Source organism: Budorcas taxicolor, chromosome 8 (genome assembly GCF_023091745.1).
Source record: "Budorcas taxicolor isolate Tak-1 chromosome 8, Takin1.1, whole genome shotgun sequence".
NCBI lineage: Eukaryota > Metazoa > Chordata > Mammalia > Artiodactyla > Bovidae > Budorcas > Budorcas taxicolor.
In genome coordinates, this window is record NC_068917.1 from 42,474,479 (window position 1) to 42,618,657 (window position 144,179).

Below are 144,179 nucleotides of genomic sequence, written 5' to 3' on the forward strand. Positions count from 1 at the left end.
TCCAACATCATAGTTCAAAAGCATCAATTCTTTGGTGCTCAGCTTTCTTTATGGTCCAACTCTCACATCCATACATGACTACTGGAAAAACCATAGCTTTGACTAGACAGACCTTTGTTGGCAAAGTAATGTCTCTGCTTTTTAATATGCTGTCTAGGCCAGTCATAGCTTTTCTTCCAAGCAGCAAGCATCTTTTAATTTCATGGCTGTAGTCACCATCTGCAGTGATTTTGGAGCCTAAGAAAATAATGTCACTGTTTCCATTGTTTCCCCATCTATTTGCCATGAAGTGATGGGACCAGATGCCATGATCTTAGTTTTCTGAATGTTGAGTTTTTTTAAATTTTGGCTGTACCGGGTCTTAGTTGCAGTACGTGAGATCTTTGGTCTCTCTTGGGACATGCGGAATCATTTAGTTGTGGCCTGTAGGATCTTTGTTGTGACCTGAGAACTCATTTGCAGCCTGTGGGATCTAGTTTCCTGACTATGGAGCACCCTAGCTCCCCTGCATTGGGAGCAGAGAGTCTTAGCCACTGGAGCACCAGGGAAGTCCCTATTCTGCCTTTAATATACAGTAATATGACATGGTTTTAATATCTGTTATTATCTCCTTTTATGATCAAGAAGAAAAACTGCTAATACACTGCATATCATTAAGATACCCTAAGTTTTTTGAGACAATTATATATTAACTGATTTATTGTGAAATGTAAAATCAAAGACAACAAAATGGTTCTCATGGAGGTACTCCATTGAAGAAGCCTCGATTTTTCCCTCTATGAAGGAAAACCTTTAAATTCTAGAGAGATTAAAATTAGGTGACTTTACCAACTAATTTTTCTTAGTTCAGATACACTATTTAGTATATTTTGGAGAAGGACATGGCAACCCACTCCAGTACTCCTGCCTAGAGAATTCCATGGACAGAGGAGACTGGTGGGCTGCTGTCCATGGGGTTGCACAGAGTTGGACATGACTGAAGCAACTTAGCATGCATGCATGCATGCTTAAAGATCCAATATACTCAGTGTTCTCACACTGACATATCTTCCCTTTCTTATTGAAGGCATTTCTCAGGTAGTACTGGTTTGGCCCATGTCTACATGAGTACACTTAAGAGCAGTGTTTCTCAACATTCTTTTCATTATCCCCAATATCTACAAAGAACTTTTTAGTCATTTTCTCCTAGTCTCTTCCACCATGAGAATTTTATATTACAGCCTATCTACTTATGTACTGTATTTCTGTGCTTTATACATTAAAAAGTAAGGGGTTTTTGGTCACTGTTCACCCCTGAGAGTTGGTATCAATTCTGCTGAAAAAGCATGCTCTAAAAAGAAGTTTATATATGAAATTCCAACTCTCATATTAGGCCTAGGCCCAAGATAATCTTTTTATGGATCCTTTATATTTGGAGCCACACCAAACTAGATTCCCTAAAACCATCATGATTAGGGCTGGTATCTGAAAGTCGCAGCAGAACTGAAAGTTTAAATCTCTTGGTTTTGTCTGTATGTTTATTTAACATGGAATTATAAGCTGAAATATCATCAGGATTGACCCTCACATAAGATTACTCAGAACTCCTTTGTCTATATCCATAACTGCATATCTACTCTTATTTATTCTCAACACATGAAAGGGATTTAGGATTTTATCAAGAGGTGATGTCTTCATTACTGCAGCCATTAATTTGAATTATCTGATGCAAATTTAAAGTTGCAGGGAGCCTGCATGTGTCAGTATTGGTGAGTGTATATGTAGGAAGGTCTGAAGGGGTATACAATATGGATATGATCTTTTATTTTTTAAGTTTAGAAAATAAAAATGACTCTACTAAGAATCTGAAAATTAAGTGCCCACGTTGGAGCAGCTGTAAAAAAATGGCCCAGGTAACTGCTAGAGCCATAATACTTTGGCATTTGACTGAGCTACTCATCCTCTAACCTTTGTCAACTAGAAATTGGCACTTGCCATCTACTTCTACAAAGACTAAATCATGTGCTGCTGCAGCTGCTTATTTTCAACACCCCTTAAAGGAGTTCAGGATGGAGAGCAGAAATGAGGCACACTGTGCTGGGGGGAAAACTGGCAGGACAGGTCTTCAGCTAGATATTTTTGGGAGCAGATTTTATGAGCCCAATTCTTGAATCTCCTATCTAGGAAAGCACTAAAATCCTTCATGATGTCAACTGCTCATGACTAGCAGAAACTTTCTAAAAAAAAAAAAAAAGTGCTTGATCTGCATGTATCCCCCTTCACCAAAATCACATATATACTGACCTTCTTCCCCCCTGCCTCTTTGGCACAATTTCTTAGAGCTGTCTGAGATGCTGTTTCCTGGGTCCTCATTTTGCCCCAAACAAAATTCAACTCATAACTCTCACATTGTGCGGTTTTTTTTTAAAGTCAACACCTTCTACATTTATTATAGTAATCCTAAAATAAGAGAAATTCAAGATGTTAGAAAAAATTCCCATTAAATGCAAGTTTGAGATCTGACAGAATCTAGCAATCTCCTTTCCCCCTTACCACAAACATTGCTCCTTAGGTCTTAGATTTGCAAACCATTATTAGGAGAAAGATTGTCCTCTACAGTAATCTCAGTTTTTGGAGTTTTATTCCTCTATAATAGTAATTTGGGAAGTAAATGGGGCCACCTTAAGGAATTATAATGATATATCAGGGTTTAGAATTCAACGTTTCTCAAAGTCCTTCAATAAAAAGCTAAGATTTTGTTTAAATTTTTTAAATCATCAATACCCTTACTATATTATCAAGAATTCCTATTCAGTAGGTTACATAATAATGTTACAAAACTAATAACAGAAAGGAAAAGAAGTGGTACCAGGGGATTCATGCTGTACTCAAACTTACTGATAGAAACAAGTATTTAAAACATTTTTTTAAAGAAGGAAAGAAAGAAAACAACATTCTGGCAGAATTTGTGGGAAACAGTGACTATTTTTGTTTTTAAAATGCTTTGTGAACAGTACACAATAATTTCTACCATTCAAAAGAAACTACATTAGATTTGTCATTTAGGTCTGGGCTACCTGCAGCTTGCAGTCAAGGGCTTAGCTACCTGGGTTATGAAGATTAAAAGTATTTTAATCAGTACTGTTGGAGAATTCAGTTACTTGTTCTTAGGAATCAAGATTCTGCAAACAACTTTCTTTTCCTTCTTCTCCAACCAAAATTAATCCAACAACTTAAATGTTACTAAGGACATAAAATAAATTTTGTTCTTATATACTTAAAATTTGGGATAGTTATAAAGGTTTACAGCAATCTTCAACAAATTATGCAGAATAAAGTATCATGTGTATTTCAAGTTGTTGGAGTTGAAAAAATTTCAAGTATTTTAATTGTTAAGTGTATATGTTTAGGTTTGTATTTCTCATTTTATTTCTATTTTCTATAGTGTCTTATGATTTTTTTGCTAATGTTTTTAGTTTCAGTTAATAAAGTCCAACTCACAAACTTATGTTCAATACTACTAGAAAACTTATGCTTTGAGATTCATATTTTTCCAAGAGTTTGAAATACTCAAACTTTTTCATTAAAAATACTACCTACTTAATTATTACTTTGTGTGTGGGAAGTACCTAAACATTTTCAACTATGCTCTTGAAAGGATAACTGATAAAAACTTTCTGTTGCATACTTTCATTTGTGTCTTCAGTATACTTGAATCTGAAGTCTTATCATCTGCAACTAATAAGTTCCTATCCAGCTGCCTCTACAATGTCTTGCTATGTGCCTTTTCCTTACCACCTTGCACCATTTATTAATGCTATTTACCTGTAGTCAGACCTAAAAGCTATGCTACTTTCTGTTCACATTGCTCAGAGGTGACATGCTTGACCTCAATAAATAGCATCTATTAAGAGTTCTTCCTGGTACAGTTATTAAAAACATAATTGTTCACAAAATCTAATGCTATGGATAACTAGAACAGGGACTCCTAGAACTCTTTTAATGATTTCATAACTCTATTACAGTTCAAACTAAGATGTTAAGCAATTTGCTATGCAAAGAAAGGCATTATAATGGAAAATGCTCATTAAAAACTTTAAGAAACATTAATATTGATTGATGTTTCATTCAGAAATAAGGCTTTTCCTTATAAATTTGTAAGACTGGAAGAGAAAAATATTTAGGCCCTGTACTATGCAATAACATCTGGCATAAACACAACAGAAATTATTAACATTTTAACCTAAGATGAACATACTGTAATGAAGTGAAACAATATTGGTAATTTAGAAAATATTTTAATATTTAGGTATGTAATGTGACACTGAAGAAGCTGAAGTTGAATGGTTCTATGAAGACCTATAAGACCTTTTAGATCTAACACCCAAAAAAGATGTCCTTTTCATTATAGGGGACTGGAATGCAAAAGTAGGAAGTCAAGAAACATCTGGCTGCTGCTGCTAAGTCACTTCAGTCGTGTCCAACTCTGTGCGACCCCACAGACGGCAGCCCACCAGGCTCCCCCGGCCCTGGGATTCTCCAGGCAAGAACACTGGAGTGGGTTGCCATTTCCTTCTCCAATGCATGAAAGTGAAAAGTGAAAGTAAAGCTGCTCAGTCATGTCTGACTCTTAGCGACCCCATGGACTGCAGCCTACCAGGCTCCTCCATCCATGGGATTTTCCAGGCAAGAGTACTGGAGTGGGGTGCCATTGCCTTCTCCGAGAAACATCTGGAGTAACAAGCAAATTTGGCCTTGGAGCACAGAATGAAGCAAAGGCTAATAGAGTTTTGCCAAGAGAACGTACTTGTCATAGCAAACACCCTATCCCAACAACACAAGAGAAGACTCGACACATGGACATCACCAGATGGCCAACACTGAAATCAAATTGATTATATTCTTTTTTTTTTTTAATATTGTATTGGTTTTGCCATACATCAGCATGAATCCGCCACAGGTGTACACGTGTTCCCAATCCTGAACCCCCCCTCCCACCTCTCTTCCCATACCATCCCTCTGGGTCATCCCAGTGCACAAGCCCCAAGCATCCCATATCCTGCATCGAACCTAGACTGTCCATCAGCAGATGAATGGATAAGCTGTGGTACATATACACAATGGAGTATTACTCAGATTGATTATATTCTACACAGCCAAAGATGGAGAAACTGTATACAGTCAGCAAAAACAAGACCAGGAGCTGACTGTGGCTCAGATCATGAACTCCTTATAGCCAAATTCAGACTTAATATGAAGAAAGTAGGGAAAACCACTAGACCATTCAGGTATTACCTAAATCAAATCCCTTATGATTATACAGTGGAAGTGAGAAACAGATTTAAGGGACTAGATCTGACAGACAGAGTGCCTGATGAACTATGGAATGAGGTTCATGACATTGTACAGGAGACAGGGATGAAGAACATCCCCAAGAAGAAGAAATGCAAAAAAGCAAAATGGCTGTCTGAAGAGGCCTTACAAATAGCTGTGAAAAGAAGAGAGAAAAACAAAGGAGAAAAGGAAAGATATAAGCATCTGAATGCAGAGTTCCAAAGAATAGCAAGGAGAGATAAGAAAGCCTTCCTCAATCCAAAGAAACAGAGAAAAACAATAGAATGGGAAAGACTAGAGATCTCTTCAAGAAAATTAGAGATAGCAAGGGAAATTTTCATGCAAAGATGGGCTCAATAAAGGACAGAAACGGTATGGACCTAATAGAAGCAGACGATATTAAGAAGAGGTGGCAAGAATACCCAGAAGAACTGTACCAAAAAGATCTTCATGACCCAGATAATCATGATGGTGTGATCACTCACTTCTGAATTATTTATTACATCAGTATTTCAATTTTGTAGGAACATGCTAAAGGCACAACGATGAAAATAATACAGTCTCAATCTGACCACATCATGCCACCCCAAAATGAGTCCCCATGTATAAAACTGCAGTATCTTCTAATCTCCATAACAAAATTGTTTAAATAAAATTGAAATATCAAGTTATGGTTGTGAGAAAAATTTCACTTGATTTTAAAGCACAAGTCTTGGGTTATAAGAAAGCACTCTTCCATAGCAAATTATAGTGCTACCAGAAGCATATATAAATAACATGAAAAAGTGATTGTTTCCCAAAGTAGGTAGCCATGGATATAGGGAATTATTTATATAAAGATTGTGTAACTAAAAATACTGGAATATTTATAGAATCACAGATTTTAGAGAAAATCTTTACCCTCATTTCTGAAGAATATTAATTTGAAGAAGCTGTCTGGCACTAACTCGTACAATACTTACTTACCTGTGTCTTATGCACAATCAACTGAACAGCGGCAAGTTTACTTTCCTTTTATGTAAGTTCTGAATCAAAATTTAAAACATCATAAACACTCAGTGAACAATAATTGTCTTGAAAACTTAGAATTTTACAATAAAGCAGTCATTCCATCTAAAAACTTTAGATATATGGAATTTTCTCCTAAAACTAAAAACTGAAGCATTAAAAGAAAAACTATTTTAAAAGAAATCTAGTTAACATCCTTATTTTTATAAACAAAATGTTATCAACCTTTAAGAATCTACTTCAGGCACCTAAGTTTTAGTACAATAATCTGAAATCAAACATATATGATATGCTATTTTTGACTTGAAAAGTAGCAGAACGGAAGATCTCTTAAGTGCATTAACATTACATATATAGATCCTGGAGGAGTCTTTTTACAAATTAAATAAAAATTATAGTCAATTTTCATCAAAATATTTACTAGAAATCTTTTAAAATCTAATATATTATCATTTTAGAAGATTTGTCTGTTTGGTAACTACATTTGGTAAAATGTTTTAAAGTAAGTGAAGGTCACTCAGTCATGTCTGACTCTTTGCAACCCCATGGACTAGACTGTCCATGGAATTCTCCAGGCCAGAATACTGAAGTGGGTAGCCTTTCCCTTCTCCAGGGGATCTTCCCAACCCAGGGATCAAACTGGTGTCTCCTGCATTGCAGGCAGATTCTTTACCAGCTTAACCACAGGGAAGCCCAAAAATACTGGAGTGGGTAGCCTATCCTTTCTTCAGAGGATCTTCCCAACCCAGGAATTGAACCGGGGTCTCCTGCATTGCAGGCAGATTCTTTACCAACTGAGCTATGAAGGAAGCCCAAATACTTTAAAGATAACATAAAAAGCATTTCTTCCCTTTCCTTCCAACAAAAAAACTCAAACTTTATGTGTGAGGCATCTTTTTTCCTTATATAATATGCATTTAAAAACCAGCTCCAAAAGTTAGAAAGATAATCTAAAGTCTTTAAGTTAAAAAAAAAAAAAAAGCAGCATATAGCATTGAAAATGAACTATTTTCTTTCTAACCAAAATTCCAAGTATTTTAAACTTTGTATAAATAACACACACACATACACAAAAACCCACCATATTTTAGGTATGATGTCTAAAATGGAGTAGCACTAAAATGACAATAATAAAAAACAACCCTTTATACTTAATTGAAAACACTCATTTTTCTTCAAGATATACATTAAGAATTTTCTACTGGCATTTTCGAATAAAATTAATAAGCATTTAAAAAAATCAATTTAATTTCTCCCTTGTATATAAGAATCTAACAACAAAAAAGATCTCTTTTATGACTACAATAGATTTCTGAAATCCCTAAAATATACATTCTTAAGAAAAAAATTCCTAACCCACTGTGCATCTTAGCAGGCTTTATATATGAAAAACAAAATCTATATTACAGCTTACACTTAAATTTAATGCATGACCATAGGTCCCAGGGATCTTCTTGGCAACCAACAGCTCAAGGGATGACAATATTCCTGGCATTTGTAATCTCAAAATTTTAAAAGAAAACTGTTCACGGTGGTCTTAGAAAAAATCTGGAGATAGTTCTATTTAAAAAACATAGGTGCCACAAACAGATACAAGGGAGACAAATAAGAAAATATATTGTGTTAATCTTTGTAAACTTGTTCCATTTCAAAATGTATTCTAGAGGGTCAGGAAAATTCCCTATACAAATAAAACTAAACCTTTGTTCCCTTTGCTTTGAAAAATATTTACAGTACACAGAACAACAAGCTAAAGTATACACCTGCTCATGTTGCTGGCCAGTGACATAGATGTGTAAGGACAAAAAGGTGCATATTCAATTATCTGAGTATCTTAATTTGTCTATAGAGTGAAGTTATCATAGATAAACTATGGAAAAATTATAAAACATTAGTTATGAATACCAGCCCTTGTGTAAAACATCACACAAGGTGCCAAGGTGTCATACATTCACTATGGTAAAAACTGTACATACATATTCTGTATATTTAAAATTTACAATTTTTTAATCTCTCATAATTCTTAGTTGAAAAATGTCTAATTTTCTTTTTCGCCAAAGAAAAGTGATGTTAACTGACTGATCAGGTTCCCGAAATATTTTACAAAACTCTTTGCCAAGGACTTTTCATCAATGTGTTTGGCTGGTATCCTCATGAAGAAAAATTCACTTAACTTCGAAAGTTTTAAGCAGGTATTTCCACACTTTTGCTGGCCAGTATTGTGATATACATAATAATGATATACCTAACAACAGTCCACAGCAATGTGAAATACAAAACTTTGTTCTGTTAAGTCTATTCCGGTCTCAGAGTGAAGTTCATTTCTTTCATCCAGTCATGCTGTCCCTTATTTGATCAACTCGAACTGCTAGGTCTCTGAAAGAGGGGCGCTGGTTTACATTATTGTTCCAGCATTCTGTCATAATCACGTAAATCTGTAAAAGGGAAAATAAGCCAAAATTACAATGAACACAAAGCGCCACTTTTTAATTGGTGAAGCCAGGAATTCGGAACTCCCACTTAATTTTTTCATAGAGGCATATGGCATGGCTACACCTACATCCACAGTCATGTTTACGCTATGTATCTAAAAGTTCAGTGAACTGCATAAACTGACCTGAAATCCTTGGGTAAAAAGAGAAAGAAAATGCATGATTACTGTGCATAAAAAAAATTTTTGTTACCTCATCTGGGCATCCATCTGGTCTCGGTAATCTTCCATTATTCTTCAGGAGTTCTATCAAATGAAACACGATCATCTGTCCTTGTTTGTCATTGCCAATCATACGCATAAATTCCTGAAACACAAATCCACTTTTCAATGACATATTTTTGGTACATTTAATTTGAAGCAGAATTCTCAATTTCTTCCAGTAAATGGGAAAAATCCCATGTATGTATGTTTCCTTACCTTGAAACTTTTAAAAACAAGACTATTTTAACTTTAAAAACTTCCTTTTCTGTCATACTTCATAAAAGATTGTGAAATGTGGAACCTCTATAATGCCATTTCTGTAACTTTAACACCCTCAACACAAATTCCCTGAGAAGAATTCAAAACCAGTGAACTAAAAACACACTTTGTTTTAACATATCATATCACATTTCAGTTGAAATAAAAAGCTGAATGTAGAAGAGGTCATTTAAAAAATGCAGAATGAGTATTAAAGCATAAATGCAATGGAGAGATGTTCATATGTTTAAATTTCATAAGATTAAAGTCTGAACCATATTTACAACGAACACATTTATTTAAATACAGAAGACTCTTGTATATTGGTAAGAAAAATTGCCAATATAAAAATGGGCAAAGTACATGAGGATACAATGCACACGTGCACATACCCCAAACGCCCAATAAATATGTACTCAATCACACTAAAGGCAGAAATGCAAATTAAAATCAAATCGGTACAACTTCTCTCCCATCAATTTGGCAAAACTGCATGGAAATGTAACAGTCGACACCGACAAATGATAAAATATATACCCCTGTGCACAGCTACTGAGAGTCTAATTGAGATAGAGATTTCCTGGAGAGCATTTTGAAATTATCAAAATCTTTTATATATAAGAGCTCATAGTGTTTCACATATAATTACATTTTCACTCTAACATGACAACCAGAGATAAACATAAATATTTATATATAAGGATAGCCACTATGTTCAATGAATGTTATAAGGATGAAAAACAGAAAATGATTGTCCAGAAACTATGTCCTTATGTTTAAACACCACCAAGAAATTAGAAGTCATATTTGCAGTAAATATTTATTAACATAGGAAAATGTCCATGTTATAATCTGTAATGAAAAAGTAGGAAAGCAAACTGTACAGTATGGCTTATTTTATAAATAAAACTTTTAAATAAAATTTAATTTTTACATATAAAATTAAAAGAATCCTGAAAGAAAACATATAGAGTATTAAAGTGATTACCTCTGAGTAGCTGAATTAGAGATTACTTTCATTTTCTTTTATATACTGTCCTATATTAAAATTATACAATGAATAGAAAAAATATTACTTTAAAAGGTTTAACATTTGCAATAATTCCTGGGATGAATGAGTTTATTGGCTTTACTAAAAACAATATTAACAGAATATATTAAACAGTACTACAATCCCCACCTTTCAAAACCTCAAGTTAATTTAATGAGTTAGTTTGGGGGTTATTCTGTTGCTTTTTGTGTTATAAATAACCAATAGGAACTCTAAAATAACCCTAAGTTTACTATTACTCTTTGGAAAAGCTTTTCTCATGTTAAAAAAAAAAAACTGAAAGTAAACAAAAAGCATACTGACCGCTGGTGGGCTTTTACTCTTCTCAATATATGTGAAAAGTTCATACAGAACCACTCCAAAGCTCCAAACATCTGAAGCCACAGAAAACTTGCTCTCTGTCAGTGATTCTGGTGCATACCTGTAATATATTTAAGAGTTACTTGATGTGCCAGCTCTTGATTTGACCTGCAAATCACTGGATTTAAAACCAAAACAAAAAAACAAGGTGTACAGAAAAGGGTTAACACATCAGGCCTGAGTTTGCAATCATCAAAAAGGTCTATGGGTTGAATGCTGACACTTGACTGGTACCTGGGATGTTAGATTCAGGAGGGTTTCCACAATTCCCTAAATGACAGAAGTGGCTTACTGCACCTAAACCATTTCCGTAGACAATATGAGTCTAGAGTTTTGGTATATGCCAGACAGAAATATCTACATGGGTCAGTTCCAATAAAAACTGTGGGCACTGAGTCTCTATTAAGCTTCCTTAGTAGATGACATTTCACACATGTAGTCAGAATTTATTGCTGGGGGAATTAAGTGTGTCCCATTTGACTTTACTGGGAGAGGATACTTGAAAACATGTGCTTGGTTTCCTCCAGGCATCGCCACAAAGTTTTTTCCTTTTGCTGATTTTCCTTTCCATCCTTCCTCTGTGAGAGTCATAGTCATGCTTATGACTGTATGCTGAGTCCTATGAGTCCTTCCAGTGAATGATCAAACCTGAGGGTGGTCTTGGGAACCACAACACACAAAGATAACTAAAAGCCAAAAAAAAAAAGATTTAATTTTGTCTCCTTAACACCAGGGTTAATTGCACAGTACTTTCAAAGAAATGGAAAACAAAAAACAAAAAACCTGATCTTTACAAGTTAAGCTTAAAATGAAAATGAATCCAGGTAAATATCCTAGGGAGGCGTCCCTGGTGGCTCAGATGGTAAAGGATCTGCCTGCAACGCAGGAGACTAGGGTCTTATCCCTGAGTTGGGAAGATTCCCTGGAGGAGGACATGGCAATCCACTCCAGTATTTTTGCTCGGAGAATCCCATGGACAGAGGAGCCGGGCAGGCTGCAGTCCATAATATCAAACAGAGTCAGACACAACTGAAGTCACTTGGCACGCATGCAAGTATCATAGAGAAAAGAGTGCCTTTTAAGCTGGAGAAGACTTGAAGCTATTAACATATAAAACAAATAACTGTTAATCTGAAAGGGGGTGATTATAAGAGGGAATATAGAAAATAGAAAGTCACAGGGGAAAGTGGTGTCATCCTTTCCCTCAAGTATTAACACTACCCAAGGGAGAATTTTGGCCAATGGATTATGAACATCATAGTCTACAACATTTATATTCTGTTTATATTCATTATAGAGAATAACGCAAGATCTGTTTTAAACTGAGATTTAAAATATGAATTATATAAACTGAACCTCTCCTTCAAAATCTCCTTCTCTCCTTCAGTTTCCCCCAAGTTCCTCACTTCCAGAAATCCTTCTCTAACTACTTAAGGTCTTAATGACCTCATGCTACTGAATTTCTATAGTACTTTCAGTCTATACTACACCATTAACCATGTAATGCTCTATTATTTTTATATTTATTTTAAAAATTTACATATTTGGTTATGTTAGTTTATCGCACAAATGGAATATAACCTCCTTGAAGAGGAGTACTACTCCCTCAACCTTTGCAAAATATTCTCTTACTTTGGCTTTCATGAAAGCACTCTAATTTCTCCCTTCATTTTCACATTACATTGGTAAGGATAAATACAAAGGGAAAAAGAAGCCCACGTAGAAAAGGAGGGGAAAGACTCTCTCATTAACTTTAGAAAATTGAGAATTGTGAATTCTCTCTTTGAAATATATGTAAAAATCTTTTTAAAAGCTTTTGCTTAAAAGCCTCTTCCCAGGTTTACATATAGCAATGTCTTTCTCAAGAACCTGGAAACCACCTCTTCAGAATGCAGTTACCAAGGAAGATCATGCCCCTACATCCCAGTTTAAGTGGGAGGGCAGGAGCCTAACTTGGGCTGGTACCTCCTGCAAGTTTCAAAACTATCTCCTATCATAAAGATATGAGAAGTTTATTTTTCCTTTGGATAAAGCCAATTAGCTAACACAAATGGCACTCCTATTACTAAGTGAATTTAGGATGAACTTATGTGTGACAGATGATGCTGTAGAGTCCTCTTACTTGAGGACTAGTTACTGTTTATCCTGAGAACATATATGGAATGAGTTGAACTGGCTTGGCCATATCCAAGAGTGAGATTTTTTTCTGTTTTTTTGCAATCTCTTAGCAGACTGCTTATGATGCACATTACTTTCTGGATTAATGTTTACTCAGTAATGGACTGTTTTCTTTCTGTTTTGGGGGAGAGGCTTTCTGGGTTGCGAGGAGATTCATTTTTAATGGCATTTCCCCAGCACGCTCCCTCCTTTTCTCCATTCTCTAAAGTTGGGTTTCCCCCAAGTTCCATCATCAGAGCTTTTCCTCTCTTTCAAAAAATTTCCCTTAGATAGTATCATCCACTTACACACTAAGGTCTCCCAAATTTACAGCCACTTTATCTTTGACATTTCTCTTGTGTTTCAGACTTACTGAAAATTTACACATTAAAGTTCCATAGGCAAAAAGAAATCCAGCCCATCTGTTCAAGATTGTTTTGCTTTCTCTGTGCAATCCATGAATGGCATAAAATCTATCCAACTCCCTAAACTGAAAATCTTAAGAATTATATTTGACTCATCTCTCACTCCAAAGTCGACTGAGTCACTAAGTTTCTTTAGTATGTCTTAGATATGTCTCCAATCAGCCTTCCAATTCAATACTGCCATTACAGTCTTCGGTTAGATCTTTATCTCATAACTAGTACAGAGATCTTCAAACCAGGTGAGGAGTAAGCAGAAAAACATACACATATTTTCCAAGGGGCTCTATAGCAAGAACAGTAGAAGGATTTGCCATTAATTCAAAACCTGCTTTAATAATTAAAAAAAAAAAATCTCAAGGAGTTTTATAGTTTCTGGTCTTACGTTTAGATCTTTAATCCATTTTGAGTTTATTTTTGTGTATGGTGTTAGAAAGTGTTCTGCTGCTGCTAAGTCGCTGCAGTCGTGTCTGACTCTGTGCGACTCCATAGACGGCAGCCTGCCAGGCTCCCCGGTCCCTGGGATTCTCCAGGCAAGAATACTGTAGTGGGCTGCCATTTCCTTCTCCAATGCATGAAAGTGAAAAGTGAACGTGAAGTCGCTCAGTCGTGTCCGACTCTTAACGACCCCATGGACTGCAGCCGACCAGGCTCCTCCATCCATGGGATTTTCCAGGCAAGAGTACTGGAGTGGGGTGCCATTGTCTTCTCCGAGAAAGTGTTCTAGTTTCATTCTTTTACAAGTGGTTTACCAGTTTTCCCAGCACCACTTGTTAAAGAGACTGTCTTTAATCCATTGTATATTCTTGCCTCCTTTGTTGAAGATAAGGCGTCCATAGGTGTATGGATTTATCTCTGGGCTTTCTATTTTGTTCCATTGATCTATATACAAAACTCCTAGAGGAGAAGATAGGCAAAACACTCTCTGACATAAATCACAGCAGGATCCTTTATGACCAACCTCCCAGAATACTGGAAATAAAAGCAAAAATAAACAAATGGGACCTAATTAAAATTAAAAGCTTCTGCACAACAAAGGAAACTATAAGCAAGGTGAAAAGACAGCCTTCAGAATGGGAGAAAATAATAGCAAATGAAGCAACTGACAAACAACTAATCTCAAAAATATACAAGCAACTCCTGCAGCTCAATTCCAGAAAAATAAACGACCCAATCAAAAAATGGGCCAAAGAACTAAATAGACATTTCTCCAAAGAAGACATACAGATGACTAAAAAACACATGAAAAGATGCTCAACCTCACTCATTATCACAGAAATGCGAATCAAAACCACAATGAGGTACCATCTCACCCTGGTCAGAATGGCTGTGATCCAAAAGTCTACAAACAATAAATGCTGGAGAGGGTATGGAGAAAAGGGAACCCTCTTACACTGTTGGTGGGAATGCAAACTAGTACAGCCACTATGGAGAACAGTGTGGAGATTCCTTAAAAAACTGGAAATAGAACTGCCTTATGACCCAGCAATCCCACTGCTGGGCATACACACTGAGGAAACCAGAACTGAAAGAGACACGTGTACTCCAATGTTCATCGCAGCACTGTTTATAATAGCCAGGACATGGAAGCAACCTAGGTGTCCATCAGCAGATGAATGGATAAGAAAGCTGTGGTACATATACACAATGGAGTAATACTCAGCCATTAAAAAGAATACACTTGAATCAGTTCTAATGAGGTGGATGAAACTGGAGCTGATTATACAGAGTGAAGTAAGCCAGAAAGAAAAACACCAATATGGTATACTAATGCATATATATGGAATTTAGAAAGATGGTAACGATAACCCTGTATGCGAGACAGCAAAAGAGACACAGATGTATAGAACAGTCTTTTGGACTCTGTGGGAGAGGGAGAGGGTAGGATGATTTGGGAGAATGGCATTGAAACATGTATAATATCATATAAGAAACGAATTGCCAGTCTAGGTTCGATGCAGGATACAGGATGCTTGGGGCTGGTGCACTGGGATGACCCAGAGGGATGGTATGGGGAGGGAGGGAGGAGGGGGGTTCAGGATTGGGAACACATGTACACCCGTGGCGGATTAATGTTGATGTATGGCAAAAGCAATAAAATAATGTAATGTAATTAGCCTCCAATTAAAATAAATAAATTTAAAAAAAAATTTCCAGAAGCATTTTCCCTTAGTTCTTCTTAATACAAACCTACAGGGCAAGCTGTAAGCTAAACAACACTTTTGAACAATAAAAGCAATATAGATGACAATGATTCTTTTAAATGAAATTACATATTTTTAAAAATATGGTGGCTAAATCCTATGGATAAAAATTATGATTTCTTTCAAACTTTAGATTTAGTGTTTACTTTTCAATAAGTAAAATATATTCTATCAACTCCTTCTGAAATATTTATGTAAAAATTAGTTGACCTCATTTACTTATATAAAACTTAGTATTTTTACTTGCTACTATGAAAATAAAACAATATGCTATCTGATTAGTTTCTAGCAGTATATAGCTTTCTTTTTCATTAAATACATAAAATCTTGATCATGATGACAATGATATGGTTTCTGATTTTTATACAAGCTTCTTATTAGTGAATCCCCAAAGTCAAACATCAGGCTTCCCAGGTGGCAATACTGGTAAAGAATTCACCTATCAATGCAGGAGATGCAAGAGACATGGGCTGGATCACTGGGTGGGGAAGTGCTGGAGAAGGAAATGGAAACTCACTCCAGTATTCTTGCCTGGAAAATCCCTGGTGAATTACAGTCTACAGGTTGCAAAGAGTTGACACGACTGAGCAGCACAAAGTCAAACATCAGAATTCAATTTCCCTAAAACATTTATTTGCTGAAGGAGTAATAGGCCTTTTACCATATGCTTTACCTCATAAAACATAATCTTAATGATATTTTATTCTGTATTCTGTATTAGGAAATTAAGTAATGAGAAGTGGTTTATCTTAATTGTTTAATAATGAAATTAATTGTACTAAATATACATCATCTTAAGCTTATCCTGCCCTGGAGGAGGGCACGGCAACCCACTCCACTAACCTCACCTGGAGGATCCCACAGACGGAGGAGCCTGCAGTCCTCCTCTGGAGAGGAAGGCTATAGTCCATGAGGTCGCAAAGAGTCGGACACAACTGACGCGACTTAGCATGCACGCAAGCACATAAGCTTATCCTGACTTCCTTTGTGACTAATCTTTCCAGATATTCAGGAAGAAATACAGGACCCAAAGCTTTAGGGGCTTTCTTTATGATAAGAATATAAAGTTAGGTATGAAAGTGAATATTTAAAATTAGAAAAGAAAGAATCTCAAAAGGAAGGAACTCTGATAGATATGCCTTGTTAGGCTTCATTGTAAACTTGTCTCTCTGCACATGTGTTCTATAGTTTATAATGATTTTTTTAAAAACAGTATTTCATAACATTAATTACTTGAACTGAAAAATGAACTAAAGTTTTTTCTGTCGGAAAATAAGTGTATTTGTTTATGAGGCCTGGTATTGCTAAGCAGATTGAATGAAGGACATTCTTCATTAAGTGACTCAATCTTTGAGACAGCGCAAGGGATTGCCATATTTAAATCATGTATTTAAAAATGATAAAACATTATTTAAAATACTGTAGCAAAATTAATATTCTGTTTTTTAACTTTTTATAAATGTATAAATAAGATGCCTCTACATGAGAGTAATACCATGATTTGAATTAATTTGAAAAAAAATTTTTGGCATGCTTCCCAGAAACTGAGAAAATTAAAGACCCTAATGACTGGGTAGTAAATCCACTTTTGAAAATCAAGTGGGTTTAATTCTTTGTTTTCTATGAAATTGAAAACAGAATGGATCTAATGAAATTGCCAGCTAACAAATTCTATTGGTAGATCACTGTATACTGTTTTGCTTATCACAAGTCACAAACATGAATGACACTGTTATAACAAAACTTCTTCCATTCCCATCTCATTTATACAAAAAAGTTTTCTCTGTGTTTACAAAAACAAAAATAAACTTGAAATTTATGTTGAATCTGGTCCCATTATACAAGTAAATAATATTTATCTAAGGCTGTATGGACTAGTTGGAGGGGGATTTTTAAAGAACTAGTCAAATTACTAATCCAAATTAATAGTTCATTTATATTGCATTGGAAATTGCACCCTGACAGTAACTTCAATGATAGTTCAATCCAGAAGAAAAAAAAAAAAAAAAACATGATAGTTTTGTGGTCACAGGAAATTTAAAATTAATTCAATTTATATATGTATTTTGGTTACAAAGGAGATTATCAAGATATATTCCAAGTGCAAAATAAAATACATTAAGCAGAATTCTGAGAAGGGTGGTGTAAACATAATTTTAAAGAGAAAAAGGAATAACAAAGTTTCTATCAAAAAGAAAGTCTCTTCCTATACCTTTTTAAGTGGTGACAATCTGTATCGAATTACTGTGGCATTTGGATTTCACTGTACACCTCTAAAGGATTGACATACCTTGTATTAATATCATTATTTATAATACTTTACAAAATATTTACAACCATATAAAATTTTAAAATGTTTCATAAAGAATATAGCTTTTGATGAGCTTCCCTGGTAGCTCAGATGGTAAAGCGTCTGCCTACAATGCGGGAGACCCAGGTTTGATCCCTGGGTCGGGAAGATCCCCTGGAGAAGGAAATGGCAACCCGTGACAATCTGTATCAAGTTGCTGTGGCATTTGGATTTCACTGTATACCTCTAAAGGATTGATACACCTTGTATTAATGTCATTATTTATAATACTTTACAAAATATTTACAACCATATAAAATTTTTAAATGTTTCATAAAGAATATAGCTTTTGATGATTCTTTCAATGGGTATATATGCACAAAGGGTTTCAAAATCAATGACCTAGATACCTGAGAAAGTTGTCTAGTCCTCTCTGCTGTTAGCCTCTCCTTAATACAATGCATCCTCTATACCTCCAGTTCTGGTGTGAAGTCCCCTATACACTAAAAAATTACTGATGTGCCCCCAAAGCTTTTGTTTATATGGGTTGTATCTACTAATATTTACCATATTAGATTTCAAAACCAAGGAGACATAAAGGTATCATTAAAAATAACAATAAACCCAGTAACACTAGCATAAATAATATTTTTATAAAAAATAACTATTTTCCAAAACAACAAATATTGTATTTAGAGTATTATGTTTTACATTTTTGCAAGTTTCTTTAATGTTGGTTTAATACACCTTTTTTGCACCTGATTTTTTTTTTAATTTTTATATGATTTTTAAAGGTTTATACCATTTACAGTTGGTACAAAATATTAGCTATATTCTCCATGTTGAACAAATATATCCCTGTAACCTATCTTACATCCAACAGTTTGTACCTCCCATTCGGCCACCCCCATAATGCCCTTCCCTACTTGTAACCACTAGTTTACTCTCTGTATCTGTGAGTCTGCTTCTTTTTTTGTTATATTCTCTAGTTTGTTGTATTTTTGATTCCAAATACACATGATATCATACAGTATTTATCTTTCTCTGTCTGACCCTCTAAATTCATCCATGTTGTTGCAAATGACAAAATTTCATTATTTTTTAAGGCTAAGTAGTATTCCATTGTATGTGTATGTACATAAAATTGCATCATCTGTGTATATATCTATGTATACATAAAAGAGATTCATTTCAGAAGCAAAGACACACACAGACTAGATGGAAGGAAAATATATTTATAAATACACATTTATACATACATAGGAGCACCAAAATATATAAAGCAAATATTATCAGACCTAAAGGGAGAAATTAAAAGCAATACAATAAGAACAGTAGGGGACTTTAACACCCTACTTAAAGCAGTGGATAGATCATTCACAGAAAAATCAGTAAGGAAACAGCTGGCCTTAAATGACATATTAGGTGAGATGGAGTTCAAAGGTATGTACAGAATACTCATTCTTCTAAGATGCACATGGAACATTCCAAGATAGATCACATATTAAGCCACAAGTTGCCTCAATAATTCAAGAAGACTGAAATCATATCAACCATCTTTCCAACTATAATGGTATGAAATTAAAGATCACGATAAGAAAATTGGAAAACCACAAAAATATGAAGATTAAACAGCATGCTGGGGCTTCCCTGGTGGTGCAGTGGTTAAGAACCCACCTTGCAATACAGGCAACATTGGTTCAATTCCTCATCTGGGAAGACTGCATATGCCATGGGACAACTAGGCCCATGTGCCCCAACTACTGAGTCCACGCTCTACAGCCTACAAGCTGCAGCTGCTGAGCCCCTGTACAACTACTGAAGCCTGAACACCCTAGAGCCCATGCTATCCAACAAGAGAAGCCACCACAACAGAAGCCAGGGCACTGCAATTAGAAAACAGCCCCTGCTAGCCACAGCTAGAGAAAGCCGGTGCACAGCAACAAAGATCCAGTGCAGCCCAAAAGAACAGACATAAAATTTTAAAAATAAACAACATGCTACTAAACAATTAATAGGTCAATGAAGAAATCAAAGGAGAAAAATAAAATCCAAAGACAAATGAAAACAGAAATAAACCATACCAAAATCTACTGAATGCACCAAAAGTAGTTCTAGGAAGGAAGCTCATAACAATACAGGCCTACCTCAAGAAACAAGAAAAATCTCACAAACAATCTGAATTTACACCTCAAGTAACTAGAAAAAGAAGATCAAAGTCCAAAGTTATTAGAAGGAAGGAAATAACAGAAATGAGGGCAGAAATAAAGACTGAAATGGCAGAAAGTGAAGAGGAACTGAAGAGCCTCTTGATGAAGGTGAAAGAGGAGAGTAAAAAGCTGGTTTAAAATTCAACATTCAAAAAACTAAGATCATGGCATCTGGTCCCATCACTTCACGGCAAATAGATGGTGAAACAATGGAAACAGTGACAGATTTTATTTTCTTAGGCTCCAAAATCACTGGATGGTGACTGCAGCCACGGTATTAAAAGATGCTTGCTCTTTGGAAGAAAAGCTATGACCAACCTAGGTAACTATTAAAATTCTGCACTCAATATGTCAGCAACTTTGAAAAACTCAGCAGTGGCCACAGGACAGGAAAAAGTTGATCTTCATCCCAGTTCCCAAGAAGCAGAGTACTAAAGAATGCTCAAACTACCAGACGATTGCACTCATTTCCCATGCTGGTAAGTTAGTGTTAGTCGTTCAGTCGTGGCCAACTCTTTGCGACCCCATGGAGGATGAGTTACAAGCTGTAATCAAGATTGCTGGGAGAAATATCAACAACTTCAGATATGCAGATGATACCACTTTAGTGCAGAAAGCAAAGAGGAACTAAAGAACCTCTAAAAAGGAGAATGAAAAAGCTGGCTTAAAACTCAATATTACAAAACCAAGATCACAGCATCTGATCTCATTACTTCATGGCAAATAGAGAAGGGGAAAAGGTGGAAGCAGTGACAGATTTCCTCTTCTTGGGCTCTAAAATCACTGCAGATGGTGACTGCAGCCATGAAATCAGCGGATGCTTGCTTCTTGGAAGAAAGCTATAACAAACCTAGACAGTATATTCAAAAGGAAGGACATCAGTTTGCTGACTAAGGTCCGTACAGTCAAGGCTATGGTCTTTCCAGTAGTCATGTATGGATGTGAGAACTGGACCATAAGGAAGGTAGAGCACCAAAGAATTGATGCTTTCAAACTGTGGTGCTGGAGAAGACTCTTGAGAGTCTTGTGGACAGCAAGGAGACCAAGCCAGTCAATCTTAAAGCAAAGAGATCAAAATCAGTCAATCAGCTTTGAATACTCACTGGAAGGACTGAGGCTGAAGCTGAAGCTCTAGTGTTTTGGTCACCTGATGCGAACAGCTGACTCATTGGAAAAGTCCCTGAAGCTAGGAAAGATTGAGGGCAGAAGGAGAACAGGGCATCAGAGGATGAGATAGCTGGATGGCATCACCGATACAATCGACATGAATCTGGGCAAACTCCGGGAGATGGTGAAGGACAGGGAAGCCTGGTGTGCTACAGTCCATGGGGTAGCAAAGAGTCAGACACAACGTGGCTACTGAACAACAACAGCAGCACTCAAAGCAATCTACAGATCTAATGCAATTCTTATCAAAATTTCACAGAACTAGAAAAAAATCTAAAATTTGTATGAAACTACAAAGATCCTTTGAGAAAGGGAAAAACCTTGATAAAGAAGAACAAAGCTGGAGGTAGCATGGAGAAAGGACAGTTCTCCAATAAATGGTGTTGAGAAAACTGCACAGATACATGCAAAAGAAGGAAATTACACCATTATCTTACACCACATATAAAAATTAACATCAAAACAGATTACATACTCACCAGAATATGGGACTTTCACCAGGCTCTTTCACTTTGTAGTACTCTTTGTCTTGTGGCAAGACTTTGGTTAATCCAAAATCTCCTATTTTAACTCTGTTTTCATTCTCCACTAATATATTCCTTGTTGCCAGATCCCTGTGGATATACCTTTTTGTACCAAGATATTCCATGCCCTATGGATAAAATAACATTTTTCTTTCAGCCAGCTTTATAAACGTAAACAATTTAGTCTTCTGCTTACCTACTCCCTTAATTATCTAAGGAAAATTCTAGAGAAAACAGAAAAAAATATATTATTTCTTAATAATTACTTCAACGTATGCTCTTTATTTGGGCTTCCCTGGTGGCTCAGATGGTAAAGAATCCACCTGTGATACAGGAGACGTGGGTCCAATCCTTGGGTCAGGAAGATTCCCTGGAGAAGGGAATGGCCACCCACTCCAATATTCTTGCCTAGAGAAACCCATGAACAAAGGAGTCTGGCGGGCTATAGTCCATGGGGTCGCAAAATAGTCAGACATGACTGAGCAACTAAGCACAAACTCTCTTCATTTAGAACAAATAGCCAGGATATTAGGTACCTTGCATATCTGAGATGTATACTGCAGAAGTTTTTTATGATCTATCCGTTCTTTATGTTTTTGGAGATAGTCTCGTAAACTTCCATATGGTAAATACTCCATAATTAATCTTAGATTATGCCGGCCTATTAACACACAAATGAGAACGTAATGTTTTATTCTGTCATGTTTTATTGATGAACTAATATAAGATAACTGTGTATGAATGACCTAAAGAGATATAAAATCTGAGTCTAAGATGACAAAATCTGATTATAAATTAAAGGTCACGTGGTAGTTAGGAACACTAACTTTCTGAATCAAAATGGTCTGAACAGAAAGTTTTAGAAATACTTATGTTTTAATCTCCTGTAACCATTTATGCAAATCAAAATAAGCTGATGAGAAAACTTACTTTCTCTTCATCTATACTGAATAAAAAGGATCTAATAAAAAAACAGTATTTTCACAGAAAATATGAACAATTTCTTTAGAAATGACATTCCCTTGGTATGCTAAAGCAAAAATGGTAACCATCATCCTCAGTGAAAAGAATGATCAGCCAAGTAATCAAAGATTTCCTGCTGTTACAGCCCACCAACACCAAACACAATCTCCAGTCATACAGAATGTTTCCTTCTCTGGGCACTGGAATATTTTAAGTCCAGATCTTGAGACATCATATGTTTCTATTACCCACTATGCCAAAGACACATATCCTAAATTCAAAAAAAGTATCAACGGGCAACATACCAGCACTGTAGCAGACTCCTTTGTACTTTACAATGTTGTCATGCTGCAAGGATTTAAGGATTTCAATTTCTCTTTCAAAGTCTCTGAGGTGCTCTTCAGTACTGTGCTGGAGCTTTTTCACAGCCACCACCTCCCCAGTATTGTCTTGTAGAGGGTCATACCGGCACATCTCCACACTCCCAAAATTACCCTTAAACAACACATATCACATTAAGATAGAAATCTCAAGTTTTCTAGAAAAATTACTGATTCTGATTATACAGTCAATTTCAGCAGCTAGAATTAGAAGATGTATCTCTAAACTCACATTAAATAACTTTCAGAAAAAGGAGACAATATTTTAGTAGGTGTGTAGTAAGCCTAAATATTTAATTTCTCCAAAAGGAATTAGAGGCTTAAATATAAACAACTTCAAAAAGGCATTATAACAAATCATAAACATTATTTTTTAAGATAAGCCAAAGGACATGCCAGGGAATTTCTAAATTTCTGTCACTAACTTCTAGGAAGAACTTTTCTTTTTCACAATATAGACTTTGATATCACTGTCAGTGAGCTGTATGGAATAAGGGTCTGTTATGGACGGAGGAGCCTGGTGGGCTGCAGTCCATGGGGTCCCTAAGAGTCAGAGACGACTGAGCGACTTCACTTTCACTTTTCACTTTCATGCATTGGAGAAGGAAATGGCAACCCATTCCAGTATTCTTGCCTGGAGAATCCCAGGGACGGCGGAGCCTGGTGGGCTGCCATCTATGGGGTCACACAGAGTCGGACACGACTGAAGCAACTTAGTAGTAGTAGTAGTATGGACTGAATGTCCATGTCCCATCCCCTCAAATTTGTATGATAAAGCCCTAACCCCAACGTGGTGAAGAAAGGGCCTCTGAAGAGGTAATAAAGGTTAAATAAGGTCACAAGAGTGAGGCCTTCATCCTGTAAGGCTAGTGCCATTACAAGAAAAGGAAGAGACACCAGTGCTGTCTGCCGCATGAGGACACAGTGAGAAAGTTGCCATGTGGCAAGCTAAGAAGAGAGCCTTCACCAGAAATTGAACCCTACTGGAACCTTGATCTTAAGACTTATCTCAAGAACTTTGAGGAAAAAAAGTGTCTGCTGCTTAAGCCAAGGTCATGCTGTGTCATTGGTAGCTTCTGTGATTATCTCCCAATATTCTCTACATTCTGATATTCAAGCTCTTTTAAAATCCCCTTCCTTTGAGTGTAGGCTATAAACTCATTTATAGTAAACACTGACTGAAAGTGAAAGAGAGTGAAAGACTGAAGGCAGGAGGAGAAGGGGACGACAAAGGATAAGATGGCTAAATGGCATCACCGAATCGATGGACATGAGTTTGAGCAAGCTCTGGGAGTTGGTGATGGACAGGGAAGCCTGGCGTGCTGCAGTCCCTGGGGTCACATAGAGTTGGACACAACTGAGCAACCGAACTGAACTGACAGTGAACAGAATATGGCAAGAGTGAGAAGATGCCATGCCTGAGATAAGGATATAAAAAGACTATGGCTTTGATCTTGGGTGTTTGCTCTCAGCTCCCATGTTGTGAGGCAGCCTGTGGAGAGGCCCATGTAAGTGAGCTAGGAAGCAGATATTCTGAGGCCTATCAATAGCCATGTGACAAGCCTGAAAGTAAGTCTTTCCCTAGTTAAGCTTTCAAATGAAACTGCAAGACCTGGCTGACACCTTGGTTGCAGTCTTTTGAGAGACCCTGCACTAGAATCATCCAGCTAAGTTGCTCCCAGATTCCTGACTCACCTAATAAATGTTTTGTTTTGTTTTTTTTTCCCAGCTGTTAAGTTTTAGGGTAATTTGTTGCACAGCAATACATAATGAATATACCAAATACCTAGACTTATTTTTGTCATTGCTACACTCTCTGAAACATTTTCAAGAATATTTTACAAAGGATGACATCAAAGTATTAATAAAACTAAGCCAATGTATAATATAACCCCCGATGTTTAGCTCTAGCAAAACTGGATCAGAACATTTAGTTTAGATTCAATACCTAAGTGAGGCCTTCACATTGCATCCATGCCAAAAATCCAGTTCACAAGGTCACATGGTTCAGAACCCTATACTACCAAGCTTAGAGGAAGAATGAGGGCTTACCACTATGGATTGGACCTACTAAGAAGTAAGCCTTTTCTATCTTACTTAAAATATAGGTTGGGGCAAAAGTAATTGTGGTTTTGCATTGAACTCTGCTGTTTGATATTGGAATACATTCTTAAACAAATGTGATTATGTTATACATCATTTTAATGCACATTTCTCGCTTTATGGCATTTTGCTAGTGACTTATTACTTGCCGTTTATTTTATATTTATTTTAGACTAGGAAAATGATGTTAGACAAAAAACAAATGTGAGCAATTCAAAATAGGTCATAAAGCAGAGAAGACAATTCGCAACATCAACAATGCATTTGGCCCAGGAACTGCTAACAAATGTATAGTGCAGTGGTGGTTCAAGAAGTTGTGCAAAGGAGTTGAGTCTTGAAGATGAGAAGCACAGTGGCTGGCCATCGGAAGTTGACAACGACCAATTCAGAGGATCATTAAAGCTGATCCTCTTACAACTACACAAAAAGTTGCCAAAGAACATTCTATGGTCATTCAACATTTGAAGCAAACTGGAAAAGTGAAAAAGCTGGGTGCCTCATGAGCTAACCACAAATCAAAAAAATCATCACTTTGACGTGTTGTCTTCTCTTATTCTATGCAACAATGAAAACGATCTGACTGTGACATGCAATGAAAAGTGTATTCTATACAACCAGTGACAACCAGCTCAGTGGCTGGACTGAGAAGAAGCTCCAAAGCACTTCCCAAAGCCAAACTTTGGGAGGTTTGGTAAAAGGTTTTGACAAAAAAGGTCATGATCACTGTTTGGTGATCTGCTGCCTGTCTGATCCACTATAGTTTTCTGAACCCTGGCAAAACCATTCCATCTGAGAAGTATGCCCAACAAATCGATGAGATGTACATAAAACTGCAATGCTTGAAGCCAGCACTACTCAACAGAAAGAACCCCAATTCTTCTCCATGATAACACTCAACCACACACGACACAACGAATGCTTCAAAAGCTGAATGAACCGCACTACGAAGTTCTGCCTCATTCTCCACATTCAGCTGACCTCTCGCCAACTGACTACCACTTCTTCAAGCATCTCAAGGATTTTTTGCATGGAAAATGCATTCCAAAAGTCAGTCGAATCCTGAAACACAGATTTTTATGCTACAGGAATAAACAAACTTATTTCTCATTGGCAAAAATGTGCTGACTGCAATGGTTCCTATTTTGATTAATAAAGATGTGTTAGAGCCTAGTTACAATGGCTTAAAATCCACAGTCTGAAACTACAATAACTTTTTTACCAGCCTAATGTGTAGGCTATGCCTGACTGTGTGACCTTTCAGAAGAGAGAAACTGTCTGCTAGTAAACATGCCTTCTCTAGTCAACATCTGCACTCTGAATGAGCAATCAGATTAATTATTTCTTCCTTAGGTGACTAAAAAAGGAGGCTGGTGGAAAGGCTTATTAATTGTTCTTTTCTCTATCTCATAACTAAAGTGCCCTCTACCAAGAAAGAATATCATGGTCAAATTAATTGGGAAAAATATAGCTTAATTTATCCTCCTCTTGAAAATGTTCAATGCACAGTACATGTTAAAGGTTCCAACAAAATTTTCAGTAAAGACAGCTATTTAAAACAGCATTTCCCCAAAACCTGAAAACTAAACCTTTTTTCCACAAACACCTTTTTTAAAAAACTTTTTATTTTATACTGAAGTATAGTTGATTAATAATGCTGTGCTAGTTTTAGCTGTAGAGCAAAGTGATTCAGTTATATATATACACGTACTTGTTCTTTTTTCCAATTCTTTTCTCGTTTAGGTTGTTATAAAATATTGAGCAGAGTTTTTATATAGTAGGTACTTGCTGGTTATACAAACACTCCAAAACTCTGTGGAAAGTGAACTTTAGAGAAAAGTCTTTTCTCCCCTAAATAAAATGTTTTGTGATTACACTTCAATTATTTAAAAATCTTCTGACACCTTACCTTGCCAAGTTGCTGTAGAAATTTCAAGTGTCTTTCTTCAAATTGTGTAGGGTCTCGGTCTTCAAAAGCACCAGAAAATCCTAGGGCACCTATTCTCATATTTGGTAACATGTCATTTTCTGTTAATAGTTCATAATCTGGAGAAATAAATAACATTTCTACCATAATCTGGCAAATCCACTCTCTGGGTTAAAATTATTCTTATTCAGGCTGACCAAAATAATCATAATGAGTTAGAAACACTAAATACAAATTGATACAAGGCAACTCTAAACATTTAGATTGTTAATGGAAGCCTTGAATTATAACTCATAATTGGACAGGTTTTTGGTAAAGATTTTTGCAAAGGATAAACGAATACTTTCCAAAATAGGCAGTTTTAGTATTTATAAAGTAAGTTTGTATGCCGATTTTTGTGGCAAGAAGAGCAAGTAGTATTGGAACAGAAAACATTTATGGGTCAGACACATGTATATTTAGCTAAGTTTTTTAAGGAGGAGAGGACAAACAAAAATCTACTTCATGTTTAGAAAATTAATCAGCCATATGTGAGAGCTAGTTTAAAAAACAAAGAATTGTTTACAAAAAATCAAATAAGCTTCTCAGTGTAATATTCATTAACTAGCAAACTAAAGTGAGGTTATTAAAGGGTAAAAGCCTTTTATGAAAATACTTCACAATCAATGAGACTAGAATACGTATAAGGTAGAAAAAGTCATATGAATGTAAGAAATTAAGAGGGTCTAAAAGACATCAGGGAACTTCCCAGAGGGGGATTACAAAATTAGTAAGGATTTATTAAATACATCATTAAGATTCTCCAACAGTACATACCTGGAGTAAACAAACTATTAAGATCTCTTATAATGGCTCTGAAAGAAGGTCTAAAATCTGGTTCATAATCCATGCAATTATTAATAAGATTTGCTAATTCTGTCCACTTTGGTGCAGGAAGCTGGTGCCTATCTTCATAAAATTGTAGTTTCTATAATTAAAGAACCACATGTTAAGAATAAATTATAAATGCCGTTATCAACCTTTTTTAACATAAAATGGACTAAAGAATATCAAATAATGTGAAAGAAATATTAGGGATCACAAAGTAATTACAACTTCAATGTTTATACAAACTTACTCTTTGAGAATCCAAAGCACTCAGCGGCTTATCTCCTCCACTACAGATTTCCCACAATGTGGTACCAAAACTCCATTTGTCTGTTGCCAGGTTTAGATTTTTAGGATTTTCAATGCATTCAGGTGGTACCCATGGTATTCTCTCCTGCAGGACTTTTAAATGATAGTAAAAAAAAAATGCTTAAATAACTCCCTTAATAAAACAATTCTTATATATGTTAATAATTTCACACAAATTGGAATAATCAAATCATTTTAATTTGCTTGGGGCAGGGGGTATGTTCATGCATATACACATGCTTAAGGACCAGAAGGGACCTTTGAGATCACCTAATTCAATATCTCAGCTTTAACAATGCCAACATTAAGACCCATATGACTGAAAAATTTGCCCAAAGTTATACAATTTGTTAATAGCACAGAATTAGTTACTGTACAATGAATCCTGGATCAACTAAATTTTTCATTAAACCATAGTGTTTCAACTACTGCCCTGGTCTCTCTACCCTGTCCTAATAGCTATGCATTCACAATATTTTTTCCCCATAAATTTTTTCCCAAATTGCTTCTTGATATATTTTTTACTTCTTTAAAATGTATAAACAATAAAGGTAATGTTAACATCATTTCAATCTGTACTAATGACTCAATAGTAGTGACTATTCTAACCTGCAGATGAAAAACAAGGGCCAACAGGCAAACGAATGATTAAATTATACCAAAATATTCTTGGCACAATATTGATATACATAGGTTCTGCCCAGACCATGGAATCTTCCAAGTTAATTTTTTGATGTCTTTGATCCCATCAGAAAAATGGTATTTACAAAAGGAGGGAACACTTTAACTTTACCTTCTGGTATTCTGGCATAGACAGAATGATAGAAGATAGATATATATAAGTAAACAGGTATGTAAATAAGTAAATAAATAAATAAGAATGATGAACTGTTGCATCTTTTGGTATATTGTGGTAAAGCAATGTGAATATTTCTGGTGCATAATTAAGAGATGTAAGAGTACAGAGTCCTTTCTCCTTCATACGAATTTATATTCTCTTCACATTCCGCTCCAAACGGCAAAATCCCCAAGTATCAGACCTAAATTCCTAAAACATTTTCTGCCCTATAGTCCCTGTCCTCACTGTCATATAAAGGTACAGAGTTCAACTACTATTAGCTCAAAAAAGAAACCACGCATCAATGTACAAAAGTTGATAAATCTGGATTCTAAATGTAGAGCATTCAATTAGAGAAATTAGCTAATTCAATGAAACACAATTACAACACTATTTGGACCAAAAAAAAACTCCACTTTGATTGAAATTTTTAATTTTGTTAAGGATGTTACCAACACAAAAGAAAAGTAAAAGAAGGCATAATTAGCTGAATAATGAAACAAAATAAAAATTTCAAACTAGAAATATTTCTTCTCAAATTTTTATTTAATGACTAAAGAGAAAAAAATTTAGAAAATTTACTTGTGATTTCAAAGAATGATATTAAAAAATTCCACAATAAAATTGGATAAAACCTGACATTTCATACTTAATTAGGGATTAAACCTGCTTCAAAAAATCACTTTACAGTTCGGAAACATAAGAAAGGAGAAATAGACAAGAGTCTAAGATGTAACTATAATTTAGGTTGCTGAAAATGGTAACTAAATTTATTAAGCAAGAATATGTCAATAAAAGTGTTTGAGAAAAATTAACAGCATGCTTTTATGCCTCTTTCCAAGCAAAGGTTAATGAAATTAAATTTGATTCCTGTAGAACTTACTGTCTTTTGGCAAAACTGTAATACTAATGCCAGGATCACTAAGTTTGATGAAAGGAGGATTTCCTGTCTTCCTGTCTTCTTCTCTGATAAGAAGAACATTTTTGGCGCACACATTCCCATGAATAAGGGTTTTTTCTTCCTATTAAAATTAATTGCATAAACATTGAAATATTAATCCACAAATTTTGAGCACTTAGTATGTCCAGGGCCTCCAAATGGATTTAAAAAACAAAAATTAAGTAAACATTATTTGGAGGTATACTTTGAGAAAATAAAAGGAAATTTTATAGCAGCACTGTGCTTCCTATTTTACATTTTAAACAAAATAATAATCTATACCCATGATAAAATAAACACTTACTTTTATCATTTTTACAGGCTATTTTATCGAATTATTAATTTATTTTTTGCCACACTCGACAGCATATGGGATCTTAGCACCCTGACCAGAGATTGGACCTGTACCCCCTGCTTAGAAGTGCTAAGTCTTAACCATTGGACTGCCAGGGAAGTCTCCGAAAAATTAATATTTTTAAAACTGCTTTATGCCAGTTCACTTTATGAATCTGAGATTTTAAACTGTATGTATTGTAGATAGCAGCTGACACAAGAAATACTGTTTCTGTTCAGTAGGTGCACTCTGAAGAATCTGATTACTGGCTGACCCTCTAGTATTTTGCTTTTCTGACAATATCACTTTCTCAGTGGACATAATTTCCAATTACCTACAAATATCGTAACAAGGCACTTTCTACAGGATTTTTATGCTGTCCATAGCTTTTTTTTAAATAATTTTTCATTCAATTCTTTAAAGTCAAGGTACACAAACTACAGATTACCCTTCAGCAGTTCTAAGAGATTGATGGAATGACAATACTACTTATTTCAAAATTTATTTCATATAAATATACACCTAAAATAATCCCTTTCCCCAAGTGACACAGATTATTTTAAATAACTCAGCATCTATAGCCTTATTTCTTGTTCCCAGGTCAAGATCCTTTCACACTGCTTCATAATGTAAAACAGTAAGTTGACAAAAGAATATACTACTTACTAGAAAATGCATGGCCCATGCCAACTGTTTAGCCACTTCAAGTTTCCATAATATATTTATAGAATTTTTATTCTTTTTCAGATATGTATCTAGTGATCCAAATTTTACAAATTCCTGAACCAGAATATCTGCATTAAAATACAATAATAATAAGGCTAAAGTATAATACAATGAAAAATATATAATTTTAAACTTTTATAAATATATTTATAGTTATATGTGAGTATTATAGGTAAAGAAATTAAATTACATGAAATACAATAATTTAAAGAAAGCGTAACAGGTATATACTACTGCATTTTGGGGTTTTAGTTTATTCACAACAGTAAGAGGTAGAAGTCTAAATAATTATATATAAACACAATATTATATATAGAATGAATCTCAAATCATGACTCTGCTTCAACTAATATTAAAATTAGTTTTCATATGTATATAACAATTTTTGGTGACAAAAGTCACCTTTGGATCTTGCTGGGTAACTAAAACAAATGTTATGAAAGTTTTGCTGCCCATGGTTAATTTGGAGAATAATCCATACATCAATAATAAAGAATTTATTGGAGAAATTTACATTAGTATTTAAAAAAAAAAAAGATCTTGGAGTTTTAACGAGCAAGAGCTTAGTAAAACTTTATGTGGCACACAAAGACTTACATATATATTTCATAGATGCCACTGACTGTCCTATGTCCCATTATTACAGACTGCAAAATTTTTTAAATTGTTAATTATGAAATACCATCAATTATATCACATTCAGATACTTTTAATGTGAAAAAAATGCATCACAGAGTCAATGAAGCAAGTATAAAACCAAAAGAACTGGGATTATATGCTCTAAAACACTGTTTTCAAACTTTGTAGGAAGTATATTCTCCTTTTCCCCTAAATAAAAAAGTATCAGAAATATTAATAAATTAAAAAAAGAAATACAGTGTTTTCTGTTTCAACAATATTTAATTTGTTATAGTTATACTGATATCCAACTATGATCCTAAAATTAAATTTTCTATATAAATAAAAATGGATGTTTTGAAAGACATAACATTAACAGAAAGGAAGCTGGTGGTTTTACTTACTCTCCTCTCCACAGACACATACTCCATAATTTAAAATCAGATGTTTGTGAGAAAGCTGGCTCATCATGCTTGCTGCTTCAAAGAAAGACTAATGAAAAGAAAAAAAAAAGTAAAAATTGCAAAAGAATTACCTTTCATGTCTATAAGCATTCACAGTTCAAAAAGATATTCTGCCATTAGAAAAATGCACTTCTATTCTCAGCAGGACTATATACAAGACTACAATGTGCTTTGGTCCCTTTAGATTTGTAACTTCCATCAACCTTGATGTTAAGAGTTCATTCCCAAGAAACCGCTGATTTAAGCTTAGTTTAAGGAAACAGCAATGAGAAAGAGCAATCGTGATACAGGGCAATGTGAATGATGCAAGATAAACAGTCTTAGACCCATAGCACCAGAGTGGAGAACAGAGATACATACAGCTGCGTACACCAGAGACAGTGATGTGCAACTGCAGTAAACATGGATGGGAGCTTCAGTTAACACTTCCCAAAGAATTAAGAATGATGACTTGGCAGATAAAACAGTCTAACACCTATGTCAGGAGACTGGCAGATAATATTCTAACTCAACTAAACTTTGCCTAGAACTTCTGGTTGTTGAAGATCACAATCACCAACACTGTGGAGTTCTGGATTATAACAACTCTTTGGCTTGTATGTTTCACATTATGTTCTACTGACTTCTTTTAAGACATTTTAAGTTCATAAATGTGTGTTACATCACGTTAGGTGATATTTTACTATGCTAAAGACTCTGGCAACTGGCAGCAGGATTTCTGCTGGCTAGCATCTTCTGATGATGCCCAGAGGTATCCATCCACATTTCACCTACACAGTGTTCCTCAGTACACTGCCTTTCAAACTTTTTTAAGAAGTAGATTAAATTACAGAGGAAACCTGTGAAACCTAGGAAGCTCTGGGGAGCCAACTTTAAAACCAACTGCCTTAGTACTATATATGCAAAGATGTAATCAAACACATAACACCATGCTTAAAAATTAGTTTGGAAATTAGTTACAATGAAAAAATTCTGTTATTTTTTAGCCCCTACAGAATGCATCCTCAGAAAGGTCTTTGATATATGTACTTTTAAAAATTATAATTTGAAAAGCCACATGCATCAGTGTGTTTTGCGTGTATGAGAGCATATTTTAACTATCATAAACTACATGAATTATATAAAGAATATACAAACCTCTGAATAGTTTCTATGTGCTTTATCCAGAACTTTTAAAAGAACTTCTGTTTCATGCAGCTGACCATAGTCTCCTATTTCTCGTCTTATACCTTTAAAAATTTTTGTAAAAGTTCCTTGGCCAAGGCTTTCATTCTTTAACCAAAAAAAAAAAAAGGAAAGAATGAGTAAGGATGGAAGAAGATGTGGGAATTAGGAAATATGTCCAATGACAAGAGTTAAAAAAAAATTCATGAGCAAATATTTCCTTTACAAACCAAATCTTGATTTGAGACTCCATATTAATTATATTCTGCCTTCTTCATAGTAATAAAACACAGAAAACAAAGATTAAAGAACAAAGTGTAATTTGATTTCACCCTGTTCTTAAATGCCCTAAATTAGGTATAATTATCAATTTTAACACTTTTTATAATGTCAGTTTACCTACATTTATTTGCATGTGAGTCTCTTTCCTTGCTTGCCTTTCCTGATAATGCAGAATGTCTGACCTGTTTTTTATTACTACTTACTAGTTGTGTGACCTTCTACAGGCCATTTAATCTTTCTATACGGCAATTATCTTGGTATCTTCACCTGAAGAATGAGGATTATTTTTCCATAAAACTGTCATGAACAATAAATGAAAAAATACACAATAGCATTTAGTGCAGTCTACAACAAAGTAAATGCTCAATTAAGTGTTAGCTATTACTACTATTACTAGTGCTTCTTATATACCCTTACAGAATAACTGAAAGCCTGCAATCTGAAGCAGGGCTGCCTGCACTCTATTATTATTATTTTTGTGATGTTAGTCAGATTACCTAGCAACTCCCTGCTTCTTGTTACTCACATAAGATTCATATCTTTGTAATTCTGAATAATTTTATCTATTGTCTCCTTAAGGAAGTCAGATACCAGTTTGGTCTTTCTCATTCTACTTTCCATGTCCCTTAAGCTTTCTTTCATAATTTCCATTTCTTTCTCCCTATCTGCAGCATTTAAATGATTTTCAGATCTTTCAATTCAGTAGTTCTCTCTTCAACTATGAATAATCTGCTTTTTTGTCCATTTTTTAAATGTCAATGAGTATATTTTTCATTTTTATACTTTTTCCTCCAAATTTTTTTGGGCTATGTTGATACTATCTTGGGTTTTTCCCTTGTTTTCAACTCCTTTTTAATGTTTAAACATATAAATGTGTATTTTATAGCTTCTATCTGAAAAGTCTGTTATATGAAGCTCTTAGATATAATTTTGATGCTTGTTGGTCTGCTGATTCTTGCTTAATCCTGGATTACTTTTCCATATGTTTTTAAATTTTCAGCTTAAAGCTCATGTTTGGAGTCATTTTATCTGTGAGAATCTTAGGTGGCCTACATTAAGAGGATATCCTTCCAGAAAGATTTTATATTTGCTTTCGATGACCACCACAAGGTGTTACTAAAGGAGTACCACCTATTATTTTAACTTAATTTACTGGGTTCAGTTCAGTTCAGTCGCTCAGTCCAACTCTTTGTAACTCCATGAATCGCAGCACGCCAGGCTTCCCTGTCCATCACCAACTCCCGGAGTCCACCCAAACCCATGTCCATCGAGTCGGTGATGCCATCCAACCATCTCATCCTCTGTCGTCCCCTTCTCCTCCTGCCTTCAATCCTTCCCAGCATCAGGGTCTTTTCCAATGAGTCAGCTCTTCACATCAGGTGGCCAAAGTACTGGAGTTTCAACTTCAACATGAGTCCTTCCAATGGACACCCAGGACTGATCTCCTTTAGGATGAACTAGTTGGATCTCCTTGCAGTCCAAGGAACTCTCAAGAATCTTCTCCAACACCACAGTTCAAAAGCATCAATTCTTTGGTGCTCAGCTTTCTTCACAGTCCAACTCTTACATCCATACATGACCACTGGAAAAACCATAGCCTTGACGAGAAGGACCTTTGTTGGCAAAGTGATGTCTCTGCTTTTCAACATGCTATCTAGGTTGGTCATAACTTTCCTTCCAAGAAGTAAGCGTCTTTTAATTTCATGGCTGCAAACACCATCTGCAGTGATTTTGGAGCCCCAACAAATAAAGTCAGCCACTGTTTCCACTGTTTCCCCATCTATTTCCCATGAAGTGATGGGACTGGATGCCATGATCTTCGTTTTCTGAATGTTGAGCTTTAAGCCAACTTTTTCACCCTCCTCTTTCACTTTCATCCAGAGGCTCTTTAGTTCTTCAATTTATTGGCTTAGGGTTTCTCAAACCATGCAGGTGGTATAAACTTTAATTCAAAAGTTTATAATTACAAATTCTGAAGATGAACTTTTTCCTAACTTAAGAGCACAACTAAGACAACATTCTTTTTCTCTTTTTGCTAGTGGATAAATTTTTCATAATCCGTATACTGTTTCACTGAGGATGCATTTACTTAAGAATCCTGGCTTTATTCACAGATAGCCTTACTTTTAACTCCTTGTCTTGTATAGAACTCAAGACTTGGCCCTTTTTTGTACTGCTTTTAGCTCTTAGTTCTCTTGATTCGTGAGAATAATCCTATTTCCCAAAATGTTCTGTGGCCAAACATCAGCTCTTATGTGCTACTACTGTTTTCAGTACCTTCTTTGAATTTCCCTTACTTTCTTGAGAACCTGAGAATTAAGATACTTTTTCAGAAGAATACTTTTAATTTTTAATATTTTTTAAATTTCTCAAAAGAGAATACAATTCCATTCTTAAAATAATTAACTAATTTGGTATCACATTTTCCACAGGAAATGAAAGTATCTGAACTGCTATAAACTTTTTATAACATGGTTACAATAAAGAGTCAGACACAACTGAGCGACTGAACTGAACTGAACTGAAATGTCATGTGAATGAATGTGGGGTAGAAAATGAAGAAGAGTTGTTTAAAAAGACAAAAACAGTTGTTTTAAAAAGACAAAAAGACAATAATCAGCATCTATTGACTTACAAATACCAAATCTTCATTTCTAATTTTGTGGAACACCATTTGGTTCACATTATTATGCCTTTGTAAAGTTGGTGAGGTTGGTACATCAGAAATACCATTGGTTCTGAAGACTAGAAGGTTTGATTTGTCTGTTTAAAAAAAGGATAGAATGAATGAAAAAAATATACATAAAATCAAAACACACTGAGAATATAAATTGCTCCAAAGGAATAAAATAAAATGTGTCCTATAAAAAAGAAATGCTTAACAGCCTCTTATTGTTCCTTTTTATTTTCCCATGGAAAAGTATTTTAGGAGTTTTTTCATTGAAGTTTGATGTACTCTAACCAGTTATTATAATGTATGCAAAATTATAATCATTTTCTTAACTAGTACAATTTTTCAGGAATTTTAATATGCCTGTTATCTCAAGAGATTTCTAATCTTACTATTTTCACTTTAAAAGATAATTTAAAAGAAATTAAGATTCTAAAAGGATCTGAAAGTATTACTTCAGAATAACATGAAAATTTGGTTGTGAGGTCTTTCAGTTCAATAAATAAGTAGCTTATTGATACTATGAAATTATTTCTTAAAATAAATTTTAGAATTATACAACTTTAAGTTACTTATAGACAACCCAAACCAAACTGAACAATTCTATTAGAGGATGCTTGTACAACATATGAGGAAAAAATTCATTGTTTTTGGAGCTTTTTCTCTCCTGTTTCTTGTGAAATCAGTGTACCGAAGATATCTCCCACCATATACAACACCCAAGCCCAGTATTTTAAAAATAACTAGAAAACTATTTTACCTTTTGGCTTTGGGGGACAGCATTTAGTAAACTGGAAAATTATACTGTCCGAGCGAACAGTTTCCATCTGGTAGCAATTCAGAAGATCTTTAAGATTACTGAAGTTCTTCTTAGTACCACTGAGGTTGTATTCTCCATTCTCATTTTTTGTAATCAAACAGTGCTTATATTCAATAACATTCTCTCGCTATGTAAGTTTAATTATAAAGAAAGGGAAGGAAAAATCACAATGGACATCACAGTGATTACTGTGACAAAAAGGATACCACAGAAACAACCAACAGAACATTTAGATATTTGAGCCATAAATCCTAGCCTATAAATGTGGCTTAAGAGTTACTTTATTGAAAGGCAAGGAAGAAAGCAATAATAATTAACAATAATAATACCATCCTTAAGAGCTTTCCATCATTTACAAGACATAGTATAAAACGATTTTAGCATATAAGGCCTTCCATGAGTTGGCTTCTGCCTCCATCTCCAACCTTAATTCCTGCCACTCTCAACATATAATCCATGTTCTAGCTATATTGAGTGACTTAAAATATTTAAAGCAAATGCCATGCCATTTAATGCCTTGAAAACTGTAAGTGCTATCTCTCTGTAGAATGTACATCCTTTTGAGCAATGGACTTTTATTCAATTCTTAAAACTCAGTTTAATTTCACTTTTTCTGTGAGGTCCTCCCTAACAACACTTACTCCATTCCACAGGCAAAGGTGATGACCTGTTTCACTGTGCCACTACAGTATTTGTATAATTATCTCTAATGTGGCAATTCTGATAATATTCAGTTTTCCAATGTTTGTCTTATGTGCTGTACTTCTCATCCATCTATTTTTAAACATATTCAGTCTATTATAAACATATTCAATCAACTTACAACCATTTTTTTATAAAATCAACTCATTATCTCTGGTCAGTCTCAAGTCCTTCATACTCTAAAGGACCTATTTTAATCATTGTAAACCTTCTCTTATTGTCTTATTTGCTTACACTGGATAATGTTGTGTAATAAACAATGCTCAATTTAATATTTTTTGGTATACTTCATTTTTGTTTTACAAAAAGATAAATATCTTAAAGCAGGGTTATACCATATGCTCCCTAATATACAGCCCTCATATTATACTAGACTAATATAGTAAACATAAAAATATACTTATTTTGATTTGATAACTGAATATAATAGACTGTGAATTAGGATAGACTATCAGTATTTTACAATGTTAAAGTCATGGAGCAACCAACTTTCTATATTTTCAAGGACAATTAACCCACTTTACATATGTTAAATATGATTTTTTTTAATAAAAATTAAAATAACAACACAATTCTTACAGTCTCTACTTTTAAAAAGTACAATAAATTTTGGAAGCAGCTATAAAGTTTCTCAAGATTTATACCATGAAATTGCTTTATAAGTGATAGTATATTTTATATAATTTTGCACAATAAATAATTTTCGTTGAGATTCAAAATGGTCTGTATTAACAGTAAGATTTCATTATAGTATTACACTTAAAGTGTACATTGTAGATCATTATTCTTAATATTGGAAAAACCACCAGTTAAAAGTACAATGTCTTTTTCTTTGTCATTACCCTATTTCACTCTAATCCTATAACCATTACCAGTAAAATGAAAGTTTACTTCTGATTTGTTTTGTTCTAAATGTTTTGGTAAAGATTCCCATTTTTGTGACAAAAGAGACTTCAAAAGATATGATGAAATCTGACATACTGGTAATACTCAAACAAAAAAATCCAGAAAAAAAGATACTAAGATATTAGAAATAATTTTTAACATAAATCCTAGGAGTTATATTTTGTTTATTTATAAAGAATCCCTGAGGTAAATTAAGCTTACTTAATTGCTAGTTATCATATCCAGAACTATTATTTGGAGCATTAAAAAGGAAATACAGTAGATATTATCAAGGAGGAATTACATGCACTAAATAAACATATTACCATTAATTATGTCATACTAACCTCAACAGCAAAAGTCAGAAAGTATTTATGAAAGTCCTTAGGACTGCATCGAAGTACATAGAGTCCAGTCTGATTACCTGTTTTCTTCAGTTTACTGATAGCAAAATCCATTCTAAAGGTAGAGAAACAATCTGAATGATAATGCAGTAAGAACCATGAGATTACAGCCAAAGTCTCATCTAACAGATAGGAAGTCAAACCTAAAACTCTAAGAATTTTTATAAGTCTCCTCCACTTTATATTTTTCCCAATTATCTTGCAAGGAAAAATACTGAAGTACCAAGCCATTCTGCAATAAGTTCACATTGATTCAAGGGGCAATTATATTGCTTTAAAAACATAAGGTATTGTAAGACATACAAAATCACAAAGAACACAATTCATTCCTTTGACTTTTCTGCCTTCCAATTTCAAATTTAGCATTTTAAAAACCATACTCAAAACTTCATTTAACTATACAATCAGTGTATCATAAAACACTTGTCTCTTCCATCACAGCCATTACTAATATAAAAATTTATGAGTATTTTTAATATTTAATATAATACCAAGGTCTAATAGAAGACCAATGGCAAGCAACAAAGACTACTAACTTTTATAAATTTGCTATATGTTTAACTGAAGCTGTATATATTGAAAGAAATGTAATCTACATGAAAGCAAGAATTATCTTGCTGTATTTCTCACATATAAACCAGTACCTGATCTTAGTAAATGTTCTACAAATAAATGAAAGAATGGATGGATGGATAATGAATGAATGAATGGCAGGAGTTTTTAAAATATTGAATATGTAAATTACAGAATGTTCAAATAATGCAACTTTTTCATAGCAACCATACTTCTTTTTTGGCTGCACTGAATAGCATGTGGGATCTTAGTTCCCTGATCAAGGATCAAACCCATGACCCCTGCAGTGGAAGCACAGAGACAGAACTACTGGACCACCAGGGAATTCTCACAATCATACTTCTTAGACAATGGGTATAGGTCAAATCAGTCTTGAATTTCAGTCAGGACCTGATTTCTCAAATATTTAAAGACAGGTTAAGGTAAAAAAGCTTCTTCAGTGGCACAGACTGTGAAGAATCTTCCTGCAATGCAGAAGACCCGGGTTTGACCCCTGGGTCAGGAAGATCTCCTGGAGAAGGGAATGGCAATCCCTCCAGTATTCTTGCTGAGAGAATCCCATGGACAGAGGAGCCTGGAGGGCTACAGCCCATGGGGTAGCAGAGTCAGACACAACTGAGCAACTAACACTTTCACTAAGGTAAAAAACATGCTCAAAATCCCAGATTGTTTCTTCTGCTCAAGTCCTTCAAACCTGCTGCTGCTGCTAAGTTGCGTCAGTCACGTCCGACTCTGTGAGACCCCATAGACGGCAGCCCACCAGGCTCCGCCGTCCCTGGGATTCTCCAGGCAAGAACACTGGAGTGGGTTGCCATTTCCTCCTCCAATGCATGAAAGTGAAAAGTGAAAGCGAAGTTGCTCAGTCGTGTCCGACTCGTAGTGATCCCATGGACTACAGCCTACCAGGCTCCTCGGTCCATGGGATTTTCCAGGCAAGACTACTGGAATGGGGTGCCACTGCCTTTTCTGCCTTCAAACCTGGTGCCAATCATAAAACACATTCTGACTGAGAGATAACTTCTGCTTGGGGTGAACAAATATTCATGAGAGCTGTTTTTATCTAGCGCTAAAGTAAGGTCTACAACTGTGTGGGTCAATATGCTGGCTAGTAGCCAGATGAAGCTCTTCACAGTTGACCCTTGAATAGTATGGGTTTGAACTGCAAGGGTCCACATATATGCAGGTATTTTTCAGTAGTAAATACTATACTACTGCATGGTCTGTGGTTGTTTGAACTTAAGAATATCGAGGAACCACAGATATGGAGGACTGACTGTAAGTTATATGTGGATTAAGATCCTGTGTTGTTCAAGGATCAACTGTAAAGCTATTAAAATTAAATTAAAAATTCAGTTCCTTGGTTGCAGTAGAAACATTTTAAATATTAAATAGCCACATGTGGCTAGTAGCAATTACTAAAGAGCACAGATATAGAACATTTCATTTCCATCACATACTGCACAGCAATAGTCTAGAAAGATGGATATCAGATACAGTTTGTGTTCAAAGCTTTCAATAGAAGGTGTTGGATTATTCAAAAATAAGGATGATTATCAAATTTTGCATTGTGGCTCCTCCACATTATTTCCAAATTAATGAAACATAAATTGGACGGTTTTAAAAAATTAATATCAAAGAATTAATTAAACACAAGGAGATCCAACCAGTCCATTCTAAAGGAGATCAGTCCTGGGTGTTCTTTGGAAGGACTGATGCTAAAGCTGAAACTCCAATACTTTGGCCACCTCATGCAAAGCTGGAAAAGACTCTGATGCTGGGAGGGATTGGGGGCAGGAGGAGAAGGGGACAACAGAGGATGAGATGGCTGGATGGCATCACCGACTCGATGGACATGAGTTTGAGTGAACTCCGGGAGTTGGTGATGGACAGGGAGGCCTGGTGTGCTGCGATTTATGGGGTCGCAAAGAGTCAGACACGACTGAGCAACTGAACTGAACTGAGAGTACTAAATATCTAACTTATACAACAAGTTAGTACTACAGACTGGAATATAGATGGTAGATTATAATCTAAATAATTCTAGTTATTATGTAATCTGATTGGAAATAGACTTTTGTTAAAAGAAAAATAATTTCCCGAAACCTAGGTATATCATTCTGTTGTGTAAAGTATTCTTTATAAATATTTTGTTATTACTTTAAAAAATTTACTTTAAAAGTCAATATTACTCACGAAATTGGGCCATGACAGTTGCTTTGTATATTTTCAAGCACCATTGGAGGTGCTACTTCTTTACAAAGATAATGATGTGCATCTGCAGTTAATCTATAATATCCATCAATTAATGACACAAAAGACAAAGCTTCTCTTAATGACTTAAGTTCAATTTCCTAGGAGGAGAAAAGAAAAAGAAGAAATTTATTTTCACTGCATGTTATCAGGTAATTCTTCTAAATTACTTTTCTTTGCGATTGCTCAAATGTCTTTAATGGCTCCAAGTTATACACTTTGAAGTACAAATTCTTGTGTCTGATATTTGAGACCCTCTCAAATATGGGTTTACCATGCTTTTCCAGTTACAGTCCACTCTATACCCATAATTATACTATATTTTCCAATACACCCATTAGACAAATATTCCAGTCATTTCAATTAGAAACCTATCTATATCTAGTCTGATACAAAAGTTGGTATGAATTAGAAATACTAAAAGAAATTGAAGGAACGATCAACTTGCAGAAAAACAAAAAGTTGTACATATAAGAATGAAAATGTAGTCATGGTATAATGCCTGGTTCAGCAAAGAACAATATTAGTCACAATGAGAATAGAGAATATGTACTTATGCCAAAAGTTATAAGGAGAGAACTGTGTGAGGTATTCGAACTATAAAAAATATTTAGCTAACACAGGTTATAAGAACGATTCCTATAAAAGATACCATAAACAATGACATGAAGAATTGCAAACCTGTGCAACAAAGGATTAATACCTAAGAACAGGAAAGCATGCTGATCAAAGTGAATTACAAGTTTTATAATTCTGGTCATATAACCCTGAAATGGCCAGAGAGGTAAGACAGAGAGATATTTAAATTACAAAATAAATATGACATTTAAGCCAAAAGTACAAGAAATATCTGAGTTAAAAAGAGAACAGAGCCAGAAAAATAAGCAGTTTAAGAGGACAGTACAAAGGAATTCATTTCTTCCTTTCAATTAAAATAAGTAGGATGTCTGAAGCTGTTTTGTCTTATCATTATTATCAGCCCAGGCTGGGCAGCATGTGGGCTCTTAGTTCCCAGACCAGAGATCAAACCCATGGCCCTGTAGTGGAAGCACACAGTCCAATCCATTGGACAACCAGGGAACTCCCTCTGAAGCTATTTTAAAACAGAGAAAAGGTTAATCTTTTATAGTCAAACATGCCTCACAGTTCAGATAGGGATTACCTGGGATTGGTTCACAATTTGTTATATAAATACACAATATGATAGAATTATGCATACCTCTACTGGTAAAAAAGATCATACAGTTGTCCCTCCATTCCTCTATATCTGCATGGTACTGGCTCAAGCATCTGTCTCCCCTCCACAGACACCAAAATCCCTGAATCCACAAGTCCCTTATAGAAAATGATGCAGTATCTGCATATAAAGTATGTATATCCTCCCATATCCTTTAAATCATCTCTATAATACCTAATATAACGTAAATGAGATGTGAATGGTTATAAACACAATATAAATGCTACGCAAATAGTTGCCTGCACATGGTAAATTCAAGTTTGCTTTTTGGAACTTTCTGGAATTTTTTTCTCTGAATATTTTCAATCTACAGCTAGTTGAATCTGTGGATATGGAACTCACAGATATAGAGAGTAGACTGTATAGACAGGAAAGAGCATTACAACAGGGAACGAGCAAAACTGGGGTTGGGGTGGGAGAGGAGAGGGCAGGAAGTAACTGGTGCTTTGCTAATTATGAAAATGACTGAAAAATACATTAATGTGCAAGACATTCTTTGGGGAGATGGTGTTGGTAGTGATACAAAAAACTAGATGTAATCAAAAAGCTTACTAAAATGATGTTTACAGCTCTAAATTGATGTCACCAGCTCTATTTAAAACTATAATCAAAATCCCTACAAGAGAACATCTTAGGTATTAAGATTCTGAAATACTTATTTCTGACAACCATAAAGCATAACCATTATATAATGATAAAGCAAACTTACTAGACTTTTACCATCTTGCTTATGAATAGTTACAATTCTGCTTTCATTTGCGCCTTCTTGATTTGCTTGTTTAATACTGATATCAATAATATCAGGAAAATCACAATACAACTGTAAATCCTGTAATTAAGAGCAGTTGATATTAAAAATAGGTTGAATTTACGGAGCTATTTTAAAATAAGACTTATAAAGGAGAGAGATTTCATTCCAAATTTTTTTTTAAAGTATTGCCAGCAATAGATAAGCATTAAATGAGATTCTCTCTCCCAATAATGTAACCCTGTATCTTGGTTTCCATTTAAAAACGAGAGGATTAAAGGGTGCCAGGAATCTAAAGTGTGCTATAGTACCCTTCAATCCAATCAACATTAATAGAAACCATTACCAGAAAATTCAGTTTACCAAATAATTAAAATAAAATAAAATCTGATAACATCCTAAGAACAATATAGACATGAACAAACTTAAAACTTGTAATGCAAACTTAAAGAAGTATTTAACAAGTATGCAACATCATAAAATCAATAAAAACTAATCTTTTTCTAACTGAATTTCATAATTGTGCTTCCAGTTATCAGTAACAGTAAAAGAAAAAAAAGAAGCAAAACAACCTTAAAAATCACTTTTAGAATTTAAGCCTTTTTGAACATATAAGAACACCATCTGTATTTTCCAAGTCTCCTGTAAATGTGTTATCATACTTTCAGAATTTTAAAAAACAAAAATTAAAAAAGACCATTACTAATTATTTTGTCATAGAAAACAAACAAAATGCCATTTAAGAACAATGAGAAAAGAACCATAGCTATGATCTTGCTGGTGTCACATTATTAAAAACTTTCACTTATATCAATGGAAGGAGAGTAGTGCAAGACCATGTTCCAAATGACTAAAAGTACTTTGCTTCTATTGCCATTCTACTTAAATTAACAAAGAACAAGAACATATCATTGAGGATTACCTGTTCTGTCAGTGTCTCACTTTCTTTATGTTTCCCTCTTGACCACTGAATTCCACCGTTTCCAGTTATTATAATGGTTGCAAAAATCTCCTCACCTGAAGGACCTCTTCCAGGTTCTTTTACTTCAAATTGCTCTGTGTAGAAGGCAGACTGAAGAGTTTCCAGATTTATAAGATACTTAAGTTTCAAGTTTCTGGCAGTGGCTTTGCAATGGCTGAATTGCTCAATAAATCTGCGAAATCTGTATCTTATTCTCTTCCTTGTCAAAATATGATACTCTTGGATCTTTGCTCGAACACATTTTGGCAAAAATGTCTTGTAGCTAGAGATAATAAAGAGTACACACAAGAGCAAAACAAGTTGGAACAAAACAAAATTAGAAGATACCACTCTTCTCCATAATAAGTAAACAGCACAACAGTCATGTGAAAAAGGTGACAAAGTCACCATCCATATAGTATAAAACCTTAAGGTTTTATTTGATGATGTGAATGCCTTTACAAATTCTGAGTTGTCATAAAATTTTAGAGGAGGAGAAGTTAATTTTTTTCCCCTAAAGAAATGAAGACAGAGTCTAGTTAATATTGGAATCTCTAAAAATTTATCTGATATCTTATATACATCATTTTGGCATATCTTTCCTATAATACTATACTCTAAAATTTATCTGAATTCTGGAAATTGTTATATTTTGTTAGATATTATTGATATTCACTAGGCAAACATACTTCTTTTGTGTTCATTATTCTCTCAGGTCAGCTTCAATAACTCCTATTAATCCCTTTGAAATAAAAACAATTCTATTTGGAAATGTTCTGAATCTTTTGTACTTCCATCTGTATGTAATATATCCTAAGGAAGGAAGATAACTTATTTCCCTTCTGCTCAAGTGTCTAAAAAAGGAAGACTGTTTTCTTTCTGAAGGTACAGCTGGGTCTCTATAACCTTGTTAGACGCTATTCCCTTGGTCTGACAGCATTCTGTGCGCTGCTCCATAATTAATCACTTATCACATTGTCCTACACGTACCTGAGTGCTGGGAACTGCCTAATGCTGAGAGATTATTATATTTTAATGATTATTTTGTACTCTTATAGAGCCATCATTAAAATTTAAATTAAATAAAATTGAAAGTAAATTACATTTAAATATAGACAATAAATACTCAAAAGGCATCACTTCCTAATTATTTTACATTATTTATTTATTTATACATTTTTACTACTATATGTGCTTTTGAGGTTATATGTGAGTGATGGAAAGGGTTTGCTACTCATCTCTCTTCAACTCTGCATTGGGTGATCTCAGATTGCTACTTTGAAACTGGCCACAGATACATGGTATTTAAACCATGCATATCAGCAAAAGTTACAAACAAATCAGATATTTTTTTCTCTAAGAACTGTTGTTAAACATTTACCAGCACACCACTGCTTTCTTTCCTTCCCTGCTCTACCCTAATCCCCTTACAGAGCTATCAGTCTTCTGTTCAAGTAGCCAAAGCTGCTGGGAAAAGTCCTTTGACAAGGTAGATGGCTTGCATTATAAATTCATAACCACAAATTTCAAACAGGCTTTTGTCACTACTATCATTTTTATGACATTTCTCTGTTCAGCTAATTTTCCCAAGTCCCACAACTATGTCAAATCTCCGATATTCTTAAAGTTCCTTCTTCTCTTCTGTCTTACACCTCAGCTACATTTCTATTATCAAAAACGACTTCATGTTTTTCTTAGGGGGAAAAAAAAAGCTTCTCTAAGCAGAACTCCCCCAGTATCATACTAGTAAACCTTATACATGTGCATTCATTCTGTCTTCCTTCCCACCTATTACAATAAATAAGGTATAAATCTGTTAAAGTTATTTCTTTGATATGTACTTACCTCTACTCTCTGGGGAATTTTACCCTATTTATTACTTATCTTCTAACCACAAGTTTTAAAGTTCTTCCCATCTTAAATATAAAAATCTCCTTATCCCTCTTCTCTCTCCAGCCACAGCCTATCTGGCTTCTTTTTACGAGTTCATATAGCCAATTTCATTTCCTCACCTTCCATTTACTCCTTAACTCACTCCAATCTGGCTTCTGTTCCATCATTCTCTAGAAACCACTCTTGCTAAGATCAAGGAATGTTGCTAAAACCAAACTCCTTGTTCATTTTTCAGAAGCATCCAACAGTGTTAATCACTCTCTCCTTGATACTTTCTTCCCTTAGTTTTCCTGATTTTCATCCCATTTCTTTGGCTACTTTGCCAGTCTTCTTTACAGGCTCAATACCCTTTAGCTGGTGATAATTGTTAGAATTCTTCAAGACTTAACTATGGGCCCTCTTCTTTTCTTATCTATACTTTCTTTCAGTCTAGATACAAACGACTCTGATATCTCTAGCTCTAGCCTAGACTTCTAAGCTTCAGACATTATCCTCCATAGTCAAGTCAATTTACCCATACAATATGGATGTCTCAAAAGTGCCTCAAACAACGTAGCAAACCAAATTCATGAGTCCCCATAACGTCCTCCCCTAAAAAATTCTCCTAAAGCATTCCCTATCTGAGTACACTGCACTAAAGATCCCCTATTCCCACAAGCCCCAGAAACTCGTGAATCATTCTTTACATAACCTCCCCACCAACCCCCATTACTCAATCTGTCACCATCTTCCCTTGATTTTCCCTTCTAAATATTTCTCTAATTTGTCCATTTTTCTTATTATTAAGCCATTCAACTGCAATTCCTAGAGGAACTACTGCAATGATCTTACTATCTAGGCAACCCACATTTCCATTTTCTCTTTCAGCCCTCAAATTAGTTTTCTGCTCTGTTGTCATAGGAATCTTCTCTGTATTAAACCTTTGCTTTAATACTCTTACACAGGGCTTCACTGGTGGCTCAGTGGTAAAGAATCCAGCTGCCAATGTAGGAGACATGGGTTTGATCCCTGGGTTGGCAAGATAACCTGGAAAAGGAAAGGGCAAGCCACTCCAATACTCTTGCCTGGGAAATCCCATGGACAGAGGAGCCTGGTGGGCTGCAATCCACAAAGCTGCAAAGAGTTGGACACAACTTAGCAACTGAGCACACAGGCAATACTCTCACATAGTTTCCTAGTGTTCTTAACCTTATCAACATTCCTCTAGGTTCTGTATGGTCCAGCCCTTGCCTCATCACCTACTAACTCTTTGAGCTCTAACCATACTGACTCTCTTCATCCTCCCCATGTTTCTTTCTGCTGCAAAGCCTCTTCCATGAGCCTCTACTCTCCATCACTTACCTCTCTTCACCCAATAAATTCTACTCATTTTTCAGATCTCAAAAGTTACATTCCTTTCCTTTTCAGGGCAATTATATATTTGTAAAAGACTCTTGATGAAGGTGAAAGAGGAGAGTGAAAAAGCTGGCTTAAAACTCAACATTCAAAAAACTAAGATCATGGCATCCAGTCCCATCACTTCATGGCAAACAGATGTGGAAACAATGGAAAACACTGATAGACTTTATTTTCTTGGGCTCCAAAATCACTGCAGATGGTGACTGCAGCCATGAAATTAAAAGATGTTTACTCCTTGAAAAACAACCTACGACAAACCTACACAGTGTGTTAAAAAGAAGAGACATTATTTTACTGACAAAGATCCGTATAGTCAAAGCTATAGTTTTTCTAGTAGTCAAGTATGGATTGAGAGCTGGACCATAAACAAGGTTGAATGCTGAAGAACTGGTGCTTTTGAATTATGGTGTTGGAAAGGACTCTTGAGAGTCCCCTGGACTGCAAGGAGATCAAACCAATCAATCTTAAAGGAAATCAATCCTGAATATTCATTGGAGGGACTGACACTGAGGCTGAAGCTCTAATACTTTGACCACCTGATGTGAAGAGCCAACTCACTGGAAAAGACCCTGATGCTAGGAAAGATTGAAGGCAGGAGGAGAAGGGGACAACAGAGGATGAGATGGTTGGATGGAATCACAGATTCAATGAACATGAATTTGAGCAAGCTCTAGGAGATGGTGAAGGACAGGGAAGCCTGGCGTGTTGCAGTCCATGGAGTTGCAAAGAGCTGGACATGACTGAGCAACTGAACAAAATATATAAAATTTAACAAAAGTCTGGATAGAATATAGGAGAGCCTCAGTAAGTTTAGAAAAAAACTGAAAGGTTTAAAAATACAATCAGAATACAAATACTTCCTACTTTACCTTCTTCTGTCAACAACTGTAGCTAAACCAAGAGCCCTACTAAATCTGGATTACAATTTATATAAACACCAGTGCTACTTGATTTGACAAGGCTTTGAAAGCTTGTCTTGAAACCAAAAGAGTTTAAGATAACAAAATACAAAAAGTTTTTCCACTTTGATTCCTAGAATAAAGGACAGATATACATCCTTTGCTAGACTATAAGAATGTATAGTTTCTTGAATATGATGAATCTGCTTTGGTATCATCTGTGATGGGAATTAGCTAGATTTTGTTAGAAACACTAAAAATTTTTCAAAAGTCACAAAGTTATTAACTCCTGAAGCATGGAAACATTATTCTTGATGCTTTTGTTATACTGAAACTTTAAGTGTTAGTCACTCAGTCACGTCCAGCTCTTTGTGACCCCATGGACTGTAGCCCACCAGGCTCCTCTGTCCATGGAATTCTCCAGGCAAGAATATTGGAGTGGGAAGCCATTCCCTTCTCCAGGGGATCTTTCTCATGATCTGGATTGAACCCAGGTCTCCTGCATTGCAGGCATATTCTTTACCATCTGAGTCACCAGAGTAGCCCTGAACCTTTAAGGTAGCCTAAAATTCAGGCTCTAAAAGCTTCTGAAGTTAAGTCTTATCTTACATACCATTTTTGTACCATAACATGAAATCTGCATCTTATTATTACAATTGGAATAGACCACTGTGAACTCTAGTATCTGCTTAGCTGTGTAGGAGTCTAGTGATATGAGGTATATATCTCCATTGCTATGTTAAGTGGCCTTGGCCCTGGTCTAGTGTTTGCAAATTCAACAGGGTCTCCTTTACATACTTTTCATTCTCTACTCTCTTCCTTTTGCAGACCTAGGATTTCAAGGAGCAGATGAGGAATGAAACAGAAAAACCTTCTCCATTTCCTTTACTTTCTGTATTGCAACACCAAAACCACAATGCACAATCAGGATCTGGCATAGCGAAGGCTAACTGTCTAACACATACACATGCACAAGGAGATGCACAAGCACACAGATACAGGCACACACGTGGACACGAAGGCTCGTTCTCACAGACACAGATGCACCTAATACACAGGCACAGACACACAGAGACGTATTGTACAGGTATTTTTTTAAGTCTGGGAAAGAATAACACAGGTATTATTTTATGTATTATACTAGTCAGATAAGCATACTCTACTGGATATTTCTAGGAACAGAGCAGCTTATTTCATTCGGTAAAGAACAAATTATTCACCTGTTCTTCCATCAATCCCGAAAACCTTAACAAAAAGTAGAGTTCCTTGATTATTTTTCAGAAATAAGCAATGAGAGAAAATTTGGAAAACATCAGGGAATTAAATTACATTAAGAAGGCAAGCTAATCAGGCATGATTTGCTTCAGTACAGTGATAAATTATTTATCTAATATTAAAAGGTCATGGTACCAAAGACAAACAAAAAAATAGATAAATTAGGTTACTTCAAAATTTAAATTCTTGTGCTGCAAATAATACTTTCAAGAAAGTAAAAAAAATCCACAGAATAGGAAAAATATTTGCAAATCATATACATGAGAACCTACATCAGGAGACTTGTATTCATAATATATAAAGAACCTTTATAACTCAATAGTTTATACTGAATTGTATAATTAAAACAAGTAAACTTTATGTTATATGAATTATATCTCAATAAAGCTGTTTTAAAATACCATGGAATCTTATAATGAATGTTTAGTATCTATACAGTTTTAAAAGTAAATGAAAAATGAAGCAGAATTTTGCAGATGCATTTATATTCTGGTAAAGATAATCAAAGAAATACAATTACTACATATTCACTGGTTTTAGGACACTAGATTAAATAGGCAGGAAAAAGAATAAATAGATGATGCAATTCCTGACCTCAAAGAAACCATAATCTATAATGTGCCAAGATTTTTACAATATCATGTCTCCATAATGTTCCACCATAGCTTAAGTCTAGAGTTGGCTTCATATTTAAAAATTCATTTTCAATAGCTCAAAGCTTCTCTGTTCTTCAACTATGTCCCTTTCAATTCCTTCAGTTTCTACTGACAACATCTATACTCACTGTGTTCTACTATGGTCTTGCTACACCAGATATTCAACAAATAGTTGTTAAATGAATAAATGAATGAACAAATGAATGAGTAAGTTATTATCCTAAGAGGTGTTTGTCTGGATTTTAATAAAGATCAAGGCCTTACTGGAAAACAGAAACATTTTTGTTTTTTCTTTAGATGTTGGAATCTTTAAGGTAACTTCAGTGAGTTCCTGAAATCATTCCCTATGGCCGGCCTACACCCTTAGATGTAGTAGACATTAAGGACTAATAGGCTAAGGACTAATAGGACTAAGGATTAACAGACATTTGAAAACAAAACAAGAATACCTAAAACCAAAGAGGGAAACATAGAAACTGATAACCTGCAAACTGGGTATTTAACACGAGGGCAGTCATAAAAAGAGGGACAAAAGCCAGTTACTGAGAGAAGGATTTCTAGGAATAAAGAGAATTTTAACCAGATTCATGACATATTCAAACTTAAAATCAGGTAGGTATATATAATATGTAAAACAAATGTTTAGTCTTCAAACTTCAAAAAAAAAAAAATTAAAGCATCCTTACAGTAGTCATATATAGCTTCAAAAGGAGTAGAAGTCTTATAGCCATTAAAGCTGGGCAATAGGAGTAGCATTTCAAAAAATCATATTAGACATGACTGTCAGAATTCAAGATGCAGAAGAATAATTCTGAGTCTGTGGATCACATGTCTAAGAATCTGCTGGATGTGTTATAACATGAATAAGGCCTAAGGAGCTAATGTAAAACCTGACAATAACTGATAACACTGTATTATATAACAGAAACTTGCTAAAGGAGTAGAATGTAAGTTCTCACAATAAATAAATAAATAAATATTTATGTGAGGTGATAGATACATTAATAAAGAGGGAACAGTTTTACAATATATAGGTAGATGTACACTTTAAATACCTTATAATGTTATATGTCAAGCGTACAAAAATAAACTCAAAATGGATTTTGAATTAAAAGTCTAAATGAATTAAAAGTCTAAATGTAAGACTGCATACTATAAAATTCCTCAAGGAAAACACAGGCAAAAAATACCCTGACATAAATCATAACAGTATCTATTTTTTGGTATTCATCTCTTAAAGCAAAGAAAACAAAAGAAAAAATAAATAAATGGGACCTAATGAAACTTAAAAGTTTTTGCATAGCAAAGGAAACCATCAACAAGATGAAAAGACAACCTACTGAATGGGATAAAATATTTGCAAATGAAATGAATGATAAAGGATTCAGTTCAGTTCACTCAGTCATGTCGGACTCTTTGCAACCCCATGGACTGCAGCGCGCCAAGCTTCCCTGTCCATCACCAACTCCCGGAGCTTGCTCAAACTCACATCCATCGAGTTGGTGATGCCATCCAACCATTTCATCCTCTGTTGTCCCATTCTCCTCTTGCCTTCAATCTTTCCCAGCATCATGGTCTTTTCCAATGAGTCAGTTCTCAACTCATATATACTCAACATCAGAAAACCTAACAACCCAATTAAGAAATGGGCATAAGAACTGAATAGACATTTTCCCAGAGAAAAAATGCAGATGGCCATCAGGCACATGAAAAGATGCTCAATATTGCTAATCATCAGGGAAATGCAAATTAAAACTACAAAGACATGTCACTTTGCACCCACCAGAATGGCTATTAGTAAAAAAAAATCACACAAATATCAAATGTTTGTGAGAGAGGAATGTAGACTGGTACAACATTGTGAAAAATAGTATGGAGGCTTCTCAAAAAATCAAAATTAAAATTAACATATGACACAGCAATTCTACTCTTGGGTATAAATGCAAAAGAAACAAAAATACTAATTTGAAAAGATACTTGCACCCAATGTTCAAGCAGCAGTGTTTACAATTGCCAAGATATAGAAGCAACCCTGTGTCCATTAACAAATGAATGGATTAACAAGATGTGGTATATACACACCACACACACAATGGAATACAACTCAGCCATAAAAAAGGAAAATTTGCATTTGCAGCAAAATGGATGGACTGGCAGTGAATTATGTTAAATGAAGTATGCCAGACAGAGAAAGACAAATAGTGTACAGTATCACTTATACGTAGAATCTAAAAAATACAAAAAACTAGTAAACATAACAAAAAAGTAGACTCACAAATATAGAAAATGAACTAGTGGTTTCTGGTGGGGTGAGGGAAAGGAGGAGGAATTCTATAGAGGTAGAAGGGAAAAAGGATTGTTATGATAACATACAAAATCATTTGTTTGAAACTTCTGAAATTCTAAAGCACCTATGGAATGAAAAATTTTTTTCATTTAATTTTTAAAAAACACCAAAAAATAAATACAGGCAAACTGGAAAAAAACAAGTAAGTTATACAAAAACTATAACTAGTCATACTCATATGGATTTGCATAAGAAAATTACCTGATAGAGCTATAGATGTCCAGTGGCGTTTGATTCTTTTCTTTGGCTATTCTCATCATATCTAACACTGCCATCCCAAGACATTCTTCCTGTGTTTCATGAGTCACGGGTACTTTTATCCATCCATGTAAAAAATCATGCCGCCACTAAAGTAAAAACAAAATATAGAAGAAAATACTTCTTAAGTTTCACTATCACATTTTAATCTATTATTGTATTTTAATCTATAGCATAACTTTCAGAACATATACATTTAACAAGGTCAACTCCTCCCTTGATTTTGAAACACTGCCATAAAGTTTTAGTCTAAGTTCTTTTGCAAAGATTTAAATTAGGTTCCCAATTATCAGCCTATTTCACTGATTCTACCTTCAAATTGTATCTTTAACATCAAAATTACCTAAATTAGAATAGGTATTAATCAATTAAATATGCACTGAGTTCCAAATATGCTCAAAGTATTGTACTAAGGACTGTTTTGGCTACAAAGAAATATAAGATGTAGCCACACCCTCCAAGGAGACTAAAATGTAGCCAGGAAGTGAAACAAGTGAAAAAAAAAAAAAAAATTACAATGCCAGACATTGTATAGTGAGTACCACACAACAGATGATTTAGGAACTTTAAAGAAGTTGAGATTATATCTGGCAGCAGTAACTAGGAAAAGTTTCGCAAAAAACATGAAAATTTCATGTATTCTTTGAATATGAAGAAATTTGTAAAATATATTTATTCATTTATTTATTTGGCTGCACTGGGTCTCTGTTGTGTCACACAGGATCTGTGGCTCAGCTGCTGCAGGGCATGAGGGATCTTAAGTTTCCTGACCAGGGACTGAACCCATGACTCCTGCACTGCACAAAGTGGACTCTTAACCACTGGATCACTAGAGAAGTCCCGGAAGAAATTTTTGATTAACACAAAACAGGATGCAGAAATAAAAGAAATGACACAAAAAGCAAGCACAAGGCATGTTCAGAGATGGAAAGTAGTTTGGTTGGAGCAGATAATTCATGTAAAGTGAACGAGCGAATTAGGCTTGGAAAAGCAAGTTGGGGTCAAACTACAGGTACTCTTCAACAACTGGATTCCAGAAGCAATAGAGAACCATTTTCTTAAATGTATCCATTTCATAAAGTATCTTTTCTTAAAGCATCATGCCTGTTTCACTGGTAGAAGCAGCAATAATACAAGGACTTTAAGAAAATAGTGTATTCAAGGAGACTCTTGAAGAGGCTGCAATAATGGTTCAAATATGAGAGAGTAAGGCTTTGCTGTATAGAAGAAAAAACACTAAAAGAGTCTGAAAAACCCATTAACTTTATAATTATATGTAAAAGAATTAAGAAAATGGAAAAACAGAAATTCTAAGATTTTGATCTAGACAATTTAGGGACACAGATAAAATTAGACTAAATATGCAATGGGAGCAAGGTTAAAAGTACCAGTACTCTAAAAATAACAATTTTCTTTATAAGAAAGGTAAAAGCCATAATAATGGCTGAAATACCAACCAAGGCTTAAACTAAGAGAAAAGATCATCCATATTTTATACACATATCTCCCTTCTTCCATATGATAACGTCTCATGAAATTAAGTTTTACATAAATTTAAAAAATAATTTTATTTTTAAAAATTAATATGCACTTAAAAGTAGGAGAAAGTAGTGAAAACCGCTAGACCATTCAGGTATGACCTAAATCAAATCCCTTATGATTATGCAGTGGAAGTGAGAAAAAGATTTAAGGGCCTAGATCTGATAGATAGAGTGCCTGATGAACTATGGACGGAGATTCGTACCACTGTACAGGAGACAGGGATCAAGACCATGCCCATGGAAAGAAATGCAAAAAAGCAAAATGGCTGTCTGAGAAGGCCTTACAGATAGCTGTGAAAAGGAGAGAAGCGAAGAGCAAAGGAGAAAAGGAAAGATATAAGCATCTGAATGCAGAGTTCCAAAGAAGAGCAAGGAGAGATAAGAAAGCCTTCCTCAGTGATGAATGCAAAGAAATAGAGGAAAAGAACAGAATGGGAAAGATTAGAGCTCTCTTGAAGAAAATTAGAGATACCAAGGGAACATTTCATGCAAAGATAGGCTCGATAAAGGACAGAAATGGTATGGACCTAACAGAAGCAGAAGATATTAAGAAGAGGTGGCAAGAATACACGGTAGAACTGTACAAAAAAGATCTTCACGACCCGGATAACCACGATGGTGTGATCACTCACCTGGAGCCAGACATCCTGGAATATGAAGTCAAGTGGGCCTTAGAAAGCATCACTACGAACAAAGCTAGTGGAGGTGGTGGAATTCCAGTTGAGCTGCTTCAAATCCTGGAAGATGATGCTGTGAAAGTGCTGCACTCAATATGCCAGCAAATTGGGAAAACTCAGCAGTGGCCACAGGACTGGAAAGTCCGTTTTCATTCCAGTCCCAAAGAAAGGCAATGCCAAAGAATGCTCAAACTACGACACAACTGCACTCATCTCACACGCTAGTAAAGTAATGCTCAAAATTCTCCAAGCCAGCCTTCAGCAATACATGAACCGTGAACTTCCTGATGTCCAAGCTGGATTTAGAAAAGTCAGAGGAACTAGGGATCAAATTGCCAACATCTGCTGGATCATGGAAAAAGCAAGAGAGTTCCAGAAAAACATCTATTTCTACTTTATTGACTATGCCAAAGCCTTTGACTGTGTGGATCACAATAAACTGTGGAAAATTCTAAAAGAGATGGGAATACCGGACCACCTGACCTGCCCCTTGAGAAATCTGTCTGCAGGTCAGGAAGCAACAGTTAGAACTGGACATGGAACAACAGACTAGTTCCAAATAGGAAAAGCAGTACGTCAAGGCTGTATATTGTCACCTTATTTAACTTATATGCAGAGTACATCATGAGAAACTCTGGGCTGGAAGAAGCACAAGCTGGAATCAAGATTTCCAGAAGAAATATCAATAACTTCAGATAATGCAGATGACACCACCCTTATGGCAGAAAATGAAGAGGAACTAAAAAGCCTCTTGATGAAAGTGAAAGAGGAGAGTGAAAAAGTTGGTTTAAAGCTCAACATTCAGAAAATGAAGATCATGGCATCTGGTCCCATCACTTCATGGGAAATAGATGAGGAAACAGTCGAAACAGTGTCAGACTTTATTTTGGGGGGCTCCAAAATCACTGCAGATGGTGACTGCAGCCATGAAATTAAAGACACTTACTCCTTGGAAGGAAAGTTATGATCAACCTAGATAGCATATTGAAAAGCAGAGATATTACTTTGCCAACAAAGGTCCGTCTAGTCAAGCCTATGGTTTTTCCAGTGGTCATGTATGGATGTGAGAGTTGGACTGTAAAGCAAGCTGAGCGCCAAAGAATTGATGCATTTGAACTGTGGTGTTGGAGAAGACTATTGAGAGTCCCTTGGACTGCAAGGAGATCCAACCAGTCCACCCTAAAGGAGATCAGTCCTGGGTGTTCTTTGGAAGGAGTGATGCTAAAGCTGAAACTCTAGTACTTTGGCCACCTCATGCGAAGAGTTGACTCATTGGAAAAGACTCTGATGCTGGCAGGGATTGGTGGCAGGAGGAAAAGGGGATAACAGAGGATGAGATGGCTGGATGGCACCACCGACTCTATGGACGTGAGTTTGAGTGAACTCCGGGAGTTGGTTATGGACAGGGAGGCCTGGCGTGCTGCAATCATGGGACCATAAAGAGTCGGACACAAGTGAGCGACTGACCTGAACTGAAAAGTATATCTGGTAGCTAACTTTCAAATTAGAAAATATTTTTGTATAATCAAAGAAATATACTACCTAAAAGGCACAAACCATGAAATAACCAGTAAGTACACACATACACACACCCACCCAAAACAAAGGCCTCAATATTGATAAGGCAAAACTGACTCACAGAAGGATATTTCTTTTGGCTCAATTTCAAATACTAATTTCGTCCCACTTCTGCAAACAGGCAAGTAAATCATTCTTGATTTAAAAAAGCCACAGATAACCAAAGGCTAGGTAGATTATTTTTAATAGTTTGCTTCCGTTTCATATATTATATAGGACCAGAGTATAATAAATTCTGTTTATGAGAATATCCTGTGGAACTCATGCCCAAAAGGCAATAAACATATGAAAAAATTAGTGCAGTGCTAACAACAGTGCTAACAGAATCAGCCAAATAACCATTAGAAAAAAGTACAAATGAAAGAGTCCCAAATGCCAAAGCATATAATGCCAAAATTTTAAACTAGCCTTCTTAACCATCAATAAAACTGATTCACTTAATTGACTCATTTAATTAAAACTGTGGAAAAGTAGTTTCTCATGTAGGCAGCTGACATTTGAACCAAGAAATTTTATCTACATTCAGCCATGAAAGAAGAAAGAAAGAAAACAGTTATAGTAAAAAATTAGCTATATTTAGTCTAAAACATGCATAAAGTCTAATCTGATATCAATATAATCTAAGAATAAGTAACTATTACCTTATTTATTTTCTGGGCATGGATTTAGAGAAGTAGAGATACTAAGTAATAGAAAATTGCACGTGGTAGTGTCCAGACACAATAGGACTCTATTATGAAATTATTTTGCCATCCTAGATAAGAAAAATCCCTTCTAGAAAGATAAAATTGGAAATCACCTATCATTTTTCTAGATCAAAAGTATGAGATGTCATAATACTAATATTACAGTAATGTAGCTCAATGAATAGTTTAGGAAAACCTAGCCTATCAATGGGACTTAACTAGCATGCCACCAAATAAACCATATATGCATAACAGATGAAATAATACAATCATAAGAGCAGCAGAAAGTCATAATTTCATAGTACCCTATTCTCAGAAGCTTGTTTCTCTTTCCTTAATGACTACTGAAACAAAGGGAGCTATGTAAAAGTTGGTTAACAGTCAAATGGTTTTGACAAGAGTGCCAAGACCATTCAACAGAAAAAGAATAGCCTTTTTAACAAATAGTGCTGAAAAAACTGGATATCCACATGCAAAACAATAAAGATGGACCCTTACCTTACAGCATATAAAAATTACCTCAAAATATAAGACTGTCCTTACATGCAGGTGACATGACACTACATATAGAAAACTCTGAAGACTCCACACAAAAACTACTAGAACTGATAAAAGAATTCAGCAAGGTAGTAGGATAGAAGATTAACATACAGAATTTGGTTGCATTTTTACACTAACAATGATATATCAAAGAGCATGTTAAAACAAAATTGCTTTTGAAACAAAATTTTATTTTATTCAAAAAAATAAAATACTTAGGAATAAATCTGATCAAGGAGGTAAAAGCATTATATGCTGAAAACTATAAAACACTAATAAAGAAAATTAAAGATTATTCAAAGACACAGAAAGATATCCTGTGTACTTACAGTGGAAGAATAAATGTTGTTAAAATGGTCATACTACCCAAAGAAATCTACAGATTTATTTAGCACAATCCCTTCAAATTACCCATGACATTTTTCACAAACTAAAAGGAATCATCCTAATTCTTCTGGCCATGCCATGCAACTTTCAGGATCTTAGTTTCCCAATTGGGGATTAATCCCAGCACCTGGAAGTGAAAGCACCAAGTTCTAACCACTGGACTGCCAAGGAATTCCCAGATAATATTCAAATTTATATGAAACCATAAAAGACCCAGAATTACCAAAATAATCCTAAGGAAAAATAACAAAGCAAGTGATCCTAAGGAAAAAGAACAAAGCAAGAGTCATAACCCTCCCAGACTTCAAACATTACTACAAAGCTACACTAATAAAAATGGCATGGGACTGGTGCAAAAACAGACACACGAATCAACAGAACAGAATGGTGAGCCCAAAAATAAGCCTACACACCTATGGGCAACTGATCTTCAACAAAGGAGACAAGAATAATTGGGAAAAAGTCTCCTCAGCCAAGTAGTATTGGGAAAGTTAATAGCCACATATAAATCAATATTAGAACACATGCTCATACCGTACACAAATATAAACTCAAAATGGTTTAAAAACTTCACTATAAGACATGACACCATAAAACTCCTTGAAGAAAACATAAGCAAAACATTCTGACATAAATCCTACCCATGGTCAGTCTGTCAAGGCAATAGAAGTAAAAAAGTAAAAATAAATAAATGGGACCTAATCAAACTTACAAGCTTTTACATAGTAAAGCAAAATGTAAACAAAACAAAAAGACAACCTATATAATGGGAGAAAATACCTGTAAATGATGCAACTAACAGGCTTAATTTCCAAAATATACATATAGCTCATACAATTCAATAACAAAACAACAAATAAACCAATTGAAAAATGAGCAGAAGAGCTAGACATTTCCCAAAGAAGACATACAGATGGGCGACAGGCACACGAACAGACGCTCCACATCACTCATTGTTGGGCTTCCCTAGTGGCTCAGATGGCAAAGAATCCGCCTGCAAGGCAGGAGACTCAGGTTTGATCCCTTGGTCGGGAAGACTTCCTAGAGAAGGGAATGGCTACCCACTCCAGTATTCTTGCCTGGAAAACTCCATGGACAAAGGAACAATGCAAAACAAAAATACACTGAGATCTCACTTCACATTGGTGAGAATGGCTATCTAAAACGTAATAACAAATAACAAATGCTAGAGAGTATGGAGAAAAGGGGACCCTCCTACACTGTTGAAGGGAATGTAAGCTGGTACTGCTACTATGGAAAACAGTATGGAGGTTCCTCAAAACAACTAAAAAGAGTTACCATATGATTCAGCAATCTCACCCCTGGGCATATATCTGAAAAAAGCTGTAATTCAGAAAGATAAAGGTACCCCAATGTTCACAGCAACCTATTTACAAGAGTCAAGACATAGAGACAACGTAAATCTCCCCTGACAGATGAATGGATAAAGAAGGTATGGTACGTACATACAATGGAATACTACTCAGCCATAAAAAGGAATGAAACAATGCCATTTGCAGCAACATGGATAGATCTAGAGATTATCACAGACGTGAAGTCAGTCAGAAAGAGAAAGACAAATACCATGTGATATCCCTTATAAGTGGAATCTAAAATATGAACTTATCTGTGGAACAGAAACAGACTTGGGCATGCAGAACAGACATGTGATTGCCACGGGGTGGGGGAACGGACTGGGAATTTCAGGTTAGCAGATGTAAACTAGAGAATGGATAAATAACAAGGTTCTACTGTATAGCACAGGGAACTATATTCAATATCCTATGATAATCTATAATTGAAAAGAATATGAAACGTGTGCGTGTGTGCATGCTAGGTCTTTTCAGTTGTGTCTGACGCTTTATGACCCTATGGAGTAGCTCACCAGGCTCCCCCATCCATGGGATTCTCCAGGCAAGAATACTGGAGTGGGTTGCTGTGCCCTTCTCCAGGGGATCTTCCCAACCCAGGAGTCAAACCCACATCTCTTGTGTCTCCTACATGGTAAAGCAGGTGGGTTCTTTACCACTAGTACCATCTGGGGAGCTATGAAAGAGTGTATATATGGATATATGAATCACTTTGCTGTACAGCAGAAATTAGCACAACACTGTAAATTAACTATAATTTTTAAAAAAAAACCCTGAAAACAGATCAAAGATCTAAATATAAGAGCTAAAACCGTAAAATATTTATAAAAAATAAAGAGGGAAAGCTTCACAATGATAGATTTGGCAATGATTTCTTGCATTTGACACTGAAAGTATAGATAACAGAAGGAAAAAATAGATAAATTGCACTACATCAAAACTTAAAATGTTCGTGCATCACAGGACATAGTCAATAGTGAAAAGGCACTTCACAGAACGGGAGAAAATCACTGCAAATCATATATCTAATAAGGGGTTAGTAGCCAGAACCAGACAACAACAACAAAAAAACCCTAAATAACCTGATTAAAGAAATGGGCAAAGGACTTGAACAGAAATTTCCCCAAAGAAAATATAGAAGAGGCCAATAAGCTTACAAAAATGCTCTACATAATTAATCATTAAAGAAATGCAAATCAAAATCACAACATGATATCACTTTACACCTATCAGAATGGCCATTATCAAAAAGTGTTGGTGAGGAACACTTGTGTGCCACTGGCAGTAAGGTAAAAACGGTGCAGCCGCTATGGAAAACAGTATAGTAGTTCCTAAAAACATTAAAAATAGAATTACCATATGATCTAGTAGTCTCACTTCTGGATATATATCCAAAAGAATTAAAAGTAAGGTCTCAGAGATATCTGTACATTCATGTTCATTACAGTACTGCTCATAAGTACCAAAAAGTAGAAGAAAAGCAACTCTCCAAGCAGAGACATGAGCAAACAAAATGTGGTATATACAACAAAATATTACTCAGCCTCAAAAGGAAGGTAAGTCTGACACATTCCAAACACAGATGAGTCTTGAAGACATTATGATAAGAGAAATGAGCCTGTCACAAAAAAGCAAATGCTGTATAGTTCCACTTAACTGAGCTCACCTGGAATAAACAAATGAATAAAGACAGAGTAGAAAGGTGGCTGCCAGAGGTCAGGAGAAGGAAACAAAGAGGTACTTTTTAATGGGTAAAAAGTTTCAATTTGGGAAGATGAGAAATGTTCTGGAGATGGATGGAGGCAAAGGCTGCACAATATGAATTCCCTGAATTAAAGCACTGCTTTGATCACTAAACAATGGCTAAAATAATAAACTTTATTAAGTATATTATATCCCTTCACACATAAAAATGTCAGTTGCTCTATATGGCAAAAAAGAAATATTCTTTAATCTGTTGCTCATAAACAACTATATCTACTACACATCTTAGAAATGTGAGCTATGAGGATATGTGAGATTACTTCCCATGATATTAGCAAATGTGATTTAGAACTTGACTGGATACCTTGGGAATATCAAGAGCATATGTTTACATAAAAGCACTAATTTCTTTCTTTACTAACTACTCCTCATTCTTGCAGCACATAGACTCAAAAGTAATTTAATGACAAAACATTTCAATTACTGTTTAAATCAACGTTATAAACAAGAAAGCATTTTAAAATGTTCCAAAATACCACAAAAATCATACAGTATTAATAAACAAGTAACTGGAACACAGTTTTTAGGCTAAGTATCAACAACTAGCTCCCCTCCTGTGAGGGGCTACACATACTACTGTATATTGATAGTTCACTTTTTATGCAGTTACTTACTTTCTTTACATTTCACTACCCACTAATAAAAGTCTGAAACTGTTTAGGAATTTCTTTAAAATCCCCCTAAAGAAATTTCACTGTCCTATATTACGGCCACTTAGGTCTACATGAATCATGCTGTAAAACTCAGTCTAAACTTTGTGAATTCTTAAAATCATTTAAAGCACTAAAATAAAAAAGAAAATTCAAAGGGCCAACTCTAGGAATCTTTATAAATTAGCATCTATTATCCATAAGCCATGGGCTTCCTAGGTGGCATCAGTGGTAAAGAATCTGCTTGCCAATGCAGGAGACACAAGAGACGCCAGTTTGATCCCTGGGTCAGGAAGATCCCCTGGAGTAGGAAATGGCAGCCCCCTCCAGTATTCTTGCCTAGGAAACCCCATTGACAGAGGAGCCTGGCGGGCTACAGTCCACTGGGTCGCAGCAAAGAGTTGGATACGACTTGGCACACATGCACGTACATCCGAAAGCTAAGGGATTAAACATTAGTGATAAAAGACTCAATTTTGTTACCTCTCTGCACCTGCTATGCATACAGAGCATCAATTTTCCCATATGCAAATAATTTCCAGATTAAGAAATATACTATACAGCAAGATATTTATAATTTAACACATGTACAATGAAGATAATATAATCATACCTGAGCAAAAAGGTAAGACATGACAAAGTCATCAAGAAGAGGAGCTTCAGCACCTCGAGCTATTCCATGTCGATAGGTTCTGTTGCTGCCATTACAATACCAGTAAGGAAAGTAAAATCTACGAGACAGTTAAAACACTCAGTCAGCCTCCAAACAGTTCTAAAACAGATATACTGTGTATATATAACCAGTTCCAGTCTACCAAAAGGTATTATCCCATAATCAGAAAACACAACTAAGAGTGTTAAATATAAAATGAGGATAAAAGAAAATATGGATAAAACCACAGTAATAATATAGGCAGAAAATATAAGAAACATAAGTTTAAAACTCATAATCTGCCTTCTTCAATGCACAGAACATAGAAGCAATAACAGAAAATAGAGGAATGTAGAAATAAAACATCAACAAAAAAATTTTAATGTAATTCTAGCAATATCAGTGGAAGAACGTGAAAACGTTAAATTTGGTGTGAAAACAATTGTCTTCTTTTTAAAAATGGAGATTACATTAAAAAGAATGAAATAATACCACTGGCAGCTACATGGATGTACCCGGAGATTATCTTATTAAGCAAAGTCATAAAGAAAGAGAAAGACAAATACCATATGATGTCACTTCTATGTGGACTCTAAAACATGACACAAATGAGCTTATCTATGAAATAGAAACAGACTCACAGACATAGATAACAGTCTTGTGGTTGCCAAAGGGGTAGGGAGTGGGGGAAGGTTGGCTCGAGAGTTTGCAGTTAGCAGATACAAACTATTACATATAGAATGGATAAACAACAAGGTCCTACTGTATAGCACAGGGATATTCAATATCCTGTAATAAGCCATAATGGAAAAGAATATGAAAAACAATATACATAAATATGTATAACTTGAATCACTTTGCTGAACACCAAAACTAGCACAACATTGTAAATCAATTACACTTCAATTTTTTTAAAAAATGGATGTGACAAACTTGTCCTTCAAAGAAACAAAAAAACTTCTATACTGCTTTCACAGCTCTATTGAGACATACTTCATTAAAAGTTAAATGTTTTTAGTATATTCAAAGCATTGTACAAACATCACTAAAACCTAACTTTAGAACATATTTATCTTCCATAAAAGAAATTCCATTCTCACTGGCAGTCACACCCAAGCCACCCATATCTACTCCCCTAAGTTACTATTACTCTGTCTCTATAAATTTATCTATTCTAGACATTTTATATAAATGGAATCATATAATGTGGATTTTTCTACCTTCTTTCACCTTAGCATAATGTTTTCAAGGATCACCCATATTTATAGCATATGTCAGTACTTCATTTCTTTTTATTGCCCAGTTAGATTTTCATTGTATGGATGTATCACATTTAGATGAACCATTCATCACTTTATGGACATTTGGTTTGTTTCCACCTTTTTGCTGTTGTGAATAATGTTGCTATTAATAATCATATACAAGTTTTTTTTTTCCTGAGGATGTATATTTTCATGTCTCTTGCATATATACCTGGGTAGCACTGCTGAATCATATGAAATTTTATGTTTATCTTTTTAAGGAGTAGCCAAACTCTCTTTCAAAGCATTTGGATTATTTTATACTTCTAACAAAAATGTATGAGTGCCCCAATAGGTCACATCCTTGCCAACACTTGGGTGGAAGAATTTAAGCTGAATTTTTCTATGGTACTGCCGACTCAGCATTCATTTTGTTTGCTCAAGAGTCCCATACAGACCTTAAACTGACATTAATCCCCACACAAATGCATGCTCCAGACAGAAATCTGCAGAGTCACAAGCAATTACAAGTTCCTGATACGACTTCCCCAACAGCCTTTGTGATCCACAGTCATCCCTGCCTCTCCATGCCCATCCCTATGTGCCCCTTCAGTGGATGCCCATATGGCTTACCAAAATCCAGCTCTTTTGAAATGAATCTAGCCTTAGCCCAGGAACCCTAAAGCACTCACCCACAAACCCTAATAAGGGCATGTACTCCAGGGCTGACTCTATCTGCAGTGTGCCTTAACTTTTCCATGTGACACCTTAAGGCATGCTGGTATGTCCTCAAGGACCAGTGAGGAATAAACTTTTCTGCTTCAATTCCTTTTGCAGTTTATTGTTGAAATGTGGCTCATCATCTGGTACCCCGTGTCCCACTTAATAAGAGTTAATTTGAAAAATTGATAATCACTGTCCATCTTTTTAATGCTTGCCATTCTAGTGGGTAAATGATAGGCCATTGTGGTTCTGATTTACATTTCTCTAATGAATAATGATGTTGAGTATCTTTTCACATGCTTATTGATCCTTTGAATGTTTTCTTTAGAGAAAGGGCTATTCAAAACTTTGCCCATTTATTTTAACTGGGTTATTTGTCATTATATTGAGCTGTTAGAGTTCTTTATATATTATAGATATAAGGTATCTGTCAGATACATGATTTATAAACATTTTCTTCCATTCTGTGGCTTGTCTTTTCACATTCTTGTCAGTATCCTTTGATGAACAAACATACTTTGATGAATCCCAACTAACCTATTTTGTTGTTGTTGTTGTTACTTAAGCTTTTGGTGCCATATTGAAATACTGCCTACTTTAAGTACACAAAGATATAGTCCTGTGTTTTCTCCTAAAGATTTTATAGTTTTAGCCACTAAATTAAGGTCTGTGATCCATTTTAAGTTACTTTTTGGTCAATGGTGTGAGTTGGTGGTCTAAGTTTATTACTCTACATGTGGATATTCAGTTGTCAAAGCATCATTTGTTGAAGACTATTCTTCCCCCATGAATTGTCACGGCACCCTTGCCTAAAGTCTACAGCCATAATATGAGAGATTATTTTTGGACTTTCAATTTATTCCATTAATGTATATATCTAACCTAAAGTCAGTAGCACAGTCTTAATAACTATGATTGTGGACTAAGTTTTGAAATAAGAAATGTGAATCTTCCTACTTTGCTCTTTCTCAAGACTCTGATTTTTCACAAATTTATGATTATCTGTCAATTTCTGGAATAAAGACAGAATTTCAGTGGCGACCACACTGAAAATAAAGCTTAATGATGGGAATATTGCCATATGAAATCTTCCTATACACAAACATGAGACAGTTTTCCATTTATTTAGGTGTTTCTCGAATTTCTTTCAATGATGTTTTATATTTCTCAGTATACAAATTCTGCAATTCTTTTGTTAGGTTTAAATCAAAGTATTCTTTTATGCTATTGTAAATGGAATTTTATTAATTTCACATTTGTACTATAATTCCTAGCATGCTGCTGCTAAGTTGCTTCAGTCGTGTCCGACACTGTGCGACCCCACAGACGGCAGCCCACCAGGCTCCCCCGTCCCTGGGATTCTCCAGGCAAGAACACTGGAGTGGGTTGCCATTTCCTTCTCCAATGCATGAAAGTGAAAGTGAAGATGCTCAGTCGTGTCCGACTCTTAGTGACCCCATGGACTGCAGCCTACCAGGCTCCTCCGTCCATGGGATTTTCCAGGCAAGAGTACTGGAGTGGGTTGCCATTGCCTTCTCTAATTCCTAGCATACAGAAATACAACACTTTGAATTTCTATCTTACAACTAGGCTGAGCTCATGTATTAGTTCTAATAGTTGATTAATTTCTTAGGATTTCGCATATACTAGATCCTAATATCTGGGAATAGAGAGTTTTATCTCTTCTTTTCCAACATGGATGCCCTGTATTTCTTTCCCTTGACATATTTCCCTGTCTAGAATCTATTCTACAGTGTTCAACAGAAGGGCTGAGAGAAGATATTCTTGTCTTGTTTTTGATCTTCGGAAGAAAGCATTAAGCTTTTCACTATCAAGTATTAGATTAGCTCTGGAGTTTTTCACAGATCCTTTATCATACTGAGGAAGTTCCAGTCCATTCCTGTTGTGTTTAGTATTTTGATTAAAACAGAATATTGGATTCTGTCAAAAGTTTTCTTCTATGTTTATTAAGATGATCATATGCTTTGGCTCTTTATTCTAATATGGTACATTATACTGATTTCGAGATGTTAAAGGAATATCCTAGGATAATCTCTACCTGGTCAATATTTAATCCTTTTTAGATATAGGTGGATTTGGTTTGCTAGTATTTTCTTGATGATTTTTACACGTATGTTTATAAAGGACATTGGTCTGTGGCTTTCTTATTTTTTGGACTTCTTTGCCTGGATTTGTTATCAGGGTAATGGTGAACTTACGGAATGAGTTGGGAAGTGTTTCCTCCTTTTCACTCTTCGGGAATAACTAATTGGGGTTTCCCTGGTGGCTCAGATGGTAAAGAATGTGACTGCAATGCAGGAGACCTGGGTTTGATCCCTGGGTCAGGAAAGATCCCCTGGAGAAGGAAATGGCAACCCACTCCAGTATTCCTGCCTGGGGAACCCCATGGACAGAGGAGCCTGGCAGGCTACAATCCAGAGGTGGACATGACTGAACGACTAACACTTTCACTTCTTTCAGTATCAACATTCCCTTCATGGATCACAGTCTTGTCACAGGGAGGGGACTTGCATAACTCAACAAAGCTGTGAGCCATGGCATGCATGGCAACCCAAGAAGGAGGGGTCAGAGTAGAGAGTTCTGACAAATCATGGTCCACTGGAAGAGATAATGGCAATCTACTCAACTATTCTTGCCTGGAAAGCCCCATGGACAGAGTATGAGAAAGCAAAAATATATACCAACGGAATATGAGCCAACCCCTACCCAGGTCAGGAGATGCCCAGTATATTACTTGGAAAGAGTAGAGGGCAATTACTATTAGCTCCAGTAAGAATGAAGTAGCTGGGCCATACAGGAAATGGCACACAGCTGTGGATGCGTCTCATGGTGAAAGTAAAGTCCGATGCTGTAAAGAACAACACTGCATATGAATCTGGAATGTTAGGTTCATGAATCAAAGTGAATTAGACATAATAAAAGAGGAGATGGCGAGACTGAACAAGTACATCTTAGGAGTCAAAATCAGTGAGTTAAAACGGACCGTCATGGGTGAATTTAACTCAGATGACCATTATACCTATTGTGGGAAAGAATTCCTTAGAAGAAATGAAGTAGTGCTCATAATCAACAAGAGTCCAAAATGCAGTACCTGGGTGCAATCTTCAAAACAACAGCATGATCTTTGTTTGTTTCCAAAGCAACCCATTCAACATCACTATAACCCAAGTGTATGTCCTAACCACTGATGTGGAAACTGATCATTTCTATGAAGACCTACAACACCTTCTAGAACTAACACACAAAAAAGATGTCCTTTTCATCATAGGAGACTGGAATGCAAAAGTAGGAAGTCAAGAGATACCTGAAATAATAGGCAAATTTGGCCTTATAGTACAAAATGAAGCAGGGCAAAGGCTACCATAGTTTTGTCAAGAGAACACAGTGATCATTAGCAAACACCCTCTTTCAACAACCCAAGTGATGACTCTACACATGGACATCACCAGAGTGTCACTATCAAAACTGGAGTGATTATGTTCTTCACAATTAAAGATGGAGAAGCTCTATACAGTCAGTTAAAAAAAAAAAAAAAAGGACCTGGCACTGACTGTGGATCAGATCATGAACTTCTTACTATAAAACTTAGGCTTAAATTAAAAAAGTAGGGAAAATTACTAGGCCATTCACGTATGACCTAAATCACATCTGTTATGATGATACAGTGGAGGAGATGAACAGATTCAAGGGAGCACATCTGGTAGAGCATGTGAAGAACTACAGGCGGAGGTTCCTAACACTGTATAGGAGGCAGCGACCAAAACCATAAAGGGAACATTTCATGTGAGAATGGGCACAATATACAACAGAAACAATAAGGACCTAACAGAAGCAGAAGAGATTAAGAAGAAATGGCAAGAATACACAGAAGAACTATACAACAAAGGTCTTAATGAGCCAGAAAACCATGATGGTGTGGTCACTCACCTAGAGCTAGACATCCTGGAGTGGGAAGTCAAGTGGGCCTTAGGAAGCATTACTACGAACAAAGCTACTGGAGGTGACAAAATTCCAGCTAAGCTATTTAAAATCCTAAAAGATGATGCTATTAAAGTGCTATATTAAACATGTCAACAAATTTGGAAAACTTGGCTGTGTCCACAGGACTGGAAAAGTTCAGTTTTCATTCTAATGACAAAGAAGGGCAATGCCAAAGAAAGTTCCAACTATCATACAATTCCATTCATTTCACATGCTAGCAAGATTATGCTCAAAATCCTTCAACCCAGGCTTTAGGAGTACGTGAGCCGAGAGTTTCCAGCTGTACAAGTTGGGTTTAGAAAAGGCAGAGGAACCAGAGATCAAACTGCCAACATTCGCTGGACTATCAAGAAAGCAAGGGAGTTTCAGCAAAGCATCTACTTCTGCTGCACTAACTATGCTAAAGCCTTTGACTGTGTGGATCACAACTGTGGAAAGTGCTTAAACAGAAAGGATTAGCAGACCATCTTATCTGGCTCCCGAGAATTCTGTCTGTGGGTCAAGAAGCAACAGTCAGATCTGGACATGGAACAAGTGGCTGGTTCAAAACCAGAAAAGGAGTATGACAAGGCTGTATATTGTCACCCTGCTTTTTAAACTTCTATGCAGAGTACATTATGTGAAATGCTGGGCTGGATGAATCATAGCCGGAATCAAGATTGCTGGGAGAAATATCAACAATCTCAGATATGCAGATAATACCACTCTAATGGCAGAAAGTGAAGAGGAAGTAAAGAGCCTCTTGATGAAGATGAAAGAAGAGAGTGAAAAACCTGACTTGAAACTCAACATTCAAAATACTAAGGTCATGGCACCCGGTCCCATCACTTTATGGCAAATACAAGAAGAAAAAGTATAAACAGTGACAAATTTTATTTTCTTGGGCTCCAAAATCACTGCAAATGATGACTGCTGCCATGAAATTAAAAGACGCTTGCTCCTTGAAATGAAAGCTATGGCAAACCTAGAGAGCATATTAAAAAGCAAAGACATCACTTTGCCAACAAAGGTCTGCATGTCAAAGCTATGGTTTTTCCAGTAGTCATGTAAGGATACGAGAGGCAGACCATAAAGAAGGCTGGGTACAGAAGAACTGATGCTTTTGAATTGTGGTGCTGGAGAAGACTCTTGAGAGTCCCCTGGACTGCAAGAAGATCAAACCAGTAAATCCTAAAGGAAATCAACCCCAATTATTCACTGGAAGGAATGCTGCTGAAGCTGAAGCTTAATACTTTGGCCATGCGATGTGAAAAGCCGACTCACTGGAAAAGACCCTGATTTGGGGAAAGATTGAAGGCAAAAGGAGAAATGGACAGCAGGGGATAAGATGGTTAGATAGCATCACTGACTCAATGGACATGAACCTGAGCCATCTCTGGGAAATAGAGGAGGGCAGAGAAGCCTGGCAAGCTACAGTCCATGAGGTCACAAAGTTGGACAAGATTTACCAACTGAACAACAACAAAGTATCAACATATCCTTAAAAGTTTAATAGAAATCACCAGTAAAGCCACTTGGATCTGGGCTCTCCTTGTGCAAAGTTTTTTGTTTTGTTTGTTTTTTAATTACTAATTGAATTCTATTTCTTTACTTGTTAAGGTAAATTCATATATTCTATTTCTTTGTCAGTTCTATAGTTTGTGTCTTTCTAAGCATTTCTCTATTTCATCTTGGTTATGCAGTTTGTTGGCATACAGCTGTTTCTTATAATCCTTTTTATTTTTGTAAAGTCACAGTAATGTTACCTCTCTTATTCCTGATTTAAGCTTCTCTCTTTATCTAGTTAAAGCTTTACTGATACTGTTGATCTTTCCAAGGAACCAAACAACTTTTGGTTTCCTCATTTTCTCTTGTTTTTCTATCCTCTATTTCATTTATCTCTACTCTGATCTTTATTATTTCCTGCCTTTAACTTGCTTTCAGTTTAATTTACTCTTCTTTCTCTACTTTGTTAAAATGGAATGTTATTGATTTGAGAACTTTTTTTTATATAGTTTCAATAACTATGAATTTACTTTAAAGCATGGTTTTTAGCTGCATACCCTAAGCCTCAGACGGTAAAGCGTCTGCCTACAATGTGGGAGACCCAGGTTCAATCCCTGGGTCGGGAAGATCCTCTGGAGAAGGAAATGGCAACCCACTCCTGGAAAATTCCATGGATGGAGGAGTGTGGTAGGCTACATAGTCCATGGGGTCGCAAAGAGTTGGACACGACTGAGCGACTTCACTCACTCACCCTGTTTTCATATGATCCGTTTTCATTTCCAGTTATATCAAAATATTTTCTATTTTCCTTTGTGATTTCTTCTGTGACCCATTATTTATTTAGAATGGTGTTGTCAATTACCACATATTTGTGAACTGTACAACTTTCCTTCTGTTAATGATTTCTAATTTACTTCCACAGTGGTCAGAGAACATACTTTGTATGATTTCAATATTAGCAAATTTACTGAGATTCATTTGATGGACTAACATATGATCTAACCTGAAGAATATTCCCTGTGCACTTGAAAAGAATATGTATTGTCCTGTCGTTAGGTACAGTGTTCTATGTTTGTATGTCTAGCTAGTTTACAGTGTTATTCCAGTCTTCTATTTCCATGCTGATCTTCACTCTGGTTGTTCTGTCCATTACTGAAAGCGAGGCATTGAAGGCTCCAACTATTATTGTTGAACTGTCCAGTTTTCCTTTTAATTTTTTCATTGTTGCTTAATTTATGTTGGAGCTCTGTAGTTGGATCCAACTTATACTAATTACAAGCAAATATTATGCTTCCTAATGGATAAACTCGTTGATCATTATAAAATGTCCCTCCCTGACCTCTACCAACAATGTACATCTTATAATCAACTTTGTTTGATAATATAGCTTCTCAACTCTCTTTTGGTTACTCAATGCCTGGTATATCTTCTTCAATCCTTTACTTTCAAGTTATTTGTGTTTTTGAATGCAAAGTGTTCCCCTTATAGACAGGATGTAATCTATATATTTTTTAAAAATTTAGTTCTTCAGTTTATGCTTTTTGAGAGTTTAATTCATTTACACTTAAGGCTATTTCTATTAATAAAGTATTATGTCTGTCATCTTGCTTCTACTACGATTTTTTGGACTTTTTTGTCTTTTTGTTCATTTGTTTCATTATTGCTATAGATATTTTCTACTATATTATTAATATATTAATTTTCTAGTGTATTATTAATACATTAAGTCTCTTATTTTATCTTTTACTATATATTTTTGAGTTTTGGCATATGAGTCTCTCGGAGAATTACAAAAGACATTGTAACTTAATCTAGTTCTTACTAATATCAACTTAATTTTAATATAATACAAAAACTCTCTTTCATTCTCTTTGTTCTATATTTGTCATATAAATCACATCTTTATACATTATAAGTTCTCCAACACGGTTTTATAATTGTTGCTCTTTTATGTTGATTCTGAAATAACCCATAAATATGTAATAAAGGAAATGAAGAAGAGCCTCTAAACCACAGACAGGCACAATTTTTAAAAATTATATAAAATCTCTTTGGGGCAGTTTCTGGTTACATTATCCTTAGTACTTGTGATTATAGGTAGCAGTGCATATGTGCCCCCTTAGTTTAAAAGTAGGAGGAAGTCATAAATTTGATAAGGGAAACATTTTTTAATTCTTTAGAAGACATCAGCAAACTACTCCTCACAACGCCTAAAATATTTACTATCTGACTTCTTATAGAAAAAGACTGCAGATTACTGCTCTACAGACATTTTAAAATAAAAAGATACACTACTTGCTGATTACAGAAAGAAATTATAGAAATTGATAAAGAAAATATTCTTAATAAGATACTGATATTCTGTGAAACATATGTTGCATATTACTCTGCTTCTTTAAATAACACAAATTTTAAAAGTCTTAAAACCTGCGTGAAAGTCTTAATAAATTTGAATAGGTTTAATTCTAAGTACCTATGTTTTTTGCTTTTATTAGTCTTTATTTTAAGTGACCTCTTTTCTGTTTGTTTATGGTGTATGGAAATGGCTACCTTAACATACTGATCCAATAAATATAGCCTTCTGCTGAATGGTTATTACTGATGCCTGTAGATTTGCTCATAGTTTTTTTGTTAATAATCACATGATTTCCAAATAATGACTTTTTCCTTCTTTGTTCTCAGTTATGAAATATTGTTCCTGTTTTACTGTATTGGTTAGGAACTCCACCAAAATCCTATGTACAAGTAGATAACTGTATACTTGTTACCTTTGCTTTTTATCTTATTCCTGACTTTAGAAGAGAATGATGCTAATATTTTATCATTTAAGAATATTATCTGCCACATGTTTTTGCAGATATACTTTAATCATGGTATGAATGTCTCCCCTGACTTTTAGTTTACTAAGGTTTTCTCTCCTTTTTATAATCATGAATGAGTCCACGGTCATGTTCTACTATGCAACACTGACTCTATGGAACTGATCTGTTTCAGAAGGAAGAACAGACTGGACTTCTTTCTTTGTTTCATCCTTTTAAATCATAAAATACCTCTGGATTTCTGTAACTTGGTATTACATATTACCAAAAATTATTAAACAATTTGTAATTTGATGTTGTAAATAATCACTGGCAAAATCTTATCCTTCCTTCACTTCAGCTGAAAAAGGTTTTTAGAAAGAATGGATGTGAGATCACAGATTATTATATAAAACATCAAGTTTTCTGAGAAATTATCAGTATTCCAAACATTTAGGATTTTTCAAGTAAAGGTCATTCTTATCCTTTCAAATTTTAATTATAATCTTAAGTGGAAAAGTAGCATCCTAACAAAAACAGCTTTATTCTCAGAGCATCCTAGTAAAAGAGCATGTATGAACACTTTATCTAGTGGGGAAAGAGAATCTTAAAAGAAGAAGTGTGTGTGTGCATACTAAGTCACTTTAGTAGTGTCAGACTCTACCACCCTATGGACTGCAGCCCACCAGGGTCCTCCGTCCCTGAGATTCTCCAGGCTAGAATACTGCAGTGGGTTGCCACACCCTCCTCCAGGAGATTTTCCCAACCAAGGGATCAAACCCATGTCTCTTACATCTCCTGCATTGGCAGGTGGTTCTTTTCCACTAGCACCACCTGGGAAGCCCAAATGAAGATTAGATGCTAACTGGTTCTGGTCTTCGACACTAAAGACCTTGCAATTTAAAAGTTATGGTTGATAATTTCTCCCACTTTGCCTTTTACCATTAAGTTAAAAGTGACTACTTTACTGGAGAAAGTACCTGATTCTGTAGAGTACGTTTTGCCTGGTTGATTCATCTATATGGAAGACATGGTTGGGTGGATACCAGATCCTTTCTGTTTCACTCATTAAAGCAAACATACTATGATATACAGGTGTGATTCCTAAGAAAGAAACAGAAACAAATTATTACAGACATTAAAGTACATTTACAATAATATCTATAATCTGCAGTGGGGCTGAAGTAATAACTCTTAAGATCTGTGCAAAACGTAGCAGCAGTCAAAATCTTCTGCTTCAACACCACTTACAAGTAAGTTCTTAATTAAATATATTTTCCCCCTGTATTGTAACATTTGACTGCTAGGATTCTTTCAAACACATTATAAAAAATTTATCTACTTTTTTTAGTTATTTTGTACAGTGAAGTTGACCCAATAATACTGGATTAACCCAACAATATTGTTTTAAATAATAATGAGGGTACCAAATAACTAAAATACTTGAGTCACCAGGTGCTTTTAAAAAGAACAATGAAACATTTTTATTTTTAAATATCAAGTTTTACACAATATACTTGTTATTATATTCTCTGAACTATTTAAACTTACAATGAAAACTTTTAAACATCAACTTAAAATGCAAAGATATGTGATTTTTTTTTCAAAAATATTTTAGAAGGTACATTAACAAAAGGCTAAAGGCCAGTGAACTTAAAAAATCATATAGAACACTTAAACCACAAAATTAAATAATGTGTATTATTTCCAAACACAGAGAGAATCCACACAAGTACATACCAATCATGTGGAGGCTAAAAACAAGTCTCCAAAAATGCTAGAGACTGGTCATACATACCATGTTTTCTATTCACATTTCAATTAAATCAGAAGCAAATACTAAGAAAAAAGAGAACAGGAAAACTGACACATTTTTTAATTCAATTTGACCATGATATCAAAACCAAAGACATTATAAAATGATAAATCTCACTTACCAAAATAAATTCAAAAATCCTAAATTAAACATTTGCAAACAAAATCAATCAATGTTTCTTTAAAAAAATATGACAAAGTTCATTTATTTGAAGATTGGAGCAATGGCTAAATTAAGAAAATCTATTAACATAACTCATCAGGATGGTGGCTCAGAGAGTAAAGAATCTGCCTGCAATGCAGGAGACCCAAGTTTGATCTCTGGGTCAGGAAGACCCCCTAGAAAAGGAAATAGCAACCCACTCCAGTATTCTAGCCTGGAGAATTTCATTGACAGAGGAGCCTGGTAGGTTACAGTTTATGGGGTCACAAACAGTCAAACACAACTAAGTGACACTTTAAACATCATGATAACATATTAGAAAAAAGTCGGTAGTTAAATGACAAAATGATAAATTTGACAAGTAGTAAGCACACTGATATGTATTTTATCTTTCTACACAAAGAATTACTTGAAATGTTATAATAAAAATCAAGATTCAAAAGGCAAAACAAAAATATTAAAAGTGAAAATGGAAAACAAATGGAAATAAGTTATTCACAGTAGAGCAAATCCACAAGACTAAAAAGCAGAAGAAAGAATGGAAATATTAGTGTTGAAGAAAATGTAAATTTAAATTAAGTACTATCCCTTTATCCCCATTCACCTAAGAGGGATAGCATCTAGTGCTAATTGAACTGAAGTGAAAAGGGAACTACACTACATAATTGCTAGAAATGTAAACTAGCACAACTTCTGAGAAAGTAGTACCTACACAGTTATGAGAAATCAATGTCAATAAAAATTTAAAATGTGTTTTTAAGCCAGCAATCTCTCCTGGGTACTCCTAAAAATGTAGTATAGTAGTAAGAAATTAAAAAGAAATAAAATGTAAATTCAAGAGTAGAAAATATAAAAAAACTGAGGTGGTATAATCCATTCCATGGACCTTCATGAAATTTAATAAAAAGAATGAGTTAGTACAAAGGCAGTTGGTTTGAACAGATTTTTCACAATGTATGTTTTCATGAAAAAAGCAAGAAGCACATAACAGTGTGTAATATGATTCCATGCTATAAAATAATGATCTCAAAATCCTAATGACTCTGTATGACAGGGAGGGGGGTTGTGCATCCCTGTATGATTATATGGGAGCTTCCCTGGTGGCTCAGACTGTAAAGAATCTGCAATGCAGGAGACCCAGGTTCAATCCCTGGGTCAGGAAGATCCTCTGGAGAGGAGAATAGCTACCCACTCCAGTTTTCTTGCTGGAGAATGTAATGGTCAGAGGAGCCTGGTGGGCTATAGTTCATGGGGTAGCAAAGAGTCAGACATGAATGAGCAACTAAGCACGCAGGGTTACACGACTATGGAGAAAATCTGGAGGGTTCACCAAAGATTATGGTCTTAGTTACCAGGATGAGACTAAAGTAAAAAGAAGATAACAGTACAATGGAGAATAAACTTCTTTTTTTTTTTTTTAAAGAATTCATTAAATAAAAACAGCAAGCCTCATGTTAAAAAGAAAGGGAAAGGGGAAAACAGATCAAAGCCACTAATGAATACAAAGTAAGAGTCCACCACGTATGCCACTTTGAAACGAGAGAATAATGGTTTGTTCGTCTCTAAACTTTAAAATAATCATAAGATGATAGGAAAGAATACTATTCAAATAATTTGAGAAGTAATTATTTTATCTGAGTACTATTTGGATCTAGCCTAATTCTGCACTGAAAAAATGCTTTAAACTTGACATTTCTTCTATCTAGAAGGTACAAGGCACTACCTTACCTCTCTCCACAAAATAAGTCACATTGCCAGTGTTTCAGGTACATATATGAGACACAGTGGAAGTGTATATATCTCAGTCCTACACAGCTGATTCACTTTGTTGTACAGCAGAAACTAATACACTGTAAAGCAATTATAATCCAATTACAAAAAAAAAAAAGAAACACAGTAGGAGATGAAATTACCCAGGAAGGGAACGTAAAAGACCTGATTTGAGATTACCTTGGAAAAAAGGAATACTAGGAAAAGAACTTTAGCAAAAAAGTGTCATTTAGTTTAAATGTAATCATGCAAATAAAACTGCATATGGAACCAATATTCTTAGCATATGATGATAGGGGTATTTATCTGAACAAGATAATGCATGATTTTCAAACAATAGTGTGATTAAAAAAGTGAACTCATACTGATGAAACATCAGGATGTTTTAAAATGTTGAATAATGATTTCTTAATAGAAGTAAGACTCCAAACCTCAATTATATGTATCAAAATAGGAAAACAAATGTGTCCATATAAATTGGCACAAAAGGGTCAGAACAAGGGGATACACCCCTAAAGGAAAATGGTTAGGTCACATGGCAAACAAAAGCAAAAGACAGCGCTTACGTCATATTTAGTCACACCATCTTACTCCAAAATGGCAATTATATATTAATACTTAATTCACATTTTTTCTAACTAGCTCATGTTAATGGCACTGTTCTAGGAAGAAAGAACAGAGAAGGCGATGGCACCCCACTCCAGTACTCTTGCCTGAAAAATCCCATGGAGAGAGAAGCCTGGTAGGCTGCAGTCCATGGGGTCACTAGGAGTCGGACATGACTGAGCGACTTCACTTTCACTTTTCACTTTCATGCATTGGAGAAGGAAATGGCAACCCACTCCAGTGTTCTTGCCTGGAGAATCCCAGGGATGCGGGAGCCTGGTGGGCTGCCGTCTATGGGGTTGCACAGAGTCAGACACGACTGAAGCGACTTAGCAGCAGCAGGAAGAAAGAAAAGGCAGTGACACTGTGTCTGAGATATACATTATACTGAATAGATTCAAAGAAACCTCAAAGTCACTTTTAACTCCTTTTCTTTCCCTACACACAAATCCCTACACACTAACTCCAAATTATTCTTATTTTTATTTAATAAAAAAATTAAATTCAAAATGTTTCTTCTTTTCTAAGCCACTACCAAAACTGTGATTCAATTCCATATCATTTTAGACCAAGAACAGTCATTCCACTAATATTAACAGTCTCTATTCTATAATATGCACAAGATGGGTATGGAAAATACAAAAATGAAAACATTGCCTAACTTTAAGGATCTCATCATAGATGACCCAGAGAAGCCATCAGAGAATTACAAAACAAGAAATTAAATGCATGATAGTAAAGACCACAAGAAAACACAAAAGTATAGTGCTGACAAAGATTCTTTCCTAGACCAACTTTTAGTCAGGCTTCTCTGAACCCTCCCCTAAGTAACCCTAAAAGTTTATTTCCTTGAAGAATCCAGGAATCCTGCTTAAATCCATTTAGCAAGATTTTGCCACCTTTGACATATCTGATCAAATTCTGCACTCCTTTAATCCCGCAGCTGGTATCTGAATCACCATGGTCTGCTCAGCAAGAATCCCCCCCAGACCTGATGTCTCCTCCAGTAATTTGTGATTCCCCAGTGTCCCCATCCTACTTGTTCCTTGGCTATAAATTTCCACTTTTTCAGAATTAAGCCCACTTCTACACTGGAGTAGCTTTCCTTACTATTGCTTAAAAAAGTACATCTTTATCACATTAACTTTTGTCTGGCTCTGATTTTCTTGAGCAAAGGTAAAAAATGTATCAAGAGGTTCAAGTGAAGTAAAGATAAACAACAGTTGAAGGAATCTGTCACCAACAGATCTGCAGTAAAAGAAATACTAAAAGGAGTTCTTTATGGTGAAGGAAAATGATGACAGATGAAAGCATGGAAATGTATGACAAATGAACAGGAAAGAGTAAAAGAACAATAACCATTTAAATTAATAATAATTTGTATACCTGTGTGTTTGTGATGTGTACAAAAGTAAAACAGATCAGTAACACCAAATGTGAAAAGAAGTAAATACAGTTAAATTGTTATAAAATTCTCGAATTGTTTGAAAAATAACATGCTAGCTTAAGACTGTAATAAGCAAAAAAATGTACACTATAATATCTAGGGTAGCTGCCAATAGAAAAATACAAAAACTAGTTCAAAAAAAAAAATTCAACAGAAGAGATGAAGTAAAAAAAAGAAAGAAAGAAAAATACTTGATCAACCTAAAAAAGGCAGAAAAGAAGGAAACCTAAAGATACATAAAATACAAAACAAGGTTATAAACACAAACACATCAGTAATTCTATTATACATAAATGTAAATAAGCCAATAAAATACATATTATATTAGTCTGGATTATTAAAAAGAAAACTGTGTTATTTACAAGGGACCTACTTTAACAACCCAGGTTCAATCCCTGGGTTGGGATGATCCCCTGGAGGAGGAAATGGTAACCCACTCCAGAATTCTTGCCTGGAGAATCCCATGGACAGAGGAGTCTGGCGTGCTATAGCCTATAGGGTTGCAAACAGTCGAGCATGATTGAGTGACTAACATTAATTTAAACAAAAGGATATAGATAGGTTGATGCTAAAAAGTAGGAAAATTATACACCATGAAAACATATGGAAAAAAAAAAAAAACCCTGATGAGTCAACATTAGCATTAAACTAAGTAAACTTTTTTAAAAAAAGAAAGATTAGTTGAGATAAAAAGGAATACTTCACAGTAATAAGAGGGCCATCTCAACAGGAAGACATAATAATATTAAATGTGTGTTTCACTAATAAAGTGAAAGTGACAGTCACAAAGTCTTGTCTGACTCTTTGCGACCCATGGACTGTATCCTACAAGGCTCCTTGGTCCAAGGAATTGGCCATGTGAGAATGTTGGAGTGGGTAGCCATTCTCCAGGGCATCTTTCCAACTCAGGGATCAAACCCCGGTCTCCTGCATTGCAGAACAAAGACTTTACTGTCTGAGCCACCAGGGAAGCCCCACTAATTTCAAGGCTCAATAGAATACATGAAGCAACAAAACACAGAACCAGAAGGAGAAACATACATTCAAAATTTCTCAGAAATTGTGAGAAGACAAAATAAATAAACAAAGGATATAAAATTTAAAATTAACCAAATTTAGTTTACATTTAGAGAACACTACACCTAGCAAGTTAGACTATACACTATTTTCAAATGCATGTGAAACATTAAACAAGAGAGTAGATAACCTAAGTAACAATGAAAGTCTCAAAAAGTTTCAGAGGATTGAAATTATATAGAGTACGCACTATGAACATAGAAAAAAATTTTTTTAAAATCAGTAACAGAAAGATAATTTTAAAATCCCCCAAAGGAATCAGAATCTGGATGTGCTATATCACCTAAAATGTCCAGTTTTTAACAAAAGGATTATGAGATATGCAAAGAAACAGGAAAGTGTAATTCTTGGGCAAGAAAACAGGAAGCTAACAGACAATGCCTATAAGAAGACCCAGATGTAAGATTTAACAAAAATTTCAAAGCAGTCGTTATAAATATGTTTGAAGAACTAGAATAAACCATGATTACAGAAGTAAAGGCAGAGTCACATCAGTGAAAATGGTGTATTCCCATACAAAATCGACAACAAAAAACAGTAAAAACCCTCGAAAGCAACTTCATGAGAACTCTGGAAAACAGTCAAAGATATGCAACAACCAAGCATTCCTGAGTCAGGAAAAAGACAATTTTAAAATGGTGGGAAAAATTAGCAGCACTTCCACTCTGCTCTCTGCTCAGGAAGGGCTTAGAGATGGCAGCTGGTATTCCCAATGTGAAACTCTGGTCCATGGCTCTAGAGTTATTAGAGTCAATCTTAATGATTGATTAAGTCATAAAGTGATTTAATCAATCAAAACTATTAAATAATTTTAATTTGCTGTCTTCAATGTGCTCAAAGAGCTAAAGGAAGCCATGGACAAAACACTAAAGGAACCAGGAGAAAGATGCGTAAACAAAGCGGAACAGTATAAAAAGTGAAAATCTGGAACAAAGAAGTACAACACCTGAAATGAAAAATCCACTAGACTGTTTCAAAAACAGGCTTAGATAAAATAATCAGCTAACTTAAAGATAAGTCAATTAGATTATCTAGTCTGAAGAGCAGGGGAAGAAAAGAAAAAAGATGGACAAAACTAATACACCTGTGGGATACATTCAAGCCTGCCAACATTACATTATGACAGTTGCAGAGATCTGAAGAGAGAGTAGAGAAAAGGAAAGAATATTTGAAACATAATGGCCCCAAACTCCCCAAATTTGATGAAAACCATGAACCACACAAATCCAAGAAGCTGAATGAATTGCACAATGATAAATGCAAATTGATGCACACCAAGACACATTAAAAATTAAACCACCAAAAGATGAATATAAAGAGAACATCAAAAACAGCAAGAGAGAAATGACTCATTACATACAAGGAATCCTCAATTAGGCATTCTCAGTAAGACTCATAGCAATTTCTCATCAGAAACCAATATGGTCATGAAGAAATTGGATGTTATAATTAAAGAGCTCAAAGAGAAAAAAGTCAAATGAGAATTTTATATCTGACAAAATAGTTCTTTAAAGATGAAGTAGAAATTAAGACATTCTAAGATAAACAAAAGCTTAGAACTGAAGTGATACATCATGAATGAACCTTATAAACATTACATGAGCTTAAGAAGTCAGTAACAAAAGACCAAATATTGTATGATTCAAATTTACTGAGAAAAAAAGGTAAATTTACTAAGACAGAAACTAGACTGGTGGTTGTCTAAGAAACTGGGTTAGAATAGAGAGTTAGGAAGTGATATCTAACAAGCACAGGGGCTCTTGAGGGTAGTGATGGCTGGACACCTCTGTGAGGATAATACAAAATACTGAACTGTACATTTTTAAGGGTGAAACATATGACTTCAAATGCATGGAATTGAATTATATATCAATAAAGTATTTACAAAAAACAAACATGAGACATTACTTCATACCCACTGGGTATGATTCACTATTAGATGGCACCAAGGGTATTGCCTTGGCTGAATAAATGTCTGAACTATCTCTGGATTGGCCAGAATTGTCAGTATTAAACAGTAGTAGGACCCTGACAACTCTACCTCCAAAACTCCAAAAGGAATTGTCAGATCAAGTCAAAGAAAAAGAGTCATTTGGTTAATTTCCTCACTTTAAAAGAGAGATAAACATACTAACTTGTGTGTCAGTTTCAGCTTATCAATAATGCTGCTAGGAACCAGAAGTACCTAAAGACCCACCCAGGACTGAGGTGAGCCTCCACAGACATTTCCCCTTCCAGAGTTAATGCTGTGACAGGACCAGCTCTTGTTGATCTTATTATGATTACAAGGTGCATTTCAGCAAAAATCATCAGGGAACTTCTCAAAGTAGAAAAAAAAGGCCACAACTAGCAACAAAATTACAAATGGAAAAGCTCACTGGTAAAGGCAAATATACAGTAAAGGCAGGAAATCATCCACACAGAAATATAATATCAAAACCAGAAATTGTGAGGAGAGCACAAATACAGAATATTAGAAATGCATTTGATATTAAAAGATCAGCAACCTAAAACAATCTTGTTTATATACAGACTGCCATTACAAAACCTCATGATAACCACAAACCAAAAATCTACAATAGATACACACACATAAAAGAAAAAAGAATCCAAACAAAACACTAAAGTTAGCCATCAAATCTCAAGAGAACAAAAGAAGGGGGGAAGAAAAAACACCTACAAAGAAAAATCCAAAACAATTAATGAAATGGCAATAAGAAACACATATCGATAATTACCTCCAAACAAAAGACACAGACTGGCTGGATGGACACAAAAAAATAGGCTCATACATATGCTGTCTACAAGAGACCCACTTCAGATCTAGAAACAATACAGACTTAAAGTGAGGGGATGAAAAAAGGTATTCATGCAAATGGAAATCAAAAGAAAACTGGAGTAGCAATGCTCATATCAGATAAAACAGATTTTAAAACAAAGACTGTCATGGGAGACAAAGAAGAACACTACATGATGATTAACGGATAAATCCAAAAAGAAGACAAAACAGTTGTCAATATAAATGTACCCAACATAGGAGCACCTCAATAAATAAGACAAATACTCACAGCCATACAAGGAGAAATCAACAATAACAAAAGATAAAAAGGGAGAAGTTTAACACTTCACTTTCATCAATGGACAGATCACCCAGACAGAAAATCAATATGGAAACATATGTCTTAACACCTTAAAGCACACGGACTTAATTGATATTTATAGTATTTCACCCCAAAGCAACAGAATACATATTCTTATCAAGTGCACCTGGAACATTCTCCAGGACTGACCACACACTGGCCCACAAAGAGAGCCTCAGTAAACTTAAGAACATTAAAACCATATCAAGCATCTTTTCCAACATTATCAATTTACAAATCAACTATAAGAAAATCTGTTAAAAAAAAAACAACAAAAATACAAAAAAACATGCAAACATGTGGAGGCTAAACAATATGCTACTAAGCAGCCAATGAATCACTGAATAAATCAAAAACGAAATTTTTAAATGCCTAAAGACAAATGAAAAAAAAAAGCATGATAATTCAAAACCCTGGGGATGCAGCAAAGGAGTTCTAAGATGGAAGTTTACAGCAATATAACCTTACCTCAAGAAACAAGAAAAAATTCAAATAAATGAGCTAATCTTACACTGAAAGCAACTAAAGAACAAAATCCAAAGTTATTAGAAGAAAAGACATCATAAAGATCAGAGAAATAAATGAAATAGAAATGAAAAACAGAAAAGATTAATGTAACTAAAAGTAGGCTACTTGAAAAGATAAACAAAACTGATACACCTCGAGCTAATTCATCAAGAAAAAGGAGAGGGCTCAAATCAATAAAATTGCAAATGAAAAAGAAGTTACTACACATATCACAGAAGTACAAAGAATCATAAGAGACTGCTACAAGCAACTATCTGTCAATAAAATGGATTATTTGGAAGAAATGGACTAAGTCTTAGAAAAGTACAACTCCTGAAACTGAGGTAGGAAAAAATAGAAAATATGAATAGACTAATCACAAGCAATGAAATTGAAACTGTGATTTAAAAACGCCCAGCTAACAAATGTCCAGGACCAGATGGCTTCACAAGTGTATTCTATCAAACACCTAGAAAACAGTTACTTTTACTTCTGAAACTATTTCAAAAACTGCAGAGTAAAACACTCCCACACTCATTCTCTGAGGCCACCATCATCCCAATACCAACAAAAAACAAATATCACTAGAAAACTACTGGCTAATATCACTGATGTACATAGATGCAAAAATCCTCAACAAAATAGTAGCAGTTCAAATCTAACAATACATTAAAAGGATCATACACCATGACCAAGTGGGATTTATCCCAGGGATGCAAGGATTTTTCAATATCCACAGATCAATCAGTGTGAATCATCACATCAACAAACTGAATAATAAAAACCATATGATCATCTCAATAAATGCAGAAAAATCTTCTGACAAAATTCAACATGCATTCATAACAAAAACTCTCCCAGAAGTGGGACAGAGGGAACATACAACATAATAAAGGCCATATATGACAAACCTATAGCTAACATCATACTGAACAGTGAAAAGCTGAAAGCATTTCTGCTAAGATCAGGAACAAGACAAGGATGTCCACTGTCACTACTTTTATTCAACACAGTCTTGTAAGTCCTCAGCACAGCAATTAGAGAAGAAAAAGAAGTAAAGGGAATCCAAATTGGAAAAGGAAAAGTAAGACTTCACTATTTGCAGATGCCATGATACTATACATAGAAAGCCCCTAAGACACTACTACAAAATTACTAGAGCTTATTAAAGAGTTAGGTAAAGTTGCAGGATATAAAATTAATACACAGAAATCTATTCTGTTTGTATACACTAGAAATGAAAGATCAGAAAGAGAAATTCAAGAAACAATCATCACATCAAAAAGAATATATACCTAAGAATAAACCTATCTAAAGAGACAAAGACCTATATGCCAAAAACTATTAAGAAGCTGATGGAAACAACTGAAAACGACACAACTGGAAAGATATACCATGTTCTTGGATTGCAACAATTAATAATGTCAAAATGACTATACTACCCAAGGCAAAACACAGACTCAATGCAATTCCCTATCAAATTACCAATGGCATTTTTTTAGAACTAGAATAAAAAATCTTAAAATCTGTATGGAGACACTGAAGACCCTGAAGAGTCAAAGCAATCTGTGAAAGAAAAATAGAGTTGAAGGAATCAGACTCCCTGACCTCAGATTACTGAATAAAGCTACAATCATCAAAACAGTATGGCACTGGCACAAAAACAGAAAGATAAATCAATGGAACAGAATAGAAAGCCCAGAAATAAACCGATGCATCTATAATCAATTAATCTATGACAATGGAGGCAAGATTATACAATGAAGAAAAGACAGTCTCTTCAATACATACTGCTGGGAAAACTGGACAGCTGTATATAAAAAAATGAAATAGAACATTCCTTAACACCATACACAAAAATAAAATGAACTAAAGACCTAAATGTAAGACCAGATATTATAAAACTCTAAGAGAAAAACATAGGCAAAACACTCTCTGACATGAAACACAGCAATAGCCTTTTCAACACAGCTCCTAAGCTTATAAAAATGAAAATAAGCAAATGGGACCTAATTAAACTCAAGAGCTTTTGCACAGCAAAGGAAACCATAAACAAAATAAAAAGACAACCCATAGAATGGAAGAAAATATTTACAAACTATCTGAAGGACAGGGATTGGTCTCCAAAAATCTACAAATACCTCATGCATAACAACAGCGACAAAAAAGATACAATAAAAAAATGGGCAGAAACCTAAATAGACATTTCTCCAAAGCAGGCACATGAAAAAATACTCAACATCACTAATTTATTCAGTTCAGTTCAGTCACTCAGTCGTGTCCTACTCTGCGATCCCATGAACCGCAGCACTCCAGGCCTCCCTGTCCATCACCCAAACTTATGTCCATTGAGTCAGTGATGCCATCCAACCATCCCATCCTCTGTCGTCCCCTTCTCCTCCTGCCCTCAATCTTTCCCAGTTACTAGAGAAATACAAATCAAAAATATGAGCAAGAGATCACCTCACACCAGTCAGAATGGCCATCATCAAAAAATCCACACGCAATAAATGATGAAAAGAGCGTGGAGAAAAGAGAACCCTCTTACACTGTTGATGGGACTGTAAATTGGTACAGCCATTATGGAGAACCATATGCAGAGTCCTTGAAAAATTAAAGTAGGGCTACCATGTAATCCAGCAATACCATTCCTGAGCATATAGCTATCCAGAGAAAAACTGGATAGTTTCAAAGGATACATGCACTTCAATGTTCACTGCAGCACTGTTTACAACAGCCAAGACATGGAAGCAATCTAAAGGGCCATCAACACAGGAATGGATAAAAAAGATGCTGTACATATATACACCAGAATATTACTCGGCCATTAAAAAGAATGAAACAATGCCATTTGCAACAATATGGATAGAACCAGAAATTACCATACTAAGTAAGTCACAGAAGGACAATTATCATATGATATTGTTAATATATGAAATTTAAGGAAATAATGCAAATGAACTTATTTATAAAACAGAAAGAGACTCAGACTCAGAGAACTTAGAGTTACCAAGGGAAAGGGTTGGGGAGAGGGACAGAATCAGAGTTTGGGATTTACATGTACATAGATAACCAACAAGGACCTACTGTATACTGCAGGAAACTCTGCTTAAGACTCAGACTCAAGACTCTGCTTAATAACCTAAATGGAAAAATAATTTGAAAAAGAATAGATACATATAAATGTCAAACTGAATCACTTTGCTATACACCTGACACTAACACAACATTGTTAATCACCTATATTCCAATATAAAATTTAAAAAAATTTAAAGCTATCAGATGCTTATCAATACACACATACACCCTAGTGCTATTGCAAGAACTGAGTAACACATATAAAACAATTATGTGTTTTATGTAAACAATGAGAATAAATTTCAGCCAGCTGTAAGAGGTGAATGGGATACCACTGTAACATTAACTTCATATTCTCATTTCAACTGAGAAAAGAATAAAAGTCACTTTAAAAAGAATACTGGAGTGGGTTACCATTTCCTTCTCCAGGGGACTTCCCGACCCAGGGATCGAACCGCAGTCTCCCGAATTGGAGGCAGGCACTTTAACCTCTGAGCCACCAGGGAAGCCCCACTTTAAAAAATACATCTCCTTTAAGCATTTTTTTTATATAATTAGAAGTTATAACAGATCAAGATTCTTCATTAAAAACAAATATCTCAATATTAAAACTTATTTATAACTTAATATAAATTATTTTATCATCAAAGCTACACCTAACAAAAGGTCATTCAATAAAGGGCATTTGGGGATGGGAACGGAAAGGAATTTGAAGATAATAGATATGTGAGTAGGTAGTCAAGAAAGTCTAACTGATAAAGGGCTCAAAGAGGTGAGAGGATTCCAAAAGATAACTCTATGGCCTCTTTTGTCTAAACCTTGCTTTTTCTACACTAGAGCTAATTATCTCATATCTTTAACATAAAACTTGTCAAGGCTGTAGATATGATATCAGAATAACTGTCTTCTCATTTCACAGATTTGTGAATCAAGGAGACCATCCAGACATAATTGAGAGAATATAGGGAGAACCTGGATTTTAAACCTGATTCAATGACAGCTTTGGGTACCCTCACTGAGGAAGGAAAAATTTATTTTAAATACTGAAAAAAGAAAATTATCTGCGGCCAAGAGGGAGAAGTGTGGCAGACTACATTATTGCTCATAAATACTCCATCTTTTCCTCCCACTCCCTGAGAGGACCACCTCATCTGAGCCAACACTGGCTTGGCCATATGACTCAGTCTGGCCGATGGAATCTGAGCAGGAGTGACAGGGTGTTAGTTCCAAAAAGAGGTAGCAGGGGTATTTCATTTCCAGCAGCCCTCATGTTTTTTGGGGGGTTATTCTTTCAGCCTGGAATCCAAACTGAGGGCCATACATGGAACAAACACCTACCAGCTATTTCAGTTTACCATATGTGTTATAAATCACACCCATCAACACGTGGTGTTACAACTTCTCATGTGATTTCAGATAACCTTCCTTCTATGACTTCATACTAACTCACAGGAGGCAACCTTTTCAACATCCACTTCCACATGCAAGCGTCATGACTTTTTTAAGGTAAAGTGCCAAATACATTGTACTATTTATATATATATTTTTTACCACTTAGCATGTGCTGTTTTTACTAAGTTTTTTTTTTTAATATCACCAAGTTTAGACTGTCATACCCCTAACCTTATTTTTCCTATAAGCCCTGTGGTTTTTACTGCACAATTCTGCAGAACACAGCGTCTTTTAGGAACACATATTTCACACCATAAAATAACTGACTACATCCTGAAAAAACAGACACAAATATCCATAATTCTAAGAGACCCAGATAACTTAGTTATCTATTAACTAAGCCACATAAGGGTAGAAAAGCAACTGGGGTAAGGTGATATTTAACCTTATGACCTGGTAAACATCGGCAGATACAATCACATTGGGAGAATATGTTTCAACATATGAATTTGAATGTTTGTGTCCTTCTCCCTCAACCTATAGCATTCTATTCCTGGCCCTCCAAAAATAATATCCTTTCACATTCAAAATACTTCATTCCATCACAATAGCCCCAGGAGTCTTAACTCATTCCAACATCAATTCAAAGTCTGAGTTCAAAGTCTCATTTAAATATCATCTAAATCAGATGTGGAGAAGGCAATGGCACCCCACTCCAGTATTCTTGCCTGGAAAATCCCATGGACAGAGGAGCCTGGTAGGCTGCAGTCCATGGGGTCGCTAAGAGTCGGGCACAACTGAGCGACTTCACTTTCACTTTTCACTTTCATGCACTGGAGAAGGAAACGGCAACCCACTCCAGTGTTCTTGCCTGGAGAATCCCAGGGACAGGGGAGCCTGGTAGGCTGCTGTCTATGGGGTCGCACAGAGTTGGACACGACTGAAGCAACTTAGCAGCAGCAGCAGCAGCAGCAAATCAGATGTGGATGAGACTAAAGCAAGGCTTCAGCAGTATGTGAACTGAGAACATCCAGATGCACAAGCTGGGTTTAGAAAAGGTAGAAGAGCCAGAGATCAAATTGCCAGTATATGTTGGATCATGGAGGAAGAAAGGAAATTCCAGAAAAATATCTACTTCTGCTTCACTGACTAGGCTAACACCTTTGATTGTGGATCACAACAAACTGTGGACAATTCTTAAAGAGATGGGCATACCAGACCACCTTACTTGCCTCCCAAGAAATCCGTATGCAGGTCAAGAAGCAACAGTAATAACGAGACATGAAACAACAGACTGCTTCAAAATTGGAAAAGGAGTACAACAGGGCTGTATACTGTTACCCTGCTTCTTTACCTTTTATGCTGAATACATCATGTGATATGCCAGACTGGATGAATCACAAGCTGGAATCAAGACTGCCAGGAAGTAATATTAACAACCTCAGTATGCAGATAACACTTCTCTAATGGCAGAGTGAGGAGGAGCTGAACAGCCTCTTGATGAGAGTGAAAGAGGAGAGTGAAAAAAAGCGGTCTTAGAACTCAACATTCAAAAAACGAAGATCATGGCATCCAGTTCCATCGCCTCATGGCAAATAGAAGGGAAAAAGTGAAAGCAGTGATAGATTTTATTTTCTTGGGCTCCAAAATCACTGCAAAGCCATGAAATTAAAAGATGCTTGCTCTTTAGAAAAAAGAGACACAAACTCTGGTGGAATAAGAATCTCCACCAAGGCATCTTAAGCTATAACAAACCTAGACATCATATTAAAAAGCAGAGATGTCCCTTTGCCAACAAAGCTCTGTATAGTAAAAGCTATGGTTCTTCCAGCAGTTGTGTACAGATGTGAGAGTTGGACTATAAAGAAGGCTGAGTGCCAAAGAACTGATGTTCTCAAATTGTGGTTCTGGAGAAGACTCGTGAGTGTCCCTTGGACAGCAAAGAGATCAAACCAGTCAATCCCAAAGGAAATCAATCCTGAATATTCACTGGAAGGACTGATGCTGAAGCTCCAATACTTTGGCCATCTGATGAGAAGAGCCAACTCATTAGAAAAGACCCTGATGCTGGGAAAGATTGAAGGCAGAAGGAGAAGGGAACAACAGAGGTTGGATGGCATCACAGACTCAAAGGACATGAGTTTGAGCATGCTCCGGAAGATGATGAAGAATAGGGAAGCCTGACGTGCTGCAGTCCATGGGGTCGCAAAGAGTCAGACATACTTAGCAACTGAACAACAAGGTACAATTCATCCAGAGGTTCTCCAGCTGTAAACTTATGAAATCAAACAAATTATGTGTTTCTAAAATATAATGGTGGAAAAGACATAGGATAGATGTTCCCATTCCAACAGGCATAGGACAAATATTTCCATTCCAAAAGAAAAGAAGAAATGAGTGACAAGTCTCAAATAAATCTAAAACCTAGTAAGGCAAATTCCATTAGACCTTAAGGCTGATGAATAACCCTCTAACTTGATACTCTGCCTTCCAGACCCACTGAACCAGAGATCCCACCTGCAGGGCACACCAGGGCAACATTCCTGCCCCTCCAGCTTTGCTGGGCACCAAAGACTCCTGGCAGCCCTGCCCCATGCTTCCCTTTTTTGAAATATAGGTGGAGTTAGACATGCCTCCAAGGCCTTTGCATTCTCCACTAGTGGAGATACTTATTCCACCAAAGTTTGCTGCCTGCACCCCGCTGAGGGATAACTGCCGCACTAGGGGCTGCCAGAACCATATCCAGGGCAGCCAAGGAGCTCAGCAACAGCATTAATTTTTCACAACTATAAGCAGTCATGAGGACTCAAGCCATACCTTCAACCCTTCGCTTAGAAATGACTTGAAGTAAATACCCAATTTTATTGCTCTTAAGTTCCACATTCTATAAAGCACTGAAACATGAACATAACTCCGGCAAGTTCTTTGACACTTTATAACAAGGATCACTTTTCTTTCAGTTTCCAATAACATAGTCCTTATTTCCATCTGAGATCTTATCAGAATGGTCTTTATGGAACACAATTCTACCAATATTCTGCACAGGACTGCACAAGTGTCCTCTAAGAAAATTGTTTTCTTACAACTCTGCTTCTTTCTTTCCAAGTCCTCACCAGAATCTCCTTTAAAAATTTGTTCCCAACAACGTAGACTTTTTCTAGCATGCACCTCAAAACTCTTCCATTACCCAGTCCCAAAGCCACTTTTACATTTTTAGAAATTTGTTTTAGCCCTTCCACTTCTCAGTACCAACTGCTGTTTTAGCTCATTCAAGATGCTATAAGAAAATTACCATATATGAAGTGGCTTATAAAAAAACAAACATATTTCTCACATTTCTGGAGGTTGGGAAGTACAAAATCAAGGTGCTAGCAGATGTGGTGTCTAATGAGGACCCTATTCCTGGTTCATAGATGATTCATTTTCTTATTCATCATCTTGCTATGTCCACAAATGGCAGGAGGCGCAAAGGAACTCTCAGAAATCTCTTTAATAAAGGTACTAGTCCCACTGATGAGGGGTCCACTCTCATGACTGACTCATCTCTGGGAAACCCCACTTCCAAAGTCATCACACTGGAGAAGTAGGTCACAACACAAATTTGGGGGGAACACATTCATTCTATACCACTAGCTCAACATGGAATTTACCTTATATTCTACTTTAGTAATTTTCTCATTTTATATACATATGAAAACACTTGTCAGTCATGGAAGCATAAAAAATATATTAAGCAGGTACATTGTGTTAGAGTATAATAAACCAAGCATATATTAATAAGAAAAAAACACTGTTTTTTAATACTTACCACAAGCTTTAGAAGCAGCAATACAAATCTCTTCAGCAACATACTCTCCAGTTGGAAACTTCAGATAATCCTCCTCAGCTTTCCCAAGGGAATGATAAAGATAGACCTGTAGGACTGGATCTATTTGCTTCACAGAGTTAGCATTTCCAGAAATATCACCATTCTGATGTACAGGGGATGCGGATGTTCCTTCCATTTCTGTCATTGTAAGGCAAGCCATTCCCATGCAGAGTCGTTTTCAGAACATTTGCCTGTAAGAGAAACCAAAGTTACAAATCAAAGTGACACTGATAGTTATCCTTCATATATAAAGCAGTCCTCACTGACAGCATCGACTATCAAATCCACTAATTGAATAAGTACCATGCACAAGCATTTCTCAGAGATACTGAAGGTTTTGTTCCAGATCAGTGCAATAAAATAAGTCACACCAACTTTTTAGTTTCCCAGTACATATAAAAGTTACATTTACACTATACTGTACTCTATCAGGTGTACAATAGCATTATATCTTTAAAAAAATCCACTGTACATACCTTAACTGAAAATGCATTATTACTGTTAACCATCACATGAAACTTCAGCAATTCGTAATCTTTCCACAATAGTAACTCTCATAAGGATATAAGATACATACTGAAGAAAAAAAAAAAAACCTGGCAAACTGAATCCAGTAATTTTTAGAAGAATAATAAATCCTGACTGAGTTTGGGAATTCCCTGGTGGTCCAGTGGTTAGGACTTGGCATTTGCTGTCAGTGCTGCGGTCCAGGTCTGATTCCTGGTCAGGGAACTAAGATCACAACCCACGTGGTTCAGCCAAAAATAAATCTTGACTGAGTTACTTATACCAGAAATGCAAGGTTAACTGAATAATCAAAATTCAACCAATAAAATTTACTAATTATTAGAATAAATGAGAAAAGTAATATATGATCGTTTCACTAAATGCCAAAATTGAATTACACTTCTATAATAGTTCGTGATAAAAACTCAACAAACTAGGTTTAAAAGCAAACGTGTGTAATTAAGAGTAATTACAAAAGACCTAAAATTAATAACTTAATGGCAAAATATCAAACTTGTTTTCCCTGAATTAAAAAACTTAATATGCATGTCTAAAATCATGTCTTCTAATCAATATTGTAGTGGAGTCCTGAACAGTGCAATGTGGCAAAAAAAAAAAGAAATAAAAGGTATAATGGAAAAGGTAAAACTATCATTATTCACACATGATATGACTGTGTACATAGAAAACTTAAAAGAATCTAAAACTTACTAAAGTGAGCTTATAAGATCACAAGATACAAAGCCAATATATAAAAATCTATTGCAATTCCCATATGCCAGAACCAATTAAAAAATGAACATTTTAAACTGATAGTGAAGTCGCTCAGTCATGTCTGACTCTTTGCAACCCCGTGGACTGTAGCCCACCAGGCTCCTCCATCCATGGGATTCTCCAGACAAGAATACTGGACTGGGTTGCCATTTCCTTCTCCAGGGGATCTTCCCGACCCAGAGATCAAACCCAGGCCTCCTGCATTGCAGGCAGACGGTTTAACCTCTGAGCCACCAGGGAAGCCCTGATATAATTTATAACAGGAATCAAAAAGTCAAATATGTAAGGACAAATTTATTGAAATATCTGTAGGAACTCTGAAATGAAAACATTGCTAGAAGAAAAAAACAAAAGGCCAGAAAATTTGAATAGATATTTTTCTAAAGAAGACATACAGATTGCTAACAGAAACATGAAAAGATACTCAACATCACTAATTATAAGAGAAATACATATCAAAACAATGAAGCATCACCTCACACCTGTCAGAATCGCCATCATCAAGAAGTCTACTAATAATACATGCTGGAGAAGATGGAGGAAAAAAGAACTCTACTACAATAGTGGTGGGCATATACATTGGTGCAGTCTCTATGGAAAAAAGTGTGGAGTTTCCTCAAAAAACTAAAAATAGAATAACCATATGATCCAGCAATTCCACTCCTGGGTACATATTCAGAAAAACCAACAACACTAATTTGAAAAGCTACAAGCACCCCTACATTTATAGCAGCACTGTTTCTAGTTTTTCTTCTTCTATTTGCCATGAAGTGATGGGACTAGATGCCATGACCTTAATTTTTTGAATGCTGAGTTTTAAGCCAGCTTTTTCACTCTCCTCTTTCACCCTCATCAAGAGGCTCTTTAGTTCCTAAGACATACACACTACCCTGTATAAAATAACATGGATATACTGTACAGCACAGGGAATTATAACCATTATCTTGCAACAACTTTCCATGGAGTACTATCTGTAAAAGTACTGACTCACTATGCTGTATACCTGGATATAATATTGTTAATCAATTATATTTTATGACAAATACAAAAAATAAAAGCCAAGAACAGAACATGGTGATAGACAATGATAGGAAAGTCAATGTTGTCCAGAATTTGATTCTTCTCCAAATTGATTTATAGATCCAACACAATCCCAATTAAAATTTTAGCAGCTTACTCTATGGAAATTTACAAGCTAAAATCTATATGAAAAACAAAAAGGACTTACAATAGCCAAGACAATCTTGAAGAGCAAAATGGAGAATTTATACTACCAGACACCAAGATTTATTATAAAGTCAGAGTAATTAAGTCAGGTTGGTATTGGAATAACTACAAATAAATAGACATATGAAACAGAATACAAAAAAAAAAAACCTCACATATGGTCACCTAATCAGAAAAAATGCCTCACTACATTTCAGTGGAGAAGAAATGATTGTTTTTTCAAAAAATGTTTCTCAGTCAATTGGTTATTCATACGGGAGGTGAAAAAAAAAGAAAAGAAAAGAACTTTGACCTCAAGTTTATACCGTACATAACTACTAATTTGAGATGGATAATTGACCAATATGCATAAGGAATAAACTTTTTCTGGAACAAACATTTCAGAGAAATGGAGACCATCTTCATGTAGAAACATCTTTCGATAATAAAATAAGAGGGGAACAACATTTAAACACACTTAAAAAAAATCACTTCAGACAGTGACTGCAGTCATGAAATTAAAAGACACTTGCTCCTTGGAAGAAAAGCTATGACAAACCTAGACAGTGTATTAAAAAGCAGAAACATCACTTTGCCAGCAAAGGTCTGTAGTGTCAAAGCTACGGTTTATCCAGTCATCATGTATGCATGGGAGAGTTGGACTATAAAGAAGGCTGACTGTCGAAGAATTGATGTTATCGAACTATGTTGCTGGAGAAGATTCTTGAGCGTCCCTTGGACTGCAAGGAGATCAAACCAGTCAATCCTAAAGGAAATTAACCCTGAATATGCTTTGGAAGAACTGATGCTGAAGCCCCAGTACTTTGGCCATGTGATGTGAAGAGTCAAATCATTGGAAAAGACCCTGATGCCGGGAACGTCTAAGGGCAGGAGAAAAAGGGTATGACAGAGAATGAGATGGTTGGATGGCATCACCAACTCAATGGACATGAGTTTGAGCAAACTCCAGGAGACAGTGAAGGACAGGGAAGCCTGGCATGCTGCAGTGAATGGGGTCTCAAGGAGTCGGACATGACTTAGCGACTGAACAACAACAAAAGGAGATACAAAATTGTCCAAAAGCACTTATGAATAACTACTGAATATCACTAATAATTAGGGAAATACAAATTAAAACCATAAGATATGCTCACACACCCATTAAAAAGGAAAATTTAATACCAAATGTTTAAAAAGTTGTAGAGAAATTAGAACTCTCATTGCTGGTGGGAATGTTAAACTGAACAAACACTTTGCAAAAATGTTCAGCACTTCCTTTAAAAAGTTATACATATATTCATACCATGATCCAACAAGTCCACTCCTTGGTAATTTAGCTATAAAGTGCACCCTTTTTTCCTTGCTACTTCCTCCTTCAGGCTACCCGGAATGAAGACACAGAGGCTGAAGCTATACAATGACTCTCTTGCAACCACAAGGTAACCATGAGGATGGAAATCAATGCAAAGGTTGGAAGAACAGAAAGTTAGCAGGTAACTAGTTTATTGACAACCAGGGAGTCACTAAGTCCAACAGAGAGAAACAATAAATCCAATATTATTTGCAAGGCTTCCCTGGTGGTTCAGTGGTAAAGAATCCTCCTGCCAAAGCAGGAAATGCAGGTTCAATCCCTGTGTCAGGAAGATCCCCTGGAGTAGGAAATGGCAACCCACTCTAGTATTATTGCCTGGGAAATTCCATGGACAGAGAAGCCTGGCAGGCTATATAGTCCATGGGTTCACAAAGGAGATTATTTGTATATTCCAGTTATCTGAAGCCAAGTCAAATCGAAACTGATGTCCTTCTCCAGATTTCAACTCCTGTACAACCTAAAACATTTTAGTAAATAAGTTAATCTTTTCTTTGAATTTCTGCCCTTCCAGGGCTCTCCTATCTTGCATTTACGATAAATGCTATTTGCATTCAAACCAAGTCAAGCAGATGTTATCTTCAAGATTGTAAAGGATTAAGTCAAAAGGATTTCACAAAAAAGTACGCTTATTTTTTAAAAGAAATATGTTCAAAAAGGCATTCTTCTCACCAGCTTCAAATCTGAGGTCTGATTTTAGCAGTTTCAAAAGAAGCAAAAGAATTTCTTTTTCTTTAACAGAAGCAAAAGCAATTGCTGAGGCAAAGCATAGAAAGCCAGTTGGATCTCATGTAGTTTCTTAGCTCAAAATCACAGAAACTCGTAAGCAAAAAGTTATGATCAGAAAATCTGTAACACAGAAAATCCTTTCCTTCTGTTCCCTTGTGTACTTTGTCCATAACACCATTCTAGAAGACAAACGGTTATTTTCTCCATAATCCCTCACCCTCAACTACTAAACCTGAAAAGTTCATTGAGAATAGTTTGAGAAAAGTACAAAAATTATTATTAAAGGTGCTGGGAATAATATCTAAATACAACTTCTCACTATTCATGCTCATACAGATTGTCATTTTGCCTTTTTGATTTAAAATGAAACTGTATGGCTAGGAGTGAATCATATGGTATTTGAATTATGCACCAATAAAACATTTTTTAAATATATGTATTTTTAGGAAAAATAGAAATGTTAAAACAATTACCCCAGATACCTGTGTAGCATCAAAACAAGGAAACTTCTGTTGTCTTTATCTCTTCATATTTCTACTAGTTTGTCCATTTCTACCATATATTTGGCTATCCAAACACACTTTTCACTTCACATTTGATCAATTATGTCTAATCCAAGTGTGGGGACAGCCAAGACAATTACATAACATAAACTGCACAAGAGCAGAGACAGTGCAGCCTGAACTTGTCAGGAATGTCAGAAATGGTAATAGGAACATCATGTTTTCAACAGAAATGATCAGTGAATAAGAATTTGGATTTAATTCTCAGTAATTATTGTTCTAAAAAGTTCTAAGATATGAAACAATACATATACTGTTTCAAAACATTTAACAGAATATATACCGTGAAATGACTGGTCTATGCATAAACCTAGCTCAATCACCAAACGTACATAAGTGAAAGGGAGGAATCCATCCTCAATCTGAGCTGATTGAGTGACTAGGTATATACAAAGTGCCAAAATAGATAAAAAGAGTAAGAAAGAAGAAATGAATTTTAGATATTTACAGTCAGAACCACCTATAAGGCAATTAAAAGGAATATTTGTAGTAACTGGCTTGATATATGAGTAGTTAAGAATGATTTCTTAATTTGGGGTTTGAGAGACTGGGTATCCAGTATTATAATTCACAGAATAGAATATATGGAACACAAGGATAGTTTGGGAGGAATGATTAATTCAATTTAGCATAAAATGAACTGAGTTACCTATGATACATACAGACTGAGATATCCCAAAGGCAGCTAGATTTATGCAGGCTAAGGAAAACATAGCGTGCTTTTGTGACAGATTTCACAGTCAGTACACATAAAGGTAGCTATAGCCATAGATGCATATGACGTCCAGATATAAGGTATGAGGTAGGAAGAGAAGATGATAGATCAAATCCTTGAGGTCACAACATTTAACATTATCCAGAAAAGTCACAGATGGAGGGCATAAAGAAGAATGTAGCAAAGATCTTGAAAATAAATGGCCAGAAATAGAAGAAAACTAGAATTAACTGTATAAAAATTGACTAGTGCATTTTTCTATGTGTATATTTTAATAAAAATATGGTTCCCTTTAGAAAAAAAAAACAGAAGAGAAGAATTATCTATGAGAAGAATTATCAAACATCATGAAGAAGTTAAATAAGAAACAGAAGGGAAAAAATCAGCTGAATTTAGTAATTAAGAAGTAAAGACCACCTACAGGGAAAGAATCTGAAGGGTTAAGGATGGCTTTTTCTTTTCATTTGGTTTCATTATTTTGAGTTCTCTAATCTCAAGCATGGTTTTCAACTTAGGACTATTACCCAGAAGAATACAGGCGTTGCCAAACATTCAAAAACTCAAAGTTTACCTCAAAAGCAGCATTGAAGAAGTTATTTTCTTAAGATGTAATAAACCACACAAAGAGTAAATCCAAAAAGAGGATGATATCAGGTCCAGAAAATAGATCTAATCCTGGAAAGTAATAAAGTTAAGTTATGATGAAAGTTGAACAGCAGGCCTGAGGCACACTCAGAGCAGATAGGAACAGAGGAGCTCTAGAAGGAAGATTTCAGAAAAAAGTGTTAGACTGCTTGCTATGATTAGTTCAAAACAAAACAAAACACCCAGAGTGGACATGATAAAGGAAAACAGTGAAAAGAAAAAAAGGCGATTCTAGTGGGAGAAAACGTTATAAGAAAGGAGATGAAATTATAGCATACTTCTAGGCTCCATAATAAGCAATCCTCAGTATAATATAAATATTGTTGTGTTAACTATGGTTACTGAACAGAACATAAATGGCTGAGAGGTGAAAGCATGGAGGGAAGCTAAACTAAAGCTTGGGAAAGAAGCACTAACCTTAGAAATTGAGAAATCAATAAATAATGCCAATGGTTGCTGGAACAAGAAATAAAGTCACAATATTACTGTAGGTTACAATGATAGCCAAAATAAGAAATAAAATAGTGAAACCTGTAATCTGAAGAAAAGAGGAGGAACATGATGGTACAGGTAACAGACTGAACTACCAGAAGTTAACAGAGTTAAAACCGTCTCCCTCTGGAGAAAAGGATTAAAGTTGGAAGTACAGAGTTTTTCATTGTAACTGGATTGTTATTAACGCTTCTGTGTGATCTGACTTTTTAAACCAATATAAATGAAACATCTATGGGAAAAAAAATTATGAGAGTAATTAGGAAATAAGAAAACCACAGTGACACGGCTACTCTTAAAGGTGAAAAGCAAAAAGAAAAAGGTTAGCTGCTGGGCTTCCCTGGTGGTACAGGGGTTAAGAATCCACCTGGGAATGCAGTTTGATCCCTGACCTGGAAAAATGCCACAGGGCAACCAAGCATCACAAATACCAAGCCCCTGCTCAAGAGCCCACAGGCTACAACTACTGAGCTAGAGGGCTTCAAGTACTGAAGCCCATGTGCCTAGAGCCTCTGCTCCACAATGAGAAGCCCACATCTGCAACTAGAGAGCAGCCCCCACTCTCCATAGAGAAAGCCCACAGGCAGCAATGAAGACCTAACAAAACCCCAAATAAATAAATTATAAAAATCCCAAATAGGATATTTTAAAGGTATTCAGTACTACCACCATTGTAGATCTAAAATATCTGATCAACCTTAATTATACAAACCCAGTTTGAATTAATCTGAAAAAGAAAAAAAACCTTGTAAGAACTTATGAAACATACCTTCATAAACTTTTCATTGAATATAGATGCTCAAATATTTAATTTATAATCTACTGTAAGAATTACTAGTCCCAATTCCTCTCCCTTATCTGGTCTTATCACATTGTTCACCTTGATTTCTTCTTTGACTCCCTTCATCTTTAAAATAATGATACAATCACTGTACATCATCTTGAAATAATTTAAAACAATGGTTCTCACCCTGGCTGCAAGTTACAGTAACAGGGAATTCTATAAATACCAGTGCCTGAGACCAAAGAAAGGAATGATATGGTCTGATAGAAACTTTACAGTAATTATTAGTCATGATCAAAGAAACAAAGGCAAGATTAACAGTCATGAAAAGAACAAACAGCTATAAAAGAAAATAATTTCAGTAGAACATGTCAGACAACGATTACTCAGAAACAGATGAAGAGTAGTAAACTGGAAGGTAATACTAAGACATTCAACCAGAAAGCAGCATGATAAAGACAAAAAAACTGAGAAGACAGTTAAGAGGCCTGGAAAACAATCAAGAAAACTATTTTTCAAGAGTGAAGAAAGGTATTCTCAGACATTTCAAAGCTATATGAAGATAAACTACATACATATTCTGACAAAAGGACTATTAAAAGATACATTTTAATGAGAAGAGAATTCTGACAGGAAGTACTTAAATACAGCAGTAAGCACCAAAATTGACAAATTATTGGTAAATGGTAATAGATACTGACAGGTGTTTTTAAGCGAGAAAAAAAAAAACCCTCAAGAAATATGTGACTCTGGGAGGCTAGAAGGAATCCTTATCACCCAAAACAGGGAATTCAAGGTTGAGAAAGCTATATAAACTTAGTTACTTCATTAATTTGCTACCCCACGCCCAAAGCCCTTTGTTGTATCAAAACTTCACAAATGTTTCTTTGTTTAAAAGGGTATATCAACAGCCTGATCTGGTCACGTCTTAGGTCTTGTATCTATGGGACTTCCATATGTATGAAATAAAATTTGTTTTTCTTCTGTTAATCTGTCTTGAGTCAATTTGATTATTAGGCCAGCCAAAAGAACCAAGTGACAAAGAGGGGAAATTTACCTTCCTCAACAGTTTTGGTATAATCAGCAGGATCTTCCTTTGCTGGAAAACTGCCCGTTCCAGGACTGCTGCTGCTGAGAAATCCTAGAACCTCTGACAAGAGATGGCAGCAGGGAAGGATTCTTACTGTCAGCCTTCTGGATCTTTGTCTATAGCGGTCCAGTGAAAGCAAAAGTGATGACAGACCTTTTTCTCTTTCTAAATTTACACTAACAGAAGAAACTATTTGTGTAACAAGTTTCTTTGGCATAGCAACTATTGTAAATTTAATTTGAGCACTCCTGGTTTTTATTGTTCCTTTTCCTCCCAGAGATGGGCACCATTTTTTTTTTTTTTTTTTTGGCTCTGTTGTATCATTTGTACTAAAGAGGAAAATCCACAGGGTAGAACACAGGCGTAAGCCCTATAAGCATGCTGTTTGAACCAGCTTTCACAGACTAGTGAGTTCAGTTCTCATCAGATGAGTATGAGGATTTTCATTTCACCTTGTTCTACATCCTGAGAGCTTGGCTTTGTGTCCAGTGAAACTATTCTCTCTGATCACTACCATCTAAAAAGTACACTTGTCAGGGTATACTCAGTGACCAGTCAAACAGACTGGGGTGCTGAGACATGAAGTCACAAGCAGCAATCTGTCCAGCAGTGTAAGCCCTCAGGGTAATTGGTCACAAGGGGTCCAAGTCCATAGGGGACTCTGTCATCTCAACCTTTGTTGTTTTACCAGTGCTGGGAAAGCCCCATTCCAGTAACACCTGCCTACTGTCACAGATTAGCAGATCTGTAATCAGAGGTGTCTTATATTCTTGGGAAAATCAGAAACACAGTTTTCAGCATACAATTCTTACCACCTATGCAACAAAAGACTTTCCTTTCTTAGACTATCTTTGTGATATCTTTTTGGATACTGTGAGAGCTGATTCTTTGTACTCTCTTTGAGAACACCTCTTGCATCCATAGTTAAGTCATAAAAATGCTTATTTATGGTTTAAGTCACTATTAAGAAGATCCTACTCCTCAATGCTCAGACAGTGGATCCTTCAAAGTGGAAAACCTTCTAATTTTCTCATCTTAAACAATTGTATTACTGATACATATGGGAAGACCAAAGTTAAAAGTGGATATGAAGAAATATAATGATTAGCCTTAGGTATTCCTTTAACAAGATAAAAGAACAGAAATTTAACTCAGAACAAAATTAAAAATCAAATCTGACATAAATCCCCTTTCTCCTCCCTCTTACACACCTCTTGCCCCCATCTCTCTATCCCTGACCTACCAGAAGATCATCTGGATGTAGGGGCCCTGCACTAAACACTACCCCTCACAGAGATGGCCAGAACCTGTCCTAGGGCCTTCTGCAAATAATCAGGTAATGACTCAGCTACAGGCCAATATTCAAGGCATGACAGGAATGAAATTAGAGGCTTTCTCCCTACAGTGAATTGGACTGAGGTCACATCATGCCCTATAAATAGTAACTGCCCTAAAGTTCTGGTAATAGGCAAATGTACTCCAAAACTGCCAAGAGAAAACCTGCATTCTTTCTCTGTCCCTTAAAGATGTAAACTTTACTGTATCTTTGAATGTAAACATTCCAGAAGGCGTATTAAAAAAATGCCCAGGCTCACCTGAGACTAAAGACAGAAAGAGGCTTTTTTAAAAATATAAACTGCTAAAAGCGTTCTCGTGCCCAAACTGTAGAATACAGCCTTCTTAAGGTTACTTGTCAAAGACGAACACAAATCTTTAAAGTATTCTTCATAAACATTAACAGAAAGCTTTAAAGGTATGTATCTTTAACTTGTTCCACAAAAGACACAATTATGTATAAATTAGTGAGTTTTGTATTGTACTTGATTCATGGCCAAAGTTCTGGAATAGAGCTCCAAGATCTCTTGTCTGTCTGCATATTTTATCTATGTATGTACATTATAGATTTATTTTTGCACCTCCAGACAGTATTGCTAAAAATAATTGGTAAAGAGCTCTATGCAGTTGACTTCAGAGAAAAGTAAGCATTTATGTAAACCAAGCATATGCGTGCATCTAAGCCACTTCGGTCATGTCCGACTCTGTGCAACTCCATGGACAGCAGTCTCAGGCTCCTCTGACAGGCAAGAATACTAGAGTGGGCTGCCGTGCCCTCCTTCAGGGGATCTTCCCGACCCAGGGATCAAACCCGTGTCTGTTACGTCTAACCTGCACTGGAAGGTGGGTTCTTTACCACTATTTGTCACCTGGGAAGCCTCAAACCAATTTTAGTCTCATACACATAGAAGATAATCCAAATGTTTTTCATGTTTATATGATCTGGGATGATCTCTGATAATAAAAGCTTGCTTAAGTTTATTGCTTTAATAAAAACAAGCATGTCTTCAAAACTCAAGAAAAATACCTTAAGTTGATCATTAATTATTTCATGTCTAATGCAAACATAATTATTACAAACAAATGTTTTAAATAAATTTAAATAAGACAATAGTTTATACCAAGGTAAACTAAATAATGGATATATATTGAATATCTAAATCATTTCTAGACAGGATGGTATACTGAGATACTGATTGCTAAAAATAGTCTGTTTAGTTTTGACTTTGTAATTTTTTCAGAGGCAAAGGATACTTGGGCCTATTAATAAATATGTTTTAGGCCCCAATGAAAAAAAAATTATTATAAGAAAGAATATACTTCTAAAATTTTTGAAATTTATAACTTTGCTAATCTAAACTACTACAGAATGTAATATCATATATTAACACAATGTTTGTTAATATATGATAGTTCACAATTGCCAGCTTCCTAGTTTTCACTGGAAAGTAAAGATCACAAACAGTTTAAAAGGCTGGAAGAAGAGCTAAGACAAGAATGAACCAAAGAGAAAATGTCAGAACACAGAGTAATAAGTATAAACTAACTCTACACAAATACGTACATTGGCGCTGAAAGAATGTAGGCGCCCTCTCTGAAAAGTGAGAAGCAGTGAAGCACCCATGAGCACCATTTCCTAACTGTGGAAGGATTTGCCGCAACTTCTATAATTTTAATGTATCTTGTTCAAACTGTAGTCATGGAATATTGGTGAGTTATGACTAACAGTTATTTGAAAAGTACACAGGTTATCTATAGTTTACATAGATAAATGGATAATATAAATCTACAGCTTTATACTTTGTAAATAGGTAAATAAACATTTATTATCTATATATAAATAGAAAAAACTAGTTTTACAAACTATAAAATAGAGTACATGCAAGATTCCTACTTAAAATAGGAAATGTGTTTCAGTTTATTAAATTTTTACTACAGTTACTTACATAGTTTTGTATGTGTAGCTGTGTTGGGCCATAACATATAGTGTCTTTCTTAATGTGGAATGACCCAATGTGTCTGAAAAGCCACTGCTCTTATATCACGGTAAACTGAACAACAAAAGGTGTATGCAGCCTGCTAAAAAAAGAGTTGAATAAAAACACTGAAATTCTTTTAGCCAAAAAAGACATTTGTTGTTGCTAAGTCACATCCGACTCTTTGCAACCTCATGAACTAAAGCACGCCAGGCCCCAGAGTTTGCTTAGATTCTGTACAGAGTCTGTGATGCTATCTAACCATCTCATCCTCTGCCATCCCCTTCTTCAACTGCCTTCAATCTTTCCTAGCATCAGGGTCTTTTCAATAAATCCTCTTTTTGCATTAGGTGGCCAAAGTATTGGAGCTTCAGCATGAGTCATTCCAATGATTAATCACGGTTGTTTTCCCTTATGATTGACTGATCTCCTTGTTGTCCAAGGGACTCTCAAGAGCTCTTCTCCAGCAATTTGAAAGCATCAATTCTTTGGCGCTCAGCCTTCTTTATGGTCCAACTCTCACATCCATACATGACTACTGGAAAAACCATAGCTTCGACTATACAAGCCTTTGTCAGAAAAATAATGTCTCTGCTTTTTAATAAGTTTGTCATAGCTTCCCTTCCAAAGAGTGACTTTTAATTTCATGGCTGCAGTCACCATCTGCAGTGATTCTGGAATCTAAGAAAATAAAATCTGTCACTTTTTGCCCTTCTATTTGCTGTGAAGTTATGGGACTGGATGCCATGATCTTAGTTTTTTGAATGTTGAGTTTTAAGCCAGCTTTTTCACTCTGCTCTTTCACCCCCATGAAGAGGCTCTTTAGTTCCTCTTCACTTTCTGCCATTAAAGTGGAGTTATCTGCATATCTGGGATTGTTGATATTTCTCCTAGCAATATTGATTCCAGCTTGTGACACATCCAGCCTGACATTTCACATAACGTACTCTGCATAGAAGCATAAGCAAGGTGACAATATACAGCCTTGTCATACTCCTTTTCCAATTTTGAACCTATCAGTTGGTCCATGTCCAGTTCTAAATGTTGCTTTTGACCCACAGACAGATTTCTCAGGAGACAGATACAGGGGTCTTGTATTTCCATCTCTTTAAGAATTTCTCAGAGTTTGTTGTGATCCACAGTAAAAGGCTTAAGTATAGTCAATGGAGCAAAAGTAGTTGTTTTTCTGGATTTCCCTGGCTTTCTCCATGATCCAACAAATGCTGGCATTTGATCATTTGTTTGTCTGTCTTTTCTAAACCCAGCTTGTACATCTGGGAGTTCTCAGTTCACATACTGCTGAAGCCTAGCTTGAAGGATTTTGAGCATAACCTTACTAGCATGTAAAATGAGCACAACTGTACAGTAGTGTGAGCATTCTTTGCCACTGCCTTTCACTGGGACTGGAAGGAAACTGACCGTTTCCAGTCCTGTGGCCACTGCTGAGTTTTCCAAATCTGCTGACACTTTAACAGCACCATCTTTTAGGATTTGTAATAGCTCAGCTGGAATTCCGTCACCTCCACTAGCTTTGTTTGCAGTAATGTTACCTAAGGCCCACTTGACCTCACACTCCAGGATGTCTGACTCTAGGTGAGTGGCCACACCATCGTGGTTATCCAGGCCATAACGATCTTTTTGTACAGCTGTTCTATGTATTCCTGCCATGTCTTCTTAATCTCTTCTGCTTCATTAGGTCCTTACCGTTTCTGTCCTTTATCGTGACCAACCTTGCATGAAATAGTCCTATGATAGCTCCAGTTTTCTTGAAGAGATCTCTAGTCTGTCCCATTCTATTGTTATCCTCTACTTTTTTGCATTGTTCACTTAAGAAGGCTCTCTTATCTCTCCTTGCTGTTCTCTGGAACTCTTCATTCAGTTGGGTGTATCTTTCCCTTTCACCCGTGCCTTTCATTTCTCTTCCTTCCTCAGGTTATCTGTAAGGCCTCCTCAGACAACCACTTTGCCTTCTTGCATTTCTTTTCCTTTGGGATGGTTTTGGTCACTGCCTCCTGCACAATGTTACGAACCTTGTCTATAAGGTACTCTGCCTACCAGGTCTAATCCCTTGAATCTGTTCATCACCTCTACTGTATAATTATAAGGGATTTGACTTAGGTCATACCTCAATGGCCTAGTGGTTTTCCCTACTTGCTTCAATTTAAGCCTGAATTTTACAGTAAGGAACTCATGATCTGAGCCATAGTCAGCTCCAGGTCTTGTTTTTGCTGAATGTGTAGTGGTTCTTCATCTTTAGTTAGAAAGAATATAATCAGTTGGATTTCAGTATTGGCCATTTGGTAAAGTCCATGTGTAGTCTTCTCTTGTGTTGTTGGAAGAGGGCGTTTGCTATGACCAGTGCATTCTCCTGGCAAAACTCTGTTAGCCTTTGCCCTGCTTCACTGTGTACTCCTAGGCCAAACTTGCCTGTTACTCCAGGTATTTCCTGGCTTTTGCATTCCAGTCCCCTATGATGAAAAGGACATCTTTTTTTATGTTAGTTCTAGAAGGTGTTGTAGGTCTTCATACAACTGTTCAACTTCAGCTTTTTTGGCACTGATGCTTAGAACACAGACTAGAATTACTGTAATGTTGAATGGTTTGCCTTGAAATGAACCAAGATCATTCTGTCATTTTTAAGACTGCATCCAAATACTGCATTTCAGACTCCTTTGTTCACTATGAGGGATACTCCATTTCTTCTAAGGAACTCTGGCCCACAGTAGTAGATATAACGGCTAGCTGAATTAAATTTGCCCATTCCCGTCCATTTTAGTTCACTGATTCCTAAGAGGGTAATGTTTACTCTTGCCATCTCCTGCTTGATCACGTCTAATTTACCTTGATTCATGGACCTAAGTTTCCAGGTCCTATGTAATACTGTTCTTTATAGCACTGCACTTTACTCTCACCACCAGACACATCCACAACTGACTGTCATTTCTGCTTTGGCCCAGTCACTTCATTGTTTTTGTCAGTTCGGTTCAGTCACTCAGTCATGTCCAACTCTTTGTGACACCATGAATCGCAGCACGCCAGGCCTCCCTGTCCATCACCAACTCCCAGAGTTCACTCAAACTCACGTCCATCGAGTTGGTGATGCCATCCAGCCATCTCATCCTCTGTCATCCCCTTTTCCTCCTGCCACCAATCCCTCCCAGCATCAGAGTCTTTTCCAATGAGTCAACTCTTCGCATGAGGTGGCCAAAGTATTAGAGTTTCAGCTTCAACATCAGTCCTTCCAATGAACACCCAGGACGGATCTCCTTTAGGATGGACTGGCTGGATCTCCTTGCAGTCCAAGGGACTCTCAAGAGTCTTCTCCAACAGCACAGTTCAAAAGCATCAATTCTTCAGTGCTCAGCTTTCTTCACAGTCCAACTCTCACATCCATACATGACCACTGGAAAAACCATAGCCTTGACTAGATGGACCTTTGTTGGCAAAGTAATGTCTCTGCCTTTTAATATGTTATCTAGGTTGATCATAACTTTTCTTCCAAGCAGTAAGCGTCTTTTAATTTCATGGCTACAATCACCATCTGCAGTGATTTTGGAGCCCCTCAAAATAAAGTCTGACACTGTTTCCACTGTTTCCCCATCTATTTGCCATGAAGTGATGGGACTGGATGCCATGATCTTCGTTTTCTGAATGTTGAGCTTTAAGGCAACCTTTTCACTCTCCTCTTTCACTTTTTTTTTTTTTTTTTGTAGCTATCAGTAATTGCCCTCCACTCTTCTCCAGTAGCATACTGGACACCATCCAATCTGGGAGGCTCATCTTCCCGTGTCGTGTCTTCTTTGCCTTTTCACACTGTTCACAAGGTTCTCACAGCAAGAATACTGGAGTGGTTTGCTGTTCCCTCCTCCAGTGGGACGAGGGACATGTTTTGTCAGAACTCTCCACTGTGACCTGCCCACCTTGGGCGGCTCTGCGTGGCATGGCTCATAGCTTCACTGAGGTAAGCAAACCCCTTTGCCAGGACAAGGCTGTGATCCATGAAAGGGCAAAGACTACATTAAGTGTGTAATTAACTAAAGAAATCTCAGCTAAATTTGGAGTAGGGACAGCCTGTAGAGGGAGCTCTCAGGCGCTACCATGCATCATCCATTGCTCCAAGCAGGAAAAGGCATACCTACATTTCTAACAGGAAGGTGCCTCTACTTTACTAACCAGCCAGCAGAAGAAAACTTCTCTCTGCTCCATGACAGCTCAGCGAATCACACTACAGATGCCCACCAATGAGAATCTGCCATACTCTGAATTCCCAGCTCCTGCCAATAGATTCTTTGGTTAACAGAGTCCCTCCAAAAAGTTCCCCTTTTTCCTTATAAAAGTAAGCTCCCCTTCTTTGTTATCTAAATTTGCCCATGGTTCACCATAGCTTTCATTTCAAAAACTGCAATTCCTTTGGCTCTTTCCAAATAAACCAACTTTGCTGGTAAAATAAATGGCAATTGTATAATTAAAGCTGACATCTTTGGTGTCAGAAGTGGGACCCAAAGCAGGTGAACCCTGAGACAATGAATCCTGGAATCAAGCAAGGTACCAACACCAAGCCCCTTGTGCTCATCACTTCCATGAGCTACTGCCAGCTTTTTTTTTTTTTTTTAATTGGAGGCTAACTACTTTACAATACTGCGGTGGTTTTTGTCATACATTGACATGAATCAGCCACTGGTGTACATGTGTCCCCCTGTCCCAAACCCCCCATTCCACCTCCTTCCCCATCCAATCCCTCTGGGTTGTCCCAGTGCATCGGCTTTGAGAGCCCTGTTTCACGCATCGAAGTTTGGTAAGTAAGTGTCCTCTCAGGTTCCAAACTCTGCTCTTTTTGCATTTTGAGCTTTCTGACTTAACTCAGTATCTGGAAAGGCTTGGTCCTTTCAGGTTTGAGGCTCTGACTTTGGAGAGTACTCAGTTGCTTTCTACAGCATGTAGTAGTGAGAGGTTTTGGAGGGGGGCAGCTTCTGGTCGTCTAAATGTTCTAAGCAGAGCCCACCTTTCAGGACTCTGGACAGTTTCATGTTTAAAAACCATGGACCCCAGCATGTGCACTTTTAACTAAATGACCTGAACAAACTACAAGTAATCAGAATTACAATGGGCTCTATGGGGAATTTTCAATCTCCCCAAACTTGTTTTGTTTAAGATTAAAGTGGAGGACTACAGTTCTATAATTAAACAAAACAAATTCAGATGTACACAAAACTCTAAAATTTCCACTTTGTAAGATAACATTTCTAAATTGGATGAAACAACAACAAAAAAAAAACTAGAAAAGAACAAAATGGCTTCTGAAGCTTCCTGCGCCTCACCCTCCCCCAACTTCTTTGTCTCAGGAGCCATCATGTGTCTTCCCTGATCACCCATTTGTCTCAGACTACATCCCAGCAGCCATTCTGTGCTCAGGCCCCACCTCCATGCCTCTTTCTTCCTCTGCAAAAACCTACCCCTTTAAAACTGGACCCTCTGAAGATTCAAATGCTATAATCCTAATTACTGTTTCAAAGTTAACTTGAGCAGATAAATATTTAGAAGAAAAGTGTTAAGTAACAACTGCCCTAGATTTCTGGTAACAGACATACACTCTAAACCTAGGAGAAAACTTGCTTTCTGTTTCCTTTTGTTAGGTAAGTGACCCTTCCCGTTCAAAGGGGAAACATTTGTTTTAAATAAGTCCACCTAAAGAGAGGATTCCAAACCTCTTGTGAGACAATAAAAAGCATTTTTTGATTGGCATGCAGAAGCTTCTAAAAAATAAACTGACTCCAAAAACAGCTCTAAAAAGACCCTTACAGGACACAAATACATTTTGAATCTATTATTCTTCTGGGTTTGTATCAGCATATGGCTAAAATTTTAAGTCAAACAGTTTCTGTTTGCATCTGAGTGTTCATGTGTATATATAAGTGTTGTAGACAGGTGAGTTTTGTTCTTTTCTACCTTCAGATGGTATTGTTAAAATTTGTTTGTAAAAGAGTTCTATTTAATTTGCTTAAAAACAAATAACCACTTACATTAATTAAAGAAATATCATAGAACATAACCCAAAATGCTTTTGAAGTTCACATGATCTATTCAACAGGATTAAATTTTGGTAAATGAAAGCTAGCTTAAGGTCATTGGTTACATTAAAATAGGTTATGTCTTTGAAGTTATAATGGTATAAATAATAGCATGTGTGCGTGCTTAGTCATGTCCAGCTCTTTGTGACCTCATGGGCTACAGCTTGCCAAGCTTCTCTGTCCGTGGAATTTTCCAGGCAAGAATACTGGAGTGAGTTGTCATTTCCTTCTCCAGAGGATCTTCCCAACCCAGGAATCGAGCCCATGTCTCTTGCATCTCCTTCACTTAGAAGGTGGATTCTTCACCAACTGCACCACCTGGGAAACTCCCTTCGTGTCAATAACGGAAGCATACAATTTTCAGTTTACCTGGGTATATGCATGGTAGGGCCTGAGAGTTTCCCACACAGCCCTGTCCCAATTTTAGCTGAAGTTTTTTTATTTCACATTTTCCCCTTTTAATCAAAATTTTCCCTTAAAAGCATCACTGATCAAGAGTAAGGATCTAGTGGCACATTTAGTCTAAAGCCTCAGGCTAAACTCTGTAAACAGAAGGGGTTTTAATGCTTTAAAACCAAAGTAATTTGGTTGAGGGAGGGGAACTGCTCTATACTTACATTATCCAAAACTTCCAAGTGTTTGCTAGAGAAAAAGATCCTCTGTGAAACTGATGCTGTCATTCAGTCTCTAGGTAATGCCTGATTCTTTTGGGAACTCATTGATGGTAGCCTGCCAGGCTTCTCTGTCCATGGGATTTCCCAGGCAAGAAAACTCAAGTGGATTGCCATTCTCTTCTCCAGGAGAGCTTCCAGGACCAGGGATCAAACCCATGTCTCCTGCATTGGCAGGTGGGTTCTCTACCACTGAGTCACCAGGGAAGCCTGTGAAGTTGATACATGAAACCAAGATGGTACACAAAAAGTCACTGGCTATTTACTGATATTTCTCTACTTGTGCACTTATACACTCTTTATTTGAAATACACTTATAAATGCTGTAATAGTATAAAATAACCCTTTCTCTGGATTAATGAAGAGGAACAGTATCTTAACAGTAACAGTATCTTAACAGTAACAAGAATCCCATCATATAAAGATGTGTATGTCCCACAGATGGCCAGTAGGCACATGAAAAGATGCTCAACATCACTAATTATTACAGAAATGCAAATCAAAACTACAATGGGGTACCACCTCACACCAGTCAGAATGGCCATCATTAAAAAGTCTACAAATAACAAATGCTGGAGAGGAGCTGGAGAAAAGGGAATCCTCCTACACTGTTGGTGGGAAAGTAAGCTGGCACAGCCACGATGAAAACCAGTATGAGTTCCTCAGAAAACTAAAAACAGTATGATCATATAACCCAGCAATCCCACTCCTGGCATTATACCCGGACAAAACTATAATTCAAAAAAATAAATGCAGAGGCCTCTGTGGTGGTCCAGTGGTCACAAGTCTGCCTAGCAAAGCAGGGGACCCTGCTTCAATTTCTAATCTAGGAGGATCCCAAATGCTACGGAGCAACTAAGCCTATGTGCCACAATTACCAAGCCCTCTCTCTAGGGCCCACAAGCCACAACTCCTGAAGCTTGAGCACTTCACAGTCCATGTTCCACAACGAGAGAAACCACTGCAACAAGAAGCTTGTGCACCACGACTAGAGAGTAGCCACTGCTCGCTGCAACTAGAGAAAGCCTGCACACCGCAACAAAGACCCTGAACAGTCAAAAATAACTAAACAATTAAAAAATGATTAAATGTTCCATACTTATTTTTTAAAAGTACATGCACCCGTATATTCACAGCAGCACTGTTCACAACAGCCAAAACATGGAAACAACCTAAATGTCCACCAAAAGATGAATGGATAAAGAAAATCTTTATCCATAGTACATATATTCAATGGAACACTACTCAGCCATAAAAAAGAACTAAATAATGCCATTTGCACTAACACGGATAAAACTAGAGATTATCGTGCTAAGTGAAGTAAGCCAGAAAGAGAAAGACAAATATCAATAGTGTATGGTATCACATGTTGAATCTAAAATATGGCTCAAGTGAACCAACTACCAAACAGACTAACAGATATAGAGAACAGATGTGTGGTTGCCAAGACTGAGGAGTGAAGAGAGAGTGATGGACTAAGAGTTTGGGGATGGTAGATGTAAAATATTACATTTAGAATGGATAAAAAACAAGGTCCTAATGTATAGCACAGGGAATTATACTGAATACAGTGTGATACACCATAATGGAAAAGAATATATAAAATAACTCTAGCCAAAATAGTACTGGTATATGCTAGACAGATCAGTGAACCAAAAGAGTATCCAGAAATAAATCCAAGTATACAGTGTAATCTGATGACATTGCTACGCAATAGAAAAGGATATTTAGTTTTTATAAAAAGCACTGGCACAACTGACAGTACAACTGGAGAAAATATGCTACAAATATATTGTTGTTGTCTAGTCACTAAGTTGTGTCCAACTCTTTGTGACCCTGGGACAATAACCTGCCAGGCTTCTCTGTCCATGGGATTTCCCTGTTCACTGGAACTAGAGAAAGTCCACACATAGCAATGGAAATCCAGTGCAACCAAAAATAAATAATAAATTATACATGAATTTAATTTTTAATGTAAAAATAAAACAATAAAAATACTGGAAGAATCTTTGAGAGAACTTTTACCTGGAATGGAAAAACTTTCTTACACAAAATGGAAAACTCAAAATCCATTTAACAAAAGTCACACAAATTGAGTGTCTGAGTCCCTATTTTCCTTGACTAATAAAGTAGTTTTCTTATTCTCACTTCAATTTCAATGCCTTAGGCAGGACAGGCAGTTCCCCATAATCTCCACTTCTCCCTACTATATTCCATAACAAGCCCCTTTATATTCATTAATGACACTTTAGTCATTTAAGTTTTCTACCTCCACAATAAAGAAAAAGATTCATTATATTAAATTCTCAATTTCTCTAGAGAAAGGGGACCATAAACAAAATCAAAAGACAGACTGAGGGAAATATTTGCAATTCGTTTATCAAAGACTATCTCTAATACACAAAGAGCTCCATAAACTGATAAAAGACAAACAATCCACTAGAAAATGACAAATATATTAAAACTTTCCACTTAAAATATATTTTTTGAGCACGTATGGAACATTTATAAAAACTGACCACAATGAAGCATGCTTGAAAAAAAAATGTTTTAAAGGAAACTCTTAAAAGGCATAACAAAATCTAAAAATTACTTTAAAGTTAATGTAACTGTTCCTAAGAAACAGTCTCTGCAATGAGTATATGCCTTTATTTCACTGCCACGTTATACTTGTCTTTACATCTGGATCCTTAGTATACTTAATCAAGAGAATACCATGATATTAAAGATGATGTCCACTGACTTATCCTTAATAACATACGCAGTGGTTTAGTCGCTCAGTCGTGTCCAACTCTTTGTGACCCCATGGACTGTAGCCTGCCAGGCCCCTCTGTCCAGGGGATTTTCCAGGCAAGAATACTGGAGTGGGTTGCCATTTCCTTCAGGAATATATGCAGTACACAACATAAAATGGACACTGACAAAATATCTACCAGGTGACACACACTTACTGTCACCTAATCTATGACAAATGAGGCAAGAATACACAACGGAGAAAAGATAGTTTCTTCAATAAGTGGTCTGGGAAAACTGGACAGCTACATGTAAAATGATGAAATTAGAACACATCATAATACCATACACAAAAATAAACTCAAGGACTTCCCTGGTAGTCCAGTGGTTAAGAATCCACCTTTCTGTGTAAGGGACACCGGTTCGATCCCTCGTTCAGGAAAATTCCACATGCGGCGGGGCAGCTAAGCCTGTGCATCACAGCTACTGAGCGCATGCTCCAGAGCCCATAAGCCGCAACTACTGAGCCCACATTCCACAGTTACGGAACCCTATGTGCAGTAGAGCCCATGCTCTGCAACAAAAGAAGCCACTGCAATGAGAAGTCCGTACACTGCAACTGGAGAGTAGCCCACTCAATGAAACTAGAGAAAGCCTGCATAAAGCAACAAAGACCCAGCACAGTCAAAAATAACTAAGTAAATTTTTTTAAGACTCCATATAGCTAACAGTCACTAGCCAAGCAATATATCTAAACTCCCAATAGCTTTCTCATAGATAACACCTTTGATGTATGAATCACTATAATAATTTGGTTGCTTAAGTTGTTTTTCAGGAACTCAGAGCTAGATCTTGACCAGCTCAAACCAGCTAAGACCACCAATCTTATTCAACTAGACCTACCTGAGTATCCAATGGATCACCTTTTTATGTCAGAAGGCCAAAAACTTGACCCTCAGATCATGCTAATGCCACCAATTTCTGAACATGCGCCCCATGAAGAAGCATGTAGTTCAGATCCTTGGAGAACTTCAATCACTATACCTTTTTCCTGCATCCAATCACCCTTCCCCATGCCTCAAACCACCCTGCTCCTTTATCCCTTAAATATTTCAAAACCTTCACCTTTAGGGAGACAAATTTGAGATTTGTTCTCCAGTTTTCTCACTTAGCTGTGCCCTGTGAGTAAACATTTTCTCTGCTGCAAACTTACCATCTCAGCATGTGTCTTGCTGCACATCAGGCAAATGAACCTAGGTCAGTAACATGATTAACAGAATCTATTCTTCACCCTACCTTCGCCATGTTCACTGAAACACTCACTTTTAAACCCTGACTCATCATGTAAGAGAGCCAAGTATCCTGAGTCCCCAATGTTTTAAGGAAGTCCAAGCCACATGTATTGATATGTGCTCCAGTGAAGAGCCTGAGGTGAGATCTCAAGTCAAACAGCCAGTATCAACCTGCAGTCATGTGAGTGAAGATACCTCCAGATGATTCTAGTCCTCTGCCTTCACATTACCCCCGCCAGCAGCTCTTCCCAACTGATGTCCTAGACACTGAAGGGTAGAAACAAGCCATCCCTGACGTGCCTGATCCTAAGTACTGACTCAAACATCTGAGTCTAATAAAGCAGCTATTTTATTTCACTAAGTTTTCAGATGGGTTTGTCATAGCAATAGCAACAAAAATACATACTAATGGAAATGATCCAGTAGATGAAAAAATGGAGAATGCAAGAAAAAGAGAAAGAAACACAATGGTAAAGTCCTTGAAGGTAAAAGGGGATGGGTTCTTCTACCCAAATAGATGAAGAAGCCTTACATGGGACACTGAACAGCACATACATTGGAAAGGGGGGGAAAGGGCAGAGTATAGACACAGATGCAGAATTGGAGGAGGGTCTACTGATGGCAGATTGTGTTATTTCGAAAATAGAGGTAAGTACCAGAAGACACTCTTGTAAGATTTGTAAGTGGTTTCCTGACAAACATGAATGAGAGACGGGGAGAGAAGTGGGTAGAGGCAAAGGGCTGCTGCTTTTCTGTTACAACATTTAAGCCTTTTATCTCTTAAACTTAAATTTGTTAAAAACTCCCTCATTTTCTAAGTGAGGAAAAAACAAGACTCACTGATTATGTGATTTGCTCCAAGTCACACACCATATTAACAGCACTCAGTCTTTGATCTCGATTTCCAAAACAGTATATTTTCTCACATTATACCACCTTTTATATTATAAAAATATTACCTAGTGGAATTATATTTCATAATCAGAATTTATTAAACTAAAATAATTTAGTAATCAATAATGGATGCCCTATTCTCGAGGACTGATATCAACAAAGAAGGCAGAAGAATGTTCTTGGGAAGATAAAAATATGCATTCAAGCAAAACAAATAGCCCACGGACTATCTCTACCTCAGTCACCTCCAGAGTAGCTACATCATACAGGTTTCAAAAACAGATAACACTTCCTTTTACCCTTTCCAATTCTCTTAATCTGAGTACTCCTAAAATTTGCTACCTTCAGTATTCTAAGTTATCTGTAAGAATTTCTCTTTCCTTTTAGCAATTAATACCCTTATCATTTTATTCAGATCTTACCAATACAACTGCATCAACAGTCATTTGTCTACCCTGACAGACCACTAATTATCTTAATGCTAACCACTTAATGTCCACTCATTCAAATAATACAAATGTAGGGCTAATGCCCATAATATGGGCGCCTATGTAGCACGATATGAGAGGCCACAGATAAATGTCAAACACGCTTTCAAAAAATACCTTCTGGTCTTTATTATGTCTAAAATTCTCATCATTAGTCCCAGGGATGGAAAGCTTTGAAAAAAAATCTCCGTCAATCAACCAAAATCAAACTCAAAGGTTGTTATACTAAAGAGAAGAAAATAATAGCAGTGGTTAATTATGCATAGGAAAACCATAAGCAATTTTCTTCTTTCTTCTGCTTTTCTAGGTTTCATATTAGGAAAAATACCAGTAAACATTTATAAGACCTTTTTCAATTCTGATTCTTCTCACTTTTTGGCAGTGATCAACCATGATCACCTTGATAGCCACTCCCACCTTCTTAGCCTTCCCCCTCACTTGCCTCTCATATTAACTGCTGTCCTTGTTGCCTTCGCCAATTCCTCTTCTTTCACTCACTCTCCAATTACATGCAGTTCCCAAGGCTCAACCTCAGATCCCCTGCCTTTCTCTCTAAGCACAATTTCAGCCTTCAATTTCTTTGCTAAGTTCTATTCACATTGTCCCACAGTCTGGTGATATGTTGTGCGTGTGTTAGTCGCTCAGTCATGTCCAACTCTTTGTGACCCCGTGGACCATAGTCCACCAGACTCTTCCATCCATGGAATTCTCCAGGCAAGAATACTGGAGTGGGTTGCCACTTCCTTCTCCAGGGGATCTTCCCAACCCAGGGATCAAACGCGGGTCCTCTGCACTGCAGGCAAATTCTTTACCGACTGAGCTACAAGGGAACTTGCTTATCTCACTGTCACCTCAAATTCAACAAATCCAAACTACAAGCCCAGATGTCTGTACCCCTTCAACTAGCTAATATTTCATACCTATTTCTGTCAGTACAGTCATTAATTAAACCCTTGTTCTTTTTTTTTTTGTCACCAACTAAATGAGTAACTTTTGCCATATTTTTAAACCTCTCTAGGTTTCCTAATGCATATGTTCTCATATATCTTAAGAGTTTCAACACTCTAATTTCTTGTCACTGCGGATCAAAACTTCAGTCATCTCTGATTACTCCTCTCCTTCCCCCCACTACATCTTCCTTTCTTATTCAGTCCAGAACGAAGTCTTGCGTGACATCTCTCCAGTCTTATTTTTACTAAATTCAAATCCTCATTACCTCAGGCCTAGGTGATTTTCCTAAGTCTATGACTTCTCTTTCCAACTCATCATACTCTACCCAGCGCTGGTGCCACTGCAATTTTCTTAAAATACTTTTTTTAAGCAAGTTCTTTCTCACTGTGAAACCTTTAAAGCTTGCCTATTACCTATGAATCGAAGAACATTATTCTAACCCTGCACTTAAAGACATCCAACCATCTAATCCCAAACATTTTCACCTGGTTTCTTAGTACTCTCCCACAGAAACCTTCATTTCAGTCAACGTATTATGTACTGTTCTCTTATCCTGTCCTGCTTACTTTGCCTTTACTTCCTATACAAGTTCCTTCCTCTTCTGTAAAATCAAATTCCGCCCAGTTTTGATTCTACCTCTTCTCTGGATCTTTGTCTGCTCACTTCAACTTTATATGGTATCAGAGATTTATAACTTTTATTATTTGCCTATCTCCCCTATTACATTACAAGTCCTCAAGGAAAAGAACCTGCTTTACATTTTTCTGCATCTCTTTTGGATATATAGCAAAATACCTTTACATTGTAGATAATAATAAATATTTGTCTGGTAATGGCCTAAAATTCCTTTTTAATACACAGCATTTCTTGAATGTTCCCCATGTACTCAGCATTGTGGGTTTGTATGTGTGTGGGTTTAATCTAAATTCTGTTTCTCAATGCATACACAATCAACTTGAAAAGATGTGGCTAACAGAGAAATAATTATCAAACAACCAAAATATGACATATAATTAAACTATGTGATGATATGCTAAGACTAAAAGAACTATAGAACTGTAAGAGAGGAAAAAAACAATAATTAGTGAGAAACAGTTTCATGAAGTGGAACTTTTAACTTAGTAGTAGTGGTAACAAATTGTTGTAATAATAATAACTTATTATATTCAGAGCATTATATAATTATGACAATAGTTTACTGTTAAAAGAGTTTACTTTATGTCTGGGAGGCCTTAATGTGCCAGGCCCTATTCCTGAGGGCTTTTCATGTATCAACTCCCTTAATTCTCACTACAAGCTTACAGAAAAAGTATAATTATCAGTTTTCAGATGAGGAGACTGAGGCTCTGCTCAGTTATTCCACACCTAGTGACTCATGCAGTAGGGTGTAAAACTGGACTTACTGGAAGAAGGACGGAAAACGTGTGAAAGTTAAAAAACAGAATAAGCTTAGCTGTTATTAGGAAGTATGAGACACAGCTTGCAATACTAGAACAGAGGATGCTTGCCGAAGGTCCTTAGACAAAACTGAATAAACAGGGCAGGGACTGATGACAGAATATTTTGAAAGCCAGGAAAAAGAAGTTCAACTTAACAGGTGGAATGTAGGAGGCCACTGAGGATTTGGGAGCAAGAGAGTGCCACAAAAAGGAGCATCAGAGTGGTATTTATAGAAGGAAGAGATGCTGGATTCAAAGGGGCTGATATGACTTCCAATATTCTAGGCTGACGATGAGTCCTGGGATTTAGGTAGTAAAAGTGGGAGAAGCAAAGGTATGGATGACAAAAGAAATAGAATAGGACATGGTGAATGGATTAGTATGTAAGATAAATGAAAGAGGCAGTTTAAAGGTTATGTCTAATTTAAAGCCTGTATGGCCAACAGAGAGAAGGAAATTACAAAGGGGTATAAAAAGATGACTTTCATTTGGGGCAAAGTTAAGTTTAAGGAGATGGTCAAAAATACTAATAGAAAACCAGTACTGGAAAAGCCAGAAAGTAATCATAATGACAAGCAATAGGATCAGTGTAAAACAAAGGAACTAGATAGTAGCTATAAAGATATTAAATAAGAGAGTAAACATAGGAAGCCGTGATCAGCTGGTACTAACTTTGTATCAATAATTGTACCAATAACTTTGGTGGGGAAGGGAATCAATTAGTGACCAACATTTAAAAATGCAGTTTTTCCATTAAATTTTTTTTATCAGAAAGCCAACCAAAAACTAAGGCAAAGGCTTCCAAACTTTCTCCATATAGGGAATCCTTAGACTTAGTAATTTTTTCATAGCACCCCCAAACCAAAAGAAATACTTAAGTGAGGGTGGTTTCAAACCACATAAGTATTAATGTCCTTATAATTTAGTGTTTGTTGGGCACTGTACAAATTCTCAAACTTGGAATCAAATTTGACAACATCACATTCCAGTATTCTGTTTCATACAGTAGTTGCTTTTTATCAGAGCAACCTTTAAAAATACAGCTTTGCGAAAACATGACATTGTAGAAAGGAATGTGTCAGTCTAATGTTGAAACTGCGAACTACCTCAAATTATCAGTTAAAGCCTGAGTTCAATGGCACCCGGGGGCACCCCAGCACACAGTTTGAGTAACTGGGAGCAAAGGGAAGGGGCCTAAAAAGAAAAGAAAAAAAAAAAAAAAAATGGGAGCGAGCAAAAGAAAATTCTTATTAGCGTGGTTAACCACAAGAGGGCAGCACAACAGTAGTTAGAGGCAGCACAAATGCAGAGGGGCAGAGGGGGTGAGAAGAGATGATACAGGTCAAACCTTCCCATAAAAAGGCTCTAAAACCCCTTAACCAGTTCAAGATATAAAAGTCCTTTTTCTCCTTAGACTAAAAAGGAAGAAACACTGGTCACTGGCAGATCACCTTATGCAGTCATCCCGCCCTTCTCTAACATCCTTTCTTTGCCTACCCAGTCAGGAGAATAGCCATGACTTTCACAGTAGCCAAGCAATGTACTACTTTGCATGCATAATTTTATTCAATCTCCACAACAATCTTATAAGAAAGTGAGGCTCAAAGAGATTTTAAATAACACTATTAAAAAGCAGGAACACCAGAATTCAAACCCAATCTGACCCCAAAGTCAAGGTCCTTCCCTATTTGGTCTAAAAAGCATCTCATCTTTCAGCAACAGCCAGTTGAAGTAGAGAAGAAAACCATGTTCCCTTCCTATACCTGAGACACCTGTCTCAAATCACTAGGAAAAACCAGCAAAAGAAGCAAACTCTTCTTTAATGGGTTCCTAAAAAACATGCTAAATACTCCAAACGTAGGACACTCAGAGAAAGTAACAAGCATTGTATGCTTATCTAGTCAGCAAGTACTGTAGTTTTCCTGTACAGGTAAATACATGTTAAGGCAAATGCTGGACACATCGTTTGCAGATATGTTACATATTAAAAGATATGCGCACACAGGAGCAAGGGATTCTCATACCCAAAGTGGTAAAGGGGGGAGGGAAAGGGAGGAAAAAGGTTGATTATTCATCTTAATATTCATTGGGTGTTATAGTAGAATACCTGCAGTAGCCCAACAAACCTATTATGAAACCAAAACCAATCGTCATCACTTATTCCCACTTGCAGTTTCCTCCTCCACATTTCTCCTCCCCCTATGACATACTCAGCTGACTCTATCCTTTCATTCAGAGAAAAAGGAGTTCCTCCGGACAGATTAATAACCACCGGAAAGCAAAATGGGTAAATTCAACCGACAAAGTAAACTTAAGCAGATAAAACTGTCCAGGAAGCATTCTATGCGGTAGCAGAAACCCCAGCAAGAGCAGCTAACGTGTCCTCTCAATAAGTATCTCTTATTACTTGAAAATGTTCCTGCCTCAAAGATTAAGAATCTTTGGTTGCTTGAGGAGAAAGGGTATTGGATGACGTTTTTCTCTGCAAAGAAAAATAATGTACAATCAGCAGAGAAACAAATGAAGACTGTTTCTTAAAGAACAACAATAAAGCCCAAAATTACCCTCCCAGGGCAACATTCAAAGTTCAGCACTGCCATTTTCAAAGAAGTAAGCAACAATGAGCCCTGCCTGTCGACACACGCTTCCAACCTTCCTACGCACGGATTCACACCTCAAGACACCCTCGTCTTCACTGCAGAGAAAAAGGACTGCAGTCAGGATCGATCACCCACCTTCGGGGAAAGGGGCTGGAAGGGCCTCTTCTGCAGAAGAGAAACAGATCACATCTTGTTGCCTTGCCTGCTTCCGAAACCTAAAAGGGAAAAAAAAAAAAAAAAGGCGGCAGTTACTACCGCAGAAATCCAGGGGCAATAGATGCTCTTTTCTAGGCTGTTCAGATGTCCAGAAAATTTTAAAGAGAGATAAGTAAAGGGGTGGAGGAGTATCAGGCACATAAGGATGCAAATATCAACAGCAAGACACTCGGTCCGAGGTTTCCTTCTAAAAGGGAGGATTTTCTTGCGGAGTTTACTGACACTAGCAGGGGGGAAGGGGAGATCGGGGTGGAGAGGAGGAGAGAGAGAACTGCTGCCCTCCACCTGGAGCCCAAGCAGCAATAACACGCACCCGCCGCACGGATGTGGCGACGAGGACGCGCCCCCAAGCCCGAGGGGACTGCTCTTACCCGGTGCCTCCGGCTGGCCACACTGTACGAAGCCCCTGGAACAGGCAAAGGTCCGAGTGTCCGCCAGGCTGAGACCTCGCGGGCCCTCCCGTGCGGGTTCGGCTCTCACTCACATCCCTCGGCGGCGAAGATCTGGCCTTTCCCTGCGCTGCAATAGGAGCCCTCCGCCCCGACGCTCTGCCGCCAAGTCCGGACCCAGGGGCTGAGGGCCCGAGGCGGCGGCGCGCACTGTGGAGCGAGCAGGACGCGGGCCCAGCCTGTCAGCGCTCAGGAAGGCCGTTAGCGTCGGCCGCTGCGGCCCGCTCCTGCTCCTGCTCCTCTCTCCTTCCTGCACCCCACACCACTCCCACTTTGGGCAACCGGGAAGCCCGTCACAGTCGTCGTCTCCACCCTCTCCGGAGTCACACCGTCTTCTCAGCGCCGCAGGCGACACTGGCTGGGACGTCCTATTTACGTCCGACTCAGCCTCCCAGTTGGCCTCTGGTCTGGCGTCTTGCTCACTGCAGAGACCGCCTCGGTGCGGGGCCGGCGCCTGGCGCGCACCCCCGGACTGCGCGTGCGCCGCTCCACCCAGGCTGCGTTTTCACCGACGCGCGCCGGGGGCGGCCGACGACTGGCTGCACAGAACCTGGGCTTCTCAGGAAACAAACCGGCGTGCGCGGAGATTCCCGCGGTGGCCCCTGGGCGTGAGCGGGCGGGGAACTTGAGCTGGGCCGGGCCCTCGGCAGATGGGCGTGTGCGTGGCCGCCGCCCGCCGTGGAGGCGGCTGGGAGTGAGTCAGCCTGGCGGTGTAGGGGCTCCCCTGCGCACAACCTGGCACCGCAGAAGAGACTTACCCTGGTCGCGAGGCCGAGGGAAGCCGCGCCGAGGGTTTGGTGCAACGCGTTCCTAACTCACCGTTTCGCGCCAGCGCAGTTCTGGGAGTCTGATTCCAATCAGTCACTTCTGCTGGAAAGAAATGAGGGTGGGATGAGGTGCCCAGATGCCTGCGGACTGGCGGCAGTGCCAGGCAAACGAGAACCAATTTCCACCATCCCGAAGAGCCTCATTCATTGGGTCAACAAATATTTACTGAGCACCTACTGTTTGCCATTCTTGGTAGGACCCCAAAGATGCTATGTGAACACAACCCACATACCCCTTGCCCTACTGGAGCTTGTATTCTGATAAAGCGACAAAAATAAATAAGAAGCCTTAAATTTATAACGTGCCAGAGTATAATTGCCACTAAGAAAAGTAAAGGAGCAGGAAGTGGGGAGGCAGTGTGCTATTTTAGTTAGAAGGGCCAGGAAAGACCTCCCAGAGTAACATTTGAGTGGAGATCTGAAGAAGGAGAATGAGCCAGTCCTGCGGCTATCTGTGAAGACAGTTTCATGCAGAAACACTAGCAAAGGCAAAGACCCTAAGAAGGGAATGTGCTTGGCAAGTTCAAGGACCAGGAAGGAGGTCAGTGTGGCTGAAGAACAGTAAAGGAAGGGACAACGGTAAGAGGTGAGGCCAAAGAAGGAGCCTGTAATCCAGCTATGTCGGGCCTTCTGTCAGTCTGAAAGGCATATGTCGTTAGCCTTCTTCTGTCAATCTGAAAAAACAGATACATTTATAGCCCCTGTTTCACCATACAGATGATGCTGCAATTCAGGTCTAGCTTGTACTTAATTGTCCCTTTAAATCTCACCAAAGCAACTCCTGCGTTTCTTCTTACATAAGACCCATTGCAAAAGGTCTTTGAGCAAATGATAGCAGGCTAGGAAATGACTTGAATCCACACTGACTTCTTTAAATAATGAACTGGAGCCCTGTTTTCGCCTAAAAGGGATATACTGGGGAACTGCATTCCTATGGCTCCTGTCTTACAAGCAAAATATGCCAGAGAGTGCTTTGTTGTTGCTGTTGTTTAGTTTCTAAAAAGAAATTGGAAATAGGAGTTGTGACACAACAGCAAATCTAAAATCTGCTTAGAATAGTAAGGCTGAAATTACAAGCAGGAACCATCATGAGAGTTCCCCCAGCAAACAAAACTGTTAACTAGATTAGAAACCAGAACACAGACCCACACAAAGAACATAAAGTGCTGAAGGTGACCTTAACATTAGAGTTAAAATGAAAAGTATCTGAACTGTGGAAGTGGAAGCATTCTCTTTAAGAGGAGAAAAAAAAAAAAAACCTGTTTAAGAACTCCAAACAGTACAGATACAGTCATTGTAGTAAATAATATTTCTGAATTTTGCAATGATATGTTATTCAACCAGGCATGGTATCTGTTACTGTCCACTGCCTTTTTGCAGGGAAAAGCCATTTAGAACTAGTGGATGTTGAGGGTGTCTTGTGGAGGAAAGCATTCTTTTTTATATTAGTGATTTGGATAGGGAAGAGAGGGTTGCCAAGGGAACTATATTAGTCATAGGCTTATAAACTTGAGAAATCTACCCACACAGAGAGATAAAGTGACTTACTTACTGTCATTCTGATAGTGAAAGCCTCTCTCCTCACCAAGATACTATGATTTTAAGCCAATATTACCCTGGAATGTTTAGCTGTTTTCACTCTGTAGCAACTTTTTAATGCTTTTATGTGATCTCTGATAGTGACATAGCTGGAAATTTGCTCCCAGGGCAAATATTTCAGAAAGTTTCCTCTATTCTTTGATATGATAAAAGAAAATTCCAAGACATCTAAGTCTTTCAATACATTCTTTCACACAACATGGAAAAACAAAAATTGTGAATTTGTTTGGTGATAATACATTTAGATTCAAAACTGATTGTAGGTCATAGCTAGAAGTAAAAATTAGCAGTCAATTGTCAAGTATGGGGTGTTGTGCCACAAGTTCTGTTATCCCATTGTAATAGAATATGGTGGCACTGGTTCTTGATTGTCACTCCTCAACCTAAACCTGCAACAAGACTGACAGTACATGTGAGATGGAGCTTTGGCATTTACTTCTTTTTATACTGTAACGAAGGCTGAGCGCCGAAGAATTGATGCTTTCAAACTGCAGTGCTGAAGAAGACTCTTGAGAGTCCCTTGGACAGCATGGAGATCAAACCAGTCGATCCGAAAGGAAATCAGCCCTGAATATTCATTGAAAGGACTGGTACTGAAGCTGAAGCTCCAATACTTTGGCCATCTGATGCAAAGAGCTAACTCATTGGAAAAGACTCTGATGCTGGGAAAGATTGAGGGCAGGAGGAGAAGGGGACGACAGAGGATGAAATGGTTGGATGGCATCACCGACTAAATGGACATGAGTTTGAGCCAACTCTGGGAGATGGCGAAGGACAGGAAGCCTGGCGTGCTGCAGTTCAAGGGATTGCAAGGAGTCAGACACAACTGAGAAACTGAACAACAAAGTCCTTAAGTGGTTTTGATGCAAAGGTTAGAAATCCATGGTTCAGGGAATCTGGCTGACCCAGGTTTGAACTACTCTTTTCACCAAGGAAGTCATTTAAATTTTCTAAGCTTCCATTTCCTCATCAGTATAATGAGGATAAGAATATCTTCCTTGAAGTGTTGTTTTGAAGATTGGATGAAAAAATATTTTAAACCCTTAGCACAGTTATTAAATGCCTATTATGGTTTTGATAGGGACAGCTTATATATATTTTGCCAAAATGTTGGATTTTCTCAGTAATCCTGAAGCATTTGTCACAGTTTATTGCATGACATGGAACTCTGTGGGCAAGAATGATAAGGGCTGAGTTGTAATAGAGATAAACGCAAAGATCTGCATTTGTATAAAAATAACTTATGCGATTAGCTGATGAAATAATGAAAACACTCTTAAAAGCAGAAAAAGATATAGGAAAGTTATTCCCCTTGGAACAGGAAACAGGCCCAAGCAAAAGACTGGGGATAAATCCACAAATTAGTTTGTTTCCTTCCAGGATAGAGATTTACTCTTCTAAAGGCATCAAGAAAAGAGCTTTGGAGAGAGGCTGATTTACCCCAGGTCTAGTAATATATGCCAAAAGACAAAGTCAGGAGTGTGAATCAGGTAGACAGACAAGCAAGCAATGTTGTTTTACTTTGAATTATTCACATATTTTAGGACAATTCATTTCAAAGTCTGGCTGGATATGGCAATTTTTTTTTTCAAAATTTCCTCTGCATTTAGTTAATATCTCTATCTCTAAATCAATCCTTTCATCCTTCAATATAGTCTCAAAGAAAAAGATGTTCCTGGCAAGCAGGTCCCTCTTTCCCTTGAGATAACTGGGTAAGTTTAATATTGGTGGATAAAAACTAATTTCCCCATCTGTAAGCCAGGAATAAATAACCTCCTTCACGTAAAGATGATTATTTGGCAAAATATGCAAAACATCTATTATATAATTCTGCTGCTGCTGCTAAGTCACTTCAGTCGTGTCCGACTCTGTGCAACCCCATAGACAGCAGCCCACCAAGCTCCTCTGTCCACAGGACTCTCTAGAAAAGAATACTGGAATAGGTTGCCATTTCCTTCTCCGAATTATGCTCTACTTAACAATAAAATTTTAACTTAAAACATTTGTAGTACCAATTTACTAAAAATATGTTTCTTTATAAAAAGATCCATACCAACATTCACTCTTAAGAATAGAAATCCCCAGCATAATTATTAGTTGTTGTTTAGTCGCTAAATTGTGTCTGCCTCTTTTGCAACCCCATGGACTGTAGCCTGCAAGGCTCTCCTGTCCATGTAATTCCCCAAGCAAGAATACCTGGGTTGCCATTTCCTTCTCCAGGAGATCTTTGTCATCCAGAGACTGAACCCACATCTCCTGTTTAGCAGGTGGATTCTTTACCACTGAGCCACCTGGGAAGCAATTATTAGTTTCAGTTCAGTTCAGTCGCTCAGTTGTGTCCAACTCTTTGCGACCCCATGAATCGCAGCACGCCAGCCCTCCCTGTCCATCACCATCTCCCAGAGTTCACTCAGACTCACGTCCATCGAGTAGTTTATAGAGTGTTAATTCCTGAGTCCTTATTTAGATTAAGGATTTTGCCCTCTTTCATTGAGAAATGTCCTCTACACCCAGAGTAGTCAGCCTCTACCCCTGTGTTCGGAGAAGGCAATGGCACGCCACTCCAGTACTCTTGCCTGGAAAATCCCATGGACAAAGGAGCCTGGTAGGCTGCAGTCCATGGGTCGCTACTAGTCGGACACGACTGAGCAACTTCACTTTCACTTTTCACTTTCATGCATTGGAGAAGGAAATGGCAACCCACCCGAGTGTTCTTGCCTGGAGAATCCCAGGGATGGGGGAGCCTGGTGGGCTGCCATCTATGGGGTCGCGCAGAGTTGGACACGACTGAAGCGACTTAGCAGTAGCAGCAGCCCCTGTGTTATGGTTTGTGATCCTGTCCCCCATAACTTGATTATACTATAAGTCAAACTGAATCATTCATGGTCTCCCCATGAGGAATTTGGAACTGGGATTCAAAGACACTTGCTCAGACTTTTTTGTTATTTTAGAGTAAGTTACCCATGCTCTAAAGTTGTAAGATTTCTATCTGTATTCATGTACGTGGGGTTGCACAGAAAGCTGACTTGCTTTGGGAGAAAAAAAGACAGTGTACCAAGAATGAATTCTCTTAGGTTTTTGGCTTCCTCTTCCTTATACGGCCCAAAGAAACTTCCTGTATTTGGTATCTTGAAACTTCCTTATGACAAATTTCTCCTTTTAACTTTTACCAGATCTGGTAGAGTCAGAGTATTCACAATGAAATAACCTGGATTATAGTAGACTGATAAGAATAAAATATTAAAAAAAAAAAAAACACTCTCAAATTACAACAGGGAAAATGTATGTCTTTTTTTTTTTTTTTGGTCATATGATACCTTTCATTTATTTCTTTGTGATTCAAAATTTTTATAGATAATACTCCATTTATAGTTATTATAAAGCATTGGCTATATTCCCTGTGCTGAACTGCATGTCATTTAAAAATCAAATTTACCCAGCAATTTTGGAATTCTATCTTCAATCATAAAGTCAAGCATAACTATATAAGTATTAGTCACAATCTAAGACATTACACAGAATCCATGGGTTAGCAGAAAATAAAGATACCTCCCCCTACAAAACATCACTGCTATCACTACTGTTTAGTTTCCTTTTCTCAATCACTTCACTCTACTTCCTCTGTAACTTAATAACTTTGTGAGTTTTCTGGGCCACAGCCACAGTAATGTTGCGGTTACTCCATTCTACCTACACTACTGACCAAAGGAAAATTTGATTTGATATTAAAGCATCTTAATAATGTGGTTAAATACTCTGAATTTAAGTTTTACCTATGAAATATATAAATGAACCAGAAAATGACAAGTGACATAGGTCTCAATTTTAACTTTCACTCCTAACTGGTTACATACCTCCAACATCTATAATTCATCTTTAACTACATCTTTTTTTCCTCTTTTTCTTTCCTTCGATGCCTTCTCTTCCTAAGGTTTTGAGCCTGTGCTCCTTTATCTCTACATCATGAGAATTAACCAAAGGGAAAACCAGTGTTTCCCTCCTCACAGGGGCAACTGGTACTAAGAGAGCACCTTCTTTTAGGTAGTCTTGCTTTATCGATGTTTCTGTCCTCTCAGTTCCCTTTGAGACCTAAGATCTATCACAGTGACCTATGTCTAAAATTTTTTACCTGAAAAAAGATGCTCTTAAATCAGCTATGTCTTTTTTGACTATTGTTGAGATTATTCGAATTGAATGACTATGAGTTCCTTTAAAGACTACTGAATCAATCTTATCAGACTTAGGCAAATGCCATATATTTTAAATGACTTATTAATAATTGATCACACTTGACTCCATTGTTACAGGTTGAATTCTGTTCCCCCAAAAGTTATGTTTAAGTCCTAATCTCCTGTACCTGTGACATATGGAAATAGGGTCTTTGTTTGTAATTAGGTTAAGATGAGGTCATCAGGGTGGACCCTAATCCAACAGACCAGAGTCCTTAAGAGTATAGAAGACAGAGACAACACAGTAAAACAACCCTGTGAGAGGGAGGCAGAGACTGGAGGGATACATTTACAGCCAAGGAACACTTGGGGCTACCAGAAACTAAAAGAGGCAAGGAAGAAATCTTCCCTAGAGGCTTTGGAGAGAGGATGGCACTCCCAATACCTTGATCTTGGGCTTCTAGCCTCCAAAACTGTGAAATAATAAATTTCTGTTTGTTTTAAGCCTCCGGCTTATGACATTTTGTTTCAGCAGTCAAAGAAACTAATATACCATGCTACTTTCTTCTTTCATCCACACCTGATACTGTCTCCCACTGAACACTGATATAACCATTCATTTGGAGAAAAAAACAAATGCTATTTCTTTGGTTTCTCTTTTTGTATAATGGTGTTTTTGTTTGTTGGAGTTTTGTTTGGTTTCATTTGGGTTTTTTCCCACTGTCACCTTAATCTGCTATAAATCAAGCATGAAATGATGTAATAGTCCTCAGGCAAACTCTCTTGGCTAGGTACTCTAAGGCTATAAGAATTTTAGTACTGTGTGCTTTCCATTCAGATGCCAATTCAGCTCTTTACTTCTCACAGGAAATGTTCTGAGAATCAACAACCATACAAGTGATCAAGTTTTTAGTTGGAATGATAATTTTGGAAATTTTAAAAAATAACTGCTAATTATTGGAATAGACATGTTTTAAAGCTTGTGAAAGCTTTATCTTGTGCATCTGTTGCCCTCATTTAAGTGCTTATGTTTCTTGAGCAAGCTACTTTTTTCTTTTTTGATCACAAAGTAAACATTAATACATACTACTTGTGGTAAATCCAACTAATGTGGATCATCATATCAAGCATATGATATGGAAGTTCTTCTTGATCCTCTGTTTCTAGTCCTTTTCACTTCTCGGAGATAAACACTGATAACTATTTGTGATACAACTTACTAAATAATTCTCCCATTTTGATTTGTAATTTTCACAATTAAAAACAGTGCTAAATTTAAGAATCATTGTACATATTCCATGGGCACAAAAGTATTCCTGCGGATAGATGATTAGACTCTCTGTGTCAAAGGAAATACATATTTAAAATTTGGTGGCTATTGCCAAATTGACTTCAAAAACCTCATAGTAGTATATCAATGCCCTTTTCTCTATAATCTCACCTACTCTGGATATTATGAATCTTTAATTTTAGGTCATTTTAATAGATCATTCATTCCAATAGATCAACAAATCTTTTAAGTTTAATTAGGTTCCACCTGTTCTTTGTTGTTTTTATTTCCATTACTCTAGGAGGTGGATCATGGAGGATCTTGCTGTGATTTATGTCATAGACTGGTCTATCTTTGTGTCAGGAAGCATTTAACAGGAGGCTTCCTGTGTGCTGTCTTGGATCTGTCAGGAATCCTCTGTTCCTTATTAGTTCCTGAATATTCAGGAATTAAGAGGAGAAGCACTCCTTTCCCACGGCTGAGGGATCCAAGCATTTCCTTCGTTAGTTTTCCAATATGGTGATAAGTACCCTCTTCCTTCTTGTGAACCATATGGTAAAAGTGATTGTTTACAACTCTGTCTCTCTTTAATATCGATCGCCTATGTTTTGTAAGTCTGGAATTTTAATCTTTATCTTCGCTGAGAATAACTACAGTATATATGCCCACACCATGTTGATTGAAACACCTTTGCTCCATCAGAGCTTGGGTCCCTGTGTCTTTCTTTCTTTCTTTCTCTCTCTATCTCTCTACTTCTGGCTGATTTCCTGGAACTCAAAAGCCAGCTGTGTAACCCAGGAAATATTAGCCTCTCTCCTTCTTTCACTTTCTCATCGTTGACTCTGGACCACCAGGTTCCGGTCCATTAAAGGACCTCAACATCTGTGTTTTCCTCTAAGAGTTTTATAATTTCTCATTTTGCATTTAGGTCTTTAATTCATTTTGAGTTTATCTTTGTGTATGGTGTTAGGAAGTGTTCTAATTTCATTCTTTTACACATAGCTGTCCAATTTTCCCAGCACCACTTATTGAAGAGACTATCTTTTCCCCATTGTATATTCTTGCTTTCTTTATCAAAGATAAGTTGCCCATAGGTGTGTGGGTTTATCTCTGGGCTTTCTACCTTGTTCCATTGTTCTATATTTCTGTTTTTGTACCAGTACCATAGTGTCTTGATGACTGAAGCTTTGTAGTATAGTCTGAAGTCAGGAAGGTTGATTTCTCCAGCTCCATTCTTCTTTCTCAAGGTTGCTTTGGCTATTCAGGGTCTTTTGTGTTTTCATATGAATTATGAATTTTTTTGTTTTAGTTTTCCACCAACCATCCTGATCAAGCAAGTATTGGGTTGGCCAAAAAGTTCATTCCCATTTTCCCATATGATGTTATAGGAAAATCTGAATGAACTTTTTGGCCAACCCAATAATTTTTCAATTACATTCAGATGTACTTTTGAAATTAACTTCCTTGTATCATTCTTCTTATGGGAAAAAAATGATTCCTTTGGGAAAACACTGGTCAAATAACAAAGCCCAGAGATTTTACCAGCTGGGGGTTCTTTATTTAACCTTTCTGAACTTCTGTTTCCTAGTCTCTTCAATAAGAATAACAGGGGTGCCTACCTTTTAAAAGAATTAGCTTTAGGTTTGAATGAGATAACATAGTATTAGTCACTTAGTCATGTCTGATTTTTTGTGACCCCATGGACTATTGCTCACCAGGCACCTCTGTCCATGGAATTCTCCAGGCAAGAATACTGGAGAAGGTTGCCATTCCCTTCTCCAGGGTATCTTCCCTACCCAGGGATCGAACCCAGGTCTCCTGCAGTGCAGATTCTTTACCACCTGAGCCACCAGGGAAGCCCATGAGGTAAAACAGAGAAGACAATAGATTCCTGATGGTAATAAGTAATGTCAGAGTGTGTACAACACACCAGTCATTCTTCAAAATCTTTATACATAGTAAATCATTTGAGCCTCATGACAACTACAGATGGCTACTTCTGTCATCTTCATTTCAAAAGAAAGAAATTGAGACACAAGAGACTAACTTTTCCAGGGTCTTCCAGAAATTCTGCAGAGGCAGGACCAAATCTCAGAGAACCTGGCTTCAGAGCTTCATACCAACCCCACTTTTCTGTCTCCTGTCTATGTAATCAAGCAAAAAATAACATTTCCTTTATTCTTTGTGCATTATACCAGGGTCTATCAGACACATATCCCTACCTACTGGATGTTAAATATGCTGACAGAAGATGACTCACAAATTCTTAAGCTTTGTATTACCATATAAGGAAATCATCTAATGTTATTTATATACAGTGTATAACAAAGGCTTCTTACCCAGGGATAAATTATTATTTGCTGGAACAGCTGCCAGATATTCCTATATTGTAAAGTAGTAGTTCTCAAAATGTGATACTTGGGCCAGCAACAGTACTAACTGGGAATTTGTTAGAAATGTAAATTTTTGAGCCCCAATTCAGATCTCATGTCTCAAACTCTGGAGGTGAGTCACTTGTGTTCTAAACAAGAATTCCATGATTCTGAGGCACACTAAAGTTTAAGAACCACTATTATATGTGTTCAGGTTTTTGAGTATAGGCCACCACATTCTCCTTGCTTAGCCCTACAATAAACTTTTCTCCACTCAACAAAACAAAACACCAAATAAACCACAATTGCATAGAATCCAAGTAGTGGGTTAAGTGAAAAAAAAAAAGCAAGCCAGAGAGCTTAGGCTGACAATAATAACAAACAAGTCATTCACAGAAGGTGGGAAAGACAAAAGATGTGTGAGGCCCAGGTATAGTACCTGACTTGAGGGATGAATAAAAAGAAGAAATCTTTATTTCAAGTTTATGTAGTATGTGGAAGGAAATAAGAGATAGATGGCAAAGAGAATGTCAAACATTTTGCTTTATGTTATATATTGATTACAATTTCATCCCCTTTAAAAAAACTCATATTTTCTCTCTAATTATCTTGGTTATCAACTTGCATTTGTTTGGATACAGTTACTTTATAATGCCTAGACCATATAGGAACCCCTAGTTTTATTAAGATTACATTGTTATAATGCAATGAATTTAAATTGAATAGCATTGGGTATACAACAGAAATCAAATGCTAAAATCAAAAAGGGTTGATGCTGAAGAACCTTACCATACTCACCATAAAGATCACTGATGAGATACAATAATCAAGTATAGATACCATATTCTACAAAGGTTGCAAAAAAAAGACAATGCAATCCAAGCAATGTACCTATTCTTTGGCTGATAGGGTAGGTGTAGGAAGAATCAATGGAATAAGCATTCAAAGTCACCCCTGCAGACAATGCAGGCAGGAAACAAATCTGTTTCTTTCCCCACCACATATCCAGTATCAATCAAAGTCTGACATGAAATAGGTGCTAAATAAATACTGTTATACAATTGGTTAATGAAAAAGAACAAAAGGTAAAAAATGAGGGTTCTCTATTAATAATACGCTAGGCTATTAGGAAAAAAGTTACCACTTCAACTACCTGGGTAGAGTTCTGGATATGGAATTAATTCCCTCACCTTAAGGGAAGAAAATGAGGTACAGAAGTGTAGCCTGGAGAAAATGACTGAGTATCAGTAGATGAGATGAGTGATAACTGAGTTAAGCATAGGATGGTGATGTTCAAGATTGCCTTCCAGCCCAGACATCCAGCACCTGTGCCACAGTCAGGAAGAGAATGGAGAGAGAGAATTTAATCAAGAACATTCAAATAAAATACTGACATATCCAGGGCCTCTGTAAAAACTGACAGCTCAAGATAGAGCTTTTTGTGGCTCAGTTATAGAGCACAACCATGGAGGTATTCCACTGGAAGACTTTGGTCTGAAGTTGTAGAAGTCAGAGTTGCTGCTTCAGGAAGTCAAAATGGATCATTACAGGAGCTATAACAGTAACTGCAGCTGCAGCCAGGAATCAGGGCAGCGACTTTTCCTAGACCCCTTCCCCACCTTCCTATATCCACGTATCATGCTCCATATCACATCCTTCAGATGAGATGTAATTGAAATCCCAGTGTATCCCAGCCTCCAGCACTCCCTACATCAATACCCTGATTTGGTTTTCTCTATGACACTCATTGGGCTTCCCTGGTGTCTCAGTGGTAAAGAATCAGCCTACAATGCAGGAGTCACGAAGATGCAGACTGAATCCCTGGGTTGCAAAGATCCCTGGAGGAGGGGATGGCAACCCACGCCAGTATTCTTGTCTGGAGAATCCCATGAATAGAGGAGCCTGGCAGGCTACAGTGGACTTAGCATGCATGCATACATGACACTCACTACCATTTCACATATATTTCATTTATTTGTGTGTTTGTCTTCCCTCAGTTATAAAGTGAGTTCTTTGTCTGTTTTACTCATACTGTATGCCTAGCACCTTGGACAGTGCATGGTAAATGGTATGTGCCAATAAATATCTGTTCAGTGAATGAATTCTTCATCATTTTTGTTCTACATTCTATTAGGAAAGACTTCTTTCTATTTTGCACACAATAAGTGAAACTCAGCAAAATTAACTGGTCCAAAGTAACATAACTGCTAAGTATTAAAGCTGCTATTTGAAGTTAGCTCTGTCTCTACACAAAGATGTTCTCTTAAAGATGTCATTTGAGCTTTACAAATGGGTAGTATTGACTGGAATGACTTTAATAACTTATGTCTTTTAAAATTTTGCATTATGTTCTGTAGCTACAATCTATATTCTTAGTCTGACAATAAGAGAGTCAATATTCTTCAGTCATTCTGCTATAGTTTCTTTATCTCTCAGTTCATCCTTTATTAGTTTCTTCTAGAAGGGCTCAGGAGAACTAGTCTCTAATTAGAGCATGTTCAAAATGTTTTCTTTTTATTTCCTATCCACTTAAATTTTTTTGATATGTTAAGCATGGGAAGCTTATTAGGTATCCAAGATGAAAAATCAGATAAGCAGTTGTGTTAAAGTAGAAGAGAGAAAGATGGAAAGTGCTGGAAGGGGAAGTAAGGCAAAGAGAATAATTGTTTAATTAATTGAACAATTGTGAGAAATAACAGTGTGTATGTAATCCAATGGAATGGTCCAGATGAAAGGTAGCAATTTATGTTGAAGGAAGGAAAAGGGGAATTGCTACAGCAATGTTCTTGAATAGGAAAAGAAGACAGACTCTAGATCATAAATGAAAAGTATGGCCTTACATGAGAGCACAGAGCATTAATCCAGGATGTATAAGTGTAGGTCTTATGAGAAGTAGGTGCCAGGATAAAATGAGATGTGCCAGAGGCTTACCAGGAGAAAATCTGTGAAGGGTTAAGACAAAAGAGATCAGGAGTAGCTACCCAGTGCCTTCAGACCGTTATGCAAGCCTGAGACTTGGGGGAAAAACAGAAGAAGTAAAAGAGGATTGGGTAACTCCTCAAAGGCTTAAACACGAAGTTATCATACTGCTAAGTCACTTCAGTCGTGTCCGACTCTGTGCGACCCCATAGACGGCAGCCCACCAGGCTCCCCCGTCCCTGGGATTCTCCAGGCAAGAACACTGGAGTGGGTTGCCATTTCCTTCTCCAATGCATGAAAGTGAAAAGTGAAAGTGAAGTTGCTCAGTCGTGTCTGACGATTAGCAACTCATGGACTGAGCCCACCAGGCTCCTTTGTCCATGGGATTTTCCAGGCAAGAGTACATATGGACCAACAATTCTACTCCTAGGTATAAACACCAGAGAAATGAGGACAAATATCCTTTCAAAAACTTGTACAGAATGCTCACAGAAATACTATTTATAATTGACAAAAAGTTGAAACAACCTGAATCTCTATTAGCTAATGAATAAATAAAATGTAGTGATTAAATAAAATGTGGTATGCCCAGACAATGAAATATTTTCAGCAATAAAAAAGGAAGTACTGATATATGCTACAATATAGATGAACCTTGAAAACATGCTAAGTCAGTCACAAATGACCACAAAGTATATGACTGCTCTTACATGAATTATCCAGAAGAGCCAAATCTATAAAGACAAGAAATCAATTAATGGTTATCAAAGGCTTGGGAGATTTGGAGAGTGACAGCTAAAGGGTATGGGTTTCTTTAGGGAGTAATGAAAATGTTCTAACATTGATTGAAGTGATGGTTGTATAACTGTGAATATAATGAAAAGAAATGAATTATACACTGTAAATAGGTGAAGTGTATGGTATGTGAAGTATATCTCCATAAATATTTTTTAAATGAGAAAGAAAAACAGAAGATTAGGTAGGAAGACTCAAAACTGCAGTACCACTCAGAAAGTCTTAACTGGTTCAATAGGGAGTCTTCAAGCAGGGCTGCCTATTACAGGAACTGCACGTGGAGGAAAAATGACCCATTTCTGGTACTCACACCATACTCAATCACTGGCTAGGGGAAGCCCAGGGGGCAATGGGGAGGGCCCTCGGTGTAAACTGCAGTGAAACTAAAGTAAATCAACCAGAGGCCATAAGCCAACTACATACCTCCCAGGAGATTCCCTTCAGTAAAGCACCTCCAAACAGTAAAAGAAAGTAAGTTATATGGCGACAACCCTGACAGATGAGTGTTCTGTTCATGAACAATTCTTTTTTTTTTTTTTTTCTGTGTATAGGATGCAAGATCATCATCAACTGACGGTGAATTTGGGTGGGAGGGGGAAAAGACTTTGAGGTTTGAAGATAACAGAGAAGGCACGAAGAAGTCACCTAGAATAACAGAAGGTGAAAAGACCAAGGAGATGTAGTTTGATAACCAGGCAGTGAAACAGCCCACTAGACATCAAGAATTTGAAACTGGGCTCTGCAGCACAGTTGTGGGTTTTTTCCCACCCACATTCAGCTACACGAGACAAAGCTCAGAATAAGAGAAAGCTTAATTAAAGCAATGTTGGAGTTTTCCTGGATGAGTAACAGGAAGTGAAAAAGAGACAAGGGAGTTGAGGGTGTATGCAAATCACTGATTATAACAGTTGATCATGGAATTTTAATTCAGTAAGCAAGAGAGTGAAGATATGAGGTAGGCGCGGACAACAGAAAAAAAAATTAATGGTTTGTCCAATAAGGGACTGTTTGAAGGATGCTTGGAGTTAGGGTACTTGAGAGAGTGACCTAGAAATAGAGGAGGTGGAACTATCGAAGGTAGCAGAGTTGTAGAGAAGCTTCTGCTGTCAGCTTGCCAGCTTCATTTGTATTATAGTCATCCCTCAGTAACCAAGGATGACTGGTTCCTGGACACCCCTAGGAAACCAAAATCTGTGGATGCTCAAGTCTCTTATATAAATGGCACAGTATTTGGATATAACCTATGCACATTTCCCCACCTACTTTAAGTCACCAGCGTTACTTATAATACTTAACACCATCTAAAGCCTGGCAAGATGCAGTTCATGGGGTCACAAAGAGTCAGACACAACTTTGTGACTGAACAACAACAAAAAGTTTAAATGTAAATACTATGTAAATAGTTGCCTGCATATGACAAATTCAAATTTTGCTTCTTGGAACTTTCTGCAATTTTTTTTTTTAATATTATTAATCTGAGTTTGGTTGAATCCATGGATTCAGAACCAAAGGATATCGAGGGACAACTGTACTCCAAACAGGTTTTGCCTATTAAATCAAGGTGGCCCTCATGCTTTGGAGAACTATCTTCTGCTGACTTAGTCTGAGTTTGGAAGCCACAAGGATTCTTCTCTCACACAGTCCCTCCTCATATTCTGTGCTTCACGATTAGAGCAATATCTCTGAAATACTGAGGGTTTGGTTCTGGACCACGGCAATTAAACAAGTCACATGAATTTTTTGACGTCCCCACACATATAAAAGTTATGCTTAAACTATACGGTAGTCTACTAAGTGCAATAGCATTATGTCTAAAAAAGTATACATATGTTAATTTAAAAATACGTTATTGGGACTTCCTGGTGGTCCAGTGGCTAAGACTCTGTATTCCCAATGCAGGGAACAAGGGTTTAATCCCTCGTCAGGGAACGAGATCACACATGCCACAACTAAGAGTTCACATGCTGCAACTGAGGATCCCTCATGCCACAGTGAAGATCAAAGATCCCATGTGCTGCAGCTAAGACCCAGCGCAGCCAAATAAATTAATATTAAAAATACTTTATTACTTAAAAAATGCTAAGCATCATCTTAACCTTCAGCAAGTCATAATATTTTTGCTAGTTGAGGGTCTTGCCTTGATGTTGATGGCTGCTGACTGATCAGGGTGATGGTTGCTGAAGGTTGGCATGGCTATTTCAATTTATTAACACAGGCAATAATAAAGCTTGTCACATTAATTGACTCTTCATTTCACAGATGACTTCTCTGCAGCCTGCAATGATGTTTGATAGCATTTTACCCACTTCTTTCAAAATTGGAGTTGACCCTCTCAAATCCTGTTGCTGCTTTATCAACAAAGTTTATAGAGTATTGTAAATCCTTTGCTGTCATTTCAACAATCTCCATAGCATCTTCGCCAGGAGTAGCTTCCATCTCAAGAAACCACTTTTCTTGCTCACCCATAAGAAACCATCCCTCATGCATAAAATTTTTATCATGTGATTGCAGTAGTTCAGTCACATCCTCAGGCTCCACTTCTGATTCTAGTTCCCTGGCTTCTTCCACAACATCTGCAGTTCCTTCCTCCACTGAAGTCTTGAAACCTTCCAAATCATCCATGAGGGTTGGAATCACTTCTTCCAAACTCCTATTAATGTTGATATTTTGATCTCTTCCCATAAAACTTGAATGTTCTTAATGACATTTAGAATGGTCAGTTCCTAGAAGGTGTTCAAGTGACTTGGCACAGATCCATCAAGGAGAAGCTATAGCCTTAAAAAATGTATTTCTTAAATAATATGGCTTGAGGTCAAAATGACTCTTTGATCCATGGGTTTCAGAATTCATGCTGTGGTAACAGGCGTGAAAACAACATTAAATTCACTGCACATCAGAGCTCCTGGTGTGACCAGCAGTAATATTTTGAAAGGAATCTTTTTTTTTTTTTTTTTCTGAGCAGTAGGTCTCCACAGAGGACTTAAAGTATTCAGTAACCCGTGTTGTGAACAGATGTGCTGTCATTTAGACTGTAGTTCCGTTTATACAGCACAGAGTAGATTTAGTGTAGTGTTTATGGGTCCTAGGATTTCTGAAATGACCACTGGTTCCAAACTAAAGTCACAGTTACATTAATCCCTAAAAAGAGAATCAGCCTGTCCTAAGCTTTGAAGCAGGCATTGACTACTCCTCTCTAGTGATGAAAATCCTAGATGCCATCTTCTTCTAATGTAAGGCTGTTTCATCTACATTGAAAATGTGTTGTTTAGTATAGTCAACTTCATCTTAGCTAGATTTGGATAACTTGCTGCAGCTACATCAACACTTGCTACCTCACCTTGCACTTTAGCACAACTTCTTTTTTCTGAATTTCTGCATATGTTTCAATTTGATAATAAAAATGAAATACAATACAAAATTTTATGTATATAAATATTTAACATAAATAAATACATAATAATAATAAACTTTACCAAAAAAATCTTCATGACCCAGATAACCACGATGGTGTGATCCCTCACCTAGAGCCAGACATCCTGGAATGCAAAGTCAAGTGGGCCTTAGGAAGCATCACTACAAACAAAGCTAGTGGAGGTGTTGGAATTCCAGTTGAGTTATTTCAAATCCTAAAAGATGATGCTGTTAAAGTGTTGCACTCAATATGCCAGCAAATTTGGAAAACTCAGCAATGGCCACAGGACTGGAAAAGGTCAGTGCTCATTTCAATCCCAAAGAAAGGCAGGGCCAAAGAATGTTCAAACTACTGCACAATTGCACTCATCTCACAAACCAGCAAAGTAATGCTCAAAATTCTCCAATCTAGTCTTCAATAGTATGTGAACTGTGAACTTACAGATGTTCAAGCTAGATTTAGAAAAGGCAGAGGAACCAGAGATCAAATTGCCAACATCCATTGGATCATACAAAAAGGAAGAGAGTTCCAGAAAAACATCTACTTCTGCTTTATTGAGTATGCCAAAGCCTTTGACTGTGTGGATCACAGCTAACCATGGAAAATTCTTCAAGAAATGGGAATACCATACCACCTTACCTGCCTCCTGAGAAATCTGTATGCAGGTCAAGAAGCAACAGTTAGAACTGGACATGGAACAACAGATTGGTTCCAAATTGGGGAAGGAGTACATCAAGGCTGTATATTGTCATCCTGCTTATTTAACTTATATGCAGAGTACATCGTGTGAAATGCCAGGCTGGATGAAACAGAAGCTGAAATCAAGATTGCCGGGAGAAATATCACTAACCTCAAATGTGCAGAAAGCGAAGAGAACTAAGGAGTCTGTTGATGAAAGTGAAAGAGGAGAGTGAAAAAGTTGGCTTAAAACTCAACATTCAAGAAACTAAGATCATGGCATCCAGTCCCATCACTTCATGGCAAATAGATGGAGAAACAATGGAAATAGTGACAGACACTATTTTCTTGGGCTCCCAAATCACTGCAGATAGTGGCTGCAGCCATGAAATTAAGACGCTTGCTCCTTGGAAGAAAAGCTATGACCAACCTAGACAGCATAAAAAGCAGAGACATTATTTTGTCGACAAAGTTCTGTCTAGTCAAAGTTTTTCCAGTAGTCATGTATGGATGTGAGATTTGAACCATAAAAAAGCTGAGTGCCGAAGAATTGATGCTTTTGAACTGTGGTGTTGGAGAAGACTCTTGAGAGTCCCTTGGACTGCAGGGAGAGCACACCAGTCAATCCTAAAGGAAATCAATCCTGAACATTCATTGGGAGGACTGATGTTAAAGCTGAAACTTCAATACTTTAACCACCTGATACAAAGAACTGACTCATTGGAAAAGACCCTGATGCTGGGAAAGATTGAAGGCAGGAGGAGAAGGGGATGACAGAGGATAAAATGGTTTGGATGGTATCACCAACTCAATGGACATGAGTTTGAACAAGCTCTGGGAATTGGTGATGGATAGGGAAGCCTGGTGTGCTGCAGTCTATGGGGTTGCAAAGAGTCAGACACGACTGAGTGACTGAACTGAACTGAATAAAAATTATCTCCTCTGTTAATTTTGAATAGATCTTCCCACTGGTATTTCCACTTCCTAGAATTATGTCTGATTCATAAAAAGTCAACAATGAAAGTTTTTTTCAAATAAATAATGAATAACTAAATTACTCCAGTGACTACAAGGTATTACATAAACAAAGATTTCAAATGTATGCTCAACTTAAATCTAACTGATTTCCTCAGAATAGATTTCTTGTATTCTCTGTACATTGAATCAGAGGATTTCAGTCCATGCTTAGAGGGATCAGAGGTTGTATGGAAATGGTTCAGGGTGTCCAGGAACATCTGCATAACTTCCCATCAAATACAAAAAATTTTAAATCATAGTAAAGTTTGTACAGTTATTATGTCTGCTTTACACAATGAGTTTTGCAGACACATTTTTAAGGAATTCTGCCACTGCTCTAGTATTGTAAACCATCCGGTGCTTGAATCTTTTTTAAAACCTATCTGACAAGTGGTTCTATCTGAAACAGTTCAACATTATCTAGGACAACTATTTTGCCCTAATTGTTTAATTAAGTTTCCCAAATTAACTATCGTATTCTATCAGAATTTAAGTACAGGCTAATTAATTATAATTAACTATCTTAAAGTATGGGCCTGTATATGAAAATCTATATTGTGTCTTTTTATTTTTTCAATTGAAGATTCATCCAGATGACAATACAATGGCAAGACTCATTGCTACTCAAAGTGTGGTCCACTTAACCAGTAACATTGGTATCATCTGGGATCTTGTTGGGAATGCAGAATCTCAGTACCACCTCTGCTGATTCAGATTATGCATTTTAACAAGCCACAGGATAATCATATGAACATACATGTTTGAGAAGCAGTGATATAATTAACTCAGAGCAAAGAGCATATCTGTATTAGGCATGAACTAGTTTACATAGAGAAGAGAATGTTTTTAAAAGGTTCCCAAACTTGGTCACATATTAATCATCTGGGTAGCTAAAAAAAAAATACTGATGCATGGATCTTACTCTCACATATTCTGACTTAATTTGTTCAGGGTGAAGCCTGGGTATCTGAATGTTTTAAAATTCTCCTGGTGACTGTAATGTGCAGGTGAGTTTGAAAATCATTTCTTTAGGTTAAATGTTTCTAATTTGTGGTTACATGTGACAGTCCCTTCAGGAGTTTTGAAAAAATACCAGTGCTGGGAACCATATCCCCAGGAGCTCTGATTCAATTTGCCTAGGTAGAATCCCTGGCATTGGTGTTTTTGAAAGTTTCCCAGTTGGTTCCAATGGGCAGCTAGAGTTGAGACACAACTCTATATGTTCCTGATAAATCCATTCTCAAGTTAAAGTGAAATTCATAGTATTGGACTAGAGTCGATAAAGTGCCCTCATCATCTCTTGCCCCATAAGATACAGGAATCCAGCAGGCATAAAAAGACACTCATGAATACTCATACTTAATTTCTGGGAACTTGTATAGCCAGCAATACCCCTAGATATCTCTGCTCTATTGGAGATCTACAGCTATGAAGTGAAGCCCAGTACATTTAGCAGCCTTCAAAAGGCTTGAACATTCAAACAAGAAGGCATGGTTTTTGTAAAGACAGCCACTCAACTTGGAAAGTCTTCTCTATAACCTACTAAAACAAAGCCCTTTAGCCATTTCCTTCACCATTCAGCACCATGCCTCCCTTGGCACAAGAATCCCCAGCACTCCTGCCTTTGGAGGTCCAGGTCTACAAGGTAAAAATTAAGAGTACTTGGAAGAGGAAACACAACATAATTAAAAACAGCAAAAAAGAAGCTTAACCTTCCATAGAATCATTGACCAAATTTGAAAACAGAGCAAAAGCATTCTCACCTTCACATATTATCCAAACATGGGTGATGAATTGTACTACATAGAACTGCAAAGTATTGAGGCCAATACCAGAAAATGAACACTGCTTTAAAGATATGACTCAATATTGAAATAAAAGGCATTCAAATTGAAAAGGAAGAAGTAAAACTATCACTATTTGTAAATAGCATGATTTTATATAGATAGAACCGTAAAGATTCCTCCAAAAATCTGTTAGAAATTAATAAATGCATATAATTAAGTCAAAAGGTACAAAATCAACATGCAAAAATCTGTGGCTATCCCATTAAAAATGAGATAACTGAAAGAGAAATTAGAAAAATAATCCCACTGACAATTGCAACAAAAAGACTACAATACCTAGAAATACATTTAACCAAGGAGGTAGTTCAGCTCATTTCAATTCAGTCACTCAGTCATGTCTGACTCTTTGTGACCCCATGAACTGCAGCACGCCAGGCCTCCCTGTCCATCACCAACTCCCGGAGTTCACTCAAACTCACGTCCATCGAGTCGGTGATGCCATCCAGCCATCTCATCCTCTGTCATCCCCTTCTCCTCCTGCCCCAATCCTTCCAAGCATCAGAGTCTTTTCCAATGAGTCAACTCTTTGCATGAGGTGGCCAAAGTACTGGAGTTTCAGCTTTAGCATCATTTCTTCCAAAGAACACCCAGGGCTGTTCTCCTTCAGAATGGACTGGTTGGATCTCCTTGCAGTCCAAGGGACTCTCAAGAGTCTTCTCCAACACCACAGTTCAAAAGCATCATTCTTTGGCGTTCAGCTTTCTTCACAGAAAGCTGTGAAGAGACTCACATCCATAAATGACTACTGGAAAAACCATAGCTTCGACTAGACGGACCTTTGTT

General features: G+C 36.6%; 1 protein-coding gene across 1 annotated transcript; it reads right to left on the bottom strand.

Annotated features, from left to right (window-relative positions):
• Positions 1–8,624: 8,624 nt before the first annotated feature.
• On the bottom strand, positions 8,625–92,671 carry JAK2 (Janus kinase 2). The gene is made up of 23 exons (XM_052644834.1): positions 92,446–92,671; positions 74,623–74,746; positions 63,355–63,472; positions 53,492–53,637; positions 44,784–45,105; positions 43,823–43,942; positions 41,820–41,977; positions 38,997–39,108; positions 37,003–37,189; positions 36,207–36,334; positions 33,263–33,397; positions 32,066–32,153; positions 30,984–31,111; positions 29,927–30,065; positions 28,147–28,298; positions 27,846–27,996; positions 27,012–27,148; positions 22,928–23,117; positions 22,196–22,320; positions 21,615–21,787; positions 10,629–10,746; positions 9,006–9,119; positions 8,625–8,756 (listed from the first exon to the last, which is right to left on the bottom strand). Exons 1-23 carry the CDS (start codon positions 92,669–92,671, stop codon positions 8,649–8,651), a joined length of 3,399 nt encoding a protein of 1,132 aa, XP_052500794.1. The 3' UTR covers positions 8,625–8,648.
• Between the last annotated feature and the right edge of the window lie 51,508 nt (positions 92,672–144,179).

Excerpts from the sequence above, each read along its gene's own strand:
- JAK2 (XM_052644834.1), bottom strand. The coding sequence starts at position 92,671 with ATGGGAATGGCTTGCCTTACAATGACAGAAATGGAAGGAACATCCGCA. Across the intron at positions 22,321-22,927 it reads AGGAGTCTGCTACAGTGCTG|GCCGGCATAATCTAAGATTA; the intron begins GTATGTTGCCCG and ends GTGTGTTAATAG. Across the intron at positions 8,757-9,005 it reads CAGATGGATGCCCAGATGAG|ATTTACGTGATTATGACAGA; the intron begins GTAACAAAAATT and ends TCCCTTTTACAG.